Source organism: Pipra filicauda, unplaced genomic scaffold (assembly GCF_003945595.2).
Source record: "Pipra filicauda isolate LSUMZ 115617 unplaced genomic scaffold, ASM394559v2 scaffold67_size6003252_pilon, whole genome shotgun sequence".
Taxonomy (NCBI): domain Eukaryota; kingdom Metazoa; phylum Chordata; class Aves; order Passeriformes; family Pipridae; genus Pipra; species Pipra filicauda.
The window spans coordinates 1,740,760-1,859,834 of NW_024104842.1; the positions used below are offsets into that span (position 1 = coordinate 1,740,760).

At 40.0% G+C, this 119,075-nt stretch overlaps 4 protein-coding genes across 15 annotated transcripts; 3 read left to right on the forward strand and 1 right to left on the reverse strand.

Annotated features, from left to right (window-relative positions):
• The first annotated feature begins 20,313 nt into the window (after positions 1–20,313).
• Positions 20,314–58,465, forward strand: ACSL1 (acyl-CoA synthetase long chain family member 1). 4 transcript variants are annotated; one of them, XM_039388734.1, is made up of 22 exons: positions 20,328–20,406; positions 20,969–21,058; positions 29,496–29,723; positions 35,783–35,897; positions 36,296–36,360; positions 37,643–37,744; positions 39,834–39,933; positions 40,096–40,274; positions 42,973–43,005; positions 43,183–43,234; positions 44,034–44,107; positions 45,151–45,228; positions 47,526–47,660; positions 49,292–49,426; positions 50,180–50,275; positions 51,288–51,360; positions 51,913–52,001; positions 55,265–55,381; positions 55,727–55,870; positions 56,371–56,472; positions 56,570–56,641; positions 56,838–58,465. In XM_039388734.1, exons 3-22 carry the CDS (start codon positions 29,529–29,531, stop codon positions 56,976–56,978), a joined length of 2,097 nt encoding a protein of 698 aa, XP_039244668.1. In that variant the 5' UTR covers positions 20,328–20,406; positions 20,969–21,058; positions 29,496–29,528; the 3' UTR covers positions 56,979–58,465. The 4 variants fall into 4 exon arrangements, with proteins under 4 accessions (XP_027591215.2, XP_039244668.1, XP_039244666.1 ...); XM_039388732.1 differs by lacking the exon at positions 20,328–20,406 and adding an exon at positions 20,735–20,837; XM_027735414.2 differs by lacking the exon at positions 20,969–21,058 and having other exon boundaries at positions 20,314–20,406.
• Positions 58,466–59,962: 1,497 nt separating this feature from the next.
• Positions 59,963–78,739, forward strand: CENPU (centromere protein U). Of its 3 annotated transcripts, none has more exons than XM_027735426.2 (12): positions 59,963–60,002; positions 60,362–60,491; positions 61,936–62,053; positions 63,455–63,560; positions 64,135–64,225; positions 65,295–65,367; positions 68,217–68,334; positions 68,725–68,803; positions 69,889–69,936; positions 71,281–71,342; positions 72,652–72,808; positions 73,523–76,015. In XM_027735426.2, the coding sequence occupies exons 2-12, from the start codon at positions 60,441–60,443 to the stop codon at positions 73,658–73,660; spliced, it is 1,041 nt and encodes a 346-aa protein (XP_027591227.1). In that variant the 5' UTR covers positions 59,963–60,002; positions 60,362–60,440; the 3' UTR covers positions 73,661–76,015. The 3 variants fall into 3 exon arrangements, with proteins under 3 accessions (XP_027591227.1, XP_027591228.1, XP_027591226.1); XM_027735427.2 differs by lacking the exons at positions 59,963–60,002; positions 73,523–76,015 and adding exons at positions 60,091–60,182; positions 78,662–78,739; XM_027735425.2 differs by lacking the exon at positions 59,963–60,002 and adding an exon at positions 60,091–60,182.
• Positions 73,958–92,387, reverse strand: PRIMPOL (primase and DNA directed polymerase). 4 transcript variants are annotated; one of them, XM_027735417.2, is made up of 13 exons: positions 92,168–92,387; positions 88,140–88,324; positions 86,979–87,070; positions 86,117–86,258; positions 84,916–85,063; positions 80,496–80,789; positions 79,008–79,170; positions 77,663–77,760; positions 77,189–77,275; positions 76,994–77,102; positions 75,722–75,804; positions 75,596–75,642; positions 73,958–74,643 (listed from the first exon to the last, which is right to left on the reverse strand). In XM_027735417.2, the coding sequence occupies exons 1-13, from the start codon at positions 92,190–92,192 to the stop codon at positions 74,338–74,340; spliced, it is 1,779 nt and encodes a 592-aa protein (XP_027591218.1). In that variant the 5' UTR covers positions 92,193–92,387; the 3' UTR covers positions 73,958–74,337. The 4 variants fall into 4 exon arrangements, with proteins under 4 accessions (XP_027591218.1, XP_027591222.1, XP_039244669.1 ...); XM_027735421.2 differs by lacking the exons at positions 86,979–87,070; positions 92,168–92,387 and having other exon boundaries at positions 88,140–88,228; XM_039388735.1 differs by lacking the exons at positions 86,979–87,070; positions 92,168–92,387 and having other exon boundaries at positions 86,117–86,253; positions 88,140–88,212.
• On the forward strand, positions 92,074–106,157 carry CASP3 (caspase 3). Of its 4 annotated transcripts, XM_039388738.1 has the most exons (9): positions 92,074–92,351; positions 93,621–93,748; positions 96,454–96,600; positions 97,679–97,771; positions 100,271–100,395; positions 100,897–101,025; positions 102,846–103,021; positions 103,527–103,644; positions 104,739–106,157. In XM_039388738.1, exons 4-9 carry the CDS (start codon positions 97,698–97,700, stop codon positions 104,963–104,965), a joined length of 849 nt encoding a protein of 282 aa, XP_039244672.1. In that variant the 5' UTR covers positions 92,074–92,351; positions 93,621–93,748; positions 96,454–96,600; positions 97,679–97,697; the 3' UTR covers positions 104,966–106,157. The 4 variants fall into 4 exon arrangements, with proteins under 4 accessions (XP_039244672.1, XP_027591229.1, XP_027591230.1 ...); XM_027735428.2 differs by lacking the exon at positions 93,621–93,748; XM_027735429.2 differs by lacking the exon at positions 93,621–93,748 and having other exon boundaries at positions 92,074–92,311.
• The last annotated feature ends 12,918 nt before the right edge of the window (positions 106,158–119,075 follow it).

The following is a 119,075-nucleotide window of genomic DNA, read 5'->3' on the forward strand; positions in this document are numbered from 1 at the left end:
GCAGAAACATTTTGCAGTTTTGCTCTTATTCTTGATATTCATTTTGTTCTGTGGGCAAATCAGTGCACTTCTCTTTGCCCTTCTTTCTCAATCTGTGAAATGGAGATAATGTTGCTGTGAGATTTCAGATGGCTGGGCAATGCCATTGCAGGCTAAATCCCAGGGCAGTTTCAGAAACCTGAAGAGGTCAGCATCATTGGGACAGCTGGGAACAGTCCTGGTTTGGTCTGGGTATGTGTCAGCAGAAAAATTGACCTCAGGAGGGTAAGACTGAAACTGTGACTTTTCTACTAGTGATGATAATGCTGTGAAATGGAAGGCAAGATCTGCACTGTTACAGGAGACGTGCTTTTGGTGTAATCAAAATGTACGTGTCTTGTGGTTGGTTCTGTGGTAGCTGTAGATCTGGAAGGAAATTAGGAAATGTGGTTGTGAAAGAAAAAAAATGTTGACCAGAGCATTAGGAGACAGTTACCCTCTCTTCTGTAGGAAACCAGGAATTAACTGTTTTCTTTAATGACTGGAAATAAGATATATTCTATTTCAAAGAGACTTCTTGAAAGGCTGGCTCAGTTATACCAACCTCTCCTTAATCACACTCCAGCTTGCCCTCTGGGCAGCCCTGTGAACTTGTCCATGGTTTGTTTACAGCCTCACTGCCTGCTGTCTAAGGCTCGGAGGATGTGCTGGGAAAATGGCAGGCAGGCAGTACCTGCAGTGTGGAAAATTGTCTTTCTTCCAGAATGGAGGCTTTTAAACTCCTGTACTATTGCTCCTGTTCCTCTCTGCTGTGAAGAGAACAGAACAACTCTACTTCAGGTTATATGCAGATTGCATTTTCTTTTCCGGAACTGTCCTAGCAGCGAAAAGAGATCAGACAAAATCTCGGCAGGGGAGATTTAACATACTGCAGGGCTTTTGTCTAATGTGACATATTACCTGAAAAGTAAAATCTCAGAGAGCATCTATTGGAGTGACAGAAGCCTGGTGTCCTCACAAGTCCTTGTTTCTAGCTCTCCATTCCCCATGCATGCCCTGCATGGACTCTGTGCCAGAGCTTTTGTTGCACTGCTGCTGGCTGATGTAGCTGATATGCTCTCAGTTCCTCTCTTAATGGTGTTTGGGGTAGGAAGATGTCATCAGAGAACCAATGAATACAAAGAGTAAAATCATAGCTGAAAATGGTCTTCTTTCAGTTTTATGCCATTAGGATTAGCAGGCTCCTGTTGACCACAGCTGTCTGGCTGCTCAGCTCCCAGGAAGTTTCTTAACTTATCAGAAACTTGAGCTGACACAGAGTGGGTCAGGACTTCCTCTTCTCTCTTGCTGTATCACGTGTAAGAGGCTGATGATCCATTGCACCATACAATGGAAGCAAGTGGCTCTCCTGGCAGCAGCAGCTGCAGATGTGTCTCCATAAGTCAGTCCCAAAGACACTCCTGTGTTGCACCTCTGTGCGGATATGAAGTGAGAAGGGAATTAGGGATCTTTTTCTTGGATGTTTTTTCTCCACTCTGTATGTTCGGACTGCTACTTAAAGTAGGGAAAAAAGTGATGGCAAGTTTGTGGGTTGCCTTCTTGAAGCTGGAGTGTGTAAACCATGCTGATGCTGCGCTTGTGAGAAGAGCTGGATGTGGGAAGGGAAGCTAGGGTATGAGATGACTGCAGTTTCAGAGGGAGAGCGAGCAAGAAAACTACTACCAGAAAAGAGGAAGGGTATGCCTTGGGATAAATGATAAGGAAGAGTGAATATTTGCCAATATATTGCAGGGAGCCCTTGGTGTTGAAATTATATTTGTGATCACTGATCCATCATAGCACCTGGGATTAAGGGAGCAAAAGGCTCTCTGGTGACAGAGAGGCTGCTTGAAAAAATGTATGCAGGCTCCACAGTCAAGTGGTTTGTGCTCACAGCCATGGCGGGGCTGAGGGAAAAGCCAGTGCTATCTGACCATTGGCCAAACTATATATTTAAAACAAATAATATTTAAGTCTGTAACAAAGTTTTATAGCCTAGATTTGTGCAAGGTACTGCCCCATCTTCCAAATTCTTATTTCTGCATTGGGTGTTATTTCTGTTCCTTTTTCAGAATTGTGATCAATACTTTAAGAAACAGAGTCCATGCACTTGCTTTTTGAGTGTGTCCAAATTTTCTGACCGTACTGGAGCGCCTACGTGTCTTTTCCTTTTTGCTCTGTTTGTGCTTCTCACAAGGCATTGGAAACTTTCTTCCTTCTTCCCCCACTCATGTAAATTAGCTGAGTTTATCAGAATGCTGGAAGCCTAGGCAGGGCAGTTTGGTTTCAGGATTGCGGTAGCACAACTTAATCCAGTCAGACCTCAGATTCCCCCTGCCTTGCAGCACAAGAGCTCTCTGAAGCAAAAGGAGTTCCTCCTTAAAGGCAGCTGCGATATTAGGATAGCTTTGTATGGCAGAGGACAGCTCAGGACTTCTTGTTTCTTTGACATGTCCTTGAACAAATATGCCAATGCATGTATAAACCTGAACAAATACTGTTTTTCTTGGACTTTTACAGGGAGCACGGACGAATGCGTGGCTTAAGCACTCACTATTCTGCTGTAAAGTGAGGCCCAGCAGCATGAGTGTACAGCAGCAAAGCTATAAAACACCGCTGTAGAAAGGGGTGGTGAGTTCAGAACTCAGCTGCTCCATCCCTTCTGAAGAGGTGCCACCTCTATAAGCAAACCTTTCAGTGCTAAATTCCTCTCTCCAGGCAGAAAAAGGAGGGAATAGCCCACCGGGAAACAAATTAACCCTAAGAACTTTTCCTCTTCTTCATTTATTAGCATATAAAATCCTTGAACTGACCCTAGAGTAGATTTTTATGCAGAAATGAAGGCAGGTACCAAGGGTTTAGTAGACTTTTACCACTATTGTTGAATTAATATGGAAGATCACTTGGTTTTGATGGCAGTGATCAGTAGTGCAGAAATGTGAAACAGCTGCCTTTGGATGTGCTGAGTTTGGAGTCATGGGCTGATAGAGTTCCTACCAGCATGTGCTCCTGTGTTAAGGAGAAAGGAAGCAAGAGGTATGTACTTACCAGCCAGTTCCAGTTAAAACCAGAAAATAATTTCCACCCCATCATCTTTAAATTACTTTGTAAGCCTTGCAGGTTCCCAACTCCACTGTCTGCAGACACCACACCTGTGCAGTGTGGATGTGAGTGGGTAACCATATAAATCAAGCATTAGCAATCTACACTGAATAAGCTGATAAAGCTAATCCAGGGAAGCAGCAGGTACTTGCATACCTTCTTTCAAGATATTATTGTAGCTAATATTTGGTTTGGGTAGTCGTGGAGTTTTTCCTCCTAGCTGGGCTAGTCAGAAGGTAAGAGAGAGACTACTGCGTGCTATGGAGAGAAGGTAGGTCAGAGTTGTGGCTGCAACCTGTGGAGACCAAGGGCTTGTTTAGAGATGTATTTGTAACTGTCTTCACTGCTGTGCTCTCCTCTCCTGTTGTGCTCTGGCCAATTGTGTGTAGTGGACTATGTCACAGATCTTACAACATTGATCTCCATCTCCCTGTGGGAATCGTCTCTCAGTTTTTATGGCTTTGCAGTACCGTCTTCCCTGAGGGATAATGATCAAGCACTCTGCCACTGTTGAAGTGCCACAACTGGCTGAAAATCGGCCTTGCTTTTTGTTTTGTCCATCTCACCCAAGCTCCAAGTGCCCTTCTTTCTGTGCACTAGAGAGTTTTGTTTTGTTTAAAGTGATAAAGCCTTCATAACAACATCCAGGCTTGCATTTTGACCTGCCATGAAAAGGAGGTCCTAAATAATTGTTAAGGTAGTTGATGGTTTGCTTAAATGTAACACTGCTGGAACATCCCTTCCAGTCAGTCAAAATTATCCGGGACCATCTGTCTTCAGGTCCAGCCTAGCACTGTATTACCCACTCCTGTCTCACCGAGGGTTTATTACTGATGCTTGTAAAGAGTTCTGATGATAAAAGACCTGATGTTTGAGATACGGATATCAGTACTGTACTCAGAATTCATCAGTCACCTATCCGTAGGTGCTTTGCACTAGTTATTTCCTAATGAAAATGGAAGCTCTTTTACTGGAAAATGGAAGCATAACTGGTAGGGGAGTAGAAAAGGAATAAGGAAGCTTGCCAGCAAACCTTGTGAGTCCAGGGGTTGTTGAGCCTTTTATTGTGTAATGGCAGTAGATACCGGTTTTGGATGTACAACTGAATGTGACATTCCACAAACAGATGTGACAAACATAAGGTAGCAAAATAAAAATATTTAGATAAGCTACTATTGCAGTATTTGCATCAAAATAACACTCAGACACTTGGTCTTTCAACAGGTGATGTGAGCAAGCAGCACAGTGTGCTTGCGCATGTATGAAGTTTCAAAAATTAAGTTGCTATGCAAGTGAAGCTGGGTAGGGGGCTGGGGAAGAGGACCCTGTTACAGCAAAGGTTCATTCTGATTTCATATGTCTTTAGAGGCCTGGAGGTGACTGAGCTTTGCTGTGGGCTCAGCTCATTGCATAGAAGCAAGGATTGCTGGAAAGAACAATTATCAATCTTAATTTCTTCCAGAACTTAAAGGTTAGAGGAGAAGTTTAGTCTGTCATCACACAAATGTAGCTTACAAGCCTGTTAAGAAGAAAACCGTGTGCCTTTTTGAAGGAATTGTGGAGGAGTAAAATGCACTGACACACAATATTTGACTACTCCTGAATGCACTGCAAGGTGTGTAATGCTGTAGAGGGTGGACAAAGTTGGAAGAATTCCCTGGACTTGGAGCTACATGTGCTTTTCCCTTACTGCAGGATGGTAGGAATATCACTAACCAACTTCTCATTTTCTAATGGCCACAAATGATATTGAACAGCCCTCTACAGCTGTGCAGTGGCACTGGCTTGGAGCTCCAAGAGTTCCTTTTGTTGCTGCTGTTGTTCCCTTGCAGTTGATCCACACTGAGTTCTGTGCAGCCTGCTATGGTGAATCTTGGATCTTCTGTATTGGAGGGGAATGAAGCTAAAGCATGGTCTAGGGCACAGGGACTGTCTGAAAAGCTGCACTGTGCTGTTTTCTGCTGTGGCAAGGAGATGAATGTCCACAGAAGGCTGAGCCTCTCCAGCTCTTAGTGACTGCAGAGAGGGAGCTGCATTTATTGCGCTTCTCAGGTAATGTTTGTTCAATGACACGATGCCAGATAATTCAGCCATTCAAAGCCATTTGGACTCATTTGTCTAAATAGGGTGTCAGCTCTGGGCTAATCTCGTCAATTATTTAATCATCTTGTACCGCCTGTGAGCACTAGTGTGGAGATGTCTCTCAAGCACTTATTCATTTAGGTTGTTTTATACTCTATTTATACCTATGCTTCCATTATTTTGCTGCACCATGTGAAGATGCACATGGAAAGGCTCTGGAAGGCTTTGCTGCATCGTGGTTTTGCACCCAAGGCACAGGGTGGAGGCTTCGTCACGGGAATGATGATTTTCCTCTAGCTTGAGGAAAACTTCTTAGTTTTCTTTCCTTGTAACCAGGCTTAAGCCAGCAGGTGCTCATGAAGGTTTTAATTCTTGATTTGTCTCCCATGGCTCACAGCCATGCTCCTGAGAGCCAAATTGGCGCTGATTCCCAGTCCAGATGTGACAGTAGCTCTCCAGGGGACCCTGCTGCCCTGTTGCAGAGAGAGAGGTGAAGTATATGGATGGTTCTAAGTAAGACTGTGATGTTGGTTTCGGAAGTCCTTGTTGGCTTGCTCTTTATACTCAGCCTAGGATTTGGATTACCCAGCAGTGCATGTGTCAGCTCAACTCTGTTACTGGTTACACACCATGATCCCCTATAGGAACCTCAGATAAATGTTGTTTTAAACACTGCATCTTTCAACTTGGTCCACAATTTACTAATGTGGTACACAGTCTGTGTAAGATTGTTATTTCTAATCCTATAAAATAATTATTGATGCTCAGAGGGAGCTATTGTCCTGGTGTGGGAGATGTGGAACAACTGTACTGGGGTAGCAGTGTAGCAGAGGAAAGGGAAAATGCAGTCATGGTGTGACACCAGCATGCAGACTATCAATGCACAGACTCTCACCTGAACAAAAATTTAGCAAGTAGTGGTTAAGATATTAAAACAAATTTTCATCAAGTAATGGTTTTACCCTGATGATTTCTTCTTCCTATCCACAATCCAAAGATTTTGCTGTTGCTATTGACTTTACCTGGAAAGCACTCCTGATATTATCAGGGGAAGTAGTCTGCTGAAATTTAGGATGGATATTATATTTGCTCCCTGGTGATTTAGTTAGGATTTTAAAATACTGATAAGGTGTGTAGTTACTACATCCTGTACTTATTTGCAAGTCCATTCACGCAAGGGAAGATACCAATTGCATGCTTCTCAGTTGGGCAGAGATCTTTTGATTAAACACCTCTCCATAATCTTTCTGAATTTCATTCACATTATGTACTTTTGGGTGCTGTACATATAAATGAGAATATTCTCCACTTTGTTGGTTCTGGATCCCTTTCCCCCCATGGCGTGGGGTGGCCCAGTTCTAGTTCCATTTCCATCTGAGGAACCATTTCTGACGGCTTGAGGTGGATAGGGAAAGGGAACTCCAGAACCAGAGGTTTCTTCAGGTCCTGAGCCTGGAGGGGAGAGGTGCTCTTCCCTCCCCCCACCCACGTGGTCCCATGGCAGCCACAGAGACAGCACACTGGGCATGGAGAGGAAGCAAGAGAGAGTTTATTGTTGGGGGGGTTACATTTATAGGGTTAGGAGGATTCACAGAGTAACCAATTAGAAGTCTCAAGGGGCTTACAGGAACACCCAATCACAGGAAGGGGTTAACAAGGTCCAATGAGAACACCTTAGGACATCTTCCCAGGACACTCCTGAGATAACACTACCGTGGGGGGTCTTGGGAAGAAGAAAGCACGAGCCAGCAAAGAGACTACAAAAAGCCATTTTGAAGCATGTTTAAACAAGTTTCTCATCAGATTTGCTGCTACAGTTGGTCCCTTGAGAAATGTGGAAATTGGTTGAACAATTTTTTTTCTTTCCACTCAGCTCTTCTTGTAGCTTGTGAAATTTGTAGCCAGTCTAATATTATACACATGTAGTTTTGTGAATAAGTCTACTTCAACTGTATGCACACAAACTGAGTATGAAAAAAAGAGATAAAGGAAACTGAAAGTCTACAAGATAGCATCATGTTAAAAATTAATGTTTCATAACCATCCTGAAACACAGCGTATGAGTTCTAGACTTATTTCTAATACTTGCAAACAGAAAAGAGAATTACGAATTCTGACTAATTTACCCCAAGCAAGTGGTTTTCTATGACCTAAAGGACTGAAATAAAAGCTTTTTTTTTTTTGCTTGCTTTGGAAAAGAATCGGTTTTTCTGTTTGGAAGGAAGCAGCTCCTGGGGAAGAAAGGGGAATTTATCAGTAGTGAAATTCCTCTGGTTCTCCCCACTGATCACATCTTCTCACTCTTGGTCCTCTTCCCCTTAGCACAAAAAAAACAAAAAAGGAGTCCTAATACAAGATTTTATAAAAATCCCCTCCCACTTTCCCTAACTGAAAAGCTGAAACCCTTTCATGCCAGAAAGCTACTGAAAGGAGTAGGTACACAGTGAGCTGAGCAAGAAAGTCTGAGGAAGAACAAACTAGTTTTACCTTTTTTTTTTTAATTAGGGATTTATGTCTGGAGTTGCTGATCAAAAGAGGAAACATTAAGCAATTTGGAGATGACCTTCTTTTTACCAGACCTTACCATATGAAAAGCCAGGGAAATCTTGTCCTAGATTTCCGTGGAAGTAGGGCTGAGAGAGTCACACTAACCTGTGAATCCCTCAGCACCAAAAGGTAACTTATTCCTGTTGGACTGGAAGTCATTAGTAAAGAATTTTGATGCATACAAATAATCACAGTCAAACCTGGAGTGTTATCTGAAAGACACAAGCATCTTCCTATAAAATGGAAACAGTATTTTTGCCCTTTCACTTGGATTTTTTTCCATGTTTTTATTTCTTAAGGATAATTAACTAATTACTTTTCCAGTTGTGGTCTCAAATGACTGAAAACCAAGACACCTCCTCCAAAAAAACGTACCTCGATTTGTGCTTCCCAACATTTATACTGCTCTTTTCCTAACCAGAAGTGCTGTGCAGCTGCAGTTTAGCGAGGAGGTCTTTCCATGTTTGCATGTCCTGCAGAGAAGGCCCTGCTTGGTGGGAGTGTGCTGCTGTTCTGCCAACACACCACATGCTCTCTCAGTGGAAAAGCTCAGAAAGGTCCTTTACTGAGAAATATTTTTGTTACATGAAGACTTTGGATACTTGAAGTTTTTAAGTTTTCAGAGACATTTTGGTCAAAGCCATTTGCTTTGGTACTGTAAAATTCTTTGGGAATCCTTCACGGATGCTGAAGGGAATTTTTTACTTGGTGGAGAACTTGCATTGTAAGAGATACACATTCTTAAACTGTATGTGTCTTTAAAATCTGATCATACCAAGGGTAAATACAACCATACAAAACCAGTGCCATTTTACTGTAGATAAAACCTCACTAAGCAGCAATAGATCTTTTAGGCAGTACACTGCACCTGCTGTGTATTATTAATATCCTAATCTAGATTCTGTTGAATCTAGAATCTTTCTAGGGGAAAGATTTTCATTAACTCCAGAAGAAGTTGAATGAGGTTATTAGCTGACCCTAGTGTTCATGTGCGCACATAATCACATTAAAGGACTTCTAAAAATTCAGTGCTGCTTTATCGGTTACTATGGTGATAAGGAGGAGACCATTACTGTATATGGCCTGTTTGGACTGATTGAAAAAAAGGTTGAAGATGATCTCTGCATTGCTTCCACTCCCTTTGTATTTCTATTTCACAATTCTTATTGAATTAACCTGTCAGAAAAGTCCCTGTGGTTCATCATCCTATGCTACAGTAGGTGATAACAGATGTCAGGAAATATCTGTTGATGTGCTTCAGTTGGGTAGCTTTTCCTGAAGTTTAGAACTATATAGCTTTCACTATGTGTTCTGAATGACTGCACTATGCTGCTGGACACTGACACAATTTCCTGGCGTTCCAGGCAAGCTCAAACCACCCTCTCACAGGAGGGAGAACTCCTTCTGCATGGAGCAAAGCCATGCCCTCCACTACTTTCTGGTAATATGATAAAGGTTCTGTCATCCTTGTGAGAGCAAGATCTCTGATAACTCAGCATAGTTTGTGACTGTGGCTGCTCCAGGGTTTATATTGTAGGCTTTGAAGGGTTTTTTTCCATGCTTAGTGGGGTAGATAACAGTAGAGAGAAAGTTGCATTCGACAAGCCTTTGAAAGCAAAATGAGAATATTGAGTTTACTGAGGGATAATGAATGAACTTGTATTTTTACAAAGCCAAGAGCTACTTTTCAGCTTCATCACTTACCACCGATGATTCAAGATGAGCCTATGCTTACTAAAAGAGACATGCTACAGGATGCACCTGGTGTAATGGTGCTTCTTTCCAAAGTGGGTACAGAACATGGGGATCACATGCCCTGCAGCCTTGGAGGCCATGGGCCAGCTGTAGGAAGAGAAGAGCTGTACCATTACAGAGGGTAAAGCAGCTGCTGAGGGGGAAAAATATTACCCCACTTTCTGGAAAGGTTACTAGCTCTGGTATTTTTTTTTTATTATTTTTTATTAACAGCTCATTTTAAATTTCTAATTTTTCTACTTTGTTACCAACTAGTCTCTAAATTGTTATCTAAAGGTTACCTCTGCTTTATATTGCCTGTTAAGGTGTTAGCCAAAGAGAGCAGAGGGAAGTTTGCATGTGCCCTGGGGAAGAACCTATGCAGGCTGCACATTTGCGATTTTTTTTTCATGTCCGAAGTTGAAGGGGAAGTGTAGGATACTGAAATTTTTGCCACATTTGATATTTGCTCAGGAGTCCTGAAGTTTGTGGTTTCACTCTAAGATGCCATGGGTTTAGTGAGAAGAGCAGCAACTGTACTTAACCTTGTAGGTGTGCAGTTAATAACGTAAGAACAAAAACAAGTAAGCAAAAACTTCCTCGTCTGGGCTTATAGGATAATTTTCAGCTTGTCATTAACTCAGACAAGCCAAACTGGTGTCTTTTGCCTTCTTCAATGATTTGTGCCAAATAATATGTTTCAACCTTTAGTAATTTAAGCTGAAAGTGTATTTTAATCTTACTTTGGTGTTTTGTTGTGTTTTTTTTTTAATGTACTCAGTGCTCCATACTAAACCTCTGGGTCCTCATTCTCCATGGTCACCTCAAGAAATAAAAAGTTAAAAAAAACCCTGCCCTAAATGTGTGTTTTGTTAAAGTTCTGTCAGCAAACGCTCATGTAATGGAAACTTCATGTGTAACAAAAGCAGTACCTGGTGCCACACAGGTGGAGTAGGAATGCAAAGGTAGATTTTATTTCTGGGCAGTTGGGAGCCACAGGCTTCTCCATGACCTTGGGGTGAGCCTTGCCACCTGTTGCCCTTTTTACACAAGTAGCCTGTGCCAGCCAGCATGAGCGAGTGCTGACCTCTCTGGGGGAGAAGCAAGCAGAGCACAGGAGGGCAGTGAAGCAGCTTGGCAGAGCAGTTTGGTTTGCAGCACATGAAGTGCTTGTGACCAGCACGAGAGTCCCAGGCTTCACACACTGCCAGAGCTGCTCCTGCCTGCTGGCACTGCCAGTGCCTGCACCTTGTACTGCTGTTACCACTTCTGGATACGCCAGGCAGTGCTGGCTGCTGTTGCAGGGAGCCCAGAATAAATTCAGTCTTCCAAATTGATTGACTGTATGATTTCTCTTTAAGCATGGTTGTAGTACTAATAATTTCAAAACACAAATGAATGGGGGATCAAATAGGAAAAGAAACTGCAAAATGTTTATATAACTTGAAATAAAAATAACTGCTTTAAGTTTAGCTAACCTAAACTTAAGTATGGCTTAACTCAATTTTTATTTAACATTAAACTTTAAGTCCGAATTTAAAATCTTTGCTCTTTTCACCCATCATATTGATCTAATAATTTCTTAGTTTCTAACTCTGTTTCTCTTTACAGCTCTCCAGCTAAAATATAAATATATATGCTGTATTTACCTTGTGGGAAAAAACCCACCATTATCTAAATAGCAGCCCAAATGCTGGGGTGTTTTGCCTATGTAACAAAATTCAGGATGGTCACTTTGTAGGTTTTGGAGGTGTTATACATTTTTGTTGAGAACAGGTCCTAGCCACCGAGAAGCAGTGATTGCATTGGGTTGTTTGGTGGCACCTGGGACTCACTAGCCCATTCTGGAGACTCTAGTTGTTTCCTTAATTGAGGTCTTGAAGTTTAAAAGAGTGAAGGACCATCACCCTTATAGATGCTTTCATCAAAACACCTCAGGTATCATAAAGGTAATGAATAAAATAATATGGTGAAAGGACTGTGCTGGACCTGCTGGTACCTGCAGCCAGCAGGAACTTGCCTGTGTTGTGTAACATGCTGCAAGTACCACTGTCTTTCATTTTAGGGTCTCCATGTACTTTATACATATACAAATTTATGGTAGTGCTTAAGAGACTTAGATCTCTTCATCTGAGTGATCTCTTACTCTGGTAGTGATTGAAGGTTCAGAAATACAATTTGAGATGTGGTCATATAAAATTTGCATTATCAAGGTTAAACAACCTTTCAGTAGGATCCGTCACTGTTTCATAGAAGAACATGTTAGGAAGGAACTTAATGTAGTTACTTTTGAGACAGATAAAATTACAGGGTTTTCTGTCTAGTAAATGTTTGTTGGTGCTAGATATTTCTAGACAGGGACCTTGGAAAATCAGTTTTCTAAAGTACAAACATGTAGGTGTCCATGAATGTCCATGAAAGCTAAGCACTTCAAATAATAATTTTTAATATCATTAAGTGGTTTGTTACATGAAGTGGTACTCAAATATTCCTCCAGGCCCATATCTATCTAAGGAATAGGAATTTCATTACCAGGATGTATAGTAAAAGATGTATTTCCAAGGATAAATGCTTTTTCATCACTTAAAATAGTGTTGGATGTAGCTGACTCTAGGAGGTTTGCATCTTAAAATATAAGAAAACAAAATAGAGAATAAACTTAGACCATTAAAATATCCCTAGACATGTTCATTAGTTCCTCCCACAAGACAACAGGTTGCAAATGATCTCTTCACTGAGTCACTCCTCAGTAGAGACCACTGATGTGTATCTTCCTGTCTTGTGTAGCATAGGAGAAAGGAAGTAGCCTCAAGCAGCCTCACATGTCCCTCTCTGCAGGAGCTTGATTGCTGCCTGGGGGAGGACAGCTTGCAAGGACAAATATGCTCTTGTGTGGAGCAGAGGCTCCTGCATCCCATCCCAGGGATCCCTCTGCTCCAGCTGGGCTGCCCTATTGCATGAGGCAGCGGAGGGTAGCATGGATGAAAGGCCACAGTTGGAGCCAGGGAAGATCAGGGACATGATAAAGTGAGGTCTCCACGATAGGTAATTGGAGTGGTAGGTGTCACAAGTGGGATGGGCCGGGGAAGCAGAAGTGATGGCTTCAACAGCTTGTGCTGCTCAGGAACGGGATAGGGAAACTGCATTTCCAAGAACTACTTGGTGTTCCAACTGTAAAACTTTTCTGGGTCCAAGCGTGGTGGTGGAGTACGTGTTAGCCAGCACTCACCAGTAGGGACACCGTGCAAATACCTTGTAGCTATTTTGTGTAGACAACTGGATACATGCTCAATAGATAATCTGATTCAAGATGGTTCCTTCTAACATAGGCATGGACAAACAATGCTTATTTTCCTCTTATAATCAATGTTTCACCAAGCAGAGGCAGATTTAGCCTGGTTTTCATGTCTATTTCCCATAAACTCAAGTTTGCATAGGCAGGTTTGTTAGTCACAAGCCAGACCTATTTGTTTTCCTGTGCAGCAACTCTATGAATTACCCCATCACAGTGGAGGAAGGAGGGTGGAATTGTTTCCACCCATTTCCAGAGACAGGTGATTTATGATGAAGGGCCTTGACAGGTTGTTCGGTTAATCCCTGGATTGGCTTTTATCCCAAATGAAGATGTAGTTTACTGATGTACCTTGCTGTGGAATACTTTAATGAGCTGTACGTTAGCCATGCTGATCTTATCCATGTTCTTCAAGCCTTTTATTTAAAGTATTCCCAGGACTTGTCTTCACCACACCATCAACTTGTGAGTTGGCTCTAGCTCTCTCCCTGTCCAAACACAGCTTTGCACTGAAGCAGGAAGGAGTGCACAACCTTAGATTTGTAGACAAGAAGGAGCATTAACTTAAGCCTGAGCTGCTCCAACTGCCAACCTGAGCTCCCTGCACTTAGTCCCTCTTTCCCACAGAAGCCAAGCACTGGAACAGGGCTTGCCACATGTGGAAATTGTAAGTCTTGTCCAGAAGCCTGTGCTTTGGCATCTTTTTATGCTTACATGGGTGGCTCCTGTGGATCTTCTCCCTTTGTTTAAGGCAGGCAGTTGATAATTTCCAACATCTGCTCGCCCATTGTTTTGGTCTGGCATCTTCAGGCTCAACTTGTTTGGCATTTGATGGCCTCGGGCAGATGAGATGTGGGGCCAACCTTTTGAAAGCAGAGTTCTGTTTACACACATGGTTCAAGTATTGTGACATAAGTGTCATATGAAAATGCAATTAACAGAATTAATGTGCGTGTTCAGTCTGCAGATATGTTTTGTAAGAAATAAGGTTTGTAGAAGCCTTTTTGAATGCTAGGCACTAATTTAAAATCATAGTATCAAAATCACTACATCCAAGCTCTTTGGCCTTGGGAAAGAGAGCTAATTCTGGTTTCCCTTTCTGAGTCCAAATGAACCCTTGCAGTGTTGGAGCATGCTTTTTAGCTGACAGCTTTGGGGAAATGGGCACACTCAACTTGAGATATCCTTGAAAAGCAGATGTTCCTTGCCATGACATCTAGACTCCTCCTGAGGCTGAACTTGTGCATCGATTCTCATTAGAAATAGTTGCAAGAAGGTATGGGTATGTGAAGAATGTGAGAACATGCTGTGCATTTAGTGGTCATTGTTGGCAAGGGACATTCAATATACTGTGGGCTGGCAATACCTGGGGTTCTGCTGTTCATTTTTGTGTTAAACATGTGCCGGTGAACTGTGAATTCTACCAGATAAAACAACTTACTCCTTTTGGGAGCCGGAAAATGTTGTAATCAGGATATGTTCCAGCAGAAGAGATGGTATTTTATTTTTTGACACAGACAATTTGTTTCTTAGTTACAGTTTAAACACAATAAATATTTAATTTCTGAGCTTTCTTGCTCTGATTATCCCTGTGTAATATTTTGCTTGATACTCAGTTAAGCAAACAGAACGTTATTGTTGGTTCATATATTTCAGTAATATAGCTTTATATATTGCAGCTTCTGTCTCAAATAGATTTTAGAAGTAAAGAACATAAACTTTATCGTTTTTTGTGTGGTGCCTTTGACCCTCAAAAAGATATATATACAGTGGAATGGTGGTTAGAAAATACTTTACAAGTGAAAAAAGCGAACAAGTTGTCTTGTTCATATTGTATTGACAGAAACAACTAGCAGAACATTCTTCTTATGTTTGTGATTTAACTTAAATAACGCTCAAATTTGAAAAGCTTTATGTTGATAATTTTGATCAAGCAAGTAGTAAACTTGCTAGTAAACCTTCACACATGTAGAGCTTAGAGGAGGAAGGAGGTGGAAACACAGCCTGCGAACCAAAGTTCAGAAAAAGAAGGACTAGTGGCAAATAAGCTGACACAATTTAATCTGTTGCTGTTTTAGGCTGACTTTTCCAGCCTTGTGTCATTACACAGGTACCTTATCATTTGAGGAAATAACATTTTTGTTAGCCTGACATAAGCAATCTGAATCAGTTATGGCCAGGTTGTCTTGTTTTTACTGGACGGAATACTATTTCCATAGGACTCCTCAATCTCCTTCATATTTTCTGGGGTTCAAACTGATACCTGAATGCTTTGAGAAGGGCAGTTTCTGTGTGCTGAGTGTGAACTAAACAGAGAGTTTGTCAGTTTGTACAAACGTTCATTGGAAGATCCTAAACCATAAGCTACACATTTATCTTACAAGAGGTATGGAGCAGGAGAAGGAAAACTATTTGATAAACAGAGACAGTAATAGAAAGTGGAAGGAATAGTAAGCATAGCCAAAAAATCCTTCCTGTATTTAAAAAAAACCCCACAAAATCCTCAAAACACAACAAAGTCGTTACATGCTTAAAAACATGGAATTGCTATTTAAGTTGGCTCTCTAGTTTTGTTTCCTTTTGTTTTTTAAGTCTCTCTAGATATATTTGTGTATGTATGTGTGTAGATCTATCTATCTATCTATCTATCTATCTATCTTTCTATCTATCTATCTATCTATCTATCTATCTATCTATCTATCTATCTATCTATCTATCTCATGTCTCTTTTCTAGCGTGCAATAGAAGTTTCACAATTTTTTTTTCTGTGCTTTTATACAGAGGATTTTATAAACATTTTATTTTCCTCATTAGGTATCTCAACATTCAGAAGACCTATGTTTCATGGAACTCAGTACACTCATTAATTCCTTACTTCTGTCTTTCTAAGCTGAAGAACTATTTAAGGTAACATATGGAGGGTGACTGAAGCATGGTTTAGGCTGGCTCTGCGCAGACCTTTATCCAGAATCCTGCCAGTACAGCTCATTCATGACCCCGGTACGTTAGGGTTTGTGTTCATCCATGTGTAAGGAAGGCAGATGACTGTAGTTTGCAAGAATCTCCCTACATATATTTTTTCTCTCTGATCTAGGACAGAGTTTGTTACTTCTGGGCATCTCTTACCTTTGGGTTATTTGCTGCAGTGCCCAATATGATGTGTTGTTTCTTAGAGCAAAATGCACTTGTACAATGACATAGACCTGGCATAGAGATAACCAGATTCAGTTGTCCTCAACAAACCAGTTTGTCTGTTTCAAGCCCACAATATCTTATTCTAGTATCTTCTTTACACAGTACCTTTTTGTCCCATTTAGGTTGGAAAAGACCTCTAAGATCAAGTCCAACCATTATATAACTGTCATATAACTTCAAGAAACTTAGGTCCCCGTGTCTTTCAATGTGTGGCAGGAATATATGCGCTTGCAGCCCAGAAAGCCAACTGCATCCTGGGCTGCATCAAAAGAAGTGTGGCCAGCAAGTCAAGGGAGGTGACATATGTCCTAGCCTTGTCTTCCCCAGTGCTGGCTCCTGCTGTTCCCCACTGGGTCTCCATATGGACCCCAGACCTGACTTATTGCCTCAAATTACCCAAGGTTATTGGTCCTGGAAAAGAGCTTTGCTTCTGCTGGAGTTGGACTCAGCTCCTTGCTGGTCCCTGACTATGGAGGGACCCCACTCCCCTTTCCTGCTCCCTAGTGTTTCCTGTCAGCGCAGACATTCCATTTCTCAAGTGTATGAAAGTTACAAATGCAAAATCAACATTATTCCATTTCCTACTAGGAAGAGGATTGACAAGACATAAGTAACTTCCTGCTCCACAGACTGGTGTAGTTGCTTATGTTTTTTAATTACTATATATGCTAGACATTTTGAAGTGCTTACTTACATAACATCTTTGTTTTAGTTCTCTTGCGATTGAACACAAGTGTTAGCAGATGCAGATACAGAATGGTAGGCTAGACAGTCTGTTTTGTATAAAAATGATATGCTTAGGATGGTTCAGAAATGATACACTTGGGACTGCCATATTCAGTAGAGTCATGTGCAAAGTCTGTAAATAAAAATAAAAAGAACACATCTAAGAGATTTTTTTTCTGTCAGATGCTTATTTTATTTTGTCAATGACCATCAATACATTTATACAAGGACAGTACTTTGACATCAACATCACTGGGAAAAGCAAATAACAGTGCTGGAAATTCTATAATGTCCATATATTGCTGAAATGGAAATCCTCTGTTTTGGGTAATCTATGGGATAATTGCCCTGTTAATGTCATGGTCCTGGAGAGAACAGAGGTCCAAGAAAGCTGATTGATTTTTTAAGGATCACCTTCTCCAAGCTCAAGAGTAGTCCACCGCCACATGATCCTTCCCCTCTGCTCAGCACTGGGGAGGCCACACCTGGAGCACCGTGTCCACTTTGGGCTCCTCCATACAAAAGAGACATGGACATACTGGAGAGAGCCCATGAATATGGTAAAGGGACTGGAGCTTTTGTCATAAGAGGTGAGGCCGAGCAAAATGGAATTATTCAGCCTCAAGAAGGAAAAATTTGGGGCTAGGGGGGATCTTATTGGTGTGTGTAAATACCTGTTTTGGGGGCAAAGATGGAGGCAGACTCTTCTCAATGATACTCAGGGAAAGCACAAGAGGCTATGGGCACAGGCTGGAATACAGGGAATTTCCTTTAAATAAGAAAGCCAGAATCTCCTTTTGGATGTCTTTATTGACTCATTTGTTTTATCTGACATATTTTATGAGCAGATTTCCCTAATTAAATGGATTTAGAGTCTGTATACCATGTACACCAATAAAAAGAATTGGTTACACCTCAAATATAATTAAAAATGTTTATGTAGTTGCTAAAGGATCCTAGACCCTGCTGGTCCACAAGAACACCCGGTTCCTTAGTACCCCTGTGTAAGACAGTCCAATATTGTTACAGTAGACCTTGTTTATGTACAGCTCCTATTCCACTTGGTCTATGTATGTTTCTCTACACAGTTTGGTTGAGACTGGGTCCCTATCTTTTCTGAGCAGCCGGAAAAAAGCCAGTTTCAGAGAGTAATGTAGTCCCTGGATGTATAATGTGGTAAGTGTCAAGAAGCATCAGAGAGATGATACCTAGCATTAGAGAGATAGCTATTTAAATATTGTGTAGCTGGGACTTTTGCAATTTCATGTTGCTGACAGAATTCATGAAAAGGTATGTATGAGAGAGAGAGAGAGAGAGATTTTTTAGACACTCTTTTTCCAGTGAAAGATGAGAAAATCAGTTCCCTGAAGTTTCTTGGAGAAAGCACTGAAACGTAGTTTATGGCCTTTAGAAACCCAGATGTGGAGAAAGATGTCCTAATGAAGGATTAATTAGCATAGTAGATAACATAATAATAAGTTTTGGCATTTGGCAGATGGAACCTAGATGCATTCAGGACAAAACATGAAATTACCAGTGAAATGGTGTTTGCATTTCTTCATCACTTGTTTCCTTCATCCAAAACCCTGGACAAAACGCAAAAATCACTTGGCAGAGTCTAGCTGTGTCAACATGAGCACGAAATGTGGTGCAACAGGAGCAAAGCAGCAGAGCCCACCCGTGGCAGAGCAGCTGATGTCCATGCTGCCTGTGCTCTGGGGCCTTACTCAACTAGCTTTAGCATGGTGCTATAGACTCCATGCCCATGAGCAGCTGCAGTCAGTCAGAGGCACTCCTGGATCATGTGCTTCCACCTCCTTTCCTGAGAAAGGAATTTATTTTGCATTTCTGAGCCATTCCACAGTGTGAACCCAAGTGAAGTTAAGTGGGGCCTATCAGCAGCTTCACAAGTGCCCTCCTCCTTTGTGCTAAAAAGTGAACACAAGCTCCTTCTTTTGATAAAAATCTGTTCTGCAGGAAATCCTTTGCATGGTATACTCCAGTATAAACTGAAGCATCAGGAAACAGTAGATGCTTTTATGTAAAATAAAAGTACCTCTGGTAATTTATAAAATATAATATATATATATGAAAGTGTACAGCCTTAATCCCCCCCCCACATTACACTCTTAAAATAACCCAAACAATACCCATGAGACACAGGAAGATTATGACAATGCAGAATGTGCAACACTGTGGGACTTTGACATGTGGGTTGATGATTTACAGGTCTACTAGACTGATGCAGCACATGGCCAAACCAAAACCAATTGCAGTAACAACTGCCATCCGGAGGCACCTAGACAGACCTGAGAGGTGGGCCTGTGCAAACCTCATGAAGTTCAACAAGGCCAAGTGCAAGCTGGGTTGGGGCAATCCCAAGCAAGAATACAGGCTGGGCAGGGAATGGATTGAGAGCAGCCCTGGCGAGAAGAATTTGGGGGTATTGGTGGATGAGAGGCTGGACATGAGCTGGCAACGTGCGCTTGCAGCCCAGAAAGCCAATTGTGTCCTGGGCTGCACCGAAACAAGAGTGGCCAGCAGGTCAAGGGAGGTGATTCTGATCCTCTTCCCCACTCTGGTGAGACCTCACCTGGAGCACTGCATCCAACTCTGGGGTCCCCAGCATAAGGACACGGACCTCTTCAAGCAGGTCCAGAGGAGGGCCATGAAGATGATCAGGTGGCTGGAGCATCTCTCCTGTGAAGACAGGCTAAGAGAGTTGGGGTTGCTTAGCTTAGAGAAGGCTCTGGGAAGACCTTACAGCAGTCTTCCAATATCAGAAGGGGGTCTGCAGGACAGCTGGAGAGGGACTTTTCACAAGGGCATGTAGTGATAGGATAAGGGGTAATGGCTTTAAACTGAAAGACTGTAGGTTTTGATCAGATATGAGGAAGAAATTCTTTACTGTGAGGGTGGTGAGACACTGGAACAGGTTGCTCAGTGGATTCCCCATTCCTGCAAATGCTCTAGGCTAGGTTGGATGTCTCTTCGAGCAACCTGGTCTAGTGGAAGGTGCCCCTGCCCATGTCAGGGGGATTGGAACAAGATTATCGTTAAGGTCCCTTGCAACCCAAACCATTCTATGATTCTGTGACAACTATCAGGGGCTGTTGACATGGCCCCAGCTGCGCCAACACGCCCCTCAAACCCACAGCCCCTCACAAAGTTTAGCAGAGATAAGCAGATGACTCCCCAAATTGCAACAAGACCCTTGTCCTCTTCCAACACTTTCATACTGAAACGTATGTCCTTTTAGGATATTTACACGGGATGCAGATGTCCTTTCGGAAGCCGTAAGAAAATCGTCCCTTTGCAAGCTGTCACCTCAGACTTGGAAGGTGTTAAGCGAGGCACCCTGCAGTCCAACGCTCCCCTCAGCTCCCTGTGCATCCTTGTCATTCGTGCCCGCAGAGCGCTACACTTCGCGGCCTCCCTGCCGGTTCGTGTGCGTTCCTGTGGGCAGCGGCAGGGCCGGGGGCAGGGCCGGGAGCGGGGCAGGGGCGGGGGCAAGGGCGGGCGGGCGGCGCGGGGCAGGCAGGGCCCCAGCGCCCGCCGGGCGGCGCGGCGGACGGAGGCGGTGGAGGGGGCGGAGAGGAAGGAGGAGGAGGCGGGCTCGGCAACGCACACGCCGCTCCCGCCGTGCTTGGCTTAAATAAGGCGGCGCCGGTGCAAGCCGCGTTCAGCCGTGGTCGCCGCTGCCGCCGGAGGTGAGCGGGGTTCGGGGGCGCCGCTGCCGGCTGGGCCCGGGGCTGCGGACCTGGCCCCGCTGAGGGGCCGTGGGCTGTCGGGGACGCGCCGCCGAGAGAGGCGGGCTGGGCCTGCCGGGGCCGCCGCCGCGGGGCCGGGGTGGCCTGCGCGGCCGCTGTCACCCGCGGGGCCGGGCGGTCCCGTCCTGTCCCGCCGCCGATCCCCGCAGGCTGCCGCTTTCCTTCCCGCCCCGCAGTGGGACCAGCGTCCCGCGGAGCCGGCTCGGCTTCCCCTCGCACAAAAGCCTTCAGGAGACCGTAGCCAGCTGCCTCCGGCCTCCCCCCGGCGCTGCGGCAGCTCGGGCTGGCCGGGCATTGTTCGGGCCGGCGCTGCCCCGCGCCCCGCACGGCCCGGCCTGGCGGGGGAACGGCTCGGGCGGGCCGAGCAGCAGGTAGTGGGGCTGACCCGGGGGCTCGGGTCCGGTCAGCTGCCGGACCTTGCCTTCAGTGAGGTTGTTCTTTCGGGCACGAATGCGGCATGTACTTGAAGCAGCTTCTTTCTTTTTTTCTTCTTTTTAAGCAGTTTAGGGCGCGTATGGAAACGCAGCGTGAGGCAAAGTGGCCTAAAATGGAAGGTTGAGGGGCTTTGACTGCAGACCTCCTCTGCTGTTAGGTAGGACTCGCAGTGCTACAGCGCAGGGATTTAGCCTGGTTACACGACGCTTTTGTTCTAGGATGCATACATTTCTTGTTCCTGTTGAACAGGAATTGCAACACTTGAAGCCTTCTGAATTTCTAAAGGGCATGTCTGTGAGCTGTCTGGGGTATTACGGACACGCTCTTGGACTAAGTAATGCATCTGAACATGTGCCTCACTTCGGTTAGTGTCTGAGATATGATGGTCAGGTCCTGTGATAGGAAAGAGTGACTTCTAAAGCAACTGCTATCGATACCCCATGGTTCTCTGTCTGTACCCAGAACTGTTCCATGTTAGCAGATTTTCATCGACATTGCTTTACAGGGAATCATGCTGTCTCCTGAGCCTGCTCAGGAGTGTTTATGTTTGCCTTTCTGCTTTGGAACGTGCTCTCAAACTCACAAGCTGAGATTTCTCAGCTCAAGGATTTGGATCAGCCTTCTTGGATCAAGAAATCCTGAGTTTAAGAGGGCATCGAGGTTACTGAGAAATACCTTTCTTTTTCTATTGCAACAATAGCAGTATTAATAATGCAAAAACTGATATACAAAGTTCCTCATGGAACTGTTTGCTGTTACTCCCTGACTTTTTAAAGTTTAAGGATATGTATCTTGCTTGTATTGGGATATGAAAATATTTGAAGGATGGCTGACGGGAAAAACTTAAAGCTTGTCATTACAAGTAACTGTTGTGTGAAGTGTACTCAATTCTAGGTCTTGAGCAAACGGCCGTAGCCTAGTCTGAGAACTACATGACTATAATGAATTTACAAAGGCAGCTTCTAAATTTGGTAGATGTTGTTTTACAACTACAAATTGGCCAACGTGAGGTTTGAAGTAAGTCTCCCTTCTTGAGGAGGAAACCCCCAAATAGCCTTTTGATTCAAGGACAAGTATAAGGTTGGTATCAGTGGAAAACCAGCCAGCAATCTGAAATGGAAGGAAAGACAATTTTGAAATAGTTGTTTGGGTAAGCGACTCTTCTTTTTCTCGAGCAAAGTCTGTGTAGCTGGTTATCCTATCTCATCACTCCACTAGAAGTGAATACTGCATGGGATTTTCTGGAGGAGACAGAGGTGAGTTATACCTTCCCTGTCCTGCGTGTGTTGCTCTCCAGTGGGGAAGAATAAACAGTTTCTTCTCTCTCTCTTTCCCTTCCAAGAAAACAACACTTTGACTAATGCGAGCAACAGAAGGTAATAGTAGGTTTCTGTACTTTGTTTTGTTTTTCTAGATCTTAGTAATATGGCTGATTGAAGTGGGTAGACTCAACTAGACTAATGGCATGAAGTTTTTTGAATGTGCAGCAGAGGGAGAGAGATATTCTGGCCCAAGGAATACATTGCTTGATAAATTGGGTTTCTGGTGGTCTTATGAATAGACTGCCTGCCATATCCTGCTTCCCTGCTGTGCTAAATTACAAGTTCAGATACGTTAAATATTTTACTCTGGTAAATACAATCAGTGGTAACTCCACAGAAATCCTCGCAAGTAAGAGGGACAAATGTTTGTTCATTGGCAAATGGTTTTGCATGGGAGTTTACAGTGCTGTATGGCTCAGGGAAGCTTTGCTGTACAGCATTGACCTTTACAGGCTGTAGAGGGGACCCTGGCTACAGATGGGGGGCTTGCATTTCTGCAGATCCTACCTGACTCCTCAAACAAGGACATTTGATAATAACATAAGGCTCTCTTTCTGCCTTTCATGTTGGGAGTTATTCATCTACATAGGGTAAAATATGGTTCCCTGCCTATGGCAGGGAGCTGGGAACTAAATAATCCAACCCAAACCATTCTATGACAGTAAAATTCTTCTTTTTCGTTACGATTCGAATCTTAGTATTACTGGTAGTTTGTTGACTGAAAACAGCTTGCATGGTTTTATAGAGATGTAGAGGAAAAATGGTTTTTACTTTTGTAGTTGGACCATTTAAGGGTTATAGCAGAACACTGTTATGTCCTGTTTCCAGCAGAGAACTTGCCTTTTTGTGTGAATTACTGTTTTTGAACCCAGAACTCTTAAGCTGTAGTTTGGTACTGCTTGTGCCATGTTTTAAAAACTTGGCCTCTGCAGTTGGATTGCAGTAATAGTCTGGTAAGGTTGAATTGGTTTCCTAGGAAAGCTAGAAGAAAATGCTTACTATCACTGACTCAGAGGAAATGCAGGCATACCTTAATACCTGAGGTCAAAAAGTTACTTGATTTGTTTTACTCCTTGTGCTGCTGGTGTTGGGAGGTCACTCAGTGAACCAATTGCTTTTCATAAATTATTGATCTGTCCAGTCTCGTAGAGTTAAGGAATATGTTTTTTAAAACAACCTTCTCAATGTAAACACTATCTAGTGTGATGCAATGGGGCTTAGTATGCCTGACCCAGGTTGTCTTCTGCAAGACTTCAGGTGTCATAAGTATGACTAAGAAACTCATTCTCATGGAGTCTCAGGTGAGCGCTTGAAGCATGTGTTAACTTGATGTTGCATACTGGGTTTTCTGAGTAGTAGCTTTTTCCTGGGAGGAGTAGAATGAATAAGTTGGTATGATCTACTCAAGCTGTTACGGCACAAGAAAGCTGCTGGCTTGTAGCAATGTGCTTCTGTAGGGTGGTTTTCATCTTTACTGTATTTGGATTGATGTTACATTAACAGAGCAGTACTATGATGTAATTGCAAATCAGAGTTGTAGGGATGTAATTCTGATGGATAGCAGTTTAGGTTGCAAAATAAGTGTTTGTAAGCATCTTCTCTGGTTTTTGAAGGTGAGAAACCAGTAAGACTGTATAGTGACATTGTGTGTGTATGGGCATGGATTAAAAGTAACTTAAATCAATCACTGTCTGAAAGGTTTTAGTGGCGAGTATTGGTTTTCCTTAATGCACAGGGTTACCAAGTGCTGCTGGAGGACTGTAATTGCACAAAAGGCATTGAGCAGGTTTTTGTCATGTGATTCTGCTCCTGAACTTGAATAAACTCCAGTGACCTCACTAGTGTGCACTCAGATTACTTGTTGGACATCACTAAGATGCAAGATTCCAGGTGATGTTCCACTTGATTGCAAGAGGATTGCAGTCAAATGTCTGAAGACAGGGCTGTGACTTTCCTTTTAGATAGGAACAGAACGTTGAGACATCACTATCAGATGCAGTGCTCTGTAAAGGTTGCAGCAGGAGTCTTAACTTCAGTGGCAGCTTATGAAGTAAATCATTGTGGCCCAACTGATGGGTCTGAATCCAGCTTCTAGGGTGTTTCACTGCAGATCTGCCTTGTCATAAATGCAGAAACAGAAGCTGAACCTGCAGAGGCACCTGAACCCCACTACATGAATGCCCTCTGGTTGCTTAGAGCCAGACTGAACAGGAGTTGGATGGGGGGAATGAATGTTAAGGACCTGATGGTTCTTCTCTGAGCATGGGATATGTTCCTTACTGACAGCTTTGTAGTTCCTCCCTTTTTACTCCTGCAGGAAAGGAAATTTGTCAGTTACTGCTTTAAAAGGAGGATTTATAGCTCTGTTGCTTGGCTTGGTGAACTTGGTAATTCTGGATGAGATATTTGGTGGTTGTTTTTGTTTTTGTTTTGTTTTGTTTTTTAGTTGGGGAGGGGGCAGGGAATGAGGTATACATGGAGGAGGAGGGCAGAGTAGGGGATCGGGCAGTTCAATAGTTCTTGGTTTATTCAGGAAAGTCTTCTGTGGCTGAGGAGAGACTGTCACATCATGCATGATATGAGAGGCTGCACCAGAGGAGGCATCTTGCTGTCCTATTTGTGTTATACAGGACTTAAACTGGCGTTTCTCCTTCACATCTCAAATACTGAAGCTCCTTTGCTGTATCTCGAGGGTGACTGTGGTTTGCTTGCTGGCTGCAGTTTGGCGAAGTCACAGGTGTTTGCAAGACCTCAGTGGAGTTACTGCCTTGACTGCAGGGCAGAGGCAGAAAATCCTTGGAGAACTTGCATGCAGTGTTTGGAGTTGCATGGCTTAATGTGTTATTATTGCAACAGTCCATCACTTTCCCTGGCTGTGCTGTCATGTTTCCATCTGGGAGCTAATGGTTGTCTGGTCATCGAGACAAGAATTGATCTAGTTGAGAACTAGCATCACAACTAACCCAGGAAAATGGTGTTTGCCAGATCACCTCCCTAGTGATGCCATCAGATGACTGCCTAGCCAGCATGGAGGGGGTTGTGGGAGCATTTATCTAGGACAGGTTGGACTGACTCAAATTTAAGCTGACTGTAAATGCAGCTGATATTAGGATTATGTATTCTATTCAGACAAAAGGATTTCTCTGGTTAATAGCAAAGCTATTTGTTGTAACCTTTTTGATATGTAATAAAGGAGCTAGAACATGATTCTGCGCTTGCTCTTTCAAAGGTTGAGTGGAGAAAGGCTTAAGTAAAACAGATCTATGGGAGCTGTGCAGTGTAACCTGTAAGAGTTACAAGAAAAGAAAGAAAACAGTTGTAAGAAAACAACAAACTGCGATGGCGGTATCTGCCAGGACAACACAAAGGTATATGGGTGGCTGGCTCCCTGTTCCAGCATGTCATAGTAAAAACATTTTAGTGCCATATTGCTCACAATAAGAGGTAGGCAAATTGTCTTGTAGCTTTCTCCCGCCTGTAAGAGGCTGTAGAAATAACATAGCCTCTTCTACACCACGTGGTGGACCTGCCTTTATGGCAGGCAATTGCAGTGCTCTGGGCTGTTCATCTAAATATAAGAATAGAAAGGAAGAGAGGCTATTGGTCCTTGGGGTTGTTTTCTTTGCTATACAGAAGCTGACGGCTGCTCCTGTTCTCTTCCGTTGCACTCGAACGATGTCTGGCTATGGATAGACAATAGGCAGGCTGCTGCCCACTGTAAATAGACCATTGTACGCCGAGAGTAGGAGCAGCAAAGAACGGCACAGTCGTGCCAACTTGGGTCGTTGCCTTGAGATACTGGCTCTGCTGTAAAGAATGAGTCTTGGGTGCTGCAGGGTGTGCGTGTGTGAGCAGAGAGAGCTGGCATTGTCTGAGCCTTACATATCAATTCAGTTACGGAGTTCTGTGAGTTCAGAGGGATGCCTACTTCGGCTGGATTTTGGGAACTGTTTCTGTGGTGGTGGTCAGGAGAGGTAGCTACCTCTGAAGTAGTTTTGCCTTGTTATCAAAACCACTTTGCCATATCTGTCTGGTCGTGTTTCTGAGAGACCAAAGTCTCCTGGTTGCATTGAGAAAAAAGTGCTTTTGAGCTCAATTCTGCAGGGTTTGGGCTTGGTTTTGTTTTGGTTTTGTGGTGGTTTTTTTTTTTCTACATGTAACGACCTGAGTATCACAGACTGGTACTTTTCATTTGGATCTTCTTCCTTTGGGTCTTCAGCTGTCTCAAACTGGGGCAGAGCTACTGAGTCCACCTTGTGGTCCAGATCCTGTCTGGTGAGAAGCAATTGCAGGACCTGAATTTGTGAAGAGATCATGGCTTTTATGCTTGTCTTGAGTGAGCAAATTTAGCTGGGTCCTTCCTTGAGGACAAGGACTGAAATCCAGATCCACACTCCACTGTGATCTTTTTATCTCAATCTAAAGGCTCTAAACCACTCTCCTTGGTCATGGTGAAAACCCTGGATGTCTGATGTGGTTGGAGTATGAGCCAAGTAAATATTGAGATGGCTGAAAGAAGGCTGGGAGGCACTGAAGTCTCCTTTCTTGATGGGCCATATTTAGATGCATATGTTAAGAATGTGAATTTATTCTCCCTGTTCCATCTAGCTTTGCCTTAAATACAGAAAACAAGAGCTGATGTGATTTAACAGGTAGTGTTAAAGCCAGGAATTGCTTAGTCTTGCAGAAAACTCTGCCCTCACCTTGTTTTTTTGTGCTGATGAGGCAGAAGGTATAATAAAATATAATCAATATAAACATAAGCCGTAAAATGTATTATTATGTACCAGATAACCTGTGGTATAACTGCTCAAGAAGGATTTTTATGACAACTCTACAGCTGCTCTACAAAGAGCTGGTCAAGGAAATGAAAAGCAGTGTTGTGCATCCCTTCTCTTCACCTCGGCTGAAATCTTAGCAGCTCCTTGACTACAGTGGGACTCTTGCATGAATGAAATGATGATGTTTACTTCAGTTCTTATTAGCTGTAATGGCACCACAGCCTTTTTAAGGAGTAATTAGAATTACATTGCATTCCTAAATCATAATGTGTGTGTGGGACACTTCATGACTAATGCAGATAGGAAAGCAATTTTAAAAGTCCAACATGCTTTGTGGAGCTTGAAGAAGAAAAAGCTACGCTTGCTTTTAGCCCTTACACACATCAGAGCCCCCTTTTTTCTAGTTTCATGACATAGTGTCTATGATATATGCAAAACTTAACTTGTAAGTAGAGACTTCATTGTTGCTGTGATTTGTGTTTTTTTTTTCTTTTTTGTCTTACTGTTCATCTGCGTATATTAAAACTTAAGAAGTAGTTTTCATGGTGCAATGCTAATGAACATAATTTGATGCATAGAAAGCAACAGTATGATATTCTAACTATTAAGCCAGTAACTGATTTTTTTTTTAATAAAATTTAATACCAAGGGAAGGTGAAGAACTTGTTAATATATTCAGGTTTTTTTCTACCTTCCATCCACTGATGTGTTGTGGATTTTGAGTACAGTCTGCTGTGTATCACAGTGCAAATAGCCAAAAGGCATTTCTGTAGTGGCCCTGCACTGCATATCTAGGTGATGCAGTCCTGTGCTGTACAGCTATGCCAGGAAAGAAAAGGGAGGGTGGGGGAGAGGGCAATGTCTGCAGGCTGGGGAACACTCCATGGGTCCAGGACTGTTCCAGAGGTGGAACTTGACTCTGTCCTGACACTACCCCCATCCATGACCTTACTTCAGCCTGTCCTGTTAACATTGTGAAACCACGGGCTCTTTGAACTAATTTTATGCTTTTCTGCTGTCTCTAGCAAATCCTTGTCCAAATACTGGTTAGACTTTATATGAACTAGACTGCTCTTCTGTTACCTGGTTGAAAAACTGCAGCAGTAAAGATTTCAAGGTTGGACTGTAAACTAGAGGTTTTCCTGTAGAATTATGAAATCTTAACCTGATACGGTTGGTTTTAAAACTAATAAACATATAATTCTACCTATATGGATTTTGGAGCCTCCTATGCTGCCATCCTGAAGCAGTGCATTGTTACACAGTATGTTGTAGCTGTTTAAACACATCTTCTGACATTCTTTAGGGCCTTGTTTAATTTTATCGTCCATAGGAAATTGCTAGGACCTAAATTGCCGAAGTAGATACATCTCTGCTCTTCAAGCAAGCAGGGAAGCGCTGCTCGCTGACAGTGGCCGTTGCCGGCCGGCCGCGGGAGTGAGGGCCCCGATCCCCGGTGCCAGCCGCGCTGCCGCCCGCGCCAGTGCCCTCCGGCCGGCGGTGGGGTGACGGGCTGCGGCTCCCATTGGCCCCGGGCGGGCCTCCTGCTTACCTCTCACCTAGTGGGCACGGGCTGGTGGGTTTGGCATGTGACAAACGTCCCGGGAGACCTTGGCTGTAGAGGAGAGCACCAGCTGAGCGGACTGCAGTCCGTTTTTTTTCCCTGCAGCTGGTTCTTGCTGTGGAATATCCGTGTCAGTGAGTGCTGGCGGGGAGCAGCCTCTTGCAGCTCTTCCTTCTGTGTGAACGTGACAAATTAAATGTGCTTCCTGTGCTTGATTGTACTGTCGTGTGCTGCTGCCTTGGGCCTCATTTGACGCAGCTTTAGTCTGCCTCATGACCAGAGATAAATTGCTGGCATGGTGCTGGGAGAAATAGGAAACTTGCTAGTAGCATAGGGGAGCTATGGGAGGATATTGGCTTTGAAGGCAGCTTGCTGTGCTGACCTTTCTGTGTGTGACTGAAAGGAGAGTAGGAAAGAGTTTATTTTACTGGACTTAAATGAGGAAAAATCCTGCTCCTGCTACGCTACTATAGGATTAGGATGCTCTTTGTTATATGCAGGCAAGATAACCTGTGTCCCTGCCTGTCCTCTCCCAGACTTCCCTGTTTGACACTTAACTGTTTAAATAATCTTACAGTACAGCTACTCTACAAATAACTATTTTACATTTGTGAAATGCTCTCCTTTTCCAAAACTTTTGGGGTTTGTTTAATTTTAATGCAGACTCTGTTAAAAGCAATATTAAAACCCTGAAGAAATTCCCTCCTTTCATCCCCACCTGTTTTTCTAGAATATGAACCAATAATTGCTTGCTTAGTAGCAGCACAGAAGTCTAAACATACTGCCTGTCTACTAGCAGATCTAGTTATTTTGGTAGTGGGAAGCCAGTAGGAAAAAGCATTTATTGTGCTCATACAGCAACAGGGAATCAGACGGGGATTTCAGATTTTTTTTTTCTTTTTGTGCAACTTTCTTTTATACCAACAGATTCCAGCATTGGAACAACTGCACTGAACTGCAATGCAAGCACATGAGTTGTTTAGATACCTACGAATGCCAGAACTTGGGGATGTCAGACAGTATGTGCGCACCCTTCCGACAAATACGCTGATGGGCTTCGGTGCTTTTGCTGCTCTCACGACCTACTGGTATGCAACAAGACCAAAAGCACTAAAACCACCATGTGATTTAGCAATGCAGTCTGTGGAAGTAGAGGTAAGTGTCACTTGATGGATGCTGTAGTTCACTGAAATTTGAAGCTTAGATGCAGCATTGAAAGAGACCAAACAGTTGATTTACATAAGTGTTTCTAAACTTACTGTGTGTGGGCGATACATTTCTGAAATATGGCTTGAACTCATTATTTTGGCTTTCTGAATTTGAAAGCAGCTTGAGGGTTGAGGTCATAGTGGCAATAACTAGCATGGGAGAAAAAGACTGTGCTGAGACAACTAAGCTTCTGATCTGACTGGTAGCAGGTAACTTGTTCATTTTAGAAGTAGCACAGTGTAATTTTCAATTCCTTGCCGTGTGTTTAGGTGATGACCTATTAAATTAGGTCTGGGGGTCAGAGTATGTATGCTGGTATATACTGATTAGGCTAATACTTTACTGTTATTTTTAGTGTATAATAGCTGACATATGAGACTTTATATTGGGTTACAAGCATGAAGAGTGTACTAATTGTCCTCAGATGATCTGTGGAAAGAAATATTAGTCTGCCAAGAGATCTCAGCCATAGAGTAAATTGAAACTAAACCAACCACCCGCTAAGCTCTGCATATGCCAGCTTAGCTTTTGTCTTATGCTTTTTAGAGGTAGACAGTTACTGTTAGGAGGTAGCATTTAAAAGTGAAGTTAAACACACAAACAGTCTGACTGGGAGAAACTGTTGCTTTATAAGCAAATATAGACAACTGATTACAAGGCTGAGGTTTCTTGAGCAGTGGTTATATTGATTCCCCTTGTTCACTACAGCATCAAGACTACTTTTTCTTTCAAGAGTACTTCTGTGTTTCTTCAGGGTAGACAAGGTGTCTTCTTTTGAAGGAAGGAGACAGCTTTGAAAGGTTGTGATCTTCAAGGGAGATACTTATAAAATGTAGGATTGAAAAGCTGACATCTTTTTGAAGTAGTCTTTATTGTCAGAAACTATAGATTTTTTTTATATATATATATACTTTCAACTGTAGCTTCTCTTTAGAGCACATTCTTCTGCGTGAATAGACAGCCTCTAGTTGTCCTATATCAAATGCAGTTAACATGACTCTTGTGCTTAATAGTAGATGTGACTACAACCTGAGGTAAACAAATGTGGTGGAGCAGTTTGAAATTTACAGTAGGTCAACTTCATGAACTTGAGCAAAGCAAACTCCTGTCATAGCCTCAAATTGGGCACTGTTTTCAATGTTTCATGATACTGACATGGAGGAATGACACATTACTTGGCCCTTCCATTCAGAAGTTTAGTAAGTACCATTATTCCCTAATCTCAGTAAGCATACAGTAAGCTTACTGACACAACAGTCATGCTGCTATAGCAAGTAATGGTCTGCCTCTAGAAGTACACAAAGTACAAAAAGATGCTCTGGCAATGTGATAACTGCCAAAATTCCTCTTTTCAAGCAACATATGTAGAGTAAGGATCTAGATATTAGATCTTCTCTTGGTGACCTTTTCCAATCCTGACACCAGCCACTTAGACAGTGGGCTGAATTGTCTTTGTTGCTGGAATAAACTAGCAGTGAAAAGTTTCCACTGTGCAGGGCCTCACTAGTCAATATAGACCTCAGCAGATTTTGGGGGGGCATTGCATTTTAAGATGGTAAAACAGTGGCTCTTAACTGTCCATAAACCCAGTGACAAATGCATATTTGTTTGAGACTCTTTACAGCAGTCTCAGTTCACTGCCTTTATCTCTTCAAGCTAAATTACTTGTCACTGCTGGATTCTGAGACTGAAATTACTGTTTGGTGCTATGAAACTTCACTAAGCTACTTAGTGCATCATCGATCCATATTATACTAATTATCATTGGCTCTCTGATCAGAGCAAGATAGGTATAACAGCATTATTTTTCATTACCTCTTTAGAAAATACATTTTAATAAGAAGATAGAAGAGTAATAAAACTTAAATGGAAAACAGCTGGTGTGTTAGCAGGTGATAAGAGTTCAAACTTGGAGAATGTGTTGAAATGAGCAAGATCAATCCAGTTTTGTTCACTTTAAGGGCTGCATCTGAAGTGTTAATAATTTGTAAACTGTACCAAACTGATCAAATGAGAACCTATGTTTCGAAGCAAATTTCAAGTGTATGTTGGAATTGGTAACAAGACTGTAATACAGTGCTTGGGATTCAGTTTCTCACTACATTTTTCTTGGAGTTTAACTTCACATACTTCATTTTCTTATGTATATGTTAAGATGTCACTTCCACAGGGAAAAAATAATCAAATACTGCTCTCAAATTGTCTTCACATCTTTTTTTTTTTTTCTGCCTAAACAATACAGTGTTAAAAGGACTGAGGACTAAACAATGTGCTCCAAAAAAGACATGACAGAAGGCAGTGCCTCTTCTCTACCATTTTAATATCTAATCTACCTGTTCACTAATAATAACAATTTTGAACTAGAAGAAAACTTTGACGTAATTGTTACTTGTGATTTATTTCCTTGGCCTCTAACAAAGTTAAGTGAAGTCATTAACTGGAGAAGGGTTTCTACATGTTCTGATAACAAATCTTTATATAGGAGGAAAAAGATCCTATTTACTGCTGTTCCAGGTCACTTCCCATCTCTGGAAAGCTTTGATTTGGTAGGCCAGCACCCAGTGACCCATCTGATCCATCACTGGATAAGCATAGAGGTTGCACACTTAGTTGAATGTGGTTACAAAGAGGTGGCAGGGACACCTTCTACTAGACTCGATTGCTCAGAGCCCTGTTCAGCCTGGCCTTGAACACTTCCAGAGATGGAGCATCCACATCTGGATCTGTCTGCTTGTAGATTGCTTGCTCTTTCCACTGGTGACAGACAGCTGAACGTCTTTGGCTATTGACTTTGAGTGCAAGTGTATGGCTGTCAAATATATTAAACCTTGTTTAAACTTCTATTTGTCCCAAGTTATACTAAAGCATGTAGTGGAATAGAATAGAAATAAATATTAGGATGTCAGTATTTTCTAGTAGAGTAAGATTTTGGATTTGTGACTGGCTTTTTTGTTCCCTTAAGACATTCATATATGGAGAGAGATATTCAGCTCATGAAAGCTTTTAAGCCTTCTTACATTCTTCTGATACATTACCAGAATTCTAACATGCCTTGTCTTTCAAGAATCACTTGATTTAGATGTGTGCTTGTCTTCCTGTGATCAGTGGTGCACACTCACCTAGGGATTAGCATGCCTAAAGTTACATGGTTGTTTTGAAAACTCTGGTTTATACTACTTGCTGCTCAGAATATGCATGTTGGTGATCTAAGCACCACTTGCTAGTATACCTTCCCTCTCAGGTAAAGGGAAATTCAGTCTCTTTCCTTTGAGGCGTGGTGGAACCCACAGTGTATTTTGACACTACTGCGAATCCTAAACAGTGTGTCATCCTGTGTCAACGAGAAGCAAACCTGTGGCTTGAACAAAAGCAGCTATTTTATATGACCTGAGTAGGAGCTGACAGAGTGATATATACTTCTGTTCTAGACTAAATCTGTTTCCTTTAGCTGCTGCTATTCTGAACCAATGCCAAGGTTTTACTTAATGTCCAGCACTTGATGTCTAACGGGTTAATTTCCTGCAACAATCTGAGCTGCTGCGAGGGCTGCTCTACACAAGTTAACTAGAAACTCTTCTTGCATTAATCAGATTTTATTGCCTGGTTCCTTAAGAACACTTTGTTAAAACTGGCAACTCTTTTGGACCGATCTGTTAGATCCCATTCAGATAACTTGTGTGAAGTCAGCCGTGTATTCCAGTCCTGAGGTTCAGATGTTTGGTGGTTGTAATACCAGTGATTCTTAGACAAGTTTGCTGCAAACAGAACTTGATATTGCACAAGTATTCTGGATAAGGACCATTTGGACAAGCTCTTAAAATAGTAGTTCTTGCTACTCTCAAGCAAAATGTAGACCAATTCTGTTTTCTAGTAGATAAGTTAATTTAAACCTTGCCTTACATCCCTAGTTTGACCTTCAGCATATCTGGGAGTATTTTGCTGCATCAATAACATTGAACTCCTTATGGTCTTCACACAAGGAACTGCGTGTTTTTCAGCAAAGTTCTAGGGCTATTGAAAATCCAGTTAATTCTACCTTACTATGGGAAAAAGAACAAAGTAAACAAAACTTTAAAGGTTATATTTCCCTTTACTGAAAATTCCTAAGAACTGATGGGATCTCTTCAACAGTAGTCTGTTATAGTTTCTCTTTTTTCAGGACAGTGCTATCAGTCCTATGTCTAAGCAGTGTGCTGTCTGATAACTCTCATCCTCAAATTTGGTTGGTGACCCAGGCCCTGCAAAAACTGCTTTTGTGGTGCTGCATAATAGGGCTTGTAAACAAACCGGTACTAGCTCACATGAAGAGAAAGAAATACTTCTTGACTGTTGCTAAGTAATGGCTTAGGATATTGTATTTCACTTGATGCAGAAATTACAGCACCTCAAACATAGTACATGTGATATACTGCACTTGTTGATGTTACCTGTGGCCGTGGCAACAAACTACTTAGTGATCTTCCTCAGTTTAGCTCCAGAGGTGGCAAAACTGGGAAAATCTAGAAGCTGACCTTGGTTATCCAATATCTGAGAAATCAGTGCAAAAGTCTTCCTTTTCTTTCCAGGCTGAGACATGTATTAGTGATCTGTTAATTTCCTCTAGAGTAGATGTTGGTCTGAGAGCAAGTGTACTCTTGAATTTCTAATGTTACAAATTTTTAGAGGTGAGCCGCTCATTAAGTTGTTCTGGGTCACGTTCACATGTACGTTTCGGCTCCCTGTCAAAGGAGTGGCAAGCACTGCATTACGCATAGTGTTTTGCTAGAACAAGTTAGACTTGTTTAAGTGTAAAAATATTTTTTTCCTCTCTCTGTGCCTTTAATGTGCTAGCTCATTTCTGTGGACATGGGCAATATGATATCTTCTGCAGATAAAACTGTGTTTATGTAGCTTATACATACAGATGATGTCTGGCCTTCCAGGATACTTCAAAAACAGGAAAAGAAACCAATGGCCATGAAGAACCTATGACTGCATATGAGCAGATTTTTGATGTTGTGGATGATAGACAATCCAGACACAGATTTAGTTAGCCCAGGACTAGACTTTATGAAAGAGCCAGATATTGACTACAACCACTGATAGAGAGAAAAATCTTATGAAGTTTTTACTCAAGACCCTCTGTTTAACCAGCTGGGCTCTTTTGATAAGAACTTGCTTGTAGGTGTCTGTCATCATAACAGGGCTAATAACTGTGGCCCAATAGTAATTGCATAGCTGCGATTTGTGAAACTTGATTGCTATAAAATGAGATTATTTAATCAGTCACTCTAAAAAAGTGTTAAAACTGAACTGTTAAATTCTTGTATTGACTTCCAATTATAGCCTATGTGAATGTTCACCTGCTGAAAAATTATGTTAATTCTCAAGGTAGTATATTGTCTTGATTGCATTTAAATAGATCAGGAGGAAACCCTTTTTGTAAGATGGAACTTAAATTGGATTAAAGGGCTCTATTTTTATCTGGAACAGAATATTTTACTTATGAGAACACTTGTTTAGGGTGTTGGTGACCATCCTTAAAATCATTTAGGTTTTGAAACCACAGATTCAAATGTGATTATATTCTGTAATCTTAATTAGAAAAGGAGATGAGGATTGCAGCGTTAATGTTCTGTGTAGAGAACTCTGAGGCTGGAGTGATTTTTTAGAAAGCTTGATGAAATTAATTATGCTATATACTGCACTAATAGAGTAAAACATTTTTTAAGAAAAACTGTCTGACAAAATGCCCGTTGACAGTCTTTAGTATTCTCCTATGTTCTGTCCTGTCATAGGTAGCTGAGGAATAAGATTTTGCCTGACAGGTTTTTGGTAACACAGGGAGCAGTCTGACTCTTGAAACAATGTCCTGGGAAACCTTGCATATCTCTCAAGTTCTCTCAAGAAGAATATGCCAAGGCTTATAACAAAACTTAATGGATGAAGTATTTTTATTCCTTGAAGAAATTCCTGTTCATTTATAGCCAACAAGTGTGTGTAACCTTTCTAATTGATTTTTTTAGGGCGGTGAACGTGCTCGAAGGTCCGCTCTTCTTAACAGTGATGAACTGCTGGTTTACTACTATGATGATGTGAGAACAGCTTATGATATTTTCCAGAGGGGTTTACAAGTATCAAGTAAGTTTAAAATTAAAGATAATATTTTCAGTATGTCAGGAACTAGGTATTTGAACTCTTTTGAAATGCAGTTGGGGATAGGGGATCTCTACCTAGCAATACGAAAAAATGTTTTGGATGTGAGGTTTTTTTGAAGGCACATTTAACTGACCTCTTGTGAAGAAGAGTTGTGTGAATAAAGTCTGTGCTGTGTTCTTAGCCTAAATGAACATCTGTGTCTCTGTCCTTTCCCAGCATCCCTCCCTACACCCCTGAAAAAAACTCACCTTTGTTATCTAAAGGTGTCTGCAGAGAATGAAGAGGCTTAACACAGAGAGCGGTGTCAGGACAGAGGAGTCAGGGTTAAATTTTGAGTAACTTTTGATTACTCTTTTTTTTTTTTTTTTTTTTTTTTTTAGATAATGGTCCATGTCTAGGTTTTAGAAAACCAAACCAGCCATATGAGTGGATCCCCTATAAAGAGGTAAGTGGTCTCTAACTTAGTGTTAGACCTGCTTTTGCTTGCTGAGACTGTTGATACAACATCCAGTAATGTGATATAACAAATATGAATTATTTATAAATGCTTTAAAGTAGTAGCAGAATACTACACAAAGGTTCTAGTTCCTATTACAGTGGCTTAGAGGAACAACTTCAAATATGTGCAAGGGAGAGAAAAGAGCATCTCCTGCACTTGGTTTAGTACAGTTTTATTTCAGAATTTTTTGGATTATCTTGGCAGTCTTAAGCATCTTGATGCTGAATTGTTTAGATATTGGACACTGCCTCTGGAGGGCTGCAGCTTTGAAGTAGTGTTCAGAAGCTCAGACTGCTACCACTTTAGGTGCTTGCTTTCAAGAGGCTCACTTTGCATTAGAAGTCCTATCTACAGGTGTTGCTTGGGCTTCTTGACAACTTGTCTCCATAGTGCTGAATGATGGTTGTATAGAGTGTTAATAGACACACTTCTAACTAGCAGCATTCTGCTTCATGATCCCTGAAAATATCTGTATGTAAGTCTCCTTTAACAGCTGTGTGTTTTTAAGTTGTTCCAGTTTAATCAGTTTGTCTTCAAATTTGTGTAAACCTAGCCTATTGCATACTGTTAAGGTCATTAAACACCTGTATGTAGCAGACCTCACTTTTTGCCAAGGTGACTTTGCTGGGAACTTAGGTACAACCTCTCTTCTATTAAAGCTTTTCTGTTTGAGTCACATGACTTAGCATATGACTTGAATCCATGTTATGTGGAAAGAATGTAGAAAATTGCCTTCCCAAGCTTTGTTTATAGAACTAACTGGGTTTTGCCTCCTTGTTCTCCTGCTTTTTGAATGGAGAAATGCTATCCCCAGAGACACTGAATGAAGCAGAAGGATGGCATATGTAGTGCTTGTGTTTGAGCAGAAATCAAGTATTGAATCATTCCAGGGTCACTTCTTGCATTTAACACGGACACAACAAAACACCCTTTTCTGTGTATGTGGCTTAACTTTTTAACACTTTCAAGTCTTGACTGGATTAAGTGTCTCTTCTGCTGCATATTGAGTGCAAGTGTAGTAACTATAATCAGTGCAATGTTTAGGTTGTCAGAGTCACAGAGGACATTCAAAATAGCCTAGAAAACTTCTGTCTCATTCATACCAATTTTTGGTGGTCTTTTGCAAGCCATAGTAAAATAATGTTGAGAGGATTTTGCAATTATAAGCTTGCTCTTATTTTTTTCTTTTTTTTTCTTTTTTTTTTTTTTTTTTTTTTTACCCCTCCAGGTTTCAGACAGAGCTGAGTGTGTGGGCTCTGCGTTACTCCACCGAGGCTTCAAACCATCTCACATTCAGTATATAGGAATCTTTTCACAAAACAGACCTGAGGTAATTTAATTGACAGTGTTTACATTTGTGGTCTAGCTGTTATTGAAATGGCCCACTCCTGTATCTCTTGGCAGTGTACCAAACTTCCCTACTGAGAGCCCCTTTGGTGTTGGAAAAAGGCTAAAGGCTGTCATTGTAGACCTACAAGCCATAGGCATGGCATCTTCAGCTAATAACCAAAACTCGTAATTGGCACAGCTGTTAGTGTCTTATATTTTTGTGGGTTTTTTGCTCCCAGAGCTAAATGCAGAAGGCTGGAGAGCAGGAAGAGAAACAGGGAATCCAGAAGAACTTAATTAATTATCTTCTATTTCCTGGTTATAGAGGAGGCTTGTTTAATAGGTAGCAAATGTAGTACTTAATGAATGTAAACACTACTTGCTTTCTCTTAAAAAGTGACACTAGAGTACAAGATAATTGAAAGTGGTTGGAAGTCACAAGGAGGTGTTTAAACCCTTCAAAACACAAAGAAACACTTAGTGATTAAATATTTGGACAAATAGAACATGGCTAAAGGTGATAATTCTGTCTCTGCCAGAGGCTCTGGGCATAAAGATTCTGGGAGGAACAACTGCTGATGAAGGCAAAAATTGAAAATTAATTTAGTAAAAAGGGGTAGAAAGACTGAAAGTGACATAATTAAAGAAGAAACCTTGAAACAACTACAGGGATAGTCAGATTGATTAGCTAGCGACTATCCATTTTAACCTAGAAGTGGTTCTAGATTGCTGTTTCTAAAAAATATTATGAAATATTTAGTAAGTATATATTCTCTAGACCTGTTTATTAAATCTGTTTAATGGGACTGAATTTCTCTAACCTATGTTTATGTGCTTCATAGCTTGAGTTAGTACTTGCTGCGTTAGCTAGTTCAATCTAAACCTGTATTAAGACAGGAGACTGGTTCTTCTGTTTTGTCAAAAGGATGCTGTCCCTCTTCATTAAACACTGCCAGCTGGATGCCATTATCAAGGGCCATCTACAATGCTGACAGGGTTAGAAGCTCTGTCAGTGTCTTGGTCTCTTGCTGTCACTGAAATGCAAGCTGTGTGACAAGTGACTTTGGCTTCCTTCTTCCTCTCCCAGCCAACACCACAAGAAAACCCCTAAGTCTAGTCTTTTACAGATGAAAAAAAAAATAATTTTCCCAGACTCCTAAGCCTTCAGTAGTTTGCCACTCAGATTCTCTTGCTGGAATTCTGATTCTAAGAGCTACCATTTTATTTCTGTGATCAAAAAGGCTGGAATATACACAACTAGGAAGCTGTTAAATTACATGGTGTTAGAGACTCTACAGTTCAGTCTCCTGTGCATATAACATGATTAACTGGAAGTGAAAAAGGGAGACAAATGTTTGTGTTGTGCCCATTTGAACTGTTTCTCTATAGATCTTTGGGTATAAAGTCTTTGACTGCTGGGTAACTGGATTTTCTGAAGAAGAGCACAGAAATGTGGTTTGCTCTTGGACCACAGAGACAAAATGTGCTTGAGTTGCATTGCTTTGAGTTGGGTCAGGAATGAGCTGAAAAGGCTTGTTTAAACCAGCAATTTTAAATCTGGGATTTTCCCTTCTGAAAAATACTGGATGGGTGTTGTGACATCCTGAACATAATCACTAATCCAGACAGGAGATTATGTGAAGGTTTTTTTCTGTGAAATGATTCACATTTGTCAGTTCAGGGAACCACTGTTGGGGAAAACCCCTGATAGGGAAAATTCCAGCATCTTAATTGCTTAAATATTCACTGAAAAAGAAAATAAATATAAATACAATAAAAATATTACTTTCTCTTTGAGTTATTAAGAAAGTCATCTCTTTTGGAAGTAAGTTTTGTTTTGGATTGAGAAAACTCAATAATTCTTTCTCATAGCTCCTTATTATTTGGGTTCTTTTCTTTCCTCCTTTCACAGATAAAAACTGAGTAGGTCTTCAAAGTAAATAAATTATACAAATTGACACTTATTTTATAGAAAGACTATAAATAAGCTCTGTCCTATTAGCTTCCTCGTTAGAATTTAAATATTAATCTTTCATGGGAGTCTGTTACAATAAGCAAAACAGTGACTTGCATTTCTTCTTTTTGTGTAGTGGGTCATCATTGAACAGGGATGCTATGCATTCTCCATGGTGGTGGTACCACTCTATGATACACTGGGAGCTGAAGCAATCACCTACATTGTGAACAAAGGTAGGACATTTTCAGTAGTTCAGCAAGTCAATATATGATGACAGAGCTGACTGAGGGCAGAGTTATAGCCTTCTGCAGAAAACTCTTCTATTATGATGTACTGAAGTATGTATGAATCTAGTCTAAACTCGTCACATTGATAATGTAGTTCTCTTCCATCAGCTGACTTGTCATTGGTTTTCTGTGACAAACCTGACAAGGCCAAACTTCTGCTAACCAGTGTGGAAAAGGGAGACACTCCAATACTCAACACCATTGTTATCATGGAGTCTTTTGGTGCGGATCTTGTGGAACGTGGCAAAAAGTGTGGCGTGGAAATCTTCAGCATGAGAGAAATAGAGGTAAGCATGCTTAACCTCACTTACTGCTTTCATCCCGTTGTAATGGATTAGTTTCAAAATACTTAGCTGTCTCTTGGATTGACATTTACACAAAAATATAAAAAATAATAGAAAGAAAACAACTTGGTAATAGTACTTCTCGGTGCTTGAAGTATAAAAGTGGATCTGCCAAGATGACAGAATGAAAGCTGATTAACGTAGTCCAGACTTAACATTAGATCTGAGTGTTAAGGCTTGCCCATGTGAAGCACAACATGATAATTATATACCATGACTAATACTTCAGAAATAGTTACTTTAAAAAGAGCTTGTGTAGGTTTTAGTCTTGCGAAAAATGGCATTTTCCCCTGTATGCTGAATCTACAAGATATTTCCTGGGGGAGAAGGAAAATGTCAGTAAACTTTTTACAGAATGAGGTTATGATGTAGGGGAATGAGATTTCCAGGTTTTGGAAGTAGAAACCATTTTGCTTAACCACGTAATGTCCAAGTCTTACTTTTGCTTGTAGTTATTTTGACTGCATAGATCTTATGCAAATGTATTTCATAACTTCACTTGTTATTTGGAGAATGCTCTCCCAGGATCAAATTGCATAAATTACATCTTTACTGTGAGATTATGAAACTGAATTTAGTCTGGTTTCAGCTGGAGTTCTGGTAAAGGCTTGGCTCACCAGGCCTTGAATATCTCCAGGTAAGTGTGCTTGTTCTGTGCAGGTGTCAGTAACTCCTGTGAAATGCCTCATTTTACTGAACTAGTTTTCGTAGCAGTTAAGACAGCTATGTTAACAGGGCCACCTTCTGGTAAAGATACAAAAACGTCTGCTTGCTAAAAGCTGATTGACTATATTGTAGCTAAGGAGCCTCAGCAAGGCAGCCAGGCTGAAACGGGGCTAAAAACTTCATGCAGAGTAAGTGACGTAGACCTCACTGGCCAAAGGTTTGGGTTGGAAAAGGGTTGGCCTGACTGTAAGTTGTTACACTAAAATCAGCATCTTTCTGTGAGTTTAGCTGCAGCTTTTGACAGAGGAAGATGCTTTCCACTTCTTTCAGCTACATAAAACCAAAATTGGCAGTGAATGGTGTTTTCACATTAGAAGTTTATATGCTTAATTAGTGACTTTCAGTAGTACTTTGTAGCTCTTACTGAACAGGAATAAGTTTTTATCACTTTTTTTTTTAAGGGATAGAGACTTGCTTTCTCCAGGAAGGTAACTATGAACTGTTTAGGAGCTTAGGTTGCAATAGAATTACTGTTTCTAGCTTGAAGTACTTATTTTCTGGATTTCTGTCTTGAGTGTATTGCTCAGCTGTGTTTGGGTTATGTGACCACTTCCTCTATGTATCCCCCAGATACCATCAGCTTGGTTTTTGATGCCCAGTATCTGTATGTATCCTGTGGCTACTTATTGCTGAGTAGCTAGGGATAAATGGTTTTTTAGTAGGGAAAGATGGTGGAGTTCTAGTTCTAGGAGACCAAAAGAAGTGTCTGGAAATCTTAGCTATATATTCAGTTAAATACCAGATCTTACTCAAAGCGGGTTGTAGGGAGGTACTGAGCTTACCCTGGTATTTGAAATGCAGATGATGTTTTGAGCAGACAACTGTGTTGTCATAATGGCAAGTCTTTGCATAATGCACTCTTTCAAAAAGGCAAGCCTGCAGGTATGGGAATGTTCACTGTTTCCAGATATTTCTCGTCTTAAACCTCTTGGGCTAATCTGAGAGGTACATCATACTAAAGGAATTCTAGGGCTAGTAAAGGAATGTATGGAGCTATTGTTGTGTACTTGCAATGTAAAGGCAATGGTGAAGTTGATGTCTGTCCTCAAAGGGTGCTTTCAAAGCTATACTTAACAAAAGGTCCCCTTTAACTTGCAGAAGTCCTCAAGCTACTATTGTCTTAAATAGGCGTAACAGTAATGTCTGATTTGAAACTTTAAAGCTCATAGATACTGAAGGTCAGTTTGCAAATATTTCTTCTTAATTATTGTATCCTTTGATAAAAGGATCATTTTGGTGTCCTTTCTCTTCTGCCTAAAGACCCCTGACATTAATGCTCAGGCATAAGTAAGTAAGGAGGGAGATGGAAGAGGTTCTGCATGAGAGATTCCTGTACCTCCAGTCCTGTATAAAAGGAGTACAAACCACCAATGACTCCTTTCATGGGGAAAGTGTCTTCCTTCTCACAAGCAGCGATAGTGTGAGGTGCTTACTGAGATGGATATTGTTTCATCTATTCAACAATTGTCAGTGGCACATCTTCTGCATGAAGTATAGGATTGATTTGTCTATCTTGTCATAACACTGCTAAACCTTGAGCATCCCCTTGAGCACGAGCTCTGGTATACTAGCTGGAAAAAACCTTGGTGAGTTTTAGATAAGTTATCCCTTTTGTATTTGTAGAACATAGTAGTTATTACATACATTTTTAAAATGTCTTTTAAAGTCTTTGTTACTCTTATAGTGATCATAAGATGGTTTGGGTTGGAAGGAACCTTAAAAATCATATAGTTGCAACCCTCTGGTCACAGGCAGGGATGCCACCAATTAGGATCAGGTTGCTAAACAAGTTAAAATGCCGTAACAGACAGCCTAAATAGTGAAGTATTATGGTGTTTGTAATGTTTAATATATTTAAAGCAAGACAGTTACACGTATATGTCTAAACTCTCTCCATTTTCTCTCCTTTCTGTAGGAGCTGGGAAGAGCACACAGGCAAAAACCTATGGTAAGTATGAAATTAGTTCAAGTGACAATCTGAAGCTGATGAGCATTCTTTAGATCAAACTAGCAAATCTCCCTATCTCCCATAGCTCAAAAGTAACACTAGTATCTTGATATTTTGTCCAGAAAAATATTTTTCCTTGTTATCTTAACCATACTAATACTTTCTTAACTCTCATAGCCTCCAAAACCAGAAGATCTAGCAGTCATCTGTTTCACCAGTGGAACGACAGGTACACCTCATTACATTCTGCAGAATTTATTGTCCTGTATGTGCAAAATTAATTCAGAAGCCCTCCTACTTTTTTTTTCCAAGACTTTCCCCTACTGCTGCATCTTTTTGGCAAGTAGTTGCTGGGGAAGTGTTATGATAAGGCTCCCGCTGATATCTTTCTTTCCTCCTCCCCCCTCATCAATATGGGATTGCAGTATTGGGGGTGGAAGTGTTACATTTTTGGTCTTGGAAATAAGTTAAGTACTGAACCTGTATTTGCATAGTAATAAGGGCTATGCATCAGACTTCAGACGATATATCAATTCTTCCATAGTCTTTTTTGTACTGTATTAGCAAAATTGTTCCATACCTCTAAGCAGCCTTGATGTAAGACCAAAAGAGAGACTCTCAAGATGTCGCTTGCTTGACATTTGTGAGTTAATACCCAACACTGGCACAGAGCAAAAGGAAGGAGTACAATGACAAGCTACACTTTTAAATTTCCATGAGAACAGAAATTAGTCTGGGTTTGATTGCAGCATCTTCACAGAACAGTTGAATTTTGAATGAGAAGCTTATCCAAGAAACAACAATTTCTTAAGGATTTACTCTCCTTAAAAAAATTTAGGCTTTCAGGACAAACTTACTACTTAACTGTTGCCAGCTGTCGTTGAAAGTGTTAGTAAGTTTTCAGCCTTTGTTTAGTTGATACATAAGAAATGTATTAATATCAAGGAATGCTATTAGATTAGTTTTACCACTGCTGAACTTGAAGGATCTAAATTTCACTGTTGAATCTTCACATCCTTCTTCCTTAGGAAACCCTAAAGGAGCTATGATCACTCATCAAAACATAGTCAGCAATGCTTCAGCTTTTGTGAAAACTACAGAGGTAAACTGCAAAGATTAACATTGTAGACTTGCATGAAGGGAAATAATCTCATGAGTAAAACAAACATTAAAATCTCATTAACTTAGGTTTTAAGTTTTTAGTAAGAGACAAGTGAAAATGTAACTTGACAGCTCTCTGTCCCCGCTAGTCAGAAGTCAACGTTTACTGGTTTCTTCTGTCACTGTCAAGCAACTGACAGGTTTACAATTTGCTCTGATCTAAGCAAAATGTTAGAGATCCTGATGTTGGATGGACATTACATTGTGCCGTGGGCATATAATGTTTCTCATTAGTGCAAGCTCTGTTAGAAGGTGTGTGTAGAACCTAACCTTTTTCCCCTGAGGATGGGAGAAGCTATCATGTATTTTAAACCCTCGAAATATTTAAAGCCTTTGCATAAAGGAGCAAGGAGCATGACTTTGTATTTTTACTTGATACAGTGTTAACTTATAGCTTACAGTAGACAACTAAAGTTCATCTGTAGGCTAGTTAAGAAGATGGCTCTAACACATGCAGATGCAATTAAAAGTACACTTGTACTTTTTTTGCCAAGTACTATGCAAATAGAATTGTCTTTAAACTAAGCAGCTGGTCTCACAATTAGCTCAAGTAAGGCACTCCTGATATCAACCTTAGTGTTAATTGTTCAAGCAAACTTACCGATCTAAGATGAAAGTGGGTTTTTTTAACCCCAAAGGCATACTCTTTTAACCGTTTTGTTTCCCCTCCCTCCCAATATGTGTAGTGGAACTTTCTGTGGCTTCTATCAGAATTTATTCATAGGACTATGAATAGAAATAGTAAGTTATAATAATCTGGTCACTGTAATCAACTCTAAAAGACTATAATTTCTGCAGTGTGTCTTTACTCATGCTAGAAGTCATTGCTGCAGTCTTCCTGATGAAGGAAAGACAAAGCAGCTTCATTACAAACAAAACTAAAGCGAGGGCTGTGCTCTAGAGTTTAGATGCTAGATTTCACTGTTGTGTTTCTTAGGCAAAATAGAGAATCAATGAGAATTAAACTTTTATTAACACTTTCAGAAAACATTTATGCCTTCCTCTGATGATGTTCTGATATCATTCCTGCCCCTGGCTCATATGTTTGAGAGGATTGTTGAGGTAAGCATCTGTTGTATTGAATTACTGACAAGCTTGCTTGTCTTACAGAATGCATGTCTCTTGGATCCAGGTGATACATGGTCTTGCTTCTTGACTCTTGCACATGTATATGAAAGCTTGAAATAAGGTTCAGGAAAAGAGTGTCCCATATCCAGTGAGCACTCAACCATTGGTTTTCATGCAAAATATAAGCATTAACCTTACAGTTAGGATTAATAAGAAACTGGTTTACTAGAACATGAGATAATCCCTTAGCACATGTACACTGCCTAGAAGTTCCTTCCAATATAATCAGTGCACTGTTAAAAATCCATGCCATTCTTAAGTCTGCAAACTTGAAAAATTTGTTTTATAATGTGGCATCCTGTTTGCTTACAGAAAACTAATTTTAAGTTGGTTAAACTTACCATTGCTTCCAAAAAATTTCTGTAAGGAGGAAGGAGGTTTGCTTCTGTGGAATTCTCTTCCAGGAAACAGAAGTGGCTTTTAATGCCCCTTAAGTGACAAACTTTGAAGTTCTCTTGGATCACTTGTTTTACTGTACAGAAAAATCTGGGGCTTAATTTTTGAGAATGAGAGGGCTCAGGTTGTTTTAATACTGGAGTTTTGAGGACCTCTGAGCCCATAGTTGAGTGCTATACATTACTGAAAGGATGCAATTCCCTCAAACTACTTATATACTGCAGAGGTGCAGGTATTTAATTACTGCACTTATTGAAGTTGAATTAACATATCCTCCTCAGGTGAGATTGCAAATACATATGTTCAGGGTTTATGTAGGGAAATAAACAACATCTGTGCAAATGTGAAAAGTCACATGGAGCCAGAAATTGTCCTGTGATTTCTGTTAGGAATCCTAAACTTTCTGCCAAGGGTGTGTATGTATACATACAAAAATGTATATATGAGTGCATCATATGTTATGAAGATTGGAAATTAGAGCATAACTGAGGTGTACAGGCACTCCTAGGCTTTCAGCACTCCTTCTCCTGTTAACATTGGTAGTAGTCATCTTCAGTGTCTGTTTTACTCCCCTGTCTTGCACCAAAAGATACAAGCTCTGTAGGTAACTGCTCTGCTCTTGATTATGCAGTAGAAACAGGATGGGAACTTTTATTCTAAAGGATAAAATGAAAAGAAAGTGTTTGGATTGCAGAATTCCTCTGCTGTTTGAGGCCTGTACAAAGTAGGTGGTTACTTGTATGTTTATATGAGGACGTGAAGCAAGAACACTCTTGGTAGAAAGCAGGAAAGATTTGTTACTGTTTGGGGTAGATATGAACACAGGCTCTGTGAGAAGCAATCTTTAGAGTTGCGTTGTAAAGTTGATGTTTGCTGTTTTTTGGCTTCATAAGGAAGTTAGAGGGTCAGTGAACTTGACAAATATGTTTGCACCTAGTAAAGCCAGTTGCTGCTTAGTCCATCTGGACTGATACATTTGCTGCTTTTAGCAGATGGTGGCAAAACACAGGTGAAGGGGAAAAGTGACACTTTAGCATGTCTTATGCAGAAAATGAGAGAATGGATGGCAGGGAATGAGGGAGTAGGTGTTATGGAGGAAGTTGGAGAAATAAAAACAGGTAGGTATAAACCCGAGGAAAGAAGAGATGTTAAAAAGAATAAGTTAAAACAAAAAAAAAATAGAAGAAAGGTGGGGTGGGGTGGGTGGTGAAGCTTCTAGGCTCTTAACAGAGAATATAGAACACAACAGGATTAAGTCTGCCTTCCTTTGTGTAGGTCTGAAGTGATGTAGAAATAAGCAGTGGCTCTGCTAGAATCTTTTAAAGAGCATCTTGATCACCTAACAAATCATGCGACATGAGAAGGAAAACCGGAGTTCAAGAGAATGGGAATGAAGTAGCATAAGGCAGAAATCCCCACTGGACTAGTAAATAGCTTGTGCTGAGTTTAAATGCAGAATTTCTTAGTATATATCAGGGAACATGTGGAAATTTAGTATTTTTAAATAAACTTATTTAAAATGGAGAAGTTCTGCTTTTCAGTCTTTTGGTACCTCTTGAGTCACTGACATTGCCTTATTTGGCCAACTGCCTTTTTTGCACAGGGGCTTTTGTGCTAAGCTTGAAAGTCTTTGGCTTGTGTACACTAGGCATGTGTTGCTACTTGGTCTTTCTAGTGCCATCTTATAGTCTGAGAATGCTGCAGAACTAGTCCAGAAGCTGAGAGGATTTAAGGTGGATTCTGCATAGTCCACACTGCATAGAATATGTCATACATATACAGCTAGAACACATTGTACTCCCTGTGTTTTCAGAGTGTTTACTTTTTTCTAACAGTGTGTGATTCTGTGCCATGGAGCTCGGATAGGATTCTTTCAAGGGGATATCAGACTACTTATGGATGACCTAAAAACACTGCAGCCAACTGTATTTCCTGTAGTACCAAGACTGTTGAACAGAATGTTTGACAAGGTAAGTCTACAGGCATATGTCTAGACCTGTGCAGGGTTTTTAAGAGACTTCATGAAGTTTGTGCTGCCAGGGTAGGAGTAACTGGCTGTACTCTGGAATATTAAATGGAGCATGCTAAGAAATTTGTGTTTCTCTTCCTAAAAGAGAGCTGAAAGTGCAGGAAGTAGTACTGGTTGTATTACAACACTTTCAGGCAGCAAATACTAGTGTTCAGAAGTCTGACTAGTGAACTTGGTTCTCTCTGTCTTGATAAATGACTTACTGTTTTGCTCTGAGCAAGTTATTTAAGTCTCGTCTACAACATGAAAATGAGGCTTGGCATCTGCATGCCACACTTTTAGCATCTGACTCATGGAGTGGAATTTGCAAAGCAAGGTCAGGTATTTGCCTGTGTTTGCATGGACACATACAAGTTTCCTACACAGCAGCCAGTGTGTTCTAGCTGGGAGAACTGTAAACCAGCCAGTTGAGAGTGCTGGAGAGAGAAGGTGTGTCAGTAGCTCCACTCTCCTGTGTGTGCTGCTTGCCTGCTCAGGGTCATCTGAGATGGGAATTTGGAAGCAGATTCTTTCTTGAACTTCAGATTTTAAGTTGTCCTTTTGCATTTGGACAACTGACTCTTTGTAGAATACAGCCAGAGGATTTAAAGGATATTAAGTCCTGTGACTGCTAAAGAAATGGCAGAACTGTCTATGCTGTCTTAGCTGGGACATTTCTCTGCTTATGAGACCAGAGGAACAGCAAGTAACACAAGGTTCTGTTTGGCCTCAGGACCAAAATTCATTGGAGGGGAGGAAATCCTGAGACCAGCCTTTAGTGCTTCAAATGCAGTGCCTCATACTGCACACACGTTCTGTACTGGAATTTGAGAAGCAGAGACAAAGCTTGGGACTTTCTTCTCATGATGTCCTCTTTGTTGTGAAGTCTGGTGCCCTGAGGCTTTAACACTGCTACAGCACTGTTTCACCCTCATCCAGCCTCGCAGTAACCTGGCATATGAAGTGAACAAGTTGGGGAACTTGAGTGGCGGGGGGACATAATGCTGAAGAGTGGCTGGGTCTTCCTATTTCCAAATGAATATACTAATGTGTGGTTTGCTGTTGAGTCTGCTCTGTGGCTTCCTGAGAACAACTAGAAGGAGCCTTTGACAAGTGATCTAAAGTGCAAGTTTGTGAATGCAAGACAGATCTCCATTTGTTGTCTCTGAAGTTACCTGCTTCTCCTCAGAACACCATGCGTTACTTTACATGTTATGTAAGGGTGCTTTTCAGAAAGCGCCTCAGCATTGATTGATTATGCTCAATTTGAATTTTGATGATACTAGAATAGAAAAGTAAGCCATCCGTTTTCATTCATACATTTTACTGAAGAAATTATACATTGAAACAGCATCACACAGTTTGGATATCAAGAATTAGTTAAGTGCTTATTTCAACTCTTGAACTGAGGTAGAGGTTAAAATAAAAATACTCTAGTAAGTATTTCTTACTAGAATTAAGATGCCTACCAATAAAGGTTGTTTTAATTTCCTTGGTTTTCACTGTTAATAGTTTCTATGCATGCATCTGTAAGTAAAAGGGAATAGTAGGTAGTCTACCAGGCTTCTAACAGTAGTTCATCTTTCTTAATAGATTTTTGGACAGGCAGATACTTCATTAAAGAGGTGGCTGCTGGATTTTGCTTCCAAGAGGAAAGAAGCAGAACTCAGAAGTGGTATAATTAGAAATAACAGTTTCTGGGATAAAGTCATCTTCCGCAAAATACAGGTATGCTTGAAAGCCTCTGAGTTGAAGTTTGCAGTTACTGAATTTCATATGAATGTTTAGAATCTGGTATGGATTTCATCACTGACTAAAGACTACGTGGCTACTCAGAATAAAAATCAGAGCTGTCTTTATTTTCGACTTCATTTTTTCAATTCCCTTAGTTCTCATAGTATCAGCTAACTGTATTAAGGAAGTTACTCTAAAACAGTCTGGTGCTTCTTTCTTATCGCTTTGAAAGCAAACACTGTCCTCCTGAAGGAGGAATGCTAAATATGACACAGTGCCACCTGTAGCCCCTACTGTCTCCTCCCTGTTGGTTACTAGTACATTGTGCCTACTGTTATATCTGACACTCACTTGCTATGGTCTTAACCTTGGTTGTACAACATACTCCTAGCTGCTTTTTATAGCATTCAGGATGTATGAGAAGCTGATAGAAGGCAGTTAAAAATAAAGCCATCGCTGTAAGGCCATGGCTTAAGCTCTTCAAACTCTTGGCAGAGTCTGCATTGCAGTGACACCACAGCATTGATACTGTATTGATACTGTTTGTTTGAGATATCATGTCTTCCAGCCATTAATGAGAGTAAAAACACCGCAAGAAAGACAGCTTGCAATAGTAGACTAAACTTTATTCTCTAACACTTGTGGGTGGCACTGTAGGTGAACAGTGGCTGAGGGTGGAATAGGAGGCGACTCTGGAAATATCTCTAAAATGCTTTTGGTGTCCACAGTATCTTGTGTCTGTTGTAGGCAAGTTTGGGAGGAAAAGTAAGGCTGATGGTTACAGGAGCAGCACCTGTATCTGCAAGTGTACTGACCTTCCTGAGATCAGCTCTTGGTTGTCAGGTGAGTTGCTTGGCCTTAATCCTAAAACATAAAGATTTTAATGCCTGATTCCAGCTTTGATGTTAGAGCATTTCCAGTAGTCTGATTATATGGACAACTCTCTGATATTCTTGGAGATTACACAAGTTCATACTCTTTTTCTGAGTTTCTCTCAGTCCTCTGAAATTTCTGCATTCATCCCAAAATCTTTTAAATGAAGTAACCAGCTGACCTGTCTTAAAGGGAAGATTTTTTTTTTTCAAGGGGGCTGCTGCAAGCAATAAATTACACATCTGGATTAAGTTTCTGGGGTTTGCCTAGCTTACAGAAGTATTTTCAGCTTTAGAGAATCTAATAATCCATGTGATGATATTGGTAGTGTTGTTTCTTTGAAGATGAGGTTGGGGTGAGTCGGTTTGCACACATTGCATTTATCTTCAAAGCCTTTTCAGAGCATGTTTTGGAGGTGAAACCTGAGTAACAATGGCACAGAATGGAACAAATGTGTTGAAATAAATTTCAAGGATAGAAAACAAAAATACTGTAAAATATCAGGCTTCTGTAACTTCAAGTTTCTCAGTGGTGTGCTGGTGTAGCAATGCATTTTGCATAGAAAAGCCTGTCTTGTATATAATAATCACAGAACTGTGATGGGGTGTACGGATTCCATTCCTGGCTGTCTTGGACAAACCTGTCTTTAAATGATGTGAAGGAAGTCACTGCTAGTGCTATGGTTCTTTATTTCTTTTTCTTGCTTCCTCTGGTGCTTTCTGTTTTAATCTAAACAGGTGTCATAAGGTATGTGAAATTGAGGGACTCTTTGAGTAAATATTGGAACTGAAGGTGGAATATAAGCACTTAAAATTTTGTATTGTGATAAAACTAATATTCTTTTTAGAAGATGCTGGGAATCTTGTTACACTCAAATTTAAACAACTAGAAAAAAGAAACAAAATATTAATTTCATTTTAATGAAGAAACTGTATGTTTAATTTAGATAATATTTTGATAATATTTTGATTCCACATTCTAGTTCTATGAAGGTTATGGACAGACTGAATGCACAGCTGGATGCTCCCTGTCATTGCCTGGTGACTGGACAGCAGGTATGATGTTTAATAGTCCACCTATCTGTTAAATTTCAGGGTGCTGAAATTTTTCAGAGATCCCTGATATTATTTAATCTTCAGTAACACCTATCATGAAGGAGATTAGTTTTCTTCAAATGAAATAAAAAGTTTTGAAGGCATCCCTTGAAGTTTCTACTTGTAAATAGCTATGAATGTTCTGGAAAATGAATGTACTGGAAATCTAAATGGCAGTTTTTGGTGTTGGAATGAAGAGTCTGCACTTCTGTCAGCTGTTACATCTCTACCTCCCTAACTGAAATAATATTGATAATTGAAACTATAATGAGGCTTCTGCTGCTTAAATATGTATGTAGAGTGAGGATCCTGATTATAAGAAAAAGCAGGCCCAAGTAGATGGTTCAGCTTGTAACATTCTAGGGATATCTGGATATTTAATGTTTCAGTGCCAGCAGTCTTAAGCTACCAGAAATCAGTTTTCCGTCTTTCTTCAGTGTGAAACCAGTTAATTTTTTTAAGAATCTGGCTAAAAGGCAGTTCAGACTGTGGAGGTGTTACTCTATTTAATAGGTCATGTTGGAGCACCAATGCCATGCAGTATCATCAAGCTTGTTGATGTACAAGAAATGAATTACTTGGCTTCCAAAGGAGAGGGTGAGGTAAGTAATTTCAGAAGGTCAACATGAGCCTCTTGTGAAATCTTGGAAAATGTTTTTTTTTGTTACTGAAATAACAACTAAGTTTAGTAAAAGTGCTAAACATGGCCTGTTACCTAAAATCTAAGATGCCTGCGTGCAATACCAGTTAATGATTCACAGAAGCGAACCCAGAAATAGTATATTGGAGGGGGGAAGAAGCAGCTTACATAGTAATGGTTGTGTGACCACCATACCATCTTCCAGCTGTGTAGGATAGCTGAGAAGGTAGAAGTAGCTATCTCATACTGCATTTATACTTCAGCAGAACGCTAGCAGAGAACTTCCCTGCCACGCTACTGCCAGGTGCTGGAGAGCAGCCGATGCATGTAGCTGGTTACCTAGCACTTGATATGTGAGATGAGGTAATTTAAAATGGCTGCAACACTTCTAAGAGAAATGGAGATAAAATGCCGTGAAGGCTGATGATGACTTGTGATGAGTGCCTGCACATTTTTCTGCATTTTTTTTATGCAGCCTACACAAATTGAACATGTTTTACAAATTGCACTTTCAGGACTCAGCTTTGTACGTAATGCTATAGACTGCCGTTTAAAATATTTCTTCCAAGTAAAATAAATACAGATTGAACTTTGTGTATATACTTTGAACAGATGTCTATGTAGTAATTTACTTTCCCCAAGCTGTGAAAGCAAATTAACTGTGGTGTCTTTCATATGCTTTTGAGAAGCTGTGAGGGCAGCTAGGGAGTGAGAAATTAATAAGTTAAAAAGTAGCTTGAGAAATTGACTGCTTTGTGGCTACAAACAATTTATAATCTTTGTTTTGGTTGTAGTTTGTATGCGACTAGAGACAGAAATACTCAAGGATTTTATTGAGCTTGGTAGTGAGAAACTGTTTGCAAGTGGAGAGCAATGTCAAAATTCTTCACTGTCTTGCATATCACCTCATATTTAGTCTTGATCAGCAATTTTTACTTCACTTTAGGCATGCTTTTAAAGCCTGGTCTGCTAGAGGAATTGAGTATAAATTCTTATAATAAGAAACAGTTAAGTTGTGGGGGTTTTTGGGGGTTTTTTTGTGGTTTTTTTGTTTGTTTGGTTGGTTTTTTTGTTTGGTTTTTTTTTTTTTTTTTTTTTGTGTGGGTTGCTTTTGTTTTGTTTTTGTTTGTTTTGTTTTGTTTTTTGGTTTCTGTTTTTTTTTTTAAATTCTTAAATATATTTTGCTTGCACTTGCTGTAAAAGTTTGCTGCATTAGGAGTTACTTTGGACCAGAATAAAAATGGTAGCCCCTTAATATATTAGGTACTGTCTTAGACCTGAAAGACAAACTTCCTCAGTGTGAACTATCCTGAATATAAAAAAGTGTTTCAACCTGTTTCACAAAACTTGAAGCCCATGGCTATGGAACTAACTCTACTTATCCATTTGCCTAAAATAAGTCTTCCAGCTGAAAAGCCAACAGTAGGGAGGATTAAATACTCCTAGTCTTCCTTTCTGAGAGTAAGCTTTCTATATTCTCTGCTGTGTCAGCCTTGCTTTCACTTTTGTCAGTTATCCATGTTCAAGAAGGCTAAATTTGTGAATAGAGTTATATATGATCATATGAAAATGAGGTCTTAGTGCTAGTTAGCAGGATACAGATAAATGGTTTGCTGTCTCTACTGGGAAAAGCTGTCGCCTACTGCCTTCCTGGGGTAGTAGGAGCCATGAAAAATTAAACATTGGATTGGTCAGTTTTTGGAATTTACTGGGATATTGGTTTGGTTCCAAGTTTGGTACTGTCTCTACAAGGTCATCATAACCCTCACTAACACTCTGATCTCCCTCCTGTTGACATCTCATGTTCATTGTACTACAGTTGACCAGCATGCTGTGGTAAGCACTGAAATACTTAGGATGAGTTTTTCAAGAATTGGTTGCTGAACTACATTAGTAATTTCTTCTAGTCTGAGAATCTGTATTAGTGCCTGAAGACTTTTTAACCAGTTCCTTGCCCATTTAACAATTGTACTAATCCCCTAGAATAATAGTTGGCCTAGTATTGGCCTTAATTGATATTTATTCTCCATTTGTGCTTAACTTAAAACTGCATTTTCTATCCCATATCTTCTAGATTTTGATCTAGAGTTCTGATATTATTGCCCAGACCAGACCCTTCTTACTGTCTCCTATCATCATGTGTGCCAAGTCACTCCCATGCTAGTGTGATGGTTTGAATCCTTTGTTGCTTCTGAGGACTATTTTGTAGAGCTTTTGAGTTTTTTGGACTCCTGATTCCTCAACAGTTGTGTGCAGTGGGCACTTTAAGTTTTGCTTCAATCTTGTTAATCTTGCCTATCTCTGTGTTCTCATTCTCAGGGAAGGTTTTCTATAGTCCTGCCGTCCCTTAAGTAGTAAGAGTTGTATACTGTGTCCCCCCTCTCCCCACCAAAGAAAACTTACAACTTTGGGTGTTATATATGCAAAGAAAATACTTAAATCTGGGAGTGTCTCTGGATGCTTCAGGCTCTATTCCATGTTCCTGAATAATTGTTTTATTTTTATGTTCTCTTACTGACACATATTCTATTGTTTTAATTTAGTGTGTAAGGTCTGACCTAATTGTGGCAACCTCTTCACCTATAAACTTTTAATTATGTTGGTCCTTTTCTCATATCTTATAGACACATTTTTTGATCCTAACAATTGCCATGCATCCAGTTATAATTCAGAGATGTTGTTCTTGGTTTTCTGCTTGGTACACACATACAAACTTCAATTTAATGAAATGGCTGGGTTTCTTTATAGAAAAGTCTTGAGTGCTCTAAGTCCTTAGGTGTTAACTGGTTTACTTTTGGACAACAAATGTCATTTGCTTCACACACAGCTTTTTTGTTTGTTTGTTTTCCCACTAGTTTTAGCAAACAATGCACAAAAAGCTGAAATGAACGTGTTGCCAGGCTGAGGGGTAGTATTTCTGGATCCAGCAGAATTTCTTCACATAAATAAAAACATTTTTTTTTCTGATGAATTGAGATTTTTCAAATAGCAGGTAGGAACACTGCTGCTAGAATGTAAGAGAACAGATGCTTCCAATGACTTCTTAGTATACTTCATAGTAATGGAAAATGTTAGGTCTCCAAAACCCGTAAGTAGAGATCTGCACAAACACATGAGCTTCATCTTGTCTTTTTAGTGGGGGTTTTTGAGAACCGTCAGAAAAGCATTTGTTGCAAATAGTGATTATTAACTTTGCTTCATACATTAACAAACTGCTGTTTTCAGGTGTGTGTAAAAGGGCCAACTGTGTTCCGTGGCTATCTGAAAGATCCAGAAAAAACGGCAGAAGCTCTGGACAAAGATGGCTGGCTTCATACGGGAGACATTGGGAAGTGGCTGCCAGTAAGTTAACTTACATAACTTCTATAGCTATCAGCAGTAATTTAGAAATAAAATAGAAAACATTTGGTATTGAACAGAGTGAATTAGGTGAAAGATAAGTAATTTGAGGAGAAGGATAGTTACTGTTGTAGCTAAATCTGTATGCCTGGGGCTAAAAAAGTATTGGCAGTATCAGTCCTGAGGCTTTCCCTAGTTTAGATTAGATGGATGTGTAACCTGTTCCCTTCTACCATTAGTTTGACAGTGTTCTGGCTCTATCACAGTTTTACTGAGCATGCTTAAGCTGTATAGATTGGTTTTCCACTTGAAGTGCCTCTTCTGAGTGAAAGTTATTTCTGTCAACAGAATGGTACGTTGAAAATCATTGACCGGAAAAAGCACATATTTAAACTAGCCCAGGGAGAGTACATAGCACCAGAGAAAATAGAGAATGTGTATCTGAGATGTGAAGCACTTGCACAGGTATTTGTTCATGGAGAGAGCTTGCAGGTAAGCATTTTTCAGGTAATTTAAAAAATTACTACAAAAGGAGATTGCAGAAAAGTTTTTCTTCCTCTCCCCCCCCCCCCCCCAAGCTTTGGGACTGAAATCTTAAATTTTTATCTTAAATTTTTATCATTATACATTTTGGTTCTGAATGGATTTCAGCAGTTACATAGCATGTTTCTGTATTTAGTTTCAGACCAGGTAGGGGAGCTGAACTAATTTAATTGGGTATTAATGACTGTGTATAAATTTGCTCAGAGTATGCAGGGGGGAAAAAAAATACAAAAAACCCAGATTCTTTCAAGTGTAAATAGAAGTGTGGGTCTTTAAGAGTAATTCTCTCAAGTGCAAGCTTCTGAACTGCAGTCCCGTGTTCAGGTAGCAGAAAGCTGCTGACTGTACAGCAGGATCAGAAACTCACTCCAAAACCTGACTAGTAAGAAATGTGTAGGAACTAAAGTGTTGGCGTAAAGAAAAAAAACTTGAAAAAAATTCCTTTTTAGGCCTTCTTAGTAGCTATTGTGGTACCTGATCCTGATTCTCTTCACAAATGGGCCAAGAAAAAGGGAATTGAAGGCTCCTATCAAGAGCTATGCAAAAACAAGGTGAGACATATCTAACTAAACAGCTGTTCTGCATAAACTTTTTCAAGTTGATGCTTATACAAGCATGAAGCTATACAACGTATTCCTGTATCCACAGGATGTCAAAAAATACATTCTGGAAGACATGGTGAGAGTTGGGAAAGAATCTGGTTTGAAGTCATTTGAACAGGTAAGACACTTGTGAGAACCAAACACCTAATTCTTTAAACTTCTCAATACCAATATAATCTGATTCTCCAGAAACTGCTTTTAATTTGCATCTGGAAAACTTTTAAAGTGATGGGCTTTATGATATCTGGGCGAGTTTTTAAAAGCCTTTCCTATTTCAAGGAATGCAGCTTGGCTAGTAACTTCTTATTTTCCAGGTGAAAGACATTGTCCTGCACAGTGAAATGTTTTCTATTGAGAATGGCCTGTTGACACCAACACTGAAGGCAAAGAGACCAGAACTGCGAAAATACTTCCAGTCACAGATAGATGAACTCTATGCTAATGCCAAAATGTAACTGCAAATGGAATGAGGAAAGTGGCACACATATGATGTCTACTGTTGGTCTTCATATCTGTATTTTGACTACAGCAAACATAGGGAAGGAAACTGTGCAATCATTAACTTGTACAAAAATGGGTACTTGCCATAGGAACATTGAAGAAATGGAACACTGCCTTACTGTCAAGTTGTGTTGCATACTGTTTTTATGGTGACCTACAATTTCCAAAAAGAGCCTTAACTATAAATGGTAACTCTAATGTAAGTTATTTAATATTTCCTTGGCCAAAAATGGGACTTGCCTTCACCAAGGAGCTAAGGTTTTATTGCCAGCATGTTTGCTGTCTGCAGTGTGTTTTGCAGTTGTCAATTCCACAAAGGATTTGGCAGCTATGAAAATGCCTCTAAGTATCTTGCATCTTCAGAAAAATGACTTAGTCTGTTCAAAAAAACCCTACCACCCAACCACCAAAAAACCCCAGGCCCTTACAGTTGTGTAGCTGGTATCACATCTTTCATTAGTCCTAATATTAACTGGGGCAAGGCATCTGAGTTGTATCTCCCTTCTATATCTGCATCCAGTTCTGAGATGTACTTTCATAAGGTAGAAGTCAGCACTCCACTCAAAGGAGACTGATGAATAGAAGTTCGTCAGAGTAAGTCTACAGATGTGGTTCTGCACCGGAAGTGTGGATGTGGTTAAATCAGCAAGTGTAGCCTCGCTACATGGTGCCAGCCCTGCAAATGAGCTGATCCTAACTCTGGCAAGAACACTAGAGACTTAAAAACCAAACCATTCAGAGGCTGGGCTATGCTAACAGTCAGGGTAAACACTGCACCTGTACTAGCCACTTGTTTCTCTGTAATGACCTTGTATTTAAAATGCATTTTTAAAAAATGTGCCAGGTCCTCTAAGTGGAAGAGCTTCTGACATAACCTCTGTTTTCCATGCTTTATGTATGAGCCACTGAGTATTCTTCACTGAATAGCAAAATAGGTCAGGTAGAATGTTTTTTGCCTGATGCTTTGCAGCAATTGGAAGTATTTATATATGCCAACAGAACTGTGTGTTGGCCCAGGATAGGTATTTGTTCAGGGATAAAAACCTAATTCTCAGATAAATTGCAAAATAACTAGTTACCTTTTGTTTGAGAAATCAGCAGAAATAAGCCTTATTACAGCATAAGTCTTTTGCTATCCTTAATAGAATTGGTTTTGCATTAGCATTCATTGCTGTTTTTTTGAAAACATGGATATATGTAAAATACAAGCACAACAAGGTTTGCACTAAGATTTGTGTGTGATTGTAATGCACTACTCTGTAGCATAATTTCATACATGTGTGCAATTAAGGTACACAAATCCAAGTCAACTGTTAGAGCAGTAGTTTGTTACATTGGAATTCAAATGTTTGCTTAGTGTTGGCTATTTCTATGTTTTATAAAACCAAAACAATTTTCAAAACCAATGAAGGAAACCAAAATAAATATTTCTGCATTTCAACTCCTTGACGTGTTTGTTTATCAAAGAAATGCTGCTGACTAACAAGCCCAGGTGTAATTTGGTAACTGACACACTGTAAAACTCCACTGCTATAAACATACTAAATACAGTATAAAGGCTGGTTGTTTACGCTTTTACTTTTGGAAAGTAACTTCTTATGTTGAAGTTTTTGGCCAATATTTGTAAGAAAGGGATGCTGTTATATGTAACTTGCTCTTTCAGTATATTCCTAAACAAACAAATCTTGTATTGTTTGTCTGTTTTCAGTGTAGTTTCTGACAGTTGTGTTCTTACCATCATCATGAGTAACTTGAATGAAAGCTGGAGTTTTCTTAAACTCTTATGTAGCTTGTGGGTGGTAGTAGTTTTCCTTATTCCTGCCCTTACACTGTGCATCTGGCTTCAGTCAGGATTATGGTATAAAAGATTTCATGGGCCGAGTTACCACACCAGGGTAGATGAAGCATCACTACCAGGACACTGCTTAGAGCTCTATGTGAATACAGATGTCATTGTGAGATACTAAGCACACTTCTCTTCCTAGCCATTGTAGACTTCCTCCTCAAAGTGATCCTGTATGTTCCTTTATACATTTATTCTGTACTGAAAAAAAATCTAAACCAAATTTTTGTTACTTATTCAATAACCAAGTATGTGTATGCTGCTTGGAAAGACAGACTGAAGTGTCACTAATGGAGATAGCTGATAGATGGATGACAGCTGGATCTAAGGTTTAGGTTCATAACACATTATATCAAAGAAAGCTTCCTAGAAGAGCCACATATGACTACTGAAACAAAGCTGTGCTGTATTAGCCTTGCCTCAGGGACTGCTAAGTGAGGCTGGATGTTATAGCCAGCAACTTAGAAGTCTAAAGAGACCTTGCCACCAGTTAATTCTAAAGTCATTATTTCACTGTGTTTTAGCTTATTGGGTTAGGTAACAATGGGTAGCTGGGCAGATGATCTTTAGAAGAACACCCTGACTGTGGATGAAGAGATGTGACGTCAAAAGGGCCCCTCTCAACTAGTGAGACTTTTGATGAATTGCTAAATCCCTTATTAACAATTAAATTGTTAATTTAAATGCCAGAGATGGAATTAAGTGTTCAAGGTAAAGCCTACTTTTTTTTTTTTTTTTTTTGCACGGTATTATAGCAAGTACTGGTTTTGTGTGTTATAAATTATTATCACAAGATTTCAGGTTATCTTTACAGAAGTAATCTCGTCCACTTGTTTTTCCAGATGCACAGCATCAGTTCAGGGAAGGGGGGCGGGGAGAAGGAAACGTGGAGTTTTGTGGTTGTTTGGTCTTTTTTTTTAGTCAGACTAATTAATGGAAAAACACTGAGCAGAGTGATGGTTGTGTGAATTCTTTAAAGACGGAATGAACGGCGCCGGCCCCCTTCCTTCCTCGGCCCGACCGGCGTCGGAGCTGGGCTGTGGCGGCGCTGTCCCTGTCCCTGTTCCTGTTCCGGCGCGGCGGCTCCTCCCCGCGCCTTCCCTTCCTTCCTTCCTTCCCGGCGGCGGCGCGCCCGGTTCGAACGGCGGCGGGAAAAGCGGGAGTGTGCCCTGAGGGGTCGGGCCGGGGGGCGCTGGTGTTCGCGGGGAGACGGGGCCGGGAGGGCGGGACGAGGGTCTGCCCTGCCCGCCTTGGGGCGCTCGGCGAGGCGGGCTGGGACCTCCTGCGTGAGGGGAACTGCAGCGGCGGAGCGAAGGTGCGGTCCTGAACAGCAGCGTCGCGATTTATCTCTTTTATGTGCCTGGCTCGTTACTAACTGATGTATGCTGTATAGCACTTATACGTCGGTCTAGGCTAATGAAGTGGGTTTTACTGCTTTTAGAGTGAGCTGAGCTTCATAAATTGAAGTAACAAAGATTTCCCGTTCTCTCCCAGGTACTGACACAGAGAAAGCTGATTTGTGTCGGGGACAGTTTTTCACTGACTTTATCCTCAGCATATACTGAATAGCGAAATGTCCTCGAAGAAGAAAATAAAGAAGACTCATACAAGCTATAAATTAGAGGTAGGTTTTGCTAGGTTGGGCAGAATTCAAACAAGCCGTGTTTTGTTTTTGTTCAGAGCATCCAAAGGAGTGTAAAGAAGATGGTAAAGAGTGTAGAGGGGAAGCCATAAAAGGAGCAGCTGAGGTTACTTGGCTTGTACAGGTGGAGGAGACTGAGGGAAGACCACATCGTGGTCTCAGCTTCCTCACAAGGGGAAGAGGAGGGGCAGACACTGATCTCTTCTCTGTGGTGATCAGTGACAAGACCCGAGGGAATGGCCTGAAGTTGCATCAGGGAGGTTTAGGTCAGATATTAGAAAAAGATTCTTCACCCAGAAGGCTGCTGGGCACTGGAACAGGCTCCCCAGGCAAGTGGTCACAGCACCAAGCCTGACAGAGCTCAAGAAGCGTTTGGATGATTCTCTGAAGCTCATGGTGTGATTCTTGGGGGTGATCCTATGCAGAGTTAGGGGTCAGATTTCAATGATCCTTTTAGGTTTCTTCCAACATAGGATAGTGTGTGATTCTGTGTTGTGTTATCATGCAGTCAGGGCATTGTCTCTGGAGGTGGATGCGCAGGAATTAATGCAGGGCTTGCTTTGCACAGGCACTGTGCAGTCCCTGCTGGGGCAGGCTTGGGGTGCGTGCGTGGGGTTTTCTTTTTTTCCTTCTGGGAGTAGTACAAAATGGACCAGTGACTTTCAAACAGGCAAAAGTTTAAAAACAGTCTCATAAAAGAAAAGAAAACAATTTGTAGAGGAAAGAGTTGATGTGTCTGTATTTTGTACCATAACAGAACTTGTGGGGCACTGCTAAGCACTAGTAAAATTAAAAAGCTTAGGAAGTTGGTGTTTTCTGCTTATAATTCACTCTCCATGCACTCACAGAAATCAGTGAGAGATTCGCTCTCACATGGTAAGAATGACATACAACTGTTTCATAAAACAGTGTCATTCCCTTTACCCTTCTGTTTTACAGAAGTCTCTATGTAATCCTTGATTTAAAAATTCCCCTTTTTATAAGGTTACACTATAACTTTTCAATTTTTTAAAATGACAATAATTAAATTGAACAAGGATGGAAATTTATGTATTATAGAGATGAAAGAAGAAATACTTTAATGCTTGAGAAGAAAAAGGACACAGATCATAGAAATCAGATACTAGATTGTTATAAGACTTCTAAGCTTGCATACTCATTTTCATGAAAGAAGACAAAGCTCACACTAGAGTACAGTATCAAATAGTGCAATGTACATGTTTTATACTATCACTTCTCTTAGAGGAGAAAACCCAAAGCCTGAGTTAAAAACAGGCTTCAAATACTTTATGCCATGGCTCAGTAGTTAATATGGTCCTGGTTAAATGTATTTCTAGTCAAATGTTCTTGAAATTCATTGTCATATTTAATCTGTTGTGCATTCAAAAAGCTGGATAAACTGGCTGTTAATTTCATACCCATCCAGGAACACAAAGCCAATTCCAATCTTCGCTGGAAATCACTTCTGCTTGAGGAACCTGATGTCTCAAGGATATTGAAGGTAGCGGAAACAAAACACCTGGAGGAGCTTGATGATTCCTTTGGTTAGTATTAACTTGAATGTCATTTAATGTATGATTTTCACAAACAAACCACAAGGGCAAAATGCTTCAATGCTTACCTAGGAAAAGTTATTGGTTTTTTGCCAGAGAAAGTAGTGGACAGGAGAGACAGAGAGTTTGTTATGTTATTTTCTATAATTTAGGAAGTAACAAGAATAATGCTGTAATATGTACAGGTAAAAGTTAACAGAAAAATACTGGCTATTCAAGTTTTATATCTGAATGGTAGAATTTCACACATTATAATATTGCAGATGTGTAAGAATTTACATTTAAAACCCTAAGTTCAATATCTTAAGTTATTCTCTATTAAGCTACGGAAATTATGAAGTAAAATTTTTGCTATTGTAAGAGTCTTCATGGCAGCAAATTTGAACATTCACAGGGATGTTTTTGTGCCAGTTTCAAATCTTATTTAAAAAAATAACATAAAACCATACAATTTTTGGTGAAGGATTAAAACCATTTCCATGCTTTGTATTGTATTTCTGTAATGAGGCCTCAGTATAGAGGCAGAGAATCAATTTAGATGAAGTAGGTGCTCCTGAGTGAAGTCCTCTATTATTGTGTTATATATATATAAATAATTGAAAAACTGTGTGATTTGAAGTTGTAGAGAAAATGCTAAGAGTTATTTCTCAACTGTAATTGTTATTACTCTAAGAAAATCATGGAAATATACATGTGACTACTAGAAAGAGCATTGAAAATGAGCTATAAATAATTTAGCAAGAGGATTGTTATAAGGGCGAGACGGAAAGATGAAAAGCTCTTCTTTCCCTGACTTCTGTGCTACGTATTTAGACTATAAAAAGGATGCCCACTGACACTAGTGTAAACTAAGACAAAATTTATGTGGCAATGTGCTTGAAAAAAAAAATTATACTACAGAGGGCATGCTAAAACCCAAAGTTCCCAGAGTTCTAATCTATTTTGGTAGCTACCTTTAAGAATTCTACATTTACAAATATTCTGTAGCAGCTGTAACTGTCTTCTTATAGCATCCAATAAAGCAGCTTAAAGTCTATATTAACAAAAATTAGAAAGTAGTTGTTTAAATATGTAGAAGGTTTATGTATGCCATAGCAAAGAGAGACTTTAAAGACACTGTACAAAATATTTTGCCTGCTATGTGCCATATGTACATGCCCAGCTTTCCTGCACCTTTGTTTTGAGTTTGTAAAGAAATAGCAGGTGGCTGGGTACGTAAAACTTTTCACTATGTATTTTTTTCTAATCCTCAAATAATACTTTTAACAAGAACTTCCTTTTTAATAGCTAGCAAACCACAAATACCCTAACTAAATGCTTAATGGCGAGCAGTGCTCCTTGCCTTAAGAGATGGGAGCAGTTTTCATGCAATTTGTTTTCTGTTCTTTATAGATCACCCTTTGCACAGTACTGCTGTGGATGCTTATGGAGAGGAACCCTCACAAAACGAGTCACTTGGTCATGTTTCAGCACTGCAAAGGCAAAATACAAAAAGAAGGTCTGGTGAAAAAAAATAGAATTGCCAGCATTTAATCTTTACATTTTTTGGTTAAGTGGGAAAAACGTTCTATTTGTCGAGTTTCCCTAGCTGCTTATTAAACAGATGCTCTAACTTAAAATTCCCAAGATCAGAAACCAAAAGAGTGAGGTTGAAGATTGTAGAAAACAAATGGTAGAGTAAATCTGAGTCTGCCTTTTGTAAGCAGTACAGTACTTACTGCAGTTTTTATATTGAAAAGATTTTAAAATGTCTCTGTGAGGTATTAATTTGTTCTCTAAATGCTGGTGTCTAAAGTTAAAAGATGGAAAAATTGAAAAATGGATAGAAGCCAGTTAAATTATATGTAACAGAGAAAATTATTTAAAAATATTTTAATTCAAATTTTTGTATGTTTCTCATTTGTTTAATCAAATTTGGTTTAAATCTGAAATAGTTATAATTTGAATTAAATAGCAAGACAGTAATAGTGCTTGTATGAGAGTATGTTGTGAGAGTATTGTTACTTTGATTTTTGTTTTGTTGTGTAGATCATTCTTTCTCAGTGTATAACTGTATGTTTTTCTTTTCCTAGTAAAAAAATGCATCTGTCAAAGACATCTAATGGTGATAAGCAGATACTCAAAACAGCTGGTGCTGGAGATGGACCTCTTAAGGAGACTGCGGTACACAAAAAGTTGCCTAAGTATTATCAGTCAATTTAAATTTAGCTTACTTCTTGCCACGCCTGCATTAGAGGGTGGGGTGAGAGGAAGACCTTCCATTTGTTTCTTAGTACTGCCATAGTATTTAATTGTATCCAAAATAATCAATCCTCAAAGTATTCCTGAGAGATAGCCAAGTGAAATGCTTAAAGCTACAGTCATCATGTCAGCATGGAATATAATATAATAGGCAGGTGTTCTGGATCCTGTAGCCTATTCTCTTTTTCATTTGGGAATATGTTCTTTCCTTATTTCAAATATCTTCTTTGTATCTAGAATACATGTGCTTGAAGAATGGCATACCAGATGGAATATGAATCCTTTTTGTTTTTTCAGTATTGAAACAAATTTATGAGAGAAAAGAATACTGATAAAATTAATTTTGAATGTGTATTAGAATTAAAAGCCATCCAGTTTTGAATGAGTGTTTTTCCACACTTACTCCACAACTAGTGTAAAATGCGCTTGGCCCACTTCCAGACATACAGAGGAAGTTAATCATCTGCAGGCTCAAAAGTAGACCTGTGATAAAAGAAGCTGTGCAGTAGTTTGTATAAAAGGTTTTTTACATATTGAAATTTATTGGAATTGCTGAAAACGATGCTGTGAAATTCAATACAGATTGTTAAACTGGATGTATGCAGCACTTTTGTAGGAGTGCTGTTGGTGTCACAAAGTAGTCAAAGTAGAGAAAGAATGGGGACAGAATGTGGGTGAAAAGAAAGGTGAGCAGGCAGTGTTGATCAGAGAAATGTTAATACTGGGCAATGACTGTGCTGAACTGAGGGTCCTTATGCTCCTTAACGTGTTCCTAGTCCTGCTGCACGGCCAGTGGCCAACGTGTCCGTTGGTCAGTTCAGTCAGGCAGCTGCTGTCCTGCAGCAGTGTGGTCACTGTGCTGGGATTCTGGTGAAACGAGCCTGTGTAAATGTTACAGATGTTTCAGTCAGGAAATGCTTTTTGCCTAATTGCCATTTTAAATTAATAATAAGGGTTTATTTTGGAAGTTAATCTGCTTTTCGTATCACAGAAGGGTGTGAATGCTACTCAGTTCCAGGCGAAAAAGAAGCAGCCTTCAGAGGAGAGCACATCAGACCCTTCTGGTAAAAACTCTCATATAGCTTTTCCTCATTCAAGATGAATGTTTTTCCATGCTTTTAATTTCTGGTACCTAGCAACAAACTCTTGGAGAAAAGGCAAAATAGGAAGGTGTATGCCCAGTGGAAGCAAGGTCAGGAGACAGAGGAAGAACTCAGAGATGCTGCTTGCCACTGTAGGGAGAAAATTTGTGCAGACAAAGCTCAGCTGAAGTTGAAGCTGCCAGAAATGTGAGGGACAATAAAAAGTTTTTTCCAATACATTAATGGCAATAGGCAGTGTAGAAATATCATCGGCCCATTACAGAATGAGGATGGTCACCTCACAAACAGGGACAGAGCCAAGGCAGAGGTGTTTAATGCATTCTTTGCCTCTATCTTCAACTCAGATGATGGACAAAGGGGGTCTCAGTGCCCTGAGCTTGAGGACCATGACTTTGAGAATGACCAACTCCCTGAAATTGTGCAGGACCTGCTGCTCCAGCTGGACCCCTACAGATCTATGGGGCCTGATGGGATTCATCCAGGAATCCTCAAAGAGCTGGCTGATGTCATTGCAAAACCTCTCTTGATGATTTTTGAGCGGTCTTGGGAATCCGGAGAGGTCCCAGCTGGTTGAAAGCTGGTGAATGTTGTCCTGATTTTCAAGAAGGGCAAGAAGGAGGACCCCGGAAATTACAGACCCATCAGTCTCACTTCAGTGCCTGATAAAGTTATGGAGAAGATTATTCTGGGAGGTATTGAAAAACACCTGAAAGATAATGCAGTCATTGGTCACGACCAGCACAACTTCATGAGGGGAAAGTCCTGCTTATCAAACCTGATTTCCTTTTATGACAAGGTAACCCACCCAGTTGATCAAGGGAAGCCAGTTGATGTAATCTTTTTGCATTTCAGTAAAGCTTTCAATACTGTCTCTCACAGGACCCTTCTGGACAAAATGTCCAGCACACAGCTGGATAAACACATCATGCAGTGGGGTGAGCAATTGGCTCACGAGTGGAACACAGAGGGTAATAATGAAATGGGGCAACATCAGACTGGTGACCTGTCACTAGTGGGGTTCCACAGGGCTCCATCTTGGGCCCTGTGTTCTTCAACATCTTCATAAATGACTTGGATGCAGGACTGGAAGGGATATTAAGCAAGTTTGCAGAGGACACAAAACTGGGAGGAGCTGTTGACTCCCTCGAAGGCAGGGAGGCCCTGCAGAGAGACCCTGACAAATTAGAGGGCTGGGCAATCACCAACCATATGAAGTTCAACAAGGGAAGTGCTGGATTCTGCACCTGGGCTGGGGCAACCCTGGATGTTTGTATAGACTGGGGGACAAGAGGCTGGAGAGCAGTTGCAAGGAAAGGGACCTGGAGATCGTGGTCGATGGCAAGTTGAATATGAGTCAGCAGTGCCCTGACAGCCAGGAGGGCCAACTGTGTCCAGGGAGGCATCAGGCAAAGCATCACCAGACGGTCAAGGGAAGGGATTGTCCTGCTCTGCTCTGCAATGTGGCGGCCTCACCTTGAATATTGTGTGCAGTTTTGGGTGCCACAATATAGGAAAGATATTCAGCTATTAGAGAGTATCCAAAGGAGAGCAGTGAAGATGGTGAAGGGCCTTGAGGGGAAGTCGTGTGAGGAGTGGCTGAGGGCACTTGGTCTGTTCAGCCTGGAGGAGACTGAAGCGAGACCTCATTGCGGTTACAACTTCCTTGTGAGGGGAAGAGGAGGGGCAGGCACTGATCTCTTCTCTGTGGTGACCAGTGATGGGACCTGAGGGAATGGCCTCAAGTTGTGTCAGAGGAGGTTGACGTTGGATATTAGAAAAAGATTGTTCACCCTGAGGGTGGTTGGGCACTGGAACAGGCTCCCCAGGGAAGTGGTCACAGCACCAAGCCTTGACAGAGTTCAAGAAGCGTTTGGATTGTACTCTCAAGCACATGGTGTGACTCTTGGGGGTGGTCCTATGCAGGGCTGAGAGTTGGGCTTAATGATCCTTGTGGGTCCCTTCCAACTCAGCATGTTCTGTGATTCTGTGATACTGCTTCAAGAAATGGAAGGTTTTAGTTTCAGTTTTGTCATAGACCCACATTTGATCCCCATGGTTTGCCTATTCCACTCCTGAAGGGGTAAAACATGTGTGCATTATCCCTCTAAGGCAGACTGGTTCCCTTTGGAGGGAAGTCTGGGGCCGTGGATATGAAGCTGTAAGAGGTGTCAGTACATTCCTTGGTCTGGAAGCCTGGAGCAGCAGCTGGGGCAGAACTTGGAATGCCCCTTGTGTCATCTTGCTTCCTTTGAACCCATCATATTGTAGTACTAGACTGACATTTGAGAGTGTGTGAAGAAACATGGTTTAACTTTTTGTGGAATTAGTTAATAATACTGTTGCAAAATCTAAGGAAATGTATTTGTATATAGGGTTTTTTTGAAGCATATATGGTATTAATGCAAAATGTATACAAATATGAAATAAATGTAATAAAATAAATATAAATAAAATACAAATATAAAAACTCATGATTCTTTGCCCAAACTCAGACTAATAGTTTTTACAAGACAAAAAATTATATCTACAGTCAGTGTGTAGTTTATTTTTTAATGTGTTTCTGGACTTGCTTGAAATGATTAAGAGTAAGTTGTATATGATTGATCATCCCAATTTTAAAGGGCTTCTAGATAAATCTATCATAGTTGTTCAGCCGAAGACAGATGAAATAATATATCACTCTTCTCAGATTTAATATTAAAATATTCATAACTTTTGGATGGTTATTTTGATCGTGGGAACAATAATTTTTCTATTGTTTTAGAACATGTACCTGAGTTATGCAGGTTGAGTTTATTCTGTTGTTTCAGTGGACAGCCCACATTCTGTACAGGTTTGGTGTCCCAAAGAGCTGGAGAGATCTCCTAGAGATATTACAGAACTGGATGTTGTTCTGGCTGAAGTTGAGAAGATAGCAGCAAATTACAGGTAAATATTCTGCTTTCCTATGATTGAATATTCAAAGTTTTAAAAAGGATTTACCTGTGTTTTTGCTAGTGGGCTGTCCTTTGGGGAATGCAGTATTGCATGGTTACATTCTAATGTTATTTTCATGATTGTTCAGTTTCTGTGATACAAATGTTTTTTCATATGTGATCTTGACATGGTCTGCAGGGATTTGATATTTTTTCAAACAATGCCACATCTCAGCTGCCATTTTTCAAGGTAGAAATTAAGCTATTGCTAGTATATGAAAGATCTGCAGTTGCCTAGCTGCTTAATGCTGAGTTTTATTCGTTACTTAAAGAAATGTTGTGGGATGAGATTTCCCCTTTACTGAACTAAGTGGGTTGTGTTTTGTCCCTCTGACTTCTCCAGACAAAGCATAGAATCAAACATTTGCAGAAAGGCTATCATTGACTTCTGTTCTGCTTTCAAGGGCCAAATCACCGATCTTGTAAGTACACCAGAAATAAAATCAAGTTTTGTGGTCAGAAATGCCTATGGTTTTATATTGTCCATTACACACTTATTTTACAGTACGTAAAATTTTCCAATCTATTGTCAGTATAAATAATACAAAAGCAGTCTGTTGTGTGCAGGTTATGATTTGCTGCCTGTGTGCAGGCTTTCATAAGAATTACCTCCAGACACAACACTGCTGTCATGCAGGTACTTGGCAAAATTGTCAGCTTTCGAGAATAGAGAAGCATCTAATAATCCTGAAGTGTTTGTCATATCTAAATCATTATGTAGGAAAACTGGAGGGCTGCATAATTTGAATGAGCATAACAGCTGTGTCAAACACTGTTTTAAAACCTCATGGACTAGAGTTTTATAAGGCCAATGATTTAATTTTTATACTGCGTCTCAGTGACTCTTGTTTAGAGGCCTGAGTAAGGCCTCTAACATAATCCAGGGAAAATCATCCTTTTTTAATGAGCAGTTTGAACATAACTGTAAGATATTCAAGAGCGATCTGGACACAGTCCTGTGCCATGTGCTCTAGGATGACCCTGCTTGAGCAGGGAGGCTGGACCAGATGACCCACTGTGGTCCCTTCCAGCCTGACCGATTCTGGGATTCTGTAACAAGCTTATTGGTTAGGAAGACTAAGATTTCTTCTCACTAATTGTAAGGAGTGAAATGAACTCAGAACTTTGTAGGACTTGTGATAAGTACAATGGATAAGTACTAAAACTATAGTTCTAAGTGTTTCATGAGAAGGAATAAGTTTTAAAAAGACTAGATTTATACCTATATATATAAAGTTATAGAAAACTTAAGCTAGGTAGTATTACAGTAATTGGTACGAGTGTTACTTGCACTAACTAATTTTGTGCAACAGTCTTTCTCTGGCATGAGGAGAGAGGAAAGACTCCATACACAAGTGATACACTTGTAATCTCACTTTGAAACAGTGTTGGCTTTTTAAATAGCTTTTTATGTTATTCCCAAGTAATTCTTGCAGCCATGATTTTAGGAGGATAGTGATGAATTCAAGATCCATAGTCAATCTGTAATTCTTCTTTTCCTCTGTAGATAGCGGGAGTCCAGGAATTAAAGAATATGAAGAGGAAAAATGCTAAGGTAAATACATATATATCACTAGATTGTATGGCATACAGTAGTGGGCATTGAAATTTCAAGAAGTTGACTGGAAGAAATAAAATAATTGACAAAAAGGTGTACTGTACTACAGAATCAACTGCACAAATAGGGGATAGGGAACCACCAGAGTATTTTTGGGAAAGATCTGAGTAAATATGATGGAATGCAAACTCCATACATATACTGCTATAGGGGGTAAAAAGAAGGAATGCACATTAGGATGTGTAGGTGTCTATGCATGTGAAGTACTCTTTTGGTTTTTTGGAGTTAGGTGGTTTTTTTTTTTTAATGAGTACTTGTGAGGCTTCTGGAGAGCTAATTAAATATTGAGTGCTAACCTTCAAGAAACACAAATGAATATAAAAATCTAGGAGAGCAGCAAAGATGGTGACCTGTGAGGATAGAATTGGATTTCTTAGTTTAAAGAAGTCTATGGGAACTGCATTCCCTAAATATATGCAGAATTTTTGTTCAGAAGAAGGCAGTTCCTCTGTTCATTCAGAGGGAGTAGTTATTTACTGAAAATGCAGTTGGGGAATGTTGACAGGAGGAGGAACTAGTGTAAGAGCAGAAAAACGTTGCAGTGGTTTTATCAAGGAGAGGTGAATGCCCTAGAGCAGAGAGATTTAAGAGAAGCATAGGCACTGTCTGGCTTTCTGCCCAGATTAACATCTTCTGCAAACTTTTCAAGGACAAAATAGCTTTCAACAAATAAGGTCAACATGAGGCTTATTCTGGGATGTAGCAATTAATATGCTAAAGTCTTGTTGATTTGAGGTGATATGGCAAGCTACTCAGCACGTAAAATAATACACATATAGAATTCACAGACACTCACATTTATCCTGACTTTGACTCGTATACATTTGTTTAAAATGAGATTTTTAGTTGCTAAATTTAATTTTAGGATCAGTTTTGGGTGTTGCTTTTTTTTTTTTAAATTGGATGTTATATTAAAGAAAGCTTAGTTATGGCAATCATGCTGAACATAGCTTTATGTTAGTTTTCATTTTGACCTAGAGTCAACTCCTAGAGTTGGTCATGTTTGTGTTCAAAATGTCACAAACTCCTTTTGTATGCTTGTAAAGTGAGTGTTCCTTAGGAGAAATTTTGGATGGAGATAAAAGTTTGACATTTTAAATAGCTTTGAAGTGTTTAAAATACAAATGTAAAATATGGCAGTTTATAAGGTCTGATATCTTGGAATGTTCCACGAGAATCAGAAGCATAAAATCCCAGAGAAAAGAAGCCAATCAAATATGAGTTGTTTGCCTTTGAAATTGCAGAAACTGTTTCAGAGACTTTGCTCACTATTTGTTTCAGGCAGTAACAAACATCAAAAAGAAAAGGCAGCGACTGGTGCAACTCAGAGAAGAGCTAATTGGGTATGTTTCTAATGATGCACAATAATAGCCTGAAGAGCTTAAAGAATCTGTATTTTGTAGCTCAGAAGGGAAAGTAACTTTTTTTGGTTTTTTTTCATTTTATTTGTTGTCTTGCTTTCTGTTTTTACAAAAGCTTGTGATGACCTCTCCTTTACATATATCAGTTGCCTAGATAGTCATTCTTGCAAGTTCTCTTAGCTAAATAAATAGTTACTAGGATGGTGTTTCACACCATGTGTTCATAAGAAAAATACTAATGTTACAATTTGAATTGCAAAGGCGCTGTATCATAAATTTACAAAGGTAATACATAGGACTTTTTTGGTTTTGAGGTGGGAGATTGTATTTCACCTCTGCAATTTGACAAGCGTTCCTCTCAGTACCTGATTTGCTTTCATCTCATGTGGCTATGCAATTCCCCATCTCTAACTTGGCATTAATCTTAAGAGTCATTTAGATAAACAACATAGAAATCATGTTATTTGGAAGAACCATTAGGCTTCCCCACATCCCATTGGTTGCTAGTGACAAGTTTTATACTGAAGCTGTGTATAACGTCACTCCTTAAGTTATCTCTGTAGGGAACCAGGGCCTTGGATTGACAAGAACAGTGTAAAAGCCTTTTCTCTATGGCCATGAGAGCTTGTGTAACTTTGCAGTACTATGGACAAATTATGCTCAAAGAACTAATCCCTCAGTATGGTTTGAACCCCCTCACAGACTGAAAGCTGTCTTCGCATTTTTTATGTGTTCTGTTGTAATCCTTTGGTCATTTTAAGAAAGCTTTTTTTCTGTTGAATGAAAATGGCTGTTGGTGTTCAGTTTTTGGAGTGCTATTGTAATGGATTGAGCCCTCCAGTTTACTTAGGCAGAGGTGTAGGTAGTTTGTAGATCCTGAGTATGCTTCAGCATAAGCACTTGAACACCTCAGCCTGCAGACAGGCGTGTGCAGAACACCTAAAGAAACTATATTTGGAAAACTTAATTGCTTAAAAGAGAGGAGCTACATTGTCAGACTCAAAAGACAATTTTGAGTCTGACAAAAGAATGTTCTTTTTGAGAATTAAAAAAGTGCTCAAAAAGAGTTTCTCTTTGAGAAAGAGAGGTTTGGGGTTTTTTGGTGGATTTGGACTCATGCTCCTATTTAAGTAATATGCTAGTTGTTCTAATTAAACAGTATGCTATACTAACCTATGTTTTGTGTTTCTGAGCAACCTTTCCTTCAAGTCTTCTTCAGAGGAAATATGTTCATAGTCATTCATGCAATAAACATGCAGATACAAACATCAAAGCCTTGATTCTTTTTCAGAGCTGAACCACAACTGACACAACTACAAAGAGAATATGCTGAGATAAAGGAAAGGAAATCTTCCTTGAGGCAAACAATTGAATTACTTACTGATTTAAAGGAGCTACAGCAAGACTGTTTGGATTTTAGAGAAGAAAACCCAAAAGAAAAAGTGGTAGTAAGTACAAATTTTGCATGTATTTCCGAACAGTTCTGGGTCACAACTCTCCTCCCCATTTTTTCTTTCCTGGACTGCTGGGCACTTGTATTAATGTTTAAGTTATATTAAATAGCAATATTTTGTTAATTGTCTTTGTGGAAGCAACTTGAGAATCACTGCTGTAACTGCACTGTAGTATCTCACTCTTTTTGGTCTCATGTTAAAAGCTGAAGTATTTCAGAGAGGATTCCACTGCATTGCTCTCTATATCCAGGAGTTGAAAGGACATAAAAGCCTAACAGTTGTTCTCAGTTGTAACTTTTTTATAGAAATTAAAGAAATATTAACACTGAGAAACAAGTAATTATTCTTTTGTTGTTATTGTTCAAAGAAAGGAAAAGCTCTGGTATTTCCATGTCTGTTCTGTAAGGTATTTAATGCTAAGAACAGTGCTTTTATTACATGGCCAGAGTAACTTCTCATGTAGCCTTAGAACTCCTTCCCGTTTTACCCAGGACCTGGTGTGGTATTTTCTGTTGACAAAGGTACATGCCTGCCATGTGTAAGGGAAATCCTCGCATTTCATAAGACACTCTTATTAATTTTGGCCGTTCTTCACTTTTAAAAATCATGTTGTGCCATTCCAGATAGAGGAAGAATAACTACAGACATGTAAGTGATCTTTCCAAGAGTTAAAAATGTTGCCTTGTAATTTTATTTCCATATCAACAGTATGGAACTTCCAGCCTCCCTGCTCTTCTGATGGAGTCACGGAGAATTCTAGGAGCAGAAAGACACTTTCAGAATATTAATTTGAAACTGGAAGAGGCTCTGGCTGTACAAAGAGAGAGGTTATCAAAGAAAGACTAAGTGTTTTTTAAGACTTTTTAACATTTGTTAAAAACAGTTATTGGAATGGTAGTGTTTAAAGCGTGATTAGTCACTGTTGCTCTATTTTGTTTCAATGTTAAAAATGACTTGATCGAGATGTATCTTTCTATTGTCAAATAGTCTCAATGTCAGTGAAATGACTGAAACAGCAATCCCACTTAAAGTAATAAAACTTTTCTCTGCTTGTGAACAATGTTGGGTTTTAAACTTGTGCTATTAAAGTAATATGATCTTGACAGCAACATACACTTTTAAAGAGAACACAGAGACTTTGGCTGAACTATTCATAGACATCTTTTTATTAAATTTGTATGTTAAATAAATAATTTCATCCCATTTCTGGAACTAAAGAAGTCTGTTTAACTTGGTTTATCAATAAAACTTGGACATAAAACTAGCAAAATAGAAACTGTACAGCAGAGAGCATTAAAAGTGCTAAGCATGGAGCAGCATTCATGATGAGTGTTTCAGTCCAGCACTCTTCAGACTCGACGTAATCTTCCATGATCTCCTGCCTGTTCAAGATCATCCAGCTAATCTGCCCTTTGTCCTACACCTCTGGAATAGTGCTTCTGAACTACATCGCAGTATCTTTCCAGAGGCACAAAGCACGCAGGTGTCACTGCTGGCAGTCTGTGTGCTGGCCAAGCCAGTGGTTAGCTGCCTTCTTTATTGCAAGAGTCTTCTTTCCTTAAAGCTTCCAAAAGAGCTTCATCTGGGATTTCTTCCATGGCATAATTCAGACTATCATTTGCAGCTTCAGCGAGTTCCACATCTTCGGCAGCTTCCAGGAAACGGGCATCGTCGCTTGCATTTTCCCACTCACTGTCTGACAACAAGAAGTCTTGAGACAAGCTGTTTGCCAGAGATCCTGAGCTTTCTGACAAGTCTGATGCATTAAAATGTGGTTTCACCTTTTCTTCTGTGTTCCCCCTTTCATCCATTGGTGTATACTCTTCTTCCTTTGAGAAACAAGAGTACTACTTACTCCATATGAAAATGGTCTTCATACCTTTAACTGCTCTGCAAGTTTGAAACTTGTACTGTCACACATAATGGATACTACAGGAAGCTGGCCAACAAGACAGATTTTCCAGCATGTTAATTTATAACCATGTTAACCTCTGGAAGTCTATTTCAATAGGAGTAGAAATTTGCTGTTTTTCTAGCAACCTACAAGCAGTCTGTTGTATACAGCTTCTTAAAGTAATACAAGGTTAAAACTGATTTTAAGGTCCGTTTAAAGATACTGTCAGGATCTGAAAGTGCACTTAAATTGCACTTTCTATGAAATAGTACTAATAGCTATTGATGCTCTGCTTAAGTAGAGCTTAACGTGCCATGCTGCAGTATGACCTTTAAAGCTGTCAAGATAAATTTAAAAGTTGCAAAAATGCCAACTCTTATTGCCTAAGCAGTGGAAAAACTAGTATGTTCAGGCCTTAGAATCTAGGTGCAGTATTAGGTTGGCTTAAGTATTCTACCTGTTTAGGGGAAAGGTAACTGTGTTGATACACTAAAAAATGGAGATAAATGAACTTCAAATATGAGGGTCACTGACCTACATTTGACTCTGATTGAACTCAAGTGTTCCAGGAGCAGCTCCATTTTGGCTTGCCCAGCATGAAATCAAACTCGGGCAGTTTTTCCATTCTACTTAACCCTGCAGTGTCCCTGTGGCTTATGCACTGGGAACTGCTGTTCAGATCAAAACAGAAGGAAGTCTTTAGTCCCAAGTGAAGTTAGGTGATTCCAGTAACTTAAAAATGAGTATATGGTGCTACCAGAACCTCTTCTATACCACTGTAACTAGTGCATGGAGCTCAACAGACTGTGTCAGTGGGCATGTTCAGTGATTTCCAGAGACAACATGGCTCACAAGGACCTTGGCATATCGATAGGACAAAAACATACCTCTTTGAAAAGAGACGGGAGACATATCCCAGGTGGTAATGGAAAACCTAAATCAAATATATGGCATTAAAATTAACATTCAAAAAAGTACTAAGTATAATTGCTTTGAGATCACAGACTACATACTTTGTGATTTGAAGTTTTGTTCTCTGCAGACAGGATCATGACACTTTTGATACCAGACTTCGTTCTTCAGATCTACCAGAATCCTAAGAATGAAATCACTTAGTTTTTTTCAGTAACAGTAAATAAATGAAATGAATTCATACAGTAGGAAACTCTGACACTAAATGAACAGGTGTTGTTTATCCTCAACTATGGACATTGCTTTCATACTCTGACATACTAATTACATGTTTTGTACAATTTCTGATAAACTTCTAGCTTCATAAGTTAAAAGAAATAAATTTTTAAGACTAACATCTGGAAGTGAAATTTAGTTAACTTCATTACATTAAGCTTGGAAGACAGTCATTAAAATAAGGGTAGCATATGGGATTTAACTGTAAGATAAGATTTTGTTGCTGCTGCTGTTACAGATAATTTCATTATAAAAGCCACATAAAATCACTATTTCCTGTCAACTGATTAGACCACCCAGCTTTTTCAGCTGTGCTTTACAAACACCAAACTTCAAGCACCGTGCTTGGGAAACACCATCTAGTGTAGTGGCTGTAGGTTTTTTTGAGTATCCTTGTTTCTCAAAACCCTACTCCTTATGTTTCAGTGACTTTAAATGTTACACAGAGTTATTTTTAAGTTAAAATATTTCTACTAATGATATACTGGAATTCTAATGTAATCTAAAAAACCTGATTTTCCATCACTTATTTTGCTAAAACTACACAAAGTCCAACTCCTTCCAGAGTCACTGGCAAAACTCATCTTGACTAAAGCGGCAGCAGGAATTACCCTTCTAAAATGGTAATTCTCAATTATTAAAATGAAAAAGTCATTTTAATAACATAATAACGTAATTTAAGGTGCACTGTAAATTAATTTAAAAGTGGTCTGCTTTCTTTTTGTGATTTTTCAGCTTCCTAGCTGTAAAGTATAAATGCATAGTACTGCTTAATAGCTTTAACATATTCTGACTTTTATGTTAGCATCTTTAGGCACATATTTTAAATACCATGAATACCTACTTCGTGGAACTGTTAGAAATACAAGCCCGGTTATCACAAAGTAAACTTGAGGGAAAAAGTTTGGTTTTGTCTGGGTTTTTTGGGGTTTGGTGTTTGTTTTTTTTAATTGAAGCATTGTATCCTCACAGAGCAAGGCAACAGAAATTGTAATAGGTGCTAATTCTATCCATAAGAGATTTTTCAGCATTTTTAGAGAATAACAGTTGAGCAGGAGAATAAGAAAAAGCTGTTTAAAACTGAATAAAAAACACACATTATGTTGTTACTTTTGTGAGCTCTTCCAATATTTTCACACCAGCGGTAACCAGAAATATCATATACAAGTATTTCTTTGAGAGAGAAGTAATTCCACTGCCGTATCCCTGAGGGAAAAAAAATTAATTCTTTAAATTATTTAAAACTAGTGATGCAGAACAGTCATTTGTGAATAATCAAGTGGTCTCTTTACCTCCTTGTAGCCCATCTTTATTAACCAAAGAATGAACAAAATTATCAATTTCTGGATATGGTGAACCCTGATAGCCTTCCATGGAATCTGTTAAAACAAAGGCCACATATACATACTGTTAGTGGCTTTGCCATGGCAACATGTAATTATCACACATTACACATTATATAGGGAGAAAATGCACATGAATCACATCACACCCTCAAATGTGAAACCAGGGATAAATCCACTGTTACTTTCTTGTAGATCTTTAAACTGCTACTCCCACCCTCAAGAGGAAAAGGTAAATGGCATTCAGGGGCTGCAGAGCATCCTTCAGTACAGATGTACTCTGCCTCCTGCAGAAGGGTAGCTGAAGGGTAGATGAAGGGTAGCTGAAGAAGAGCCCTCCTAGAGGTTATCAGGTGTACAAGTCACAGTACATCTAATTAAAGAGAACTTTTTTTTCTATACAGGAGATAAGGCTTGGGGTACCTTGGCTGCTTCTGGTTGTTTTACTGTTTAAAAAAGCAGACATTTTTCTCTCCTCCTCTGAAAAGCCAGATGACAGAACTTTTGTGTCATCACTCACTCTGAAGAAAGAAAAGAATACAAAGAAAATGTGTGATTCTTACAGCATAACACAGTAGCATATAAGTTACCACAGTATGGCATAACATAACATGACAAAGCCCTGGGCCACTGGCTCCAGGGAGCCCAGCTGGAACAAGGGGGTGGCCAGGAGACCTCCAGAGGTCCCTGCCAACCTCAACCAGCCCATGATTCAGTGTGCACCATTCCCTATCCCTGGAGCACTCTCTCTTCTCACTTTGGCAGTTTCCCTGACTGGCACCAAGGGCAGGGGTTCCTCCTCCTCAGCAGCAACATTTGGTTCCTGGAGGAAGTCCCAGGACTCAGCCATTTAACGACTGCTGGTCCACACTCCTACAGCATATTTATGTAAATATACCCTTTGAAAGGTTTCAATTTTTTTTGTCTCTCTAAAATGAACTACTTTTTTTTGCCATGTTGCTAGCTGAAGCCAGATGATCAAAGAAGTCTAAATTCAACACAGCAGAATTTCTCAGCCATATTTATGACAGACTCATCTGATGTCTATGATCTGAATACACTACATGATTTATGCTACGGGGTTGCTGGCATCAGTTCAGGATAATGAATATTTCAGGATATAAAACCTGAAGTCAGAACAAATCTATGTTTTGAGTAAAAATATTATACCATTTTAATCCTCTTTCTGCTGCAGCAACAATTAGGATCTTCTTAGTACAGCATATGACATATCAGAAGTTTAGATTAGCTACAGAAAACTTGGTTATTGTACATACGAGTACCCAACGTAAGGAGGTATTTGTACCAAATGGGGAATCTGGTATGCAACTAAACATGTACAGGATATTTCTTATCCTACTCTGGAAAATATTCAGACTCTTCATATTTAACTGACTGGAAATCTGTAATTTTTGTTTTCAGATACAGAATTTGACCAAACTTAATAATGGTTAAGTTTTGGCATTTTGAGTGCGTACAGAGAAATGAGGCACAACTCAGGAGCTGTACCACGTGTTCTGTGTCCTTTAAACACTTGAAGGTAGGTTCAAAAAAAAAAAAACAAACCAAAAACCAAGACTCTCAAGAGTTTTGTTCTTGTTTTTTCTTCAAAAACAAGAAATTCTAGTAGGAACTCCAAAATTACACTGTAACAATGTTAATGGAATAACTGCTCATTCGAAGTAGCTTTTTGTAACTGCTGCGGGAGAATTATCATTAAAATACATATTTAAAAATATTGTAAATTCCACTGGAATTAAATAATTACCTAATGTTGCAGATTAAAGAGGAAAGAAAATATGCTTCTTCCAAGGAAACATCCTTTTCACAGCTAGGGATAAACTTATTATCCTCTGCTATCTTCAGAATCACATTTTTTCCTGCTTTTGATGATTTATACATCCGGAAGTTTCTATTCTTTGTATAAACTCCTACAGGAAAACAAATATTTCGTAACATAACAATGCTGGCTAGGATTTAGGGTACTTAGCACTTGTAAATTAAACAATTTTCCTTAGACCCAGCTAAGAGTCTAATGAATGGACAAATACTATTACTGACTTCAGCTCACACCCCATAGCTGAAATGCAACAAAGCAAGATCATAATGCATGTACATTTTTATGTCATAGAAGAATTAAGACAAACACTCAACAGCCCTACACAGGCATCTTAATGATTCTGACATTATAATTGCTAAAAGTTTCACTTCAGTATAAGAAACCCATGATTTCAAATTAATTTTGTGAAATACAACTGAGGACAAAAAGCTGCACATTTATCATCAAATTCTTAGAAGGTGACACAGTCAAAAAATATGGTTTCATTTAATTTCCATGTATGAATATGCTTGAAGGAATTTTGAACAGTATGTGAAAGTAATCCTTCTGAATTAGTAATGGAGAAGCCTACTGTAGGGCCCACTCTGGGATTACATTTCAATAGATCAGACATATTGAGGAGGCCTGCAATGAAAGTGATCCTGAATTCCATGAAAAGAATCTGAAGGAATGGGGGTTCTTCACAGGAGTCTGAGAAAAAAAAGACAGTAAAGTCTTGAAGTACATAACACATTGCTGTGCAAAAGTGTGCTGAGCTATTTTCATTTCACTGAGACGAGGCAAAAAGCAGAAAAAAGATACAGGAATGAAGAAGGGTGGAACTTTCAAACTTTAGTTTGACTATGGGTGTTGTGCTCCTGGAGATTAGTAACATTTTAATACCTTCAACAGGCTAAGCCCAGCTGGGTCATGAAGTGCCCAACCCAAAATTTCTATTATTCCATCACAAACCTAACAGCTGCCATTCCAAACAGGGAAAGAAGGCTCAATTCATACACGTAGAACAATTAAGAAGGCCACGCCTGTAAGACTTATTCCATAATTAAGCAGCTTCTAATTCAACTGAAATAACAAAAAAAAGCAATATATGCTATTCTCTTTTAATTCAAATGGGAGCACTAAGTATTAGATGAAAAAAAATTATTAGTCTTGTGTGGCAAGAATTTCTTCAAATTTCAGAAAAAAATAACTAAATGTAGTAATATAAGAAGTTCCATGGACCAAGAATCTAAGGTTCCTTTAAAGGATAGCACTTACGATCACAGTTTCAGCATGTATTGTATTTCATTTAAATTCTGACCATAGGGACAACGGTAAGAACACCACTGTTCTTACTGTCTGTAATAGAAGATTAAGAAACAACTAATTTCTTAACTTTGTTGCATCCCAAAGAAGTTTAAAAGCACTTATATTTACCTAGATCCACAAAAAGTTGCTTGTTGCCTTTTGTATCATTTACTATTAGAAAAGAAAAATCCGAATTTTCTCCCTGGTGTGACATTTCCGTATCCTTTGTTTTGTGAGCAATGGCTGGCCAGCCTTTGGAAGCGTCTTCGACAGCTGTGAGGTTTCTAAGAGAACCATCTAATCCAACTGCTTCTGCAGAAGACTGGAAAACATGTCCTGCTGCTTCTTCTGGAATCACAGCAGCAGCAGCCTTACTCTCCATTAAGCTTATGGCAGGCTGCAAAATGGTTCTCACAAAGTTACCTTAAAAACAAACAAAAAAGGCCAAAAGCAGATAATGTCGTTTATGAGTCAAGAAAGAAAGAGTTTCTGTGCAAACATTTTTTAAAATAGCCAAGATGGAAGTGGTTGGAGTCTTTTTAGCCCTCTTGCATTTTTAAAAAAACCTTTTGGTCAGCCCACTGTACAAAATGGTTCTGGCCAATAATGAGAAACCAATGCTTGGCAAGAATTTGTATTAAGCTTCTTAAAAAAAACCCCAAAGACACGAACAAGCTCAGATTTAGGATTCTGAAAAGCTTGTGATTGTCCCTCTCACTGCTGCTTTCCCTAATATAATTTCCAGAATGACTGAAAATGTTTAGTGGCAGTTTCATAGTGTGCTCACTGCTCTAAGAGTTTGATCAAAAAATACTCAAACAACAAATTATTTTTACAAAAGTATTTTGTAATGACTTTTCAAACTCCCACTATTGTAATTCAAATCCATTGTACCTCCAGGCTCTGCTAGATGGTAACTAAAGACAAACAAATAAAAACCATGGCCATAATATTTCCAGGAAGAAAGCGGAGAACAGAATAAATACACATGTGGGAAAAAAACTATGAAGTCAAAGGAATACTGGCAAGGAGAATTCTGCAGTTGTTGGATGAACCTTCAGTGGGGAACAAGAAAGAATATGAAATATAAGTCCTCCTATGCTACATATCAACAGAGTGACTCAGCATATCAAGCATCAATATCATCACTATCCTCATAATTCATTACAGGACTACTGAGGCACACAAATGAGTCACAGTCACAGACAGCGTTTTAACCCTGTGTGTCCAAATACGCCCAGAGAAATTCTTAGTTTTATAACAATAGTTACTTGGATCTTCAGTTCAGGGAGAAAATGGACCTATTTCAGAACTGAAGTTTATTTCAATTATGATAAAAGTTAGAGTACCTGTAGAAGTCCCGGTTGACCACTTCACTTTTTTGTGTCTGTAACTGAGTAACAATCACTCTGGTGTCAGAATAGCAAGGGTTCTGTTAGTGAAAGATTATTTTGGGACTTATTTCTTTATCATTCACACATGCCTTTGTTTTCTCTCTTCCAATGTCTTCTAACTGGTCAGATGTGGGAAACAAAACGTACATTTCATACTTTTGATCCTTGAATGTATTTTTTGTATGTGGGATCTGTCATCGGAGTTGATCAATGCAAATTCATTGATCGCCACAGCTTTCCTGTGGACATTACATGATCTCTCTCTTACGTGAGCTATGAACTCAGCCCCTGTATTTTAATTCTAGCTAGCAACTAACTCCCAATATTATATACTAGAAGTTTTAAATCATATTTAATTTTAAGCCCATGCACTTTGTGCATGATTCCCGACATAAAATGCTTATGATACAATGTCATCCAACATGTGATACTTCGTATTCTAGTTTATCCCACATAAATACCACTAACTCATCTTAAAGAACGTTTTGTATGAGGCAGAACACCACAGCGCTGAATACAAAAAAAGCCATCACTTGCATATGTTTGAAAAATATATTAATCCCTTCAAGTTTAATATTAGACAAAATCCATCACATCAAAAATATTTTTTTTTCATATAGGTTTTGGGAAATTACTTTATGTAGTTATCTGCATTTTTACTTCTTTACTACTTTGCACAAAGTACAAAGCTAATACACCTTAGCACAAGTTTGTTAAGCAGGTTACCAACATCCACTAATGAAAAGTCTCGAGTATATATTATTGGTAACATGCATGAATTTAACACTGGCATTTACAGTTATAAAAATTTGATTTTTACTGTGACTTCAATATCTTGTTGTAAAGGCAAAGCTGGAATATGAATACACAACCTAGAAATGTATTTTTAAGTCTGGCAGTTTGTAAACAGGTCAAATTCACGTCACAGTGGAGACACAGAACATTTAAACCAATGGGCCAGAATAAACAATTCAAGCTTCTACTGAAAGAACTGACTAATGTAATTTAGCTATCAAGATCAGAGGCTAAAATTGCTGTCATACCATATTATTTATCATCCATGTATTACTTAGGTGTTTATACTGGCAGAGAAGTTAAAAGGCCATACTTCTGAACTAAAAATTGCAGTACTCTCATTTAAGTCTTCATGGTTTGTAACTGCTACCACGGTGTCAAGTAAGAAATTACTGCTCTGTGTAACACTTAGATTTGGCAGCCAATAGTACAGGCAGCATTTGCTTATAACCAAGACAATCTGCTTGGCTTTCCTCGAGCTACTCCTCAAAAGATTTAGAGACACAGATTCCACTACTCCTAAGAATGAGAAATTGGGTTTTTTTAATGTTAAAAAAAGCTGGGAAAAAAATCCTCTGTTCTGGTAATAGTCTGTCCTCTTTGTGTTAGAGTTAGGACCTGAATTTTGGCCTGAAGTGGTGCTTAGGCCATGGACCAAATGCTTACACTAAAAATACTTGGGAAAAAAACTTATATGTAAATGCAGGCTTACAATATCCTTACAGTTTGCTCTATTCCTCCAGATGTTCATGTTGACAAGACCTTCCATAAATGATTCCTCAGAGCAACACAAAACGTGTCAACCCAATAACACTTCAATCCAGGAGTACATGTGTTGTCCCCATGAAATAACTGGACAAATTCAAAAGGGAAATAAGATTTTCTCTAATGCTGTACTGGGCTAGACAGAAGTCCAGCACTTTGTCATTAATAACAGCATCACTGTGCAGTCATTAAGTACTAAAAGCAAAGAGATCATCTTTCCTGACTCTGCTAGGTCATACAGAGCCTAGTAAGAATCTACTTAAAAACACAGGAGGTATTAAAAAAATAAGAAATACAGTATAAACTTTACTCAAGACTGGAATGAAGGAGGGTGCAGAGCTAGAAAAAGAGGTAAGGGTGAGAAAGGGAGGACTGGGCATGAAGACAGTCAGACAGATTGTGACAAGTAGACAGCAGAATAAAAGTGGGAAACTGAGTGGGATCAAAATTTTGAACCAAACACCCTGAACTCTTCCTATTCTACTGCCGGGGGAAACCCAGTAACAATGCACATAATTTCTTGTAATCCTACTGCTGTTGTCACAGTTCTTCCTGAACACAAACAGTAGAGCTAAATGTCACAAATCTAAATTTCATCCCTTCTAATAACCCCTGAGATACTAATCTCTGTATAACAGCATTTCTGCTTATTTTCCCTCATCTTTTTTGTTTATTTGAAAAAAAAAACACAATAAGGAACAAAGGTTACAAAAATAAACACTCAAATATTAAGATATTACAAAATCAAGGTTGCAGGTGCAATGTTAATTAACCCAGAGTTCTGCATTTGTAGGTTGATACAGACTTTAATTCCACCACTCGGTAAGATGTTTTCCATGAGTTCCTGCTCCACTCAGACAAAATTTAGCTGATATTCTACTGTGTCCTCATTGGTCAAAGTATGTCTATAAGACTGCTTTACTGCACACTACAGAGAATATACATACAAGAAAAAGAAATTATGAATTTCAACATTATCTTTTCTTGCTGTTCACCACTAGCACTTCAGTGCTTCAGAGGCAGTATTTTAAAAGTATATTCAAAATACTTCTGTTAAGTGAGGAGGTATTATTCTACTTATTTTAAAAATGGAGTCATGACAATCCTGAACTGGCAACTCTTTTATGTTGAGAGTTGCCATATCCCAAGAAATACCAACTTACATCAACAATTAAAATTGCTTTCAGCTTCCTCTTAATCACGCTTATGCACAGCTGGCTTGAAATCATCTTTGTCCTGCCTTCCTGACCCTATGCTGAGCACAAATGAACTGTATTTAGAGCAAATAACAGTAGCTTTAATTGTTAAGACTGACATTAACCTGCAAATTAAGGAGTCATAGACTTGCCAGTTTCATAGAAGTCAGTCTTGTCCATACTTTTATAAATAAAAGAAACATGCTAATTATGGGAAAAGGAAGTAGAAGATAGAAAAAATGAGGCTCGATGAAACTGATAGTAATTTCTGCTGGGATTACATATTTGTTTCCACATATAATTCCATTAAAATAAATATTCAAATGTGAGATGGCACTGTTGTACGAAGACAAAACCTCATCTTTTATTTCTAGGTGTAAAAGAAAAGAACACACTTACCAACATGAATATTATCCTTAAATACAGTCTTTTGGGGTAGAAATATTAAGTGCCGACTAAATTTTTCATCAGTACTGGAATCTAAATTCAAGACATCTTTAGTTGAACAATTTACATCATAAAGTTCTTTTAATTTTTGGCTGACAAGCTGAAATCATAAACATTAATTACGTTATTTTCTCTAGCATTTTTAGTAGTGGTATCTATAAAACCTAACAAAAATGCAGATTCTACATTTTCTCAAGGTTTCTTTTTGGGATTTTTTTCTCATTTTAAGTATACAATTAAGTTAATTCAAACTAACTCATATCAAGTTTTAACCAAATTTGACACGGACCATATTTAATTAAATGTGCAAGTCACTGACTATACTACCACTGATAACCTGAGCAGACTTTCAGTTTTTCAGGTCAAAGTCTGATTTAGTGGCTTTATCATCTAGGGTTTTTTCCACCACAAAGCAGTTCACACCCACAATGACAATATTTGTAACAGGTACAAAAGTAGGTGACAGAAGTCTCACAAATAAATGTCCACTTACTAAGAGATTTTCTTAGAAGATATTCTTCTAAAAACCTGCTGTATTTTCCACCTCTGTCATACTGAACTTGCAGAGGACTTAATTTTCCAACCAAATTTGCAATAAAGTGAAATACAATTGATAATTAGCAAAGATATTCAAATTTAGGCACCAAATTGATAAGTGCAGTCACATGATGTTCTCCACATCATCATTTAACTCAACTATAATGAACTGTTGTCTAAAGAACCTTAAAATCAGAAGGGATTTATTTAAACCTTGATATACAACCATTTGGCAAAGGGAATGAACTTGGGAATATCTGAGTGGAACTTTTATTGATGCTGCTTTAAAGAATCCCTAAACATTCCTTCAGTTTTACAGCTTTAAAGTGGCATAGGACATAAAACAATCTCTAAAAGTAAACTTATCAGTAGTAAACCTACAGTGAATACAAACATTCCAACAGCCATCATTCTTTATTTTTTCCTTTCACTTAAAGAAGAGAACCTTTGCTCTAATTAAAACAGTATTTTTACTTAATTAAAAATAACCACTAAGTCTACGATTTTTTTTCATTTTACTATAGCATAATCAAGATAAAGTGGTAAATCCTTTTGTTTCATATTAAATCAACAAGAAATTCATATTAATCTACAACACGACTTTGATCCAGTTTACCTCAATTAGCTTTGCAACCATACTCTTGCCATCTGCGCCAGGATTTGCTGGTTTGTAGAACTCCAAATCAAAATAAAGTTTGCAAGCATCTTTTTCAGGAATTACTTCATAGCAATGCATAAGACTTGTTTTGTAACCTTTGCTAAGGAAAAACAAAAACAAATCACAACCTCTCACAATAAACATTATACTTGCTTTTCAGTTGCAAACAAGAATCCCACAAGTCCCAAATATTTTTTTTTATTTTTCAATCAACCACCCATATTAAAAAATGTAGCAGCCCTATAGTGCTTTGAAAAAATTTGTAACTAACTTCAGCATCAAATATCAACAAAGATTATTTGTCTGGCCTAGAATTTAATTTTGTAAAATATTCCTCTCCCCATGCCCCCACAAGTCTTACAATGCACACTCTAGGCTGTTGAGCATTTAAGGAACTATGAAAACTACAGCAAAAAAATGAAGTTATCACACATATGTCTTAAACACGAACAATGAGATTATACAGAGTTTGTCTAACTAAATTAAAAAATAATCTCATTTTCAATTTGAGAAAAAAAATCAGGCTTTTCATATAAAAATTGACTCAGATTTCTTTTACTTCATAACTAGATGTCTTATTGTAACACAGCCAAATGGGGAAAAAAGTTCAGTACATGATCAAATTGTCAGTACTTGGAACCACATCATTTTTCCCACGGCCAAGATGAAACCTCAGGCAACTCATTACAGGTCTGTCCTAGTCAGAGCAGCAGGCAGCTCCTGGGGATGGCTATCCAGTCATACCTCTTACTAGGTAACAGGACATCCAGTACACTACTATCTTTTAGCGACATACAGCGGCACCTTTTCCCATACTCACGTGTAATAAAACCAAAGCTCTTTATATGTTGTCACAAGGTAAAACCTCTGTCCACTCTGTGTGTTCTTTTCCAAAGCAAATACATGAACATCCTTTTTAAATAAAAACATTGAAGGTTTTTTGGTTTAGTTTCATGCATAGAACCATTTAAAATCTTCCTATTTGACATTAATCAAAGGCTAGTAAAGACTAGAGAACTATAAGCAGATCACTTATCCTTTTTCAAGCTAAGTAGCACCTGGTTTTAATGTAGAACATCATTCTGATATAAGTTACAAAGGTGAAACTTTGAAGCATTTCTTTGCTGTGCATGAACATAACCTCTGCTTTCTCTGTAAAGTCTTCTTTTTTCTGGTCAGTGGCAAGTGCATCTAACAGGAGGAGGAACAATGTTCTCAAAGGATCGGACATCTCATGGACATGATGGCAGCACATGGCTTCATGGCAAATATTTTTCAGACATTATGTTACTTAAATTAAAAAATAGAAATCTGAGAACAAAAACCCCCAAAAAAGTACTGCCAAGCCAGCAAGAGTGCATTTTGGAAAAAAGGCTGCCAAGATTACTTGAACACCTAAAACAGCGTGGAGAAAAACACAGTACTTTCTTTAAAAAGAGCAATCAATTTGAAAAGTATTAAACTGAAAGCAGAGGATACTTTTGCATAATATTTATTTGGTTCAACACTTCTTATCATCTGAACTTGCTACTCTGATGCCACTGGAGAGTTGTATTGTTTTTATTTTGTCTCTGTCTCCTGTTTCTCTCTTTTTCTTCCTTCTCTTTCTTCCTGCTCAGTTCTCACTACCTTCCCTTTCTCCTGCCAACCCTGGCAGCTTGCTTATCTTCAGAGGGAAGAAACCTAGCACTACAATGTTACCAAAAAGCACTTTACTGTTAGATGTTAACATCACATATCAATGTGATATGTGTATGGTAGAATTAGAGCTAGTACTTCCAGTACTGGAAGTACTAGCTGGAGATACCTCCAGTGCAACATGATCTCCTACAGAGACAAAAAACCTAAACTTGCTGTTTCAGGATTGGGAAGAAAAAAAAAGATCTTGCAATCTGATAAAGACTTCACTGTCAACCAAGATTTTAAGTGATGTTCAACCTTGAAAGTACATATATAGTAGTTCACCTAACACATAATATACCTCTTTGCAGGTTTTTACATAATTAAAAGCTTCAGCCTGTCGAGAAAATATTTTCCAAACAGAAGATGGCTGAAAGGGTTTGGACAGTCTTGGTCTATAAACTGTAGGAAGAGGGTTTCTTTCATAGTAGGATGCTCGTTCTTCCACTTTCTTCAGTCTTTCTTCCCATTTTCTCTTCATTTCTCCTAAAGCAATTACAAATAGTCAAATTAGTTTTAATTTCTGTTTGCACGACAATTTTAATTTTAATCATCACTGCTTTTGATTCTTGTTTTGTTGAATGTAATTTATCAATTAACTGGGAGCAGCTGATATTCAAATCAACACCCAACCTTGCTATAATACTCATTTTAATTAAATCTATCTACGCTGTTTTGGAAGTACAAGAGCTTCATATTAATGCTATCAAAGATAAACACAACAGAAAAATCACAATAAGGGGAAGCCTAGGAAGTTTCCTTTCTATCTACAGAATGGTATTACATTCCTCCTCAAAAAGTATACAAACTCTGCCAACTAGCCACACAACATCAGTAATGAGTGAAAAAATACTATTATTTCTGCTTTATGGTTGGGGAGACAAATGAGATCATTAATTTGTGTGGGTAGTACAGCACTTGAGTTCCTCAGAAGAATTAAGATTTCAGTGACTCTAGCTCTGAGCTCTATGTCTTAAAGTAAAAGAACTGAAATCTAAAATGAGGGCTCCATTCTCCACTGCTGACCTTTGCTATTGATCAGTGATATGTTCACCTGCTTTAAAATCTCATGTACTTTCTCCCAGTCTCAAGACCTTATCCCTTTTCAAGAAATAGCACCCTACAGTAACACTTGCTTATCTTGTAACCTTTAAACTCCTAGTTCCATAAAGCAATTCAAATGCTACAGAGTAGTGTAGTAAAGCACAAACACACATATGTACAAATATCTGTAAGTTGAACACTTGCAAATCAGAGAAAAGTATTGCTAAGAAACAGTGAAACAGAGGAAGAGGGGCAAGAAGGAACAAACATGAAGGGGAATCTTTTTGTTTTGCCCAGCATAACCACTTGGTTCTCATAACAGCCTACCAGATGCAATGAAAGATAAAAATGAAACTGACTGTACTCAAAAGTATTCAAACCTTTAACAAGCTGGATCCACAAGGTGAGTTTAAGTATTTAAGTATTCTTGTGAGGCCCCAAAGCCCAGATTTTAGATCCTCTGAATTCCCCCTCTAAGTTTTCCACAGCAAAAGTTACTGGACACTTACATTTCTGCCCACTGTACCTCTAAGCCTGCCTGTGTTTTGATAGTTTAGTGCCTGTATCAAGTCTTAATAACAGAATGTTTTTTCTCTAATAGGGGTCAAAAATATTATCTCTATAGATTTTGTCAGTCTTCTGACCTATGCACTTCCTCCACTCCCTTTTTGTGCAATTAGTTTCTTCCTGGGGAATGAAAAGTTAAATTACAGACAGCAATCAGCATTTCTCAGAATTGCTAGCAAAACCCTCATTTCATTTTCATGTTGTTGGCTCTGTTGTAAATTAACGGGTACAGAGGACATTCCCTACATCAGCACTTTCCCACAAGGTGACCATTAAAAAAGGAAAGTGAAAGAGAATTTCTGTAGTTCTCTATTCATTTTAAAGTTTCTGGTTATATTAGGCTGTATTTTTGGAGAAACACAGCTGGGAGGATATCTGAACCTGGGAGAAGGTTGATGACCCTTACTTTAAAACTTAAACCTATCACTGTTCTTTGCAGTCCAAACACTCTCAGATTCTCAGCAGTCCAACATGTCAGTCTTTTCAAGGTAACTTCGGTTCCTGCGTGAACTATAACACAGCACATCCATTTAGAGCATGTACAATTTACACTTACAGACTAACCTTCTGAATTCACTGGGGAATTCACGCTTCATCTTCCTCTCTTCTATCCCACCAAAAGTAAGGGGAGTACTTATTTTTGTTTTACTTGACAGAAAGAAATTTTGTCCCCAACATGTTTGGACTTCAGTGTTATTGACTGAGCAGGATGGAGAGCCTGGGAAAATGTCTCCTGAGAGATGACTTGAAGAACTTGCTATTTCAGTTTCTCTGTTTGATGGAGGACTACTCGTCTGGTTACTGCTGAGCACAGTTGACATCCTGGATTTTTATATCAGGTTATATGGTTGGTTTGAGATTTTTTTTGTTTGGTGGTTGTATTTTATTTTTTTTTTTACTAAAATGTAGGGACACATATGATGAAATCACACATCTATGTTTCTCTTTCCCCTGTAGCATGAGGGATTTCTGAAATGGTTTTAAAAATGTTTAAAAAAAATGTTCAAAAATCTGTAATGATTATGATAAAACACACTATCCACACCTGCTGAGAACTGAAGCTGAGACATGCAAATCAATTGCTACTCAAAATAACGTAATTACAGTTGTTTCCTGGCCAGTATGTATCATGCAACATAGCTCTATGGCAGAATTCATGGTCCTTGACACAAATAAATCCATGAGATTTTCTCCCAGCTACTGATTCCAGCCTTAGAAGAACATAATAAATAATGATGCCTCTATTGTCAAATTTCTTAATGTTAGTGAAAATTAGCTGAGTTATCCTTATGTTGAGCTGACCTGCGGCATACCGACAAACACTACTCATCTTCCCTCAACAACAACAAGGAGCTCCAAATTTTCATCTTGCCCTCCTAAGAGAGGAAGTGGCCTGTACAATCACAGAATCAGAGAATGGGTCAGGTTGGAAGGGACTACAGTGGGTCATCTGGTCCAACCCCTCCAGTTAAGCACAGGATTGCATCCAGATGGTTCTTGAATATCTTCAGTGAGGGTGACTCCACAATCTCTCTGGGCAATCTGTTCCTCAAATTAAGGTTTGAGGACTTCTGTGCAAAACTCAGTATTTTAGACCAGGTATATAAGACCTCAAAAAGTAGGTTAGTATCTGTTGTGAGAAGCTGGAATATGTAGTTTCCAATGTTATCTTACTCTGACGTCTGCTATAGAAGGTCATTGTACAAATATGAAACTAACTGACCTGAAAGTTGATAGTGAAGCCAAAACCAGCCCTCAGCTTTAGAGAGCTGTTGTGCAAGGCAGATCAGCAGGCAGGCAGGGACATTCAGAGTGTACCTCTCTGTTGGTTTTATAAGCCTGAGGCTCTGACTGTGCATGGTGGGCAATAACCTCACCCAAGGGGCAGGTTCTGCTGCGGTACAGGCCAGCACAGCCGTGGGGATCTCACACGCCAAGGTCTGGAAGGTGGCTGCTTGTTTGGTAATCGTCCCCACAGATTACTGACTTAACAAACCACCATTCTGTCAGAATCACAGAATATTGTGTTCGAAGAAGCCCCTAAGAATCATCACATCCAACCCTTAAGCCTGCACAGGACCAGACACAAGAATGACACCACGTGCCTGAGAGTATCATCTAAATACTTCTTGAACTTTGTCGGGCTTGGTGCTGTGACCACTTCCCTGGGAAGCCTGTTCCAGTGCCCAACCACCCTCTGGGTGAGAAATCTTTTCCATCTGTTCAGATGAGGCTGAACAGACCAAGTGACCTCAGCGGCTCCTCCTATGACTTCCCCTCAAGGCCCTTCACAATCTTCGTTGCCCTCCTTTGGACGCTAACAGCTCAATATCTTTCTTATATTCTGCTGCCCAAAACTGCACATAGTATTCAAGATGAGGCCACACCAGCATGGTGCAAATGTACCAGAATGCCTCATTTCTCTCAGCAGGCAGAGGAACTGAAACAACAGGCCAAACCTAACGGGGTTTAGGTGACACCACTCAAACCGAAGAGCAGCGAGTGCAGCAGTTCCCGGCTCAGCGCTCAGACCCCGCAGGGCACGGCGGTTCAGCGTCCGACCGGAGGGTGTCCCGGAGCGCACCGTGGGGCCCGGACCTGCAGCCCCTTGGCTCATCCTGGCCTCGCACCGCCTCCCCTCGGCTCCGGGAGCCGCCCCGCACGTCGAGACCGCCTTCCTCGACCCCCCGAGGCCGCTCCCCGCCGGCACCGACTCACCTCCCCCGCCGCTCGCTGCCGCCATTGGGGCGGCCTGCCCGCCCTGCGCGGGGAGGAGCCAGCGCCGGGCGGGCCCGCGGCCGCGGGGTTCCCTCGGCGCCGAGCCGTGCTCAGCGCAGCCCAGCCGAGCGCAGGGGAAGGCAGGTTGGAGCGCAGCGCCGAGAGTGGGCGGGCGGCAGAGGCGGTGGGTGCTGGCAGCGGCAGGGATGCGGGCGCGGCGGTGGTGGGGCCAGACAAAGCGGCGGGGGGTGGGGTAGACCAGGCTGTAGCTCTCCAGCTCCGCGTGGCCGCCCGCATCTCCTCCAGAGGAGGTCGGCTGCGGGGGCAGGAGGGCAGTCGCGTATCGCCGGGGGCGGGCCTGGCTCAGAGCGCCGCCTCGCCGCTGCCCCGGGGCCCCGCGGGGCTCCCGGCACGGCGGGTCCGGCAGTGCTGCGGGCAGGGGTCCGTCCCGCCCTGCCCGCGGGAGAGGCGGCAGAGCGGCCGCGGTGCTCTCCCGGCGCCCGCCGCTTCCCACTGCCCGGGGCAGGGCGCGGGACCTCGGCTATGAGTTTTCCGGAAGCTTAAGGTAGACAGTTTGCTCTGCTTTTGTGGAGAAGCTGCCGAAACAAACGAACAAGCAAACAAACAAACAAAAAATAGGAGAAAAGAGAAAGAAAAAAAGAAAGCACTTTAAGCTGCTCTCTGGTGTCCCCCCCGGTGGACCATTAACTAACCGGAAGCGCAGGGTCAGAATCTGCATCTGGATCTACCAAAAAAAGAGGGTTAAACCTCGTGTGTACCGGCCGTGCCAGTGCTGGAGGAAATTAGTTTGAAACTCTCACAGACACTGTGACTAACCTTTTCTAATCTAGTCTTTTTACCCTTTGACTCATAGTTCTCTCCTTCAATTATCCGCCTGTCAGGTGGTAGGTTTCAAACTAACACATCATGCCGTTGATGTTAAGGAGGCCGATAAGGCTATTGCTTATTGCATTGGTGATGTGTTTTAATTGGTATTGGTGAATTAATAAGCAAGGGTCCCATCTACACCCGGAATAATTTCAGCTCTTGCTAATTTTGCATCTTAATGCTGACTGACTAGAAGTCTGTTTGCTTTTGGAAGATCAGAGTGCTGGCCCGGTGTCTGGGCTTTCCAACTACCACATCCAGACCAGAAGTAATGGGCAAGGCTGTCACAGAATTGGCATGCTTCCATCAGTGGTAGCAGTATTTAGTAGGGGGATATTGTCATATGGAAAATATAATGGTATATTTCAAATGTTTTTCAGTTTTTCATATAGTCAGCTTCTATTTTTTCCTTATGTTATTAATCAGATAATTATTGTTTAGCATTGTACATTGTAGAATGGAAGCGTTTTAATTGCATGTCTGCATGCAAATTATCGCAATATGCCATATATATGTTTCTGTACATAAAATATCTTCTTTGAATGCTTGACATTTTCTCTTGCAGTCATGTGAGGTGGAAAACTGCCCTTTTGTAATCTTTAAGGACATGTTTTACAATGCTGATGTCTGGTTTGGACATGTGTTTTAATACTGCTACAATCATTGCTTTATAGCAGCAGATATATACTCAAGGTGTGTTGTCTTGTCTCTCCTTGTTTGCAATGCAGTTATTTGCTTCCTTCTGTATCTGAGAAGCTTTGGTATTATTTTTATCACTGTGTCATTCATTTGTCTTTTTGGTTCTCATTTCAAATAAATATCTTTAAAAAGAAACCTGATGGTTTGTACGGCGGTGGTGACACATGATGATGTGAATTTCTTTTCATTAGGTCCAGGAAGAATAAGTAAATCCAGGCTGGAAGGGAGTAAAAAATTGTTTTATATATAATTTTCCTATCAAAAGAAAAGCATTGTAACAACTGCATTTCTGGGAGGAAAAATATTTTTTCCCTTATTGCTATACAGAGAGACATTGGTCGTTTTTTGTTAGCTTGCTAAGCGTAGCTTTGGACCTTTTTGAACCACTTCGTTTTTTACTACTTAGTACCTGTAAAGATCATTGCAGCATCATCTTTATATTCATTGTCTCTGTGTCATAGCATTTTTAACAACCTGTATTTTTTTTAGATAAAGTATTGGAAAATAAACTTCCTAAAACCTACAGAATATATTCTGCTGGATTACAAAAATGCTGTTGCTCTTTTCAGCTACTTGTTTTTGCGTTTCCTTACAGTTGAAAGTTCGTCTTACATAACAGAAAATAGTATCAAGGAGAAGAATAACATTTTTTCATCAAATTCTTAATGCACTGTCATGATTCCTACTCCCCTCACCCCTTCCCCCACCCCCTTCATCCCTAATAGGATGAGATCATCCTCCACAGGGAAATGTGTATTCTGCTTGAAAGAGCATGGCATCACTGCATTACCTAAACCAAGATGAGGCAATTCTTAGTCTGTTAGAATCAGCATCATCCTCCAGAGAGCACTGCTGTTACCCTGACCAGTGCTTTAGAGCAGAAAACATGCTGCTGGTTAAAACGTGCTTTTGAGTGCCTAGCAACAAGAGATACCTCCTTGTGGATGTCTTTTGTTCTTTAAACAAGTGCAGATGACTTGGTGCCTTAAGGTGCTCAGAAATTGATGAATATTAAAGGTGAGTTACAGATTCTGTTCTGAAGATAAAGCGTGAGAATTTCAATACCTAACGTGTTCTAACCAGCCTTTCTAGACAATCTCTCTAACTTCTGTAAAGTCTCTTAGACAAGCTCCAGTTGTGATGAAGTAGAATGCAGTGAGCTCTAACACTTCATTAAACAATTGAAACTGTAGACTGCGAGCTAGGCTTGCAGAGGCTTAAATAAGAAATGTTTTTATGATATGGTATTACAAAATGTGTTTTACATTTTTCAGAAACAAAGTACTATAGTTTGTTGTAATTGTAGGTTTTGCTAGCTACTTTTTCCAATTTCATTGTTTCTTTGGCATTGGATCAATTACAGCAGTTTTAGTCATAATTTAAGGTCAATTAAATGTTGAAGATCTCTCTTAGTGTTTGCAGCATGCTTTATCATTTATGTTGTAGAAGCACTCAGTGCTTGCAGCCAGTTAGGTCTCCAGTTTGCTTACTTAAGTCTGCTGCTGTTCACCAGTGGTGTTCTCACCATTACTAAACCAGCTTACTAAAACCAGTCCCTAAAGGGATGTAGCATTTTGGTTGGAGCACACCTGATGTGAACTCAAGACAGCCTAGTGATCCACTTACCCTACCTAATGATTGCAAGATCTGATCTGTTGGCCAGAGCTCTTAGCTTGCCATATACTTTGGGTGAGTCTTTCTCCAAGTAGCTCTTGGTAGCCCAGGCTGGCTCATATGATGGAGAGGAGCTGGCCACAGCTCATGTAGGCACACATTTACTAGTTTACACCCTGTGCTTCGTGTACTTGCAGATCTTCACAGTATCAAAAAGCTGGGATAAACACCTGGGGTTTTAGCAGAAGTTGATTTCTGTGCTGACATGGCTACACTGCCGTCAGTACACCTGCTGGCAAGTTTCGATGATAGAGATGGTACATGATGCTGTGCTTTTTTATGTGGTGTAGTTGTTTATTACTGTTGGTAGACAAAGAACGAGTGAGGAAGGAAATAAACCTTTTCCTTGTCTCTCCTATTAATCCCATTCATAGTGAAGGGTTTGGGTTGTGCTTTTGCACATAGTGCTTCTCCAGAAGAACGAACAGCATTGAGTTGCATCAGAATTGTGGGTCAATCTGGTTGGATGTTTTCCTACAAATAAAATTTTGCTCAAAAGTTTCAGACTGAGACCTCAGGAAAGCTGGAAACCAAAGCCAAGGATGATTGTGGTAGGGAGAGGGTTGAAAGAAGCAGAGAAAATCCTGGAAGCTGGGCTGTGCAGGAGCAGGGGAACTCTAGTGTTCTTGTCAATGGAAGCCATTCTTTCTGCTTCCCGGGGATCAGAAGCTCTACTCTTCAGTTAGAGCTGCGTGGACACACCAGTTGTCACTGTAAACTAGACTTTATTGGCAGTGCACAGTTATAAGGCGTAGGGTTGGATCACTGTCAGGCCACAGGTCATAGGTAACCTTTGGAATTGCTTGTCTTTTTTCCTCATAGGGAACTTTTAATGAATTAGACTTTGACGTTAGGATGAATGAATCCAGATCATGGTGCTATGCAGTCAAGTTTATCACTGTTGCTTTAGTTCTTGCCCCACGATACTGTCTTTAAAGTAAATTTCTAAATTTCTAGAATGTATTTTAGACATTTTATTTCTAAAATACTGAGCTCATTTAATACTTGTGCAATTTGGTTTTCAGGAAATTTCCTGTTTGCTGCATTACATAATACAGTTCTCAAGTCTGGAATAATTTGGTGAGGAAGATTTCTTAATTACATCAGTGCTCCAATATACAAAGAAATAGTATTCAGAGTAACCCTGAAGGTCTTTTGAAGTCACTAAAAACGTAAGTAGATGTCTTCTTAAGAAACAAGGAAAGACAGAAAGTTATACATAACCAGATTAGTGCTTCTGATGCATCAGTAATGGTTGCCACAGAAAATGGATGTTTCTGATGTTCTGTAGATACGAAGTTGAGACTTAATATAATAATACTATGATGATGTAAGATGGCAAATATAGTTTGCCACCAAAGAACTTAAGCCTTAAATAAGAATCTTCATCATATCTGACCAGCAAACCTTACTACTTGATCTGGTTGTTTATGCATTTCTCTTAACAATAAATATATCTGCTAAGTCGGTTCTTGTTAAATTCTTGCATTTTAGTGCCTTGTTTGTTTCTTGAGGTCTAAGCACTTCTAAGCATTTATCACTTTGTCCTATCTGGTGATTTAAATTTATGATGGTTAATTGTTTTACAAAACTTGGGCTTAAGGTAACTTTTGGTAATGTGTTCCATGAATACACACAGAGTAATTGTGGGGGAGGTTTAATGCTTTTAAATTGATTTCTGGCTTGGTATCCATCATAATTTATTGTCTTGTGTTCTAATAAAAGTAAATAGCAGTCCACAGCATAGGGTTCATTTCATCAACTATTTGAAGTTATATTGTTGTGGGTTTATGTAATTTATATTGCAATTGCCTTCACATACACCAACTAGAATGGGATGCAGTGATGTTTCATTTCAAACAGAATGCAGAGAAATTACTAATTTCTCAAAATACTATGACCCAAAATCTAATCTTCTGTGTTAATTTTTGCACATATCCAGTAATTTGTACTGCTTGATTTTTGGTTCTCAATTTCTAGTGCATGTAGGAACATTGCAATATTTTAAAGATTGTTTTTAATTTGATTGTCTCTTAACCTGCTTTTTGTAGGCCTTTTCAATGATTTGGTCTGACTTTTTCCCCGAGTTCTTTTACAATGCAATAATTTAGAAAAATATTTCACGTTCTCCTTTCAAAGATAAAATATGTAGGAATTACTCCGAGATGCTATTTTTTTGTCTGCTAATACTTCTAGGCTAAAGTTATTCAGTGAATTGTCATAACATTTCTATTTTCTTACATTTTCAAGCTGATAATTGAAAGCCATAATGGCAGACATTGGAGATGGACCACATTTGGGGGCAGATCTGACAGATGCAAAATCTATTCCAGGTTTCAAAGGGTAAGTGAGATACTTTTGGTTTAAGTCTTTAAGTCTTGAAGAATCTTGTGCTGTAACTGAAGGCGAGAGCCATACAAGAAATAATGCTAAGAAGAAAAGTTTCAATTATGGTAAATTGTTATAATAATAAACAACTATTAGAGTTGTACTGACTTCGAAAATGTACAGTGTCTGACAGAACAGGCCACATGCATGTACAAAGAACTAAAAAGCAAAATACTTGAGGTGCAGCTAGACTGGGCTTAACAGGATTATGAAGTGGTTAGCTCTTCTTGAAAAGAGACATCTGTGTCTCACCCTAGACTAAATGTTCACCCTTTCCTTGAACTGCTTTTAGAGCTGACCTGAACCTGTGGCAGACAGTCCAGCTGGTTGAGCTGACCTGCTGTAGGGGCTGTGTGTGTGGAAGCAGAAGTGCAAGAAGAACTTATGGGGTCGAAGGGAGGAAACGCAGGCCTGTTCTTCCTGATGCCAGCTGGTTGTTACACTGCTCTAGCACTGTCATCAGATTATGCTCTCTTTGGGAAATTAATCTGGTTCTGAAGTCATTCTTTTTACTATTTCAATGAAAATCAGGTTTAAGAGTATTACAGACTTTTTATTTGTAAAATACAGTATGATAGGCCCCCAGTCTTGTAACCACTTACCCATGTGCTCAATTGAGACTTTTAAAGTTTAGCATGCTATCAATTACTTACCAAGAATCTATTGCAGCAAGGAATCTCTCAGCCTCAAGGAGTAATCTTGAGAGGCATCCCTGTTCAAGGGGAGATTCTGGTGTGCAACCCACTGCCATGCAGGAGAGCTCAGGGGGCCCTGGGCTTTATGCTATATATGGAGTAAGATAATTGACTTACAGTTGTGTTTGCATACCAGCCATGTTTTGGGATGGTGCATGCTCAGCTAGCCCTTAGATGTTGAGGAAGATTTGTGGCCCTTAGCTATTGTGTTATCTGTCTCCCCAAAGTCCAACTTCATCCAGATGCAGCCATCATGACTACTACTGGTGGCTATTGCTGAAGCAGAAAAGGAGCACATATCTGCCACATCTTTCTAGGTTTTGAATGTTTACTTTTGAAAATTCAATGGTAATATGACTTTCGGTTAGAATTTAGAACAGATTTGCGTGCTCAGAGCTAACCTTGGCTCCAGGTACATGGCTTTCAAAACATGATAGTAAGAAAACCCAACTGCTTCCTTGTTGATATAATAGCTGGCATAAGTTTTCATATTCTCCTGTGCAAAGGCATTATAATTTTAACACAGTTCTTCCTTGATTCTAAATTTTAAGCTTGTTACAGGTTGCATAGAAGGCTACTACAAATACAGATGACACTTCACTTTTTTATTAAAATTCATTGTGTATGTGCACATTTTAACCGAAACAAAAGTTTTATTTGGGAGCATAACTGTACAAAGCAGTTTCATTCATTTTAACCTCTGGGCAAGTATAGTCTTCACTTAAATCTACCAACTGATTTCACAGGTGTAACTTAGAATCATAGGCTGATTTGAGTTGGAAGTGACCTTAAAAATCCTCTAGTTCCAACCTTTCTGGCATGGGCAGGGACACCTTTCACTAGACCAGGTTGCTTAAAGCTCCATCCAACCTGGCTTTGAACACTTTCAGAGGTAGGGCATGTGCAACTTCTCTGGGCCACCTGTTGCAGTGCCTCACCACTCTCACAGTAAAGAATTTTTTCCTAATATCTAGTCTAAACTTACTCTCTTTCAGTTTAAAGCCATTCCCCTTTGTTTTATGACTACTCGTCCTTGTCAGAAGCCCCTCCTGTCTTTCCCGTAGCCCCCTTTAGGTACTGAAAGGCCACTAAAAGGTCTCCCCAGAGCCTTCTCCTCTCCAGGCTGAACAACCCTACCTCTCTCAGCCTATCCTAGGAGAGGTACTCCAGCCCCCCAGTCATCTTCATCATGGATTCCTGTGGATTCAGTCCAACAGGTCCATGTCCTTCTTATTCTGGGGACCCCAGAGCTGGATGCAGTGCTCCAGATAGAGTATCACCAGAGCACAGCAGAGGGGCAGAATTACCTCCCTTGACCTGCTGTCCACTCTCCTTTTGATGCAGCCAATAGTGCAATTTGCTTTCTGGGTTGCAAGTGCACACTGATAGCTCATTCAGTTTTTCTTTTACTAGTACCTCCCAGTTCTCCTCAGGGCTGCTCTCAGTCCGCTCATTATTCAGCCTGTATCCATGTTTGGGATTGCCCCGACCCAGGTGCAGGATCTTGCACTGGGCTTTGTTGAACTTCATGAGGTTGGCACAGGCCCGCCTCTTAAGCCTAGTTGACATCCCTTCCCTCTAGGGTATCAACCACACCGACTCATCTTGGTGTCATCAGCAAACTTGCTGAGGGAACTTCTAGCGAAAAAGTAGCAAACGTTACCAGTTTCATTGGGTTTGCTACAATAACCTGTGGTTACTATTTTGAAAATTGAGAGATCAGGAATTAACGCCTCCATTTTGTCTGGTGTCTGTGCAGAAAGAACCTACCTGCTAGCAAGTCTATGGACTCTGGAATTCTGCCAGACTACAGTTACAGAATGGATTATCCAGAAATGGGGGAATGTATAATAATAAACAATAAGAACTTCCACAGACGTACTGGTACTACTTTCAAGTTTTTAATTTTTTTCCTTAATTTAGATAAATTAGTGCCATGTGTTATTCTTCAAAACTAAATATGCAGACCAATTTTGATTGCACTAAAAAATTAGGTCGTTTGAATGGGTATGATTCATTTCGGTGCATTCTTCCAAATGTGCCGAGAGGGAACACATTAGGGTATAGCAGTAACAGGGAGAAAAATTGATAGGCAGTACAAGTCTGCTTTACCTTTAAGTCATGAATTCTATTTTGCAAATAAAATTCTTTTTATGTCCTTACATAGATAGGTAGATATAAAAATAAGATCTAGATAAATCTACAATACAGGTACAGAGAGTGGGAAATGGTGTGCATGTGTAACAGTACGTTTTTTCTGTTTGAGTGGATCTGGAATAATAGAATATTTCAGACTGATACCGTATAAGTGAGAAAAGAATTTGGCTCAATCAGACCATGCCATCTGTATCATATAAAAAAATAACACATTTCTTTTATGTATAGGGATGCTACCCCGTTCAGGTACAGATGCGGATGCTGCAAGTGTCAGAGAGGTTTTTATGAAGTTGGGATATAAAATAAAGATCAACAATGATCTTTCATGTGAGGACATTTTTAATCTATTGAAAAAAGGTAAGTAATAATATGTTCAGTGTGTGTATTAAATCAACAACTGTTTCCAAATACATCTCTAGCCCTCACATCTCTTCTTCCATTGTTCCTTTAGATGACATTTCACACCTTCCAGTGATTTATTGCTAGGATGACATGTACATCATAGTTTCTATGTTTATTCATCTTTGCTGTCTCTCCATCTTTTGTGCCATGACTGTTGTCTCCATATCCTATCTCGTCTTCTAAAGAAGGCTGGAAAAAAGGCTGAACCTTAAATGCAGACTGATTTATATTCTGACCCTGGGATCACTGAAGCTCTGTGAGTTGGAAAGAAACCTGCTTGATTGGGTAGAGGGGGTCGGTGCTACATGCTTAGCGGTGTGGCCCAAGAGAGGTTCTGATCAAGGGACCAGAACTGCAGGTGTGTGGAGTGAATTAGTCTTCTAGAGAAACAACTCAAGTTTTGTTTACTTGTGAAACAAAACACCCTTCTCCCAAGTGAGAGTTTTATACTACTGTGTTAATCCTGCTTTGTTTGGACATCTAGACCCTTAAATTAAATGGTACCTGGAGGTATTGGTAGCCCTGGAACACAACCTATTCTGTTAACTGTTGGAAAGTTCTCTGCTGTGACTGTGACTCATGCCTACTAGTGCTTTCCCAGACTATTTCGGGTCACAATTCAACAGTAAAAGTGATCCAGTGATTATTCCCAACAGCCAGTTAGCTTGCAGCAATCCTGGTCTTGGTTTTTTGGTTTTTTTTAATGGAAATGTTTATTAACATAGATGTAGGTTCTTTGGTGCCTGTTAATGTTTATGCCAGAGAATGTTCCCAGGCATGGTTAAGTTGTTAGTATAGTTGCAACCAGTCTATTGACAGTAGCTGAAAGTGTGACTCTTCTAAATGCAGTGTTTGTCCATAGATTGTAGAAATGCCTGAGTGTGCATCACTTGAGAAAAATATAAATAGTTCATTTTTTCCAGAACAGAGATTCAGTGTTTTGGTAAGCAATAAACAGTAAGACTTCAGCTGTACAGACTGTTACATTTTTCATGTACAAACTCTTGCATCTTATTGAGTTACCACTCAGAGTTCCTTTTGGATCCTTTCTTTTAAATCACATTTGTATCTTTTCATAAATTCAAAAGAATCATCTTGGCCCTCAAGTACAATTCCCACAAAGTCAGGCAACAAAAGACATTGGAGAATATCTATTTTATGCTCTTTGTCTACCACAAGATGAAAGGGAAAAAAGATATAAATCTACAGACACTTTATATCAAGCTTAAATGTCTTAATTTTTTACTTAAAGAGCTTGAAAAATCGTTCTAGACCTCACTACAGGTCAAAAGTGAGAGGAGAGGGGTACTGCCAGTACCTAGGTCCCTGCAGCAGCAGCAACTTCCGTGCTGCATTCAATTCCCATGTAATCCAAGCAGTTGAAGCATCTCCAGTTGGAAGGAGATATAGGACTTCTCCATCCTTTCCCAAAACTCAGAATTTTCCATCGATCCCATCGCAGATCACAAGACCGACCATTACTGAATGAGTGAGGTTTGTCTTCGAAACACTCTCTTTGTTTCCTCATGGTATTCCTGGCCTAGTTCTGTGACCACGTCTTAGAATGGGTAGGGTTGGCCTTTAATTTGGGGTTTTCTGTGTCCAACCTCCATAAGCAAAGTAGGCAGACTTATTTTGTTCAGAAGTGAAAACTGGTTGGATGTTTCTAAAAGTGGGAATTAGTTCTTAAAGACTTCTGTCACATAGGAAGGATCAAATGATCAAAACTTTTAGGGAATGCGGGAAGTTAAGGTAATTCTCTTTTTTCTTTCAAGTTTCTGAAGAAGATCACAGCAAGCGAAGCAGTTTTGTTTGTGTGTTGCTAAGCCATGGTGATGAAGGACTAATCTATGGTACAGATGGCCCTCTTGAACTGAAAGCACTAACAAGCCTTTTCAGAGGTGACAGGTGCCGAAGTTTAGCAGGAAAACCCAAGCTCTTTTTCATTCAGGTGATGTACAGCTGAACAATTATCATCAAATCAGTCAGATACTTAAAAAAATACCATTTCTCACTAATTATTAGTGCAAAAAAGTTAATTCTTTCTAAAATTGATTTAAATGGAATTACTTTTGGAATAAGATTCTTTTTGGATCTAAAAGTGGCACAATCTGCCCTATTAGGTAGGCAGTATTCATAATAGATGAGATTGCATTATCTTGATTCTATGGATTAAGTAAAAACTTAGCCAATATTTTAAAGAGTTTCTGAATATAATTTTGAATGAATATCTATCTTATCTAAAATGTGTAGTTGATTTAAATAAATGCTAGCTACTTTTCTTCTGAGTCAGTCTAATGGAAATGTGACATATAAATTCTTTTTATTTTTGCAGTTTTTTAGTCAGAATATTATCATCTGAAAACCTGAAAAAAAAAATCAATATTCTGATCATGATCCCTGCCTTTATTTTCTTTATTTTTAATTTTATTTTCCATTCTTCTTCCGCCAAATAGGCTTGTAGGGGGACCGAATTAGATTGCGGTATTGAGACAGACAGTGGGTCAGAAGAAACAATGTGTCAAAAAATACCTGTAGAAGCAGACTTTCTGTATGCATATTCTACAGCTCCAGGTGAGAGATTGTGTCTATATGTGAGCCTCTATTGATGCTAAAAATTAAAATATTTAGTTGTATCCAGTCAGTGGGTGATTTCACTAGTATGGGATATCCCTTCGCTCAGTTTGGGTCAGCTGTACTAGTTGTGTCCTTTCTCAAGATTTTGTCCACCCCAATCTTAATGAGGGGGCAGGGGGGATGTTGGGGAGACAGTGCTGATGCTGTGCCAGCGCTGTTCAGCAGTAACCAAAACCGTGTTGTGTTATCAACACTTTCTAGCTACCAGTGCAAAGCACAGCACTGTGAGGGCTGCTGTGGGGAAATGAACTCCAGCTCAGACAGACCCAATACACTCTTTCATGGAAATATGGATTTTCTTCTGTCAATCACTTTTTCTACACTGATTTGATTTCTTTTTGAGGTAGTTGCTACTCTCAGTTCCTACAAAACCCCCACCAAACCCTGAGTATACATCTTTCTCCTTAGCAAATCCTCAAATATTCATATGCTGGAAATTGAGTTAATCAGGGTTGTACAAATAATTTACAGCATGAGGAAAAGGTATTATTCTGAGAAAACAAAGCAATCAGATGTCCAGAAGTGGATGATAAACACCAGCATATTATTTGCATATCATCTCTATTTACATTGCATCCTTAAGCAAAATCAGTAGAGGCAGAGCCTTTGGTATGCCCTTTACATTACCAGTTAGCAGAAGTAGGTTTCAGTCTTTAATTCATGCACATAGTCCTGAAGACAGTGACACTGAAATCCATTTTGCATCTTGGCTCCATCTGTACTGTCACCTCTCCTTTGTGTTCATGTACTCTGTGAAGTAGTAAGTGATCAATGGCTAAGATTGTTGCAGCAGAAAATAGTTTTCCTGCCTTTTGATTTTCTACCTACTTAAAGTTTTCTTAGATTATAAAACATGAGAGGATTAGAAAAATCTTTTGAGTTGAAATTTGAAGAACCTAAATTTTATTTGTTGGTGGTTTTGAGTTTTTATTGATTGCTGTTGGAAACAATGCGTTGTTCCCCTAATTGCTAACCTGTCCTGTATCAAAGGCTGCTACATCTGATCACTTTGACATTGCTCTCTTCCACAGGCTATTACTCCTGGAGGAATTCAGCTGAAGGCTCCTGGTTTATTCAGTCACTGTGTAAAATGCTGAAGGAACATGCAAGGAAGCTTGAACTCATGCAGATTCTAACTCGTGTAAATCGCAAAGTGGCAGAGTATGAGTCCTGCTCAACTCGACAAGATTTTAATGCAAAGAAACAGATTCCATGTATTGTCTCTATGCTCACCAAAGAATTTTATTTCCCTTCCTAAAAGAATTTTTCAGTTCATGTTTTTATCTGCAATTTATGTGCAGTGTTAGTACAAAATAACACTTTTAAATCTGAATAATTGTTTACTACTGTGTGTGGCACAATGAACTATCTCAGAGTTAGATATGTCCGTTATTAGAAGTAAAGAGTAGTATGGCTATGTTAGAAATGCAAACTTGAGTAGCTGAAGCACAGGCAGATTTCAAAGTAGTGCTCTGAGTATTGCAAACAATTAGGAAGGGGAGACTGAAGAAAGATCACATCGTTTATCAGAACTATTTGGTGCTACATTGCTCTTTGCTGAAGGGGCAGAGAAAAACAGTTCTTGTAAATAGTTTGGTTTCATATCTTACAAAGAAGATTCAGAATGTGCTTTGTGTATTAATTATGATTATATGATAGCGTTGTCACACATTTCTCCTTAACTCAAGTTCTAGAAGTTTAGGTTATAAATTAACCTAAACTATTTTTATAATTTTGGGCATAAACTGTGGAAAACAGCCATTTCACTTTTTTACATACAAGTAGGAAGCATGTGTAGAATACAGTCAGTTTTTCCTGATAATTTTTTAATTTTGTGCATGGAATATTTGATAAAGCAATTATATCAACATGGTAGCTGTTTCAAAATAAATTTTGTATTCTGACCTTGAAGCTGAGTGCCTAAGGGACCAGTCTTCCAAAATTTCTTTTTCTGCAGCTCCCTAAAGGGTGGAGCTGTTGGGGCATATTTGGGGCTGTATCAATGCAAAAGGAAGTCTGCATTCTGAATAGTCTGCTTTTGTCTTTCTGGCCTTAAATAAGAGTGGGTTTGCTCTGTGCTACATGTATACCATATGTAATCTGTGTGAAAACCTAGATTTGTGGTACTGGAGAAATTTAACTTCTTTAATACCAATTTGAGTTAATTACAAAACTTTAGCTAAAATATGTTAACAAATAGTAAATTTCTTGACTGAATTTTGTAAAACAGACTTCTACAAAATTGTAAAACATTTCTGCTTATGTTTCAGCTTGTAGCAGTCTCTTTAAGATCAGAGGAAGACAGAATACTAAATGACTATAGGGTGCTTGCAAAACAAGACTTGAAACTCTTCAGATTGTGTAGCATAAACAATGTTAGCGAATTGATGTTCACTTCCAGAGGCATTTGGTACTTTTTTTAAAAATTAAATACTGTTTCCTAAATTGTATCAGGCTTTTCTATGTATGTTATTTGTTTAGGATCTGATAGCTTTTGCAAATTAGTTTTAACTTTATGTCCCTTTTCCCCTTTTTTCTTGTCCCTTTTCTCTCCTTACCACCTGAAGTTGAAAAGAAGCCCCTTTAAAGCATTCTATGCCATATAGCCAGGTCATAAGAGTATAGTAGTGATTGAGACCTGGCTAATGCCAGTTCAAAAGGGATGCAGAGGAGGCAAATTTAAACAGGTGAGTTCTCTGATGACTGCATGCTGGATAGGAAGAATCTTTTCACTCTCTTGTAGAAATGTTTTGTGAGAGAGCATTGGTCTATTTTAGCTCATTGAAATTGCAGTTCCAGGTAGATTTATTGCTCATGCTTCTGTTGAAAAATTAAAAAGGCCTCTTCTTCCTGTAGGTTGTGAATTACAGCATCTGCACAGTTATATTTTGTAAATGACTGACTAGACTTCTGTTAATCTGCTTCAAAGTAATGGGGGATAGGGATGTTCCTTGAGTTCTTGGTTATTTTGCTGTGAAAAAGTCCTGTCACAGAGTTTGCTCTTCCCTTAGATTTAATAGGTTCTGGTCTTGATTCTTCTTGGTCCTTTAAAGGAATATTACTGTACAACTTTTCCAATAGTCTTTAATGTAGAGCAAAACAAAATCTAAGCTACGATGAGTCACCAGTTGTAAGAATGAGGCCTACAGCCATGAGATATGTGGTAAAGGGATTTCCATGAGATATGTCAGTAGATATGTGGTGGAGGGATTACAATGGGCATGATGGCCTGGTGATGGGTAACAATGGGGTGATGGGTAACCAGGTAGGAGCCAGATTAACCTTTATCTCTGCAATTGGTCAAGTGGAAGTGCCTCCCTTGAGCAAGACCCACAGCCTTTGTAGTCGCACTTTTTAACTCTCGATGTTCATCTTTTCATGTTCATTATACAAAGTGGCTGTTCCACCGCACCATTTATGATGGCAATAACACTTCTCCCAAAAGTATAAATTGGCATTTGAAATCCTCTATGGCAGAGGATGAGAGTACAACCACCATGCAAGACCAGTCAGTGGGCTTGCTCCTCTCTCCTCCCTAAAGCAGGGATGTCTCTTCATTAAGATTTGCACCTCCACCTGTGCTGTAGCATACCTGGGAACACTTGTACCTAGCAATATACACTTAGATTTTGTAGGCCTAGTGAAATGATCACTTGCTCCAATAAACTGCACATTTTGTGACTCTGTGGTTGCAAATGAGACCAGACTTACAGTATAACATGCATTTGGGATCTTACTGAACGCAACCAGACTGACAGTGCCAAATTGGTTATAGTCAGAAATTAAACCTAGCCACACCCAGCCCCTCTAAATCTCTGAGGAGGTGTTGGAAGGCATGGGAGTTTATTTTCTGCCAAATTCTACACTCTTAACACCTGTCGTTTAGGAAGACATAGAGTTAGGGCTTAGGGAAAGGGGAAATATTCACATCAATTCCTTTCAGGACAAGAGCTGCATTTTACTCCAAGTCAGTAAATTCCTTCATGGTGCCAAGAAGGCATCTATATATTTCTAGCTCAGGGCTAGTGTTCCAGTTGGTGGGACTTGCAGGTAGAGAAGGAGCCTGTTAGAGAGGGCAGAGGGTGAGGTAATAATGTCCTTTTTCTTCATGTCTTGTCTCATTGTCCTGTTCTCCTCATGTCTTTCTTAAACACTTACTCTATTACAATATTCCATCCCACTGCCTCTTACCCAAATTCAACCTTTCAACTAGATCATGTTTTCCCGATTACCATGAGCTTAGCTCACCACCTCTAGTCAGACCTCCTTGCCAAACAACATCACCAGTAGTGGAAGGCTGGTTGAAAACACTTTATGGAAGTGTTACACACTTTTGAATATACTACACTGAGGGGAACACATCATCACTTCCCTGGGGGAGGCCTTCAGGCCAAGTGTGGTTGCAGTTTCCAAACTGAGCTGGAAAGCACAGAGCTCTGTTTTCACCTGCAGATACATATATTTGCATGGCTAACTGGATCATCAGTTAAGTCATGTCCAGCAGACTTTTAAAAAGCTTGACCTTAGTATTTTTCTGATTTGAAAAGCCAACAGAACAATGAACTTTTCAAAAATCAATTATGAAATTAACAAAGATGACATATGAGATACCTAACAATTTTTACTGTTTCTAGTAAAACTGAAAAAAAAACCAAAACCAATTTTATTTTTTTGTTACTAAATGCATTTGATGCTAAACAATGGAAGGATGAAGAAAATAGACCTGGGCTGAAATTGGGGAGGCAGTTCATGCTGCCTAGTTTACACCAGGTCAAGTACTCCCTTCTAGCTAAGCAAATCCTTATGTTGAATGCAGTCTGTCTGTCTTATTCCCACAACAACCTCTGAGAGTACATATTTCAAATAGGGTTTTGTTAAAACAAAAAAGAAAGAAAAAGGCATGTCAGACACTAATGCTGTTAAGTCCTGTGGAAACAATCCATCCTTGAAAAAAGAATCCACACTTTGGGTACTCTGCTCCATAACAGAAGAAAACCCATGTGATTTACTCAAAATACAAATTTGGGATTGCTCAGGTTGGAGAAGAGAAGGCTTCAGGGAGACCTTATACCAAGCCTTTCAGTACCTAAAGGGGGCCTATAAGAAAGATGGGGACAGACTTTTTAGCAGGACCTGTTGCAACAGGACAATGAGTAACGGCTTTAAATAAAAGAGGGTCAATTCAAACTAGTTTTGGGAAGAAGTTTTTTTATGATAAGGGTGGTGAAACGTGAACAGGTTGCCCAGAGAGGTGGTGGATGCCCCATCCCTGGAAACACTCCAAGTCAGATCGGATGGGGCTCTAAGCAACCTGATCTAGTGGAAGTTGTAACTGCTTGTTGCAGGGAGGTTGGAGTAGATGACCTGTGAAGGTCCCTTCCTACCCAAACCATTCTTTGCTTCTATGATGATACAGTTGTTAACAAGTACTAGATCTCTTTATACGTGATGCATTCCTCTTGGAAGTCTCTATGGTTTCTCCTTAAATTTTAAACTGGTTTACTATACATTCATATGCAATCTGTATTTTTAACTATAATTTCAGTTATTTATTTTGTGCTGAAGCCAGGCAGTATGCATATGAAATCACTAGTAGTGATTAGAAATATTAACAATATGAATAATAATGGCTAAATTATAACAGTAATACCAAAAGACTTGTCACCTCATATCCTATAATGAATCTTATTACTAGGAAAAACTACCTTTCAGCTATATATTTCCTCCTGGTCTTGACTGCAGGCAGCAGGACAGTCACAGCAGAACTCTGGCTTTCTCAGATAACAGGGGTCAGAGATAAACCACTGCTTCATCACCACAGGGTGTCACTGCAGACAGCACAATAATCTCCAAAACTCACATTAATGAGTCATTCAAGATCAAAAACTCATGAATGAAGCAACCCTTTCTCAGATCTCTGTGGTTGCTTGCTGTCTGTCAGCTTGCATGTTTATTACATCCTGGGACTTGCATCCCAAGGTATGCAAGAACATCACATTGCTGTTTCCCAAAAATACTTTCCTGTCTTATTCCATATCAGAATTCACCAGAATCAGCTGATTTTGAGGCAAAAAGGCTTGTCTCTGCTGTCCTAAACCTACCCAGAGAACACTTCCAACTATGCAGCATCTCCCCATGCAGATCCCTGTCATATCATTGATATTTCTGTAATGTTTAATAGAAAAAAATCCACAGCATCTCCTTAAACAGGCTTCTGTCATACCTGTGGTGATGGTCTTTAAACAGAAGAGTGGTGCAATAGCTTGCTTTGCCTGCATCATGACAGTCAATTAGTGGAAACAAAGAAAAGAACTTGCCTGGTAAGCTCCTAAGTTTTATTTCTATGTCTTAAAATCAAATTTTGAAGTTTGGACTTTCCTAGATAATCACAAAACAAAAAATTAAGACCTGACTTTTCCAAACAAATGAAACTATGTTCTTTTCTTCCTAGAGACCAAGATGATGTATCATGAAGACAATCACATAATTGAACTGCCTCAAAAGAAAACAAGATGCACAGCAGTCATTTTCCAAAAGTGTTTTTTGTTTGGTGTTGGCAGGCAAGATTTGGCATTAGATTCAATAGCTCACCACTGCTGCCCCCAGTGTCAGAGGACCAGTGATGCTGCTCTGCCTCTGCCTGCTGTGCACAAGACCGGAGTATTTCTGTCTGGTTGAACATGGTGAGCTTCACAGGGACTTACCCACTGAAATTCCATAGAATGGGGTATATAGAAGACCATGATTTATAGGTCCTCCTGGCTTCGAATTGTATAAAGAAAGGGGCCATACAAAACCATCTCACTACCTTTGAAAAATGACCAGGTAACTGGTTTTCCTGCATATGCCTAAAGCTATAGTATCTTGAGTGGTTTGAGAGCATCTGATGTACAAAGATTTACCTGTGGATGAAGAGTACTACTGCAGTACTCCATGACCATTAAGAAAATAATGGTTCTATTTATTTAACCACAAGACCTTTAAAAAAAGCAGGGGGGACAAACCATCACTGTGCAATTTACACTCATCTGCACAGAACCATGATTAATAGTAAACACTAACAGTGTGATTAATATTTGTAAGATCCTTCTTAACAGACACAAGCATTTCCTCTTTCTCCTTCTGTCTACTTCTGGTACTGAACCCAGAACATTTTGTGTTTCCCTTTTATCCCATTCAGCTAAAACCTACTTCCTCAAATGCACAGCCCATACCTCTCCTGCATGATGCAATGCAGAAAGACTGGCTAAAGGCAGAAGTAACCTTCTTGGCATACAGTGATTCTCCTGCAGAGCCCCTTCACCCTTCTTTGCCTCCTCATCCTCAGCTGGTTCCCCATGCTCAGCTCTCCCACCTCACCTCAGCTGAGGCTATGAGCTTTCTGGGTGAGGGTTGACCTTCAGGTGTTGGGGATGACACTGCTGCTGCAGGAAGGCCTGAGCCTGGACATGCAGTCTGAGGACTGTGGCTTCCCCACCTGAAATCTAATCCTGTTGCCCAGATTGCTGGTAAGACTGGTGACCCCATGAGTGTAGCTTTCTCCATTCAGCCTGCCTGTTATTAAGACCTCAGGAAGCCAATAAATAACCCCAAGTGGGCTATTGTCTCTCTGCCCTTCAGGCTTGGCATTTAAGGGAGATGCAGGTTCACATAATAGTCCATAATTCTTGGTTAACCTTTTCTTACCCAGGATGGGGCATTATATATATATATATATATATATATATATATATATATAAAAGAATGCATGCACTATTATGATTAAATTGTCTCCTGAGATCTATGAAAGATGGGAGAAGCATCAGAAGGATCCAGCTTTACCTAGTCTCTAGCAGCATGCCAAGAGCTGGTACCACCTCTGCCTTATGCTTAGTAGTTTCTTTTCCGGAAATGCTACTGAGTGAAAATACAGAATCATAGAATGTTTTGTGTTGGAAGGGACCTTAAAGACCATCTAGTTCCAACCTCCCTGCCGTGAACAGGGACACCTTCCGCTAGACCAGGTTGCTCAAATCCCCAAACTGGCCTTGAACACATCCAGGGATGGTACATCCACAACGTTTATGGGCAGTAGAGAATTTCTTCCTAATATTTAATCTAAACATACTCTCTTTCAGTCTGAAAGACTTTGTCCTATCACTACATGCCCTTGTAAAAAGTTCCTCTCCACAATTTTTGTAGGTCCCTTTCAGGTACTAAAAGGCCACAGTAAGGTCATCCCAGACCCTTCCTTTCTCCAGGGCAACCAACCCACATCCAGAGGCAAAAGGAAAACCAGATTCTTCCACCTCTTTAACTAGTCCCCATATTTTATGCCTGCTGTCTTCCAGGAGCTGCATGTGATGTATAAACCTCCCTGGCTGGCCCCCTGCTCTGGTGGGGCTTCCTTGTAGACCAGCTCTGAGGGCCAGCACTGTACAGGGCTCGGTGGCCTGCAGGGCTCAGTGGCCCACAGGACTCCAGGTTTCTGTAGGCAAGTCCGAAGGATGGTGCTGGCTTACTTTTCTAAGTAAGTCACAGAAAAAGAGTGGGAATATGGGTCATGCTGAAATCGGTTCAAAACTGACAGGTGGCTTGGCTGCCCAAAGTGATATGGCCCTGTGATGGTGGCAGAACAACAGCCACCTCCTGCTGAAACATTGAGCAGCAGGGAGGGACAGCAGCATGGTGAGCATTGTCATCTGTGTCTCTGGTCACCAGCTGGGCGCTGCAAGATCCATATCCCCTCGGGGCCGGACACAGGTTGGGTGAACTTGGGAGACCCTGCTGGGGAATAAGGCATGCAGGCTTTACCAGCTGAGGCATGTTGTCATAGGCACTTTTTGATCACCTTTCTCCAAAGATACCACTGTGGGAGGCAGTGGGGAGTACAGGGTAAGCATGAGGGGCAGCAGTGAGGTGGGAGACCTGAGCAGGAGGTCAGCCTTTAAATACCAGCCACCAGCTCTGGAAACCTCTGGCAGAGAGAAGGTTTTGAAGCAGTGTATCAGCTATGCTGAGTCTTTTAACTTGGTTGTTGACCTTAGGAATGTAATCAGAGAGCTGATTATAAATAGTTTGTGCAGTTGTTGATGAAATTAAAATGTGCTGTAGCAGGCAGTTGGAAGCAGAGGGTTACTCCAGTGTGTGCTCAGGATGCTGCACCCCCGTCACCTACTGCTGCACAGCAAGTCTGAAAAGGGGAAGTGCTAAAAAAATACTCAAAAAATGGTCCCAGGGAAGGGGAGAAAGAGGAAGTAGCCTGGCTTACAAAACTGGGGGTGAGAAACAAGAGGGAACAGACCAGGGAGCAGAGAAAATTAAGGAGGAGGGAGGACAGTCACTGCAAAGGATCACAGTCCGGGCATGGGGCAGACTTACCTTAGAGCTAAAATACAACAATGACCTGCAATAAAAAAGACTAAATCAGCAAAACCCTAAAGCAAGGGAATGCCCTAAAGAGCAGAAGTAAAAACCTCCAGGTAAACCATTGGTGCTAATTTGTGTTCAGATGGCAGCATCTGATGGAACTTGGCAGAAAGAGAATGAAAAGGAAGTGGGGAAGGAGAAGTGCAAGATGTGGGTGACCCAGAAGGTCAGGGCACCTGCTCTAGGTGAGAGCTGCAACAGCACTACGAGATGGGCACAAAATGTTCCTAGGAACAGCTAATTGTATCAGCCATGAGTTTGAGCAGGAGTTGCTGCCAGACCTGTGCTGCCTCAGAGAGTAGAGGAAAGTTACTGCCATCTGGAAAGCCCCAAACTTTACAACCTCAAAGATTTTGGAGTTGTTCAAGAAATCACTGAACGTGGCACTTAGTGCTATGGTCTAGTTGACAAGATGGTGATCTTTCAAGCATTAGACTCGAAGATCTTAGAGGTCTTTTCCAACCTAAATGATTCTGTTATTCTGTGACTTCATGAGCAAATAACAGGGAAAGAAACAGCAGGCAGGACCAGTTGGGCAGAAAAGGAGCCAAGGAGGTGGTGCTTGGCAGTGTAGAAAGAGGTGGTATCAACCTGCTGTGGATTTTTCTGAAGTTACTATAGAAAAATTGTAAAGAGTAATTGGAGAGATGCCAGGAGCTGTGTATGATTCCACTCTAGAGAATTGTCCAAATGGGGGTTGCAGCTGGGAAGAAAGCAGAGGAGCACTTGCTCAGCAGCAGAACAAGGATGGCTTTGGTGGGCAAGGGGGACCAGGAAAAGCCTTGAAAGCAGACAAACAGGCTATGTTAGAAAACTGTTTGGAAGAGGACAGTGAAGTGATGCAAGAGCAACAGAGCAATGACCAATGGTGGACTGGGAAAACCACCAGTACAGCCACCTCCAGGAAATTGTCGGTGGGAAAACCACCTGCAGGAGGCCCCAGCAAAGCATTGGCAGTGGCCAAGATGTGGAGCTCTTGAGCAAGAGTTGTAGCTGTGTGGATACATTGGAAAAGCCAGGTCACGGGATCCTCTGCAGGCTAGTGTATAGGTAAGGTGAGCTCTGCCAGTGTCAGTCGCAGGCTGCTTCCACTTTTGGAAAGGCGCTGAGGTCTCCCCATGCTGCTTTCCTACCAGGTCACAGTGCAGGCAGACAGACAGACAGAGAGATTATTCAGGACAGACTGACCTGGAAGTTTCCGGTTTCTCTCTGTCCTGCCTCTGAGTACAACCTGGTTTTCAGTTTGACAGGAGACTTGTGCTGGAGCAAAGAGTGGATCAGCAGCACAAGGGATGGAATAGGGGGTGTGTCTGTGGATGAAGAAATTCCTGAGGAGAAGTGAGTCAGGACAAGAGGAGGAGTTAAGTGTGGAGTACCCCTCATTCACTGCTGAAAGTTGGAGTATTTGGGAGGAAAAACTGGTCATCTGTGTAAATGATAGATGGGAGAATTTTACTGAGAGAAGCAGCAAAAGAAGTGTTGTGAAGGGTTAAAAGGACTGCTCTGAGGGATGCTACAAAGCACATTACTTTCTCCCCCTTACTTCAAAACAAAATAGTAGTTACCAGCCTTGTCCTAGTGACTGAAACATATAGAGCAACTGAAGGATATCTCGTTATTGGCATGTGAGTGCATGCACAGTGTGACAGTAGCAACATCCACATATGGCAAATGCTACAAATCCATTTAAATAAATACAATATTCCCATGGATAATGTCTTCCCAAATTCTGGCTGGAGTTGTGTGCCTACAGCTGGATTTCAGCATCCCCTGGTGTGAATTTTTAGAGCTCGGTTGTAACACTGTGGGAAGCAGAATAGAACGTAAAGCAATCCATAACCTAAAGGAATAATACCTTCAGTACTTTTCCTACCCAAGGTCTGAGCAGAGTGAGAAAGTGAATGCTTTTTACTGACATAAGACATAGCAATAGAGCTAGTGAAAAAAAATACAATGCTTCTATGAACAGAGGAACTTCAGTTATTGAATTTCCTGTGGCTTTATGCTTCCTGTTTATGTTCCTTTCATGCCACATGTACGAAGGGGCGAGCTCTCCTCGGGGTTTTTTGGGTACCTGTGGTTGTGGCAAATGACTCCTGTGCACATTTCTTCACCAGGGAGAAGGTGACAGTGGCAGCTGCAGTGGGTGATTTGTTCTTGCACTGATCATCACAGGGGTCTCTAGCACCCCAGAGATTAACACAGTGTTGAAACCTATGTGCAGCTGAGCAGAGTGAAAGCAGTGAAAAGAAATCACAACCTTCTAGGATTCCTTAATTTTAGTGCTGGAGATAATTTAAAAAGAAACCCAAATGTGCATTTCACAGGACTGATAGTAACCCCACTAAATCTGCTGATATGTAGCATTTAGGTTACAAGTACGAAGCACTGGGGAGATTTGTTGGGAGCCAGTTTCACTCATTGGCCTTACTCTGGGTTTAAGCTATAAGCTGTGTCCCTTGTAGTCACACCTGCAGCTGAATAGCAGGGGAATAAAACCATGGTGGTATCACGCGTTAGGTGGAAAACGAGATTCCAACATGGACATACATGCAGGTGTGGCACTGAGTAACAAGACATTTCTGCGCAAGGGCCCTGCAAAAGACTGGAGCAAAATGCCACAAACCTCTGGAACCCAAAGATAAGAGCTGAAAAACTGTAAAAATACAGAGCAAGCTTCCTCTGCCTCGGAGTTCTTGTTTCACCTGTGTCCTGATCTCTCCATAACTGCAAGAGATATTTGCATTGGAGTTCACTATTTGCTTCCTTTCTAAAACAGAGGATAGTTTGTTTTTGCCATCTTGTAAAATGTTGCAAAACACTCCAAACACTGATTGCAGGCCTAAGTCAACAGCATTGCAGGTGCCACCCCTTTCCAGGCTGCTTTAGCTACATGTCTCAGAGGCGTATAAGGGAGACAGCACAGCCACGGCCAAACTCTGCAACTCAGCTTGCAGAGGTCCCATGGGGATTTGGTTGGGAAATGACAAAACTGAAACTCAGACCTAATGAGATAAAGTGAGATCCTGAGGCAGGGGCAGGGGGGGAAACATCAAAGAGAATTAAGAGTCTAGGATTATCAACGTTGTTTTAAGGCACAGACCCTGCCAGCCTCAACAGCATGGTGTTGAGCAGTGAGGAGAGGTCTTACTGCCACCTCTTAGTGCCATGCAGTGTATCAGGGCTTACTGTATTCCAGAAGTTTAACTTCCAGCAGGCATTAGCTGGCTGTGATCTGTCAAAATCAAGACAGCCATGTTGGGTCATGTGGGCTGCTGGTTGTGCATCCACTGATTCCAGCTATTCATAAACACGGAGTAACAGAAATGGCAGGTGGACAGAAGGAGTCCTGTGATGATGGACACTCAACAAGCCCTCCAAGCCCCATGGGTTTTGTCTTTTAGGCACTTCCTTCAAGTCAGCAAATTAAACAGCAGCTTAGTGTGCAAACAACAGCATATGAGTTCTGGTATAGAGTGGGAGATGAGAATATTAAGAGCAACCTCTCATCACCGAGCTTATAGAGAGAGGTCATGTCTTTCACCGGAACCACTAATAAAGTGGGAGAAAGGGGCATTTTGAGCAACTTGTCTTTTTTTGCCTTTGTCATATCCTCAGCTCATCAGGACTACTGCAACTATTGCATCAAAAGCAGCGTGTCCAGCAGGTCAGGGGAGGTGATTCTGCCCCTCTGCTCTGGTGAGACCCCACTTGGAGTACTGCATCCATTTCTGGGGTCCCCAGCACAGGAAGGACATCAACCAGATGGAGTAAGTCTAGAGGAGGACCACCAGGATTATTAGAGGAATGGAAAGGCTGAGAGAGTTGGGATTGAGGTAATCTGATTGAGGCCTTTCAGTACCTTGAAGGAGTCTATGAGAAAGATGGAGAGAAACTTTTTACAAGGACATATAGTGACAGGACAACAAGGAATGCCTTCAAACTGAAAGAGAGTAGGTTTAGATTAGATGTAAGGAAGAAATTCTTTGCTGTGAGGGTAGTGAAGCACCAGGTTTCCCAGAGAAGCTGCGGATACCCCATCTCTGAAAGGCCAGCTTGTATGGGGCCCCGAGCAACCTGCCTAGTGAAAGGTGTTCCTGTCCACAGCAGCAGGGGGAGTTGGAACTAGATAATTTTTAAAGTCCCTTCCAAGCCAAGCCATTCAATTGATTCTATGAACCCAGAGCCTGCGACTTAAGGAGAAAATATTTTTTTGGTTGATATTATAATTTAGCTGTGCTGTCAGGTCAAGGGACAGAAGAACAATGGTGAAGTTAAAGTACTTGAAATGAGTAATCAGATGGGATGACAGGCCATGTAATGAAGTTCTTCTCAGAGCTATCTGCCATGTCTGTTCCCTTTTGCACATAAAACCATTTAATGCAGTGGCATTTGGCTCTGGCCAAGGAGAAGAAGCCAGAAGAAGATTGGATAGGCTGTGACTTCTTGATTGGCAAAGTGAAATGTTGGTGCTGAGAGGGGCAGGTGCTACAAATCACACTGCTTTGCGCAACTGGTCATGGACCAGCACTAGCAGAGAAGCAAGGACTTGCAGATGAGTTGAAATGTTCCTCTTAAGGAACAAGATTCATCTCTCCCCCCAAGTCGGGAAGAGAGGGGAGATACTGTGATGAAAACCTTAAATACACAGTACAGTCAGAAAAAAAGTGGGGAAGCCTGTGCAACCACCACCAGCAGATCTGGTAATAGCTTTTGTGTAAATGTTCTCTGCAACTATTCCACAAACTATTTACAACGGGTTTATGTGCATTAAGTGTTGGCTTGCCAAGCAGTGAAACATTATCCTTTCTTTGAAGCTGACTGGGAACTATTAACACCTGCTTATCAGACTCTTACATATAGCCCAAGGTATAATTTTACAAAGCTTTCCCACACAGAGAACTCTTGACTCTTCAGCCAGATCCACTTCACAAGTGAAATGGCAGTGCGGGAGGAAAAGAAATGCAGCAAAATGATACATAATTGCTTTTTCTTCACCTCTATTTGTACAGGGAGCAGGTGAGTCAGCATTCCCATAGAGCTACTTTACTGTGAAGGGAGAAGCTCTGCCTCAGCCTGGCAGCTGTTTGTCCTTGCCTCTGCTTTTGGTATCTGCTTACTAAAACTTTCCTGCAGGGTTGGTTACTGCTTATAAGCACCATAACATGCATACCTGTGGAGTACTCCTTTCATTAGAAGGAGGATTTGCCACCCCACATGAAATTATTGAAAGCAAGGTGCAAATAGTAACGACAAGTATCTCAGTTTTTTCAAAACAGTCCCACTATTGTAATGTAGTACTGAAGTCCAGTTGAGTTCATGGGTCCAAGTGTCATGCCATGACTTACAGAACTAAGGAAGCAAGCCTTCTAGCTTTAAATTGCCTAAATAGTTGCTTCTGGTTGTTTATTTAAGATATTGAAAACACGAGTACAAATAAATTGTGCTATTGGAGAACCACTGTACAGAGAAATATTATTTCTTGTAGTGCTGTACAAGAGCAGGGTTCCTGAGAAAGCAAGACACATTTGTACCAGGCACTGTAACACTGAGTAAGAAGAGACAACTGTTATCTCTGGGAACTTAGCATTGACATGGACATAAAAGACAAAGTCTGAGAGAAATAAGAGTAATGAGGAAACCTCACAGCAGGCAGGTAAGACTAGGAAGGTAACTTAAATTTCCTGAGTCTGAGTTGGCACTGACTCCACCAGTACACCTTCAGAGACAGTCCCTCTGAAGACCAAGATTGATTGATCTACTGGTTATTTTTCAGCTTGGGCATTTTAGCTTCACCCATTTAAAACTCCCCTGAACAGCAATGGTCTTTTATCTGTCTGCCTCTGTCTGATCTGTGCTTGGGAAGTCAGCAGGTAAAGTGCATCACAGGCCTTGCTTCTGCATTACATGTCACTAGTTAAAGAAGCTATTCAAAATAAAGCTCCTACTCATGTTCGCTA

Excerpts from the sequence above, each read along its gene's own strand:
- CENPU (XM_027735426.2), top strand. The coding sequence starts at position 60,441 with ATGTCCTCGAAGAAGAAAATAAAGAAGACTCATACAAGCTATAAATTA. Across the intron at positions 68,335-68,724 it reads AAGATAGCAGCAAATTACAG|ACAAAGCATAGAATCAAACA; the intron begins GTAAATATTCTG and ends TGACTTCTCCAG. Across the intron at positions 69,937-71,280 it reads TGAAGAGGAAAAATGCTAAG|GCAGTAACAAACATCAAAAA; the intron begins GTAAATACATAT and ends TATTTGTTTCAG.
- PRIMPOL (XM_027735417.2), bottom strand. The coding sequence starts at position 92,192 with ATGGCGGCAGCGAGCGGCGGGGGAG. Across the intron at positions 77,103-77,188 it reads TAAAGATGGGCTACAAGGAG|GGATACGGCAGTGGAATTAC; the intron begins GTAAAGAGACCA and ends TTTTTCCCTCAG. Across the intron at positions 75,643-75,721 it reads ACAAAACTTCAAATCACAAA|GTTTTCCATTACCACCTGGG; the intron begins GTATGTAGTCTG and ends TATTTGATTTAG.
- ACSL1 (XM_027735414.2), top strand. The coding sequence starts at position 29,529 with ATGCAAGCACATGAGTTGTTTAGATACCTACGAATGCCAGAACTTGGG. Across the intron at positions 50,276-51,287 it reads GATCAGCTCTTGGTTGTCAG|TTCTATGAAGGTTATGGACA; the intron begins GTGAGTTGCTTG and ends TCCACATTCTAG. Across the intron at positions 56,642-56,837 it reads GTTTGAAGTCATTTGAACAG|GTGAAAGACATTGTCCTGCA; the intron begins GTAAGACACTTG and ends CTTATTTTCCAG.
- CASP3 (XM_039388738.1), top strand. The coding sequence starts at position 97,698 with ATGGCAGACATTGGAGATGGACCACATTTGGGGGCAGATCTGACAGAT. Across the intron at positions 103,022-103,526 it reads CCAAGCTCTTTTTCATTCAG|GCTTGTAGGGGGACCGAATT; the intron begins GTGATGTACAGC and ends TCCGCCAAATAG. Across the intron at positions 103,645-104,738 it reads TGCATATTCTACAGCTCCAG|GCTATTACTCCTGGAGGAAT; the intron begins GTGAGAGATTGT and ends TCTCTTCCACAG.